Source organism: Hoplias malabaricus, chromosome X2 (assembly GCF_029633855.1).
Source record: "Hoplias malabaricus isolate fHopMal1 chromosome X2, fHopMal1.hap1, whole genome shotgun sequence".
In the NCBI taxonomy this organism is placed as follows: Eukaryota; Metazoa; Chordata; class Actinopteri; order Characiformes; family Erythrinidae; genus Hoplias; species Hoplias malabaricus.
The window spans coordinates 35,405,781-35,549,959 of record NC_089819.1 but is presented as its reverse complement, the minus strand read 5'-3'; the positions used below and the strand labels follow the sequence as shown (position 1 = coordinate 35,549,959).

Genomic DNA, 144,179 nt, shown 5'->3' with positions numbered 1-144,179 from the left:
AAGGGACAAAAAGATTTCATCTCTAGGCCTTACGGTGTAGGAGATATAGACCTCAATGCTTTTCCCTTTGCTATAGCGCCACCATCTGGCCAAAGAATGTCATTTTCCTTGGCTGAGTCATTTTACACCTGCTGGACCTTGCTGCCAAGGGAGGTGTTTCTGGGCCTTATGGTCTTTGCTCCACATTGCATTTTGCATAATGTCTCAGAGCCACTGTAGTTCAACAGCACAATGTATAGTCTTAGACTGCCATCTGCTGGTGAGAAATGACTACTTTCCCATATTTTTAGATCAGCCATGAAAGCACATACAGAAAGATTTAAGCATGTACTCCTATGTGGATATTTACCTAACATGGGCATGTACGGTATCAGCTGAATCCTAAGGATCTGAACTTTAACAAAAAATTGTTGCACTTTTATTACTATGTAGCTTACAGGCCACTCCCAATAACACAGATCTAGCATGTATTCCTCAAGTCAAATATAAGCTATATGTGTACACTAATATACACCTATAACTCAAAAATGCTTTCCCCAAAAATTTTAAAACGTCACATACTTGATCAGACTGAGGACCAGATGTCATAATTAAGTTGGGGTGCCACTGCGTTCCTAGATGGCGCTATAACATAAAAAAGCCCATTTAATCAGTTTTTGTCCAATTGTAGCGCCCCCTTTTGGTAAATTTTGATCATATTGTACATACGTCTTCAGGACAAGACCATACATACTTCTGTCACGTTTGGTCTTGATTGGACTTAATTTGTTTGAGTTATAGCTAAAAGAATGTTTAAAGCTCCCCACACTTCAATTAATTGTTTTATTACAACAAAAGTTTGTCCAAATGTTGAACTTTTTTTGATAATTATTTACCTACAGACTCTGCAGATTCCAACAAGGTCAACTGTTTGTGAATATCGCAAAATTCCACGGACTAGTTCGAAAAGCTTCAATTTTGAACATTTGGAAACTGAGAAAAAGCAAAGCATTTTTTGACAACACTTGCAATTACAAAGTTGTTAGGCCCTCTGCAGAGTATAAAAAGAAGCAAACTGCGTGTCAATATGCTTAATTTTCACAGAGATATATAATATTTTCTTGATATAGCGCCCCCTAGTGGCTATCGTTATGACAATTTTTCTGCTCTTAGGGAGGCCTCCCAGGGACATACCAGTCAAATCCCATGATGATTGGACCTTGTTAAGGTTGTCAAACAGCTGATGACAGCTGATTGGTCGATGACAATCACAATTTTGCTCGAATCGAGTTGTCCTTAATTTTCCCTCTACAGCCTTGCCCATAGAAGCAGCATGCCAAGCGGCGGTCCGATCCGCCTTACGGATGCTGAGATATAAACTTGAAGCATTTACAGCGCCCCCTATATGAATATTGGCTTCTCCTTTGACAAGCTACCTCAGAATCATGTCTGAAAGTAGAATATGAAATGTAAACACATTTGAGTAAACCATGAGTTTGTTATAGATTTTTAAGTAAAACATAAAATAAGCCGAAGAGGTTCATTTGCATATGGCGGCCATCTTGAATCGAAATTTCAACGTTTTTTTGATAATTATTAAACTACAGGCTCCTGCGAACATTTTGACACCAAGCTCAAGAAAATTGGACAAAAATCCACGGAGGAGTACACAAAAGTAGGTTTTGCAAATTATGCAAAATAGCAAAAAATCTAAGTAGGCGGAGCTTAGTGGTTGTATGTACCTTTTTGATTCGGCAGGACCCAAGGAATCAGAGAAAAAAAAGATTTCGTCTCTACGCCACACGGGGTGGAAAATCTTTTAATGAAAGCGTTTTCCTTCGCTGTAGCGCCCCCTTGAGGCCAATTGGGCTGATATTTTGCGCCTGAGTAGCGAGACCGACTACTACCTATTGACCAAGTCTCAAGTGTCTAGGCCTTACGGTTTGGGCTGTGCGATTCGTTTTATGGCAGAAAAAGAAAAAGAATAATAATAAATATAGCCGCAAGCGGCAATTAACGGGGTTCTCGCTTAACAGGCCTGTTTGGAAGCAATAGGCCTACATCGCTGCCATGCTACCTTTAAAAGCATTTCTATAAGTGGAATCTTAAATTTGAACCCATTTGAGCAAAGTATGGAGTTAGAGATGTTCAAGTAAAACCTGTGATAAGCTGAAGAGGTTCATTTGCCATCATGAATCAAAATGTCAATTAATTCTATAATTACCTAGGGTCAGACTCATGTGAACGTTTTGGCACCAAGCTCAAGGGACTTGGTGAAAAATTCATAGACTTATTGACAAAAGTATGTTTTGCAAATTATGCAAATTAGCTCAAAATCTAAGTGGGCTGAGCTTTATGATCCAACAGCAAATTAGTTTGTCTTAAGCCAAGGAATAAGGGACAAAAAGATTTCATCTCTAGGCCTTACGGTGTAGGAGATATAGACCTCAATGCTTTTCCCTTTGCTATAGCGCCACCATCTGGCCAAAGAATGTCATTTTCCTTGGCTGAGTCATTTTACACCTGCTGGACCTTGCTGCCAAGGGAGGTGTTTCTGGGCCTTATGGTCTTTGCTCCACATTGCATTTTGCATAATGTCTCAGAGCCACTGTAGTTCAACAGCACAATGTATAGTCTTAGACTGCCATCTGCTGGTGAGAAGGATCTGAACTTTAACAAAAAATTGTTGCACTTTTATTACTATGTAGCTTACAGGCCACTCCCAATAACACAGATCTAGCATGTATTCCTCAAGTCAAATATAAGCTATATGTGTACACTAATATACACCTATAACTCAAAAATGCTTTCCCCAAAAATTTTAAAACGTCACATACTTGATCAGACTGAGGACCAGATGTCATAATTAAGTTGGGGTGCCACTGCGTTCCTAGATGGCGCTATAACATAAAAAAGCCCATTTAATCAGTTTTTGTCCAATTGTAGCGCCCCCTTTTGGTAAATTTTGATCATATTGTACATACGTCTTCAGGACAAGACCATACATACTTCTGTCACGTTTGGTCTTGATTGGACTTAATTTGTTTGAGTTATAGCTAAAAGAATGTTTAAAGCTCCCCACACTTCAATTAATTGTTTTATTACAACAAAAGTTTGTCCAAATGTTGAACTTTTTTTGATAATTATTTACCTACAGACTCTGCAGATTCCAACAAGGTCAACTGTTTGTGAATATCGCAAAATTCCACGGACTAGTTCGAAAAGCTTCAATTTTGAACATTTGGAAACTGAGAAAAAGCAAAGCATTTTTTGACAACACTTGCAATTACAAAGTTGTTAGGCCCTCTGCAGAGTATAAAAAGAAGCAAACTGCGTGTCAATATGCTTAATTTTCACAGAGATATATAATATTTTCTTGATATAGCGCCCCCTAGTGGCTATCGTTATGACAATTTTTCTGCTCTTAGGGAGGCCTCCCAGGGACATACCAGTCAAATCCCATGATGATTGGACCTTGTTAAGGTTGTCAAACAGCTGATGACAGCTGATTGGTCGATGACAATCACAATTTTGCTCGAATCGAGTTGTCCTTAATTTTCCCTCTACAGCCTTGCCCATAGAAGCAGCATGCCAAGCGGCGGTCCGATCCGCCTTACGGATGCTGAGATATAAACTTGAAGCATTTACAGCGCCCCCTATATGAATATTGGCTTCTCCTTTGACAAGCTACCTCAGAATCATGTCTGAAAGTAGAATATGAAATGTAAACACATTTGAGTAAACCATGAGTTTGTTATAGATTTTTAAGTAAAACATAAAATAAGCCGAAGAGGTTCATTTGCATATGGCGGCCATCTTGAATCGAAATTTCAACGTTTTTTTGATAATTATTAAACTACAGGCTCCTGCGAACATTTTGACACCAAGCTCAAGAAAATTGGACAAAAATCCACGGAGGAGTACACAAAAGTAGGTTTTGCAAATTATGCAAAATAGCAAAAAATCTAAGTAGGCGGAGCTTAGTGGTTCTATGTACCTTTTTGATTCGGCAGGACCCAAGGAATCAGGGAAAAAAAAGATTTCGTCTCTACGCCACACGGGGTGGAAAATCTTTTAATGAAAGCGTTTTCCTTCGCTGTAGCGCCCCCTTGAGGCCAATTGGGCTGATATTTTGCGCCTGAGTAGCGAGACCGACTACTACCTATTGACCAAGTCTCAAGTGTCTAGGCCTTACGGTTTGGGCTGTGCGATTCGTTTTATGGCAGAAAAAGAAAAAGAATAATAATAAATATAGCCGCAAGCGGCAATTAACGGGGTTCTCGCTTAACAGGCCTGTTTGGAAGCAATAGGCCTACATCGCTGCCATGCTACCTTTAAAAGCATTTCTATAAGTGGAATCTTAAATTTGAACCCATTTGAGCAAAGTATGGAGTTAGAGATGTTCAAGTAAAACCTGTGATAAGCTGAAGAGGTTCATTTGCCATCATGAATCAAAATGTCAATTAATTCTATAATTACCTAGGGTCAGACTCATGTGAACGTTTTGGCACCAAGCTCAAGGGACTTGGTGAAAAATTCATAGACTTATTGACAAAAGTATGTTTTGCAAATTATGCAAATTAGCTCAAAATCTAAGTGGGCTGAGCTTTATGATCCAACAGCAAATTAGTTTGTCTTAAGCCAAGGAATAAGGGACAAAAAGATTTCATCTCTAGGCCTTACGGTGTAGGAGATATAGACCTCAATGCTTTTCCCTTTGCTATAGCGCCACCATCTGGCCAAAGAATGTCATTTTCCTTGGCTGAGTCATTTTACACCTGCTGGACCTTGCTGCCAAGGGAGGTGTTTCTGGGCCTTATGGTCTTTGCTCCACATTGCATTTTGCATAATGTCTCAGAGCCACTGTAGTTCAACAGCACAATGTATAGTCTTAGACTGCCATCTGCTGGTGAGAAATGACTACTTTCCCATATTTTTAGATCAGCCATGAAAGCACATACAGAAAGATTTAAGCATGTACTCCTATGTGGATATTTACCTAACATGGGCATGTACGGTATCAGCTGAATCCTAAGGATCTGAACTTTAACAAAAAATTGTTGCACTTTTATTACTATGTAGCTTACAGGCCACTCCCAATAACACAGATCTAGCATGTATTCCTCAAGTCAAATATAAGCTATATGTGTACACTAATATACACCTATAACTCAAAAATGCTTTCCCCAAAAATTTTAAAACGTCACATACTTGATCAGACTGAGGACCAGATGTCATAATTAAGTTGGGGTGCCACTGCGTTCCTAGATGGCGCTATAACATAAAAAAGCCCATTTAATCAGTTTTTGTCCAATTGTAGCGCCCCCTTTTGGTAAATTTTGATCATATTGTACATACGTCTTCAGGACAAGACCATACATACTTCTGTCACGTTTGGTCTTGATTGGACTTAATTTGTTTGAGTTATAGCTAAAAGAATGTTTAAAGCTCCCCACACTTCAATTAATTGTTTTATTACAACAAAAGTTTGTCCAAATGTTGAACTTTTTTTGATAATTATTTACCTACAGACTCTGCAGATTCCAACAAGGTCAACTGTTTGTGAATATCGCAAAATTCCACGGACTAGTTCGAAAAGCTTCAATTTTGAACATTTGGAAACTGAGAAAAAGCAAAGCATTTTTTGACAACACTTGCAATTACAAAGTTGTTAGGCCCTCTGCAGAGTATAAAAAGAAGCAAACTGCGTGTCAATATGCTTAATTTTCACAGAGATATATAATATTTTCTTGATATAGCGCCCCCTAGTGGCTATCGTTATGACAATTTTTCTGCTCTTAGGGAGGCCTCCCAGGGACATACCAGTCAAATCCCATGATGATTGGACCTTGTTAAGGTTGTCAAACAGCTGATGACAGCTGATTGGTCGATGACAATCACAATTTTGCTCGAATCGAGTTGTCCTTAATTTTCCCTCTACAGCCTTGCCCATAGAAGCAGCATGCCAAGCGGCGGTCCGATCCGCCTTACGGATGCTGAGATATAAACTTGAAGCATTTACAGCGCCCCCTATATGAATATTGGCTTCTCCTTTGACAAGCTACCTCAGAATCATGTCTGAAAGTAGAATATGAAATGTAAACACATTTGAGTAAACCATGAGTTTGTTATAGATTTTTAAGTAAAACATAAAATAAGCCGAAGAGGTTCATTTGCATATGGCGGCCATCTTGAATCGAAATTTCAACGTTTTTTTGATAATTATTAAACTACAGGCTCCTGCGAACATTTTGACACCAAGCTCAAGAAAATTGGACAAAAATCCACGGAGGAGTACACAAAAGTAGGTTTTGCAAATTATGCAAAATAGCAAAAAATCTAAGTAGGCGGAGCTTAGTGGTTGTATGTACCTTTTTGATTCGGCAGGACCCAAGGAATCAGGGAAAAAAAAGATTTCGTCTCTACGCCACACGGGGTGGAAAATCTTTTAATGAAAGCGTTTTCCTTCGCTGTAGCGCCCCCTTGAGGCCAATTGGGCTGATATTTTGCGCCTGAGTAGCGAGACCGACTACTACCTATTGACCAAGTCTCAAGTGTCTAGGCCTTACGGTTTGGGCTGTGCGATTCGTTTTATGGCAGAAAAAGAAAAAGAATAATAATAAATATAGCCGCAAGCGGCAATTAACGGGGTTCTCGCTTAACAGGCCTGTTTGGAAGCAATAGGCCTACATCGCTGCCATGCTACCTTTAAAAGCATTTCTATAAGTGGAATCTTAAATTTGAACCCATTTGAGCAAAGTATGGAGTTAGAGATGTTCAAGTAAAACCTGTGATAAGCTGAAGAGGTTCATTTGCCATCATGAATCAAAATGTCAATTAATTCTATAATTACCTAGGGTCAGACTCATGTGAACGTTTTGGCACCAAGCTCAAGGGACTTGGTGAAAAATTCATAGACTTATTGACAAAAGTATGTTTTGCAAATTATGCAAATTAGCTCAAAATCTAAGTGGGCTGAGCTTTATGATCCAACAGCAAATTAGTTTGTCTTAAGCCAAGGAATAAGGGACAAAAAGATTTCATCTCTAGGCCTTACGGTGTAGGAGATATAGACCTCAATGCTTTTCCCTTTGCTATAGCGCCACCATCTGGCCAAAGAATGTCATTTTCCTTGGCTGAGTCATTTTACACCTGCTGGACCTTGCTGCCAAGGGAGGTGTTTCTGGGCCTTATGGTCTTTGCTCCACATTGCATTTTGCATAATGTCTCAGAGCCACTGTAGTTCAACAGCACAATGTATAGTCTTAGACTGCCATCTGCTGGTGAGAAATGACTACTTTCCCATATTTTTAGATCAGCCATGAAAGCACATACAGAAAGATTTAAGCATGTACTCCTATGTGGATATTTACCTAACATGGGCATGTACGGTATCAGCTGAATCCTAAGGATCTGAACTTTAACAAAAAATTGTTGCACTTTTATTACTATGTAGCTTACAGGCCACTCCCAATAACACAGATCTAGCATGTATTCCTCAAGTCAAATATAAGCTATATGTGTACACTAATATACACCTATAACTCAAAAATGCTTTCCCCAAAAATTTTAAAACGTCACATACTTGATCAGACTGAGGACCAGATGTCATAATTAAGTTGGGGTGCCACTGCGTTCCTAGATGGCGCTATAACATAAAAAAGCCCATTTAATCAGTTTTTGTCCAATTGTAGCGCCCCCTTTTGGTAAATTTTGATCATATTGTACATACGTCTTCAGGACAAGACCATACATACTTCTGTCACGTTTGGTCTTGATTGGACTTAATTTGTTTGAGTTATAGCTAAAAGAATGTTTAAAGCTCCCCACACTTCAATTAATTGTTTTATTACAACAAAAGTTTGTCCAAATGTTGAACTTTTTTTGATAATTATTTACCTACAGACTCTGCAGATTCCAACAAGGTCAACTGTTTGTGAATATCGCAAAATTCCACGGACTAGTTCGAAAAGCTTCAATTTTGAACATTTGGAAACTGAGAAAAAGCAAAGCATTTTTTGACAACACTTGCAATTACAAAGTTGTTAGGCCCTCTGCAGAGTATAAAAAGAAGCAAACTGCGTGTCAATATGCTTAATTTTCACAGAGATATATAATATTTTCTTGATATAGCGCCCCCTAGTGGCTATCGTTATGACAATTTTTCTGCTCTTAGGGAGGCCTCCCAGGGACATACCAGTCAAATCCCATGATGATTGGACCTTGTTAAGGTTGTCAAACAGCTGATGACAGCTGATTGGTCGATGACAATCACAATTTTGCTCGAATCGAGTTGTCCTTAATTTTCCCTCTACAGCCTTGCCCATAGAAGCAGCATGCCAAGCGGCGGTCCGATCCGCCTTACGGATGCTGAGATATAAACTTGAAGCATTTACAGCGCCCCCTATATGAATATTGGCTTCTCCTTTGACAAGCTACCTCAGAATCATGTCTGAAAGTAGAATATGAAATGTAAACACATTTGAGTAAACCATGAGTTTGTTATAGATTTTTAAGTAAAACATAAAATAAGCCGAAGAGGTTCATTTGCATATGGCGGCCATCTTGAATCGAAATTTCAACGTTTTTTTGATAATTATTAAACTACAGGCTCCTGCGAACATTTTGACACCAAGCTCAAGAAAATTGGACAAAAATCCACGGAGGAGTACACAAAAGTAGGTTTTGCAAATTATGCAAAATAGCAAAAAATCTAAGTAGGCGGAGCTTAGTGGTTGTATGTACCTTTTTGATTCGGCAGGACCCAAGGAATCAGGGAAAAAAAAGATTTCGTCTCTACGCCACACGGGGTGGAAAATCTTTTAATGAAAGCGTTTTCCTTCGCTGTAGCGCCCCCTTGAGGCCAATTGGGCTGATATTTTGCGCCTGAGTAGCGAGACCGACTACTACCTATTGACCAAGTCTCAAGTGTCTAGGCCTTACGGTTTGGGCTGTGCGATTCGTTTTATGGCAGAAAAAGAAAAAGAATAATAATAAATATAGCCGCAAGCGGCAATTAACGGGGTTCTCGCTTAACAGGCCTGTTTGGAAGCAATAGGCCTACATCGCTGCCATGCTACCTTTAAAAGCATTTCTATAAGTGGAATCTTAAATTTGAACCCATTTGAGCAAAGTATGGAGTTAGAGATGTTCAAGTAAAACCTGTGATAAGCTGAAGAGGTTCATTTGCCATCATGAATCAAAATGTCAATTAATTCTATAATTACCTAGGGTCAGACTCATGTGAACGTTTTGGCACCAAGCTCAAGGGACTTGGTGAAAAATTCATAGACTTATTGACAAAAGTATGTTTTGCAAATTATGCAAATTAGCTCAAAATCTAAGTGGGCTGAGCTTTATGATCCAACAGCAAATTAGTTTGTCTTAAGCCAAGGAATAAGGGACAAAAAGATTTCATCTCTAGGCCTTACGGTGTAGGAGATATAGACCTCAATGCTTTTCCCTTTGCTATAGCGCCACCATCTGGCCAAAGAATGTCATTTTCCTTGGCTGAGTCATTTTACACCTGCTGGACCTTGCTGCCAAGGGAGGTGTTTCTGGGCCTTATGGTCTTTGCTCCACATTGCATTTTGCATAATGTCTCAGAGCCACTGTAGTTCAACAGCACAATGTATAGTCTTAGACTGCCATCTGCTGGTGAGAAATGACTACTTTCCCATATTTTTAGATCAGCCATGAAAGCACATACAGAAAGATTTAAGCATGTACTCCTATGTGGATATTTACCTAACATGGGCATGTACGGTATCAGCTGAATCCTAAGGATCTGAACTTTAACAAAAAATTGTTGCACTTTTATTACTATGTAGCTTACAGGCCACTCCCAATAACACAGATCTAGCATGTATTCCTCAAGTCAAATATAAGCTATATGTGTACACTAATATACACCTATAACTCAAAAATGCTTTCCCCAAAAATTTTAAAACGTCACATACTTGATCAGACTGAGGACCAGATGTCATAATTAAGTTGGGGTGCCACTGCGTTCCTAGATGGCGCTATAACATAAAAAAGCCCATTTAATCAGTTTTTGTCCAATTGTAGCGCCCCCTTTTGGTAAATTTTGATCATATTGTACATACGTCTTCAGGACAAGACCATACATACTTCTGTCACGTTTGGTCTTGATTGGACTTAATTTGTTTGAGTTATAGCTAAAAGAATGTTTAAAGCTCCCCACACTTCAATTAATTGTTTTATTACAACAAAAGTTTGTCCAAATGTTGAACTTTTTTTGATAATTATTTACCTACAGACTCTGCAGATTCCAACAAGGTCAACTGTTTGGGAATATCGCAAAATTCCACGGACTAGTTTGAAAAGCTTCAATTTTGAACATTTGGAAACTGAGAAAAAGCAAAGCATTTTTTGACAACACTTGCAATTACAAAGTTGTTAGGCCCTCTGCAGAGTATAAAAAGAAGCAAACTGCGTGTCAATATGCTTAATTTTCACAGAGATATATAATATTTTCTTGATATAGCGCCCCCTAGTGGCTATCGTTATGACAATTTTTCTGCTCTTAGGGAGGCCTCCCAGGGACATACCAGTCAAATCCCATGATGATTGGACCTTGTTAAGGTTGTCAAACAGCTGATGACAGCTGATTGGTCGATGACAATCACAATTTTGCTCGAATCGAGTTGTCCTTAATTTTCCCTCTACAGCCTTGCCCATAGAAGCAGCATGCCAAGCGGCGGTCTGATCCGCCTTACGGATGCTGAGATATAAACTTGAAGCATTTACAGCGCCCCCTATATGAATATTGGCTTCTCCTTTGACAAGCTACCTCAGAATCATGTCTGAAAGTAGAATATGAAATGTAAACACATTTGAGTAAACCATGAGTTTGTTATAGATTTTTAAGTAAAACATAAAATAAGCCGAAGAGGTTCATTTGCATATGGCGGCCATCTTGAATCGAAATTTCAACGTTTTTTTGATAATTATTAAACTACAGGCTCCTGCGAACATTTTGACACCAAGCTCAAGAAAATTGGACAAAAATCCACGGAGGAGTACACAAAAGTAGGTTTTGCAAATTATGCAAAATAGCAAAAAATCTAAGTAGGCGGAGCTTAGTGGTTGTATGTACCTTTTTGATTCGGCAGGACCCAAGGAATCAGGGAAAAAAAAGATTTCGTCTCTACGCCACACGGGGTAGAAAATCTTTTAATGAAAGCGTTTTCCTTCACTGTAGCGCCCCCTTGAGGCCAATTGGGCTGATATTTTGCGCCTGAGTAGCGAGACCGACTACTACCTATTGACCAAGTCTCAAGTGTCTAGGCCTTACGGTTTGGGCTGTGCGATTCGTTTTATGGCAGAAAAAGAAAAAGAATAATAATAAATATAGCCGCAAGCGGCAATTAACGGGGTTCTCGCTTAACAGGCCTGTTTGGAAGCAATAGGCCTACATCGCTGACATGCTACCTTTAAAAGCATTTCTATAAGTAGAATCTGAAATTTGAACCCATTTGAGCAAAGTATGAAGGAGTTAGAGATGTTCAAGTATAACCTGTGATAAGCTGAAGAGGTTCATTTGCATATGGCGGCCATCTTGAATCAGAATGTCAACATTCGTTCTATAATTACCTAGGGTCAGACTCGTGAACGTTTTGGCACCAAGCTCAAGGGAATTGGTCAAAAATTCAAAGACTTATTGACAAAAGTATATTTTGCAAATTATGCAAATTAGCTCAAAATCTAAGTGGGCTGAGCTAAATGATCCAATAGCAAATTAGTTTGTCTAAAGTCAAGGAATAAGGGAAAAAAAAGATTTCATCTATAGGCCTTACGGTGTAGGAGATATAGACCGCAATGCTTTTCCCTTTGCTATAGCGCCACCATCTGGCCAAAGAGTGTCAATTCCTTGGCTGAGTCATTTCACACCTGCTGGATGTTGCTGCCAAGGGAGGTGTTTCTGGGCCTTATGGTCTTTGCTCCACATTGCATTTTGCATAATGTCTCAGAGCCACTGTAGTTCAACAGCACAATGTATAGTTTTAGACTGCCATCTGCTGGTGAGAAATAACTACTTTCACATATATTTAGCTCTGCCATGAATGCACATATTTGCCCTGTGAAGGTCTGGCGTCCCCTCCAGGGTGTATTCCCGCCTTGCGCCCGATGATTCCAGGTAGGCTCTGGACCCCCCGCGACCCTAAGTTGGATAAGCGGTTACAGATAATGGATGGATGGATGGATGAATGCACATATAGAAACATTTGAGCGTGTACTCCTATGTGGATATTTACCTAACATGGACATATGTGGTATTAGCTGAATCCTAAGGATCCGAACTTTAATACTGATCAAAAAATTGTTGCCTTGCGCCCAATGATTCCAGGTAGGCTCTGGACCCACCGCGACCCTGAACTGGATAAGCGGTTACAGATAATGAATGAATGAAAAAATTGTTGCACTTTTATTACTATGTAGCTTACAGGCCCCTCACAATAAGAGAGATCTAGCATGTATTCCACAAGTCAAATATTTGCAATATGTGTACACTAATATACACCTATAACTCAAAAACACTTTCCCCAAAAATTTTAAAACTTCACATGCTTGATCAGACTGAGGAGCAGATGTCATAATTAAGTTGGCGTGCCACTGCATTCCTAGATGGCGCTATAACATAAAAAGGCCAATTAAATCAGTTTTTGTCAAATTGTAGCGCCCCCTTTTGGTAAATTTTGATCATATTGTACATACTTCTTCAGGGTAGGACCATACATACGTCTGTCATGGTTGGTCTTGATTAGACTTAATTTGTTTGAGTTATAGCTAAAAGAATGTTTAAAGCTCCCCACGCTTCAATTAATTGTTTTATTACAACAAAAGTTTGTCCAAATGTTGAACTTTTTTTGATAATTATTTACCTACAGACTCTGCAGATTCCAACAAAGTCAACTGTTTGGGAATATCGCAAAATTCCACGGACTAGTTCGAAAAGGTTCAATTTTGAACATTTGGAAACTGAGAAAAAGCAAAGCATTTTTTGACAACACTTGCAATTACAAAGTTGTTAGGCCCTCTGCAGAGTATAAAAAGAAGCAAACTGTGTGTCAATATGCTTAATTTTCACAGAGATATATAATATTTTCTTGACATAGCGCCCCCTAGTGGCTATCGTTATGACAATTTTTCTGCTCTTAGGGAGGCCTCCCAGGGACATACCAGTCAAATCCCATGATGATTGGACCTTGTTAAGGTTGTCAAACAGCTGATGACAGCTGATTGGTCGATGACAATCACAATTTTGCTCGAATCGAGTTGTCCTTAATTTTCCCTCTACAGCCTTGCCCATAGAAGCAGCATGCCAAGCGGCGGTCCGATCCGCCTTACGGATGCTGAGATATAAACTTGAAGCATTTACAGCGCCCCCTATATGAATATTGGCTTCTCCTTTGACAAGCTACCTCAGAATCATGTCTGAAAGTAGAATATGAAATGTAAACACATTTGAGTAAACCATGAGTTTGTTATAGATTTTTAAGTAAAACATAAAATAAGCCGAAGAGGTTCATTTGCATATGGCGGCCATCTTGAATCGAAATTTCAACGTTTTTTTGATAATTATTAAACTACAGGCTCCTGCGAACATTTTGACACCAAGCTCAAGAAAATTGGACAAAAATCCACGGAGGAGTACACAAAAGTAGGTTTTGCAAATTATGCAAAATAGCAAAAAATCTAAGTAGGCGGAGCTTAGTGGTTGTATGTACCTTTTTGATTCGGCAGGACCCAAGGAATCAGGGAAAAAAAAGATTTCGTCTCTACGCCACACGGGGTGGAAAATCTTTTAATGAAAGCGTTTTCCTTCGCTGTAGCGCCCCCTTGAGGCCAATTGGGCTGATATTTTGCGCCTGAGTAGCGAGACCGACTACTACCTATTGACCAAGTCTCAAGTGTCTAGGCCTTACGGTTTGGGCTGTGCGATTCGTTTTATGGCAGAAAAAGAAAAAGAATAATAATAAATATAGCCGCAAGCGGCAATTAACGGGGTTCTCGCTTAACAGGCCTGTTTGGAAGCAATAGGCCTACATCGCTGCCATGCTACCTTTAAAAGCATTTCTATAAGTGGAATCTTAAATTTGAACCCATTTGAGCAAAGTATGGAGTTAGAGATGTTCAAGTAAAACCTGTGATAAGCTGAAGAGGTTCATTTGCCATCATGAATCAAAATGTCAATTAATTCTATAATTACCTAGGGTCAGACTCATGTGAACGTTTTGGCACCAAGCTCAAGGGACTTGGTGAAAAATTCATAGACTTATTGACAAAAGTATGTTTTGCAAATTATGCAAATTAGCTCAAAATCTAAGTGGGCTGAGCTTTATGATCCAACAGCAAATTAGTTTGTCTTAAGCCAAGGAATAAGGGACAAAAAGATTTCATCTCTAGGCCTTACGGTGTAGGAGATATAGACCTCAATGCTTTTCCCTTTGCTATAGCGCCACCATCTGGCCAAAGAATGTCATTTTCCTTGGCTGAGTCATTTTACACCTGCTGGACCTTGCTGCCAAGGGAGGTGTTTCTGGGCCTTATGGTCTTTGCTCCACATTGCATTTTGCATAATGTCTCAGAGCCACTGTAGTTCAACAGCACAATGTATAGTCTTAGACTGCCATCTGCTGGTGAGAAATGACTACTTTCCCATATTTTTAGATCAGCCATGAAAGCACATACAGAAAGATTTAAGCATGTACTCCTATGTGGATATTTACCTAACATGGGCATGTACGGTATCAGCTGAATCCTAAGGATCTGAACTTTAACAAAAAATTGTTGCACTTTTATTACTATGTAGCTTACAGGCCACTCCCAATAACACAGATCTAGCATGTATTCCTCAAGTCAAATATAAGCTATATGTGTACACTAATATACACCTATAACTCAAAAATGCTTTCCCCAAAAATTTTAAAACGTCACATACTTGATCAGACTGAGGACCAGATGTCATAATTAAGTTGGGGTGCCACTGCGTTCCTAGATGGCGCTATAACATAAAAAAGCCCATTTAATCAGTTTTTGTCCAATTGTAGCGCCCCCTTTTGGTAAATTTTGATCATATTGTACATACGTCTTCAGGACAAGACCATACATACTTCTGTCACGTTTGGTCTTGATTGGACTTAATTTGTTTGAGTTATAGCTAAAAGAATGTTTAAAGCTCCCCACACTTCAATTAATTGTTTTATTACAACAAAAGTTTGTCCAAATGTTGAACTTTTTTTGATAATTATTTACCTACAGACTCTGCAGATTCCAACAAGGTCAACTGTTTGTGAATATCGCAAAATTCCACGGACTAGTTTGAAAAGCTTCAATTTTGAACATTTGGAAACTGAGAAAAAGCAAAGCATTTTTTGACAACACTTGCAATTACAAAGTTGTTAGGCCCTCTGCAGAGTATAAAAAGAAGCAAACTGCGTGTCAATATGCTTAATTTTCACAGAGATATATAATATTTTCTTGATATAGCGCCCCCTAGTGGCTATCGTTATGACAATTTTTCTGCTCTTAGGGAGGCCTCCCAGGGACATACCAGTCAAATCCCATGATGATTGGACCTTGTTAAGGTTGTCAAACAGCTGATGACAGCTGATTGGTCGATGACAATCACAATTTTGCTCGAATCGAGTTGTCCTTAATTTTCCCTCTACAGCCTTGCCCATAGAAGCAGCATGCCAAGCGGCGGTCTGATCCGCCTTACGGATGCTGAGATATAAACTTGAAGCATTTACAGCGCCCCCTATATGAATATTGGCTTCTCCTTTGACAAGCTACCTCAGAATCATGTCTGAAAGTAGAATATGAAATGTAAACACATTTGAGTAAACCATGAGTTTGTTATAGATTTTTAAGTAAAACATAAAATAAGCCGAAGAGGTTCATTTGCATATGGCGGCCATCTTGAATCGAAATTTCAACGTTTTTTTGATAATTATTAAACTACAGGCTCCTGCGAACATTTTGACACCAAGCTCAAGAAAATTGGACAAAAATCCACGGAGGAGTACACAAAAGTAGGTTTTGCAAATTATGCAAAATAGCAAAAAATCTAAGTAGGCGGAGCTTAGTGGTTGTATGTACCTTTTTGATTCGGCAGGACCCAAGGAATCAGGGAAAAAAAAGATTTCGTCTCTACGCCACACGGGGTAGAAAATCTTTTAATGAAAGCGTTTTCCTTCGCTGTAGCGCCCCCTTGAGGCCAATTGGGCTGATATTTTGCGCCTGAGTAGCGAGACCGACTACTACCTATTGACCAAGTCTCAAGTGTCTAGGCCTTACGGTTTGGGCTGTGCGATTCGTTTTATGGCAGAAAAAGAAAAAGAATAATAATAAATATAGCCGCAAGCGGCAATTAACGGGGTTCTCGCTTAACAGGCCTGTTTGGAAGCAATAGGCCTACATCGCTGACATGCTACCTTTAAAAGCATTTCTATAAGTAGAATCTGAAATTTGAACCCATTTGAGCAAAGTATGAAGGAGTTAGAGATGTTCAAGTATAACCTGTGATAAGCTGAAGAGGTTCATTTGCATATGGCGGCCATCTTGAATCAGAATGTCAACATTCGTTCTATAATTACCTAGGGTCAGACTCGTGAACGTTTTGGCACCAAGCTCAAGGGAATTGGTCAAAAATTCAAAGACTTATTGACAAAAGTATATTTTGCAAATTATGCAAATTAGCTCAAAATCTAAGTGGGCTGAGCTAAATGATCCAATAGCAAATTAGTTTGTCTAAAGTCAAGGAATAAGGGAAAAAAAAGATTTCATCTATAGGCCTTACGGTGTAGGAGATATAGACCGCAATGCTTTTCCCTTTGCTATAGCGCCACCATCTGGCCAAAGAGTGTCAATTCCTTGGCTGAGTCATTTCACACCTGCTGGATGTTGCTGCCAAGGGAGGTGTTTCTGGGCCTTATGGTCTTTGCTCCACATTGCATTTTGCATAATGTCTCAGAGCCACTGTAGTTCAACAGCACAATGTATAGTTTTAGACTGCCATCTGCTGGTGAGAAATAACTACTTTCACATATATTTAGCTCTGCCATGAATGCACATATTTGCCCTGTGAAGGTCTGGCGTCCCCTCCAGGGTGTATTCCCGCCTTGCGCCCGATGATTCCAGGTAGGCTCTGGACCCCCCGCGACCCTAAGTTGGATAAGCGGTTACAGATAATGGATGGATGGATGGATGAATGCACATATAGAAACATTTGAGCGTGTACTCCTATGTGGATATTTACCTAACATGGACATATGTGGTATTAGCTGAATCCTAAGGATCCGAACTTTAATACTGATCAAAAAATTGTTGCCTTGCGCCCAATGATTCCAGGTAGGCTCTGGACCCACCGCGACCCTGAACTGGATAAGCGGTTACAGATAATGAATGAATGAAAAAATTGTTGCACTTTTATTACTATGTAGCTTACAGGCCCCTCACAATAAGAGAGATCTAGCATGTATTCCACAAGTCAAATATTTGCAATATGTGTACACTAATATACACCTATAACTCAAAAACACTTTCCCCAAAAATTTTAAAACTTCACATGCTTGATCAGACTGAGGAGCAGATGTCATAATTAAGTTGGCGTACCACTGCATTCCTAGATGGCGCTATAACATAAAAAGGCCAATTAAATCAGTTTTTGTCAAATTGTAGCGCCCCCTTTTGGTAAATTTTGATCATATTGTACATACTTCTTCAGGGTAGGACCATACATACGTCTGTCATGGTTGGTCTTGATTAGACTTAATTTGTTTGAGTTATAGCTAAAAGAATGTTTAAAGCTCCCCACGCTTCAATTAATTGTTTTATTACAACAAAAGTTTGTCCAAATGTTGAACTTTTTTTGATAATTATTTACCTACAGACTCTGCAGATTCCAACAAAGTCAACTGTTTGGGAATATCGCAAAATTCCACGGACTAGTTCGAAAAGGTTCAATTTTGAACATTTGGAAACTGAGAAAAAGCAAAGCATTTTTTGACAACACTTGCAATTACAAAGTTGTTAGGCCCTCTGCAGAGTATAAAAAGAAGCAAACTGTGTGTCAATATGCTTAATTTTCACAGAGATATATAATATTTTCTTGACATAGCGCCCCCTAGTGGCTATCGTTATGACAATTTTTCTGCTCTTAGGGAGGCCTCCCAGGGACATACCAGTCAAATCCCATGATGATTGGACCTTGTTAAGGTTGTCAAACAGCTGATGACAGCTGATTGGTCGATGACAATCACAATTTTGCTCGAATCCAGTTGTCCTTAATTTTCCCTCTACAGCCTTGCCCATAGAAGCAGCATGCCAAGCGGCGGTCCGATCCGCCTTACGGATGCTGAGATATAAACTTGAAGCATTTACAGCGCCCCTTATATGAATATTGGCTTCTCCTTTGACAAGCTACCTCAGAATCATGTCTGAAAGTAGAATATGAAATGTAAACACATTTGAGTAAACCATGAGTTTGTTATAGATTTTTAAGTAAAACATAAAATAAGCCGAAGAGGTTCATTTGCATATGGCGGCCATCTTGAATCGAAATTTCAACGTTTTTTTGATAATTATTAAACTACAGGCTCCTGCGAACATTTTGACACCAAGCTCAAGAAAATTGGACAAAAATCCACGGAGGAGTACACAAAAGTAGGTTTTGCAAATTATGCAAAATAGCAAAAAATCTAAGTAGGCGGAGCTTAGTGGTTGTATGTACCTTTTTGATTCGGCAGGACCCAAGGAATCAGGGAAAAAAAAGATTTCGTCTCTACGCCACACGGGGTGGAAAATCTTTTAATGAAAGCGTTTTCCTTCGCTGTAGCGCCCCCTTGAGGCCAATTGGGCTGATATTTTGCGCCTGAGTAGCGAGACCGACTACTACCTATTGACCAAGTCTCAAGTCTCTAGGCCTTACGGTTTGGGCTGTGCGATTCGTTTTATGGCAGAAAAAGAAAAAGAATAATAATAATAATAAATATAGCCGCAAGCGGCAATTAATGGGGTTCTCGCTTAACAGGCCTGTTTGGAAGCAATAGGCCTACATCGCTGACATGCTACCTTTAAAAGCATTTCTATAAGTAGAATCTGAAATTTGAACCCATTTGAGCAAAGTATGAAGGAGTTAGAGATGTTCAAGTAAAACCTGTGATAAGCTGAAGAGGTTCATTTGCATATGGCGGCCATCATGAATCAAAATGTCAATTCATTCTATAATTACCTAGGGTCAGACTCATGTGAACGTTTTGGCACCAAGCTCAAGGTAGTTGATCAAAAATTCACAGACTTATTGACAAAAGTATGTTTTGCAAATTATGCAAATTAGCTCAAAATCTAAGTGGGCTGAGCTTTATGATCCAACAGCAAATTAGTTTGTCTTAAGCCAAGGAATAAGGGACAAAAAGATTTCATCTCTAGGCCTTACGGCGTAGGAGATATAGACCTCAATGCTTTTCCATTTGCTATAGCGCCACCATCTGGCCAAAGAATGTCATTTTCCTTGGCTGAGTCATTTTACACCTGCTGGACCTTGCTGCCAAGGGAGGTGTTTCTGGGCCTTATGGTCTTTGCTCCACATTGCATTTTGCATAATGTCTCAGAGCCACTGTAGTTCAACAGCACAATGTATAGTCTTAGACTGCCACCTGCTGGTGAGAAATGACTACTTTCCCATATTTTTAGATCAGCCATGAAAGCACATACAGAAAGATTTAAGCATGTACTCCTATGTGGATATTTACCTAACATGGGCATGTACGGTATCAGCTGAATCCTAAGGATCTGAACTTTAACAAAAAATTGTTGCACTTTTATTACTATGTAGCTTACAGGCCACTCCCAATAACACAGATCTAGCATGTATTCCTCAAGTCTAATATAAGCTATATGTGTACACTAATATACACCTATAACTCAAAAATGCTTTCCCCAAAAATTTTAAAACGTCACATACTTGATCAGACTGAGGACCAGATGTCATAATTAAGTTGGGGTGCCACTGCGTTCCTAGATGGCGCTATAACATAAAAAAGCCCATTTAATCAGTTTTTGTCCAATTGTAGCGCCCCCTTTTGGTAAATTTTGATCATATTGTACATACTTCTTCAGGACAAGACTATACATACTTCTGTCACGGTTGGTCTTGATTGGACTTAATTTGTTTGAGTTATAGCTAAAAGAATGTTTAAAGCTCCCCACACTTCAATTAATTGTTTTATTACAACAAAAGTTTGTCCAAATGTTGAACTTTTTTTGATAATTATTTACCTACAGACTCTGCAGATTCCAACAAGGTCAACTGTTTGTGAATATCGCAAAATTCCACGGACTAGTTCGAAAAGCTTCAATTTTGAACATTTGGAAACTGAGAAAAAGCAAAGCATTTTTTGACAACACTTGCAATTACAAAGTTGTTAGGCCCTCTGCAGAGTATAAAAAGAAGCAAACTGCGTGTCAATATGCTTAATTTTCACAGAGATATATAATATTTTCTTGATATAGCGCCCCCTAGTGGCTATCGTTATGACAATTTTTATGCTCTTAGGGAGGCCTACCAGGGACATACCAGTCAAATCCCATGATGATTGGACCTTGTTAAGGTTGTCAAACAGCTGATGACAGCTGATTGGTCGATGACAATCACAATTTTGCTCGAATCGAGTTGTCCTTAATTTTCCCTCTACAGCCTTGCCCATAGAAGCAGCATGCCAAGCGGCGGTCCGATCCGCCTTACGGATGCTGAGATATAAACTTGAAGCATTTACAGCGCCCCCTATATGAATATTGGCTTCTCCTTTGACAAGCTACCTCAGAATCATGTCTGAAAGTAGAATATGAAATGTAAACACATTTGAGTAAACCATGAGTTTGTTATAGATTTTTAAGTAAAACATAAAATAAGCCGAAGAGGTTCATTTGCATATGGCGGCCATCTTGAATCGAAATTTCAACGTTTTTTTGATAATTATTAAACTACAGGCTCCTGCGAACATTTTGACACCAAGCTCAAGAAAATTGGACAAAAATCCACGGAGGAGTACACAAAAGTAGGTTTTGCAAATTATGCAAAATAGCAAAAAATCTAAGTAGGCGGAGCTTAGTGGTTGTATGTACCTTTTTGATTCGGCAGGACCCAAGGAATCAGGGAAAAAAAAGATTTCGTCTCTACGCCACACGGGGTGGAAAATCTTTTAATGAAAGCGTTTTCCTTCGCTGTAGCGCCCCCTTGAGGCCAATTGGGCTGATATTTTGCGCCTGAGTAGCGAGACCGACTACTACCTATTGACCAAGTCTCAAGTGTCTAGGCCTTACGGTTTGGGCTGTGCGATTCGTTTTATGGCAGAAAAAGAAAAAGAATAATAATAATAATAATAACAAATTAAAATCAGAACAAACACAATAGGGTTTCAAGCACTTCGTGCTCGAACCCCTAATAACAAATTAAAATCAGAACAAACACAATAGGGTTTCAAGCACTTCGTGCTCGAACCCCTAAATATAGCCGCAAGCGGCAATTAACGGGGTTCTCGCTTAACAGGCCTGTTTGGAAGCAATAGGCCTACATCGCTGACATGCTACCTTTAAAAGCATTTCTATAAGTAGAATCTGAAATTTGAACCCATTTGAGCAAAGTATGAAGGAGTTAGAGATGTTCAAGTAAAACCTGTGATAAGCTGAAGAGGTTCATTTGCATATGGCGGCCATCTTGAATCAGAATGTCAACATTTGTTCTATAATTACCTAGGGTCAGACTCGTGAACGTTTTGGCACCAAGCTCAAGGGAATTGGTCAAAAATTCAAAGACTTATTGACAAAAGTATATTTTGCAAATTATGCAAATTAGCTCAAAATCTAAGTGGGCTGAGCTAAATGATCCAATAGCAAATTAGTTTGTCTAAAGTCAAGGAATAAGGGAAAAAAAAGATTTCATCTATAGGCCTTACGGTGTAGGAGATATAGAGCGCAATGCTACGGTGTAGGAGATATAGACCGCAATGCTTTTCCGTTTGCTATAGCGCCACCATCTGGCCAAAGAGTGTCATTTTCCTTGGCTGAGTCATTTCACACCTGCTGGATGTTGCTGCCAAGGGAGGTGTTTCTGGGCCTTATGGTCATTGCTCCACATTGCATTTTGCATAATGTCTCAGAGCCACTGTAGTATAACAGCACAATGTATAGTTTTAGACTGCCATCTGCTGGTGAGAAATAACTACTTTCACATATATTTAGCTCTGCCATGAATGCACATATTTGCCCTGTGAAGGTCTGGCGTCCCCTCCAGGGTGTATTCCCGCCTTGCACCCGATGATTCCAGGTAGGCTCTGGACCCCCCGCGACCCTAAGTTGGATAAGCGGTTACAGATAATGGATGGATGGATGGATGAATGCACATATAGAAACATTTGAGCGTGTACTCCTATGTGGATATTTACCTAACATGGACATATGTGGTATTAGCTGAATCCTAAGGATCCGAACTTTAATACTGATCAAAAAATTGTTGCCTTGCGCCCAATGATTCCAGGTAGGCTCTGGACCCACCGCGACCCTGAACTGGATAAGCGGTTACAGATAATGAATGAATGAAAAAATTGTTGCACTTTTATTACTATGTAGCTTACAGGCCCCTCACAATAAGAGAGATCTAGCATGTATTCCACAAGTCAAATATTTGCTATATGTGTACACTAATATACACGTATAACTCAAAAACACTTTCCCCAAAAATTTTAAAACTTCACATGCTTGATCAGACTGAGGAGCAGATGTCATAATTAAGTTGGTGTGCCACTGCATTCCTAGATGGCGCTATAACATAAAAAAGCCAATTAAATCAGTTTTTGTCCAATTGTAGCGCCCCCTTTTGGTAAATTTTGATCATATTGTACATACTTCTTCAGGGTAGAACCATACATACGTCTGTCATGGTTGGTCTTGATTAGACTTAATTTGTTTGAGTTATAGCTAAAAGAATGTTTAAAGCTCCACACGCTTCAATTAATTGTTTTATTACAACAAAAGTTTGTCCAAATGTTGAACTTTTTTTGATAATTATTTACCTACAGACTCTGCAGATTCCAACAAGGTCAACTGTTTGGGAATATCGCAAAATTCCACGGACTAGTTCGAAAAGCTTCAATTTTGAACATTTGGAAACTGAGAAAAAGCAAAGCATTTTTTGACAACACTTGCAATTACAAAGTTGTTAGGCCCTCTGCAGAGTATAAAAAGAAGCAAACTGCGTGTCAATATGCTTAATTTTCACAGAGATATATAATATTTTCTTGATATAGCGCCCCCTAGTGGCTATCGTTATGACAATTTTTCTGCTCTTAGGGAGGCCTACCAGGGACATACCAGTCAAATCCCATGATGATTGGACCTTGTTAAGGTTGTCAAACAGCTGATGACAGCTGATTGGTCGATGACAATCACAATTTTGCTCGAATCGAGTTGTCCTTAATTTTCCCTCTACAGCCTTGCCCATAGAAGCAGCATGCCAAGCGGCGGTCCGATCCGCCTTACGGATGCTGAGATATAAACTTGAAGCATTTACAGCGCCCCCTATATGAATATTGGCTTCTCCTTTGACAAGCTACCTCAGAATCATGTCTGAAAGTAGAATATGAAATGTAAACACATTTGAGTAAACCATGAGTTTGTTATAGATTTTTAAGTAAAACATAGAATAAGCCGAAGAGGTTCATTTGCATATGGCGGCCATCTTGAATCGAAATTTCAACGTTTTTTTGATAATTATTAAACTACAGGCTCCTGCGAACATTTTGACACCAAGCTCAAGAAAATTGGACAAAAATCCACGGAGGAGTACACAAAAGTAGGTTTTGCAAATTATGCAAAATAGCAAAAAATCTAAGTAGGCGGAGCTTAGTGGTTGTATGTACCTTTTTGATTCGGCAGGACCCAAGGAATCAGGGAAAAAAAAGATTTCGTCTCTACGCCACACGGGGTGGAAAATCTTTTAATGAAAGCGTTTTCCTTCGCTGTAGCGCCCCCTTGAGGCCAATTGGGCTGATATTTTGCGCCTGAGTAGCGAGACCGACTACTACCTATTGACCAAGTCTCAAGTGTCTAGGCCTTACGGTTTGGGCTGTGCGATTCGTTTTATGGCAGAAAAAGAAAAAGAATAATAATAATAATAATAACAAATTAAAATCAGAACAAACACAATAGGGTTTCAAGCACTTCGTGCTCGAACCCCTAATAACAAATTAAAATCAGAACAAACACAATAGGGTTTCAAGCACTTCGTGCTCGAACCCCTAAATATAGCCGCAAGCGGCAATTAACGGGGTTCTCGCTTAACAGGCCTGTTTGGAAGCAATAGGCCTACATCGCTGACATGCTACCTTTAAAAGCATTTCTATAAGTAGAATCTGAAATTTGAACCCATTTGAGCAAAGTATGAAGGAGTTAGAGATGTTCAAGTAAAACCTGTGATAAGCTGAAGAGGTTCATTTGCATATGGCGGCCATCTTGAATCAGAATGTCAACATTTGTTCTATAATTACCTAGGGTCAGACTCGTGAACGTTTTGGCACCAAGCTCAAGGGAATTGGTCAAAAATTCAAAGACTTATTGACAAAAGTATATTTTGCAAATTATGCAAATTAGCTCAAAATCTAAGTGGGCTGAGCTAAATGATCCAATAGCAAATTAGTTTGTCTAAAGTCAAGGAATAAGGGAAAAAAAAGATTTCATCTATAGGCCTTACGGTGTAGGAGATATAGAGCGCAATGCTACGGTGTAGGAGATATAGACCGCAATGCTTTTCCGTTTGCTATAGCGCCACCATCTGGCCAAAGAGTGTCATTTTCCTTGGCTGAGTCATTTCACACCTGCTGGATGTTGCTGCCAAGGGAGGTGTTTCTGGGCCTTATGGTCATTGCTCCACATTGCATTTTGCATAATGTCTCAGAGCCACTGTAGTATAACAGCACAATGTATAGTTTTAGACTGCCATCTGCTGGTGAGAAATAACTACTTTCACATATATTTAGCTCTGCCATGAATGCACATATTTGCCCTGTGAAGGTCTGGCGTCCCCTCCAGGGTGTATTCCCGCCTTGCACCCGATGATTCCAGGTAGGCTCTGGACCCCCCGCGACCCTAAGTTGGATAAGCGGTTACAGATAATGGATGGATGGATGGATGAATGCACATATAGAAACATTTGAGCGTGTACTCCTATGTGGATATTTACCTAACATGGACATATGTGGTATTAGCTGAATCCTAAGGATCCGAACTTTAATACTGATCAAAAAATTGTTGCCTTGCGCCCAATGATTCCAGGTAGGCTCTGGACCCACCGCGACCCTGAACTGGATAAGCGGTTACAGATAATGAATGAATGAAAAAATTGTTGCACTTTTATTACTATGTAGCTTACAGGCCCCTCACAATAAGAGAGATCTAGCATGTATTCCACAAGTCAAATATTTGCTATATGTGTACACTAATATACACGTATAACTCAAAAACACTTTCCCCAAAAATTTTAAAACTTCACATGCTTGATCAGACTGAGGAGCAGATGTCATAATTAAGTTGGTGTGCCACTGCATTCCTAGATGGCGCTATAACATAAAAAAGCCAATTAAATCAGTTTTTGTCCAATTGTAGCGCCCCCTTTTGGTAAATTTTGATCATATTGTACATACTTCTTCAGGGTAGAACCATACATACGTCTGTCATGGTTGGTCTTGATTAGACTTAATTTGTTTGAGTTATAGCTAAAAGAATGTTTAAAGCTCCACACGCTTCAATTAATTGTTTTATTACAACAAAAGTTTGTCCAAATGTTGAACTTTTTTTGATAATTATTTACCTACAGACTCTGCAGATTCCAACAAGGTCAACTGTTTGGGAATATCGCAAAATTCCACGGACTAGTTCGAAAAGCTTCAATTTTGAACATTTGGAAACTGAGAAAAAGCAAAGCATTTTTTGACAACACTTGCAATTACAAAGTTGTTAGGCCCTCTGCAGAGTATAAAAAGAAGCAAACTGCGTGTCAATATGCTTAATTTTCACAGAGATATATAATATTTTCTTGATATAGCGCCCCCTAGTGGCTATCGTTATGACAATTTTTCTGCTCTTAGGGAGGCCTACCAGGGACATACCAGTCAAATCCCATGATGATTGGACCTTGTTAAGGTTGTCAAACAGCTGATGACAGCTGATTGGTCGATGACAATCACAATTTTGCTCGAATCAAGTTGTCCTTAATTTTCCCTCTACAGCCTTGCCCATAGAAGCAGCATGCCAAGTGGCGGTCCGATCCGCCTTACGGATGCTGAGATATAAACTTGAAGCATTTACAGCGCCCCCTATATGAATATTGGCTTCTCCTTTGACAAGCTACCTCAGAATCATGTCTGGAAGTGGAATATGAAATGTAAACGTATTTGAGTAAAGCATGAATTTGTTATAGATTTTTAAGTAAAACATAAAATAAGCCGAAGAGGTTCATTTGCATATGGCGGCCATCTTGAATCGAAATTTCAAATTTTTATTGATAATTATTAAGCTACAGACTCCTGCGAACATTTTGACACCAAGCTCAAGAAAATTGGACAAAAATCCACGGAGGAGTACACAAAAGTAGGTTTTGCAAATTATGCAAAATAGCAAAAAATCTAAGTAGGCGGAGCTTAGTGGTTGTATGTACCTTTTTGATTCGGCAGGACCCAAGGAATCAGGGAAAAAAAAGATTTCGTCTCTACGCCACACGGGGTGGAAAATCTTTTAATGAAAGCGTTTTCCTTCGCTGTAGCGCCCCCTTGAGGCCAATTGGGCTGATATTTTGCGCCTGAGTAGCGAGACCGACTACTACCTATTGACCAAGTCTCAAGTGTCTAGGCCTTACGGTTTGGGCTGTGCGATTCGTTTTATGGCAGAAAAAGAAAAAGAATAATAATAAATATAGCCGCAAGCGGCAATTAACGGGGTTCTCGCTTAACAGGCCTGTTTGGAAGCAATAGGCCTACATCGCTGCCATGCTACCTTTAAAAGCATTTCTATAAGTGGAATCTTAAATTTGAACCCATTTGAGCAAAGTATGGAGTTAGAGATGTTCAAGTAAAACCTGTGATAAGCTGAAGAGGTTCATTTGCCATCATGAATCAAAATGTCAATTAATTCTATAATTACCTAGGGTCAGACTCATGTGAACGTTTTGGCACCAAGCTCAAGGGACTTGGTGAAAAATTCATAGACTTATTGACAAAAGTATGTTTTGCAAATTATGCAAATTAGCTCAAAATCTAAGTGGGCTGAGCTTTATGATCCAACAGCAAATTAGTTTGTCTTAAGCCAAGGAATAAGGGACAAAGATTTCATCTCTAGGCCTTACGGTGTAGGAGATATAGACCTCAATGCTTTTCCCTTTGCTATAGCGCCACCATCTGGCCAAAGAATGTCATTTTCCTTGGCTGAGTCATTTTACACCTGCTGGACCTTGCTGCCAAGGGAGGTGTTTCTGGGCCTTATGGTCTTTGCTCCACATTGCATTTTGCATAATGTCTCAGAGCCACTGTAGTTCAACAGCACAATGTATAGTCTTAGACTGCCATCTGCTGGTGAGAAATGACTACTTTCCCATATTTTTAGATCAGCCATGAAAGCACATACAGAAAGATTTAAGCATGTACTCCTATGTGGATATTTACCTAACATGGGCATGTACGGTATCAGCTGAATCCTAAGGATCTGAACTTTAACAAAAAATTGTTGCACTTTTATTACTATGTAGCTTACAGGCCACTCCCAATAACACAGATCTAGCATGTATTCCTCAAGTCAAATATAAGCTATATGTGTACACTAATATACACCTATAACTCAAAAATGCTTTCCCCAAAAATTTTAAAACGTCACATACTTGATCAGACTGAGGACCAGATGTCATAATTAAGTTGGGGTGCCACTGCGTTCCTAGATGGCGCTATAACATAAAAAAGCCCATTTAATCAGTTTTTGTCCAATTGTAGCGCCCCCTTTTGGTAAATTTTGATCATATTGTACATACGTCTTCAGGACAAGACCATACATACTTCTGTCACGTTTGGTCTTGATTGGACTTAATTTGTTTGAGTTATAGCTAAAAGAATGTTTAAAGCTCCCCACACTTCAATTAATTGTTTTATTACAACAAAAGTTTGTCCAAATGTTGAACTTTTTTTGATAATTATTTACCTACAGACTCTGCAGATTCCAACAAGGTCAACTGTTTGTGAATATCGCAAAATTCCACGGACTAGTTTGAAAAGCTTCAATTTTGAACATTTGGAAACTGAGAAAAAGCAAAGCATTTTTTGACAACACTTGCAATTACAAAGTTGTTAGGCCCTCTGCAGAGTATAAAAAGAAGCAAACTGCGTGTCAATATGCTTAATTTTCACAGAGATATATAATATTTTCTTGATATAGCGCCCCCTAGTGGCTATCGTTATGACAATTTTTCTGCTCTTAGGGAGGCCTCCCAGGGACATACCAGTCAAATCCCATGATGATTGGACCTTGTTAAGGTTGTCAAACAGCTGATGACAGCTGATTGGTCGATGACAATCACAATTTTGCTCGAATCGAGTTGTCCTTAATTTTCCCTCTACAGCCTTGCCCATAGAAGCAGCATGCCAAGCGGCGGTCTGATCCGCCTTACGGATGCTGAGATATAAACTTGAAGCATTTACAGCGCCCCCTATATGAATATTGGCTTCTCCTTTGACAAGCTACCTCAGAATCATGTCTGAAAGTAGAATATGAAATGTAAACACATTTGAGTAAACCATGAGTTTGTTATAGATTTTTAAGTAAAACATAAAATAAGCCGAAGAGGTTCATTTGCATATGGCGGCCATCTTGAATCGAAATTTCAACGTTTTTTTGATAATTATTAAACTACAGGCTCCTGCGAACATTTTGACACCAAGCTCAAGAAAATTGGACAAAAATCCACGGAGGAGTACACAAAAGTAGGTTTTGCAAATTATGCAAAATAGCAAAAAATCTAAGTAGGCGGAGCTTAGTGGTTGTATGTACCTTTTTGATTCGGCAGGACCCAAGGAATCAGGGAAAAAAAAGATTTCGTCTCTACGCCACACGGGGTAGAAAATCTTTTAATGAAAGCGTTTTCCTTCGCTGTAGCGCCCCCTTGAGGCCAATTGGGCTGATATTTTGCGCCTGAGTAGCGAGACCGACTACTACCTATTGACCAAGTCTCAAGTGTCTAGGCCTTACGGTTTGGGCTGTGCGATTCGTTTTATGGCAGAAAAAGAAAAAGAATAATAATAATAATAACAAAATATAGCCGCAAGCGGCAATTAACGGGGTTCTCGCTTAACAGGCCTGTTTGGAAGCAATAGGCCTACATCGCTGACATGCTACCTTTAAAAGCATTTCTATAAGTAGAATCTGAAATTTGAACCCATTTGAGCAAAGTATGAAGGAGTTAGAGATGTTCAAGTATAACCTGTGATAAGCTGAAGAGGTTCATTTGCATATGGCGGCCATCTTGAATCAGAATGTCAACATTCGTTCTATAATTACCTAGGGTCAGACTCGTGAACGTTTTGGCACCAAGCTCAAGGGAATTGGTCAAAAATTCAAAGACTTATTGACAAAAGTATATTTTGCAAATTATGCAAATTAGCTCAAAATCTAAGTGGGCTGAGCTAAATGATCCAATAGCAAATTAGTTTGTCTAAAGTCAAGGAATAAGGGAAAAAAAAGATTTCATCTATAGGCCTTACGGTGTAGGAGATATAGACCGCAATGCTTTTCCCTTTGCTATAGCGCCACCATCTGGCCAAAGAGTGTCAATTCCTTGGCTGAGTCATTTCACACCTGCTGGATGTTGCTGCCAAGGGAGGTGTTTCTGGGCCTTATGGTCTTTGCTCCACATTGCATTTTGCATAATGTCTCAGAGCCACTGTAGTTCAACAGCACAATGTATAGTTTTAGACTGCCATCTGCTGGTGAGAAATAACTACTTTCACATATATTTAGCTCTGCCATGAATGCACATATTTGCCCTGTGAAGGTCTGGCGTCCCCTCCAGGGTGTATTCCCGCCTTGCGCCCGATGATTCCAGGTAGGCTCTGGACCCCCCGCGACCCTAAGTTGGATAAGCGGTTACAGATAATGGATGGATGGATGGATGAATGCACATATAGAAACATTTGAGCGTGTACTCCTATGTGGATATTTACCTAACATGGACATATGTGGTATTAGCTGAATCCTAAGGATCCGAACTTTAATACTGATCAAAAAATTGTTGCCTTGCGCCCAATGATTCCAGGTAGGCTCTGGACCCACCGCGACCCTGAACTGGATAAGCGGTTACAGATAATGAATGAATGAAAAAATTGTTGCACTTTTATTACTATGTAGCTTACAGGCCCCTCACAATAAGAGAGATCTAGCATGTATTCCACAAGTCAAATATTTGCAATATGTGTACACTAATATACACCTATAACTCAAAAACACTTTCCCCAAAAATTTTAAAACTTCACATGCTTGATCAGACTGAGGAGCAGATGTCATAATTAAGTTGGCGTACCACTGCATTCCTAGATGGCGCTATAACATAAAAAGGCCAATTAAATCAGTTTTTGTCAAATTGTAGCGCCCCCTTTTGGTAAATTTTGATCATATTGTACATACTTCTTCAGGGTAGGACCATACATACGTCTGTCATGGTTGGTCTTGATTAGACTTAATTTGTTTGAGTTATAGCTAAAAGAATGTTTAAAGCTCCCCACGCTTCAATTAATTGTTTTATTACAACAAAAGTTTGTCCAAATGTTGAACTTTTTTTGATAATTATTTACCTACAGACTCTGCAGATTCCAACAAAGTCAACTGTTTGGGAATATCGCAAAATTCCACGGACTAGTTCGAAAAGGTTCAATTTTGAACATTTGGAAACTGAGAAAAAGCAAAGCATTTTTTGACAACACTTGCAATTACAAAGTTGTTAGGCCCTCTGCAGAGTATAAAAAGAAGCAAACTGTGTGTCAATATGCTTAATTTTCACAGAGATATATAATATTTTCTTGACATAGCGCCCCCTAGTGGCTATCGTTATGACAATTTTTCTGCTCTTAGGGAGGCCTCCCAGGGACATACCAGTCAAATCCCATGATGATTGGACCTTGTTAAGGTTGTCAAACAGCTGATGACAGCTGATTGGTCGATGACAATCACAATTTTGCTCGAATCGAGTTGTCCTTAATTTTCCCTCTACAGCCTTGCCCATAGAAGCAGCATGCCAAGCGGCGGTCCGATCCGCCTTACGGATGCTGAGATATAAACTTGAAGCATTTACAGCGCCCCTTATATGAATATTGGCTTCTCCTTTGACAAGCTACCTCAGAATCATGTCTGAAAGTAGAATATGAAATGTAAACACATTTGAGTAAACCATGAGTTTGTTATAGATTTTTAAGTAAAACATAAAATAAGCCGAAGAGGTTCATTTGCATATGGCGGCCATCTTGAATCGAAATTTCAACGTTTTTTTGATAATTATTAAACTACAGGCTCCTGCGAACATTTTGACACCAAGCTCAAGAAAATTGGACAAAAATCCACGGAGGAGTACACAAAAGTAGGTTTTGCAAATTATGCAAAATAGCAAAAAATCTAAGTAGGCGGAGCTTAGTGGTTGTATGTACCTTTTTGATTCGGCAGGACCCAAGGAATCAGGGAAAAAAAAGATTTCGTCTCTACGCCACACGGGGTGGAAAATCTTTTAATGAAAGCGTTTTCCTTCGCTGTAGCGCCCCCTTGAGGCCAATTGGGCTGATATTTTGCGCCTGAGTAGCGAGACCGACTACTACCTATTGACCAAGTCTCAAGTGTCTAGGCCTTACGGTTTGGGCTGTGCGATTCGTTTTATGGCAGAAAAAGAAAAAGAATAATAATAATAATAATAACAAATTAAAATCAGAACAAACACAATAGGGTTTCAAGCACTTCGTGCTCGAACCCCTAATAACAAATTAAAATCAGAACAAACACAATAGGGTTTCAAGCACTTCGTGCTCGAACCCCTAAATATAGCCGCAAGCGGCAATTAACGGGGTTCTCGCTTAACAGGCCTGTTTGGAAGCAATAGGCCTACATCGCTGACATGCTACCTTTAAAAGCATTTCTATAAGTAGAATCTGAAATTTGAACCCATTTGAGCAAAGTATGAAGGAGTTAGAGATGTTCAAGTAAAACCTGTGATAAGCTGAAGAGGTTCATTTGCATATGGCGGCCATCTTGAATCAGAATGTCAACATTTGTTCTATAATTACCTAGGGTCAGACTCGTGAACGTTTTGGCACCAAGCTCAAGGGAATTGGTCAAAAATTCAAAGACTTATTGACAAAAGTATATTTTGCAAATTATGCAAATTAGCTCAAAATCTAAGTGGGCTGAGCTAAATGATCCAATAGCAAATTAGTTTGTCTAAAGTCAAGGAATAAGGGAAAAAAAAGATTTCATCTATAGGCCTTACGGTGTAGGAGATATAGAGCGCAATGCTACGGTGTAGGAGATATAGACCGCAATGCTTTTCCGTTTGCTATAGCGCCACCATCTGGCCAAAGAGTGTCATTTTCCTTGGCTGAGTCATTTCACACCTGCTGGATGTTGCTGCCAAGGGAGGTGTTTCTGGGCCTTATGGTCATTGCTCCACATTGCATTTTGCATAATGTCTCAGAGCCACTGTAGTTCAACAGCACAATGTATAGTTTTAGACTGCCATCTGCTGGTGAGAAATAACTACTTTCACATATATTTAGCTCTGCCATGAATGCACATATTTGCCCTGTGAAGGTCTGGCGTCCCCTCCAGGGTGTATTCCCGCCTTGCACCCGATGATTCCAGGTAGGCTCTGGACCCCCCGCGACCCTAAGTTGGATAAGCGGTTACAGATAATGGATGGATGGATGGATGAATGCACATATAGAAACATTTGAGCGTGTACTCCTATGTGGATATTTACCTAACATGGACATATGTGGTATTAGCTGAATCCTAAGGATCCGAACTTTAATACTGATCAAAAAATTGTTGCCTTGCGCCCAATGATTCCAGGTAGGCTCTGGACCCACCGCGACCCTGAACTGGATAAGCGGTTACAGATAATGAATGAATGAAAAAATTGTTGCACTTTTATTACTATGTAGCTTACAGGCCCCTCACAATAAGAGAGATCTAGCATGTATTCCACAAGTCAAATATTTGCTATATGTGTACACTAATATACACGTATAACTCAAAAACACTTTCCCCAAAAATTTTAAAACTTCACATGCTTGATCAGACTGAGGAGCAGATGTCATAATTAAGTTGGTGTGCCACTGCATTCCTAGATGGCGCTATAACATAAAAAAGCCAATTAAATCAGTTTTTGTCCAATTGTAGCGCCCCCTTTTGGTAAATTTTGATCATATTGTACATACTTCTTCAGGGTAGAACCATACATACGTCTGTCATGGTTGGTCTTGATTAGACTTAATTTGTTTGAGTTATAGCTAAAAGAATGTTTAAAGCTCCACACGCTTCAATTAATTGTTTTATTACAACAAAAGTTTGTCCAAATGTTGAACTTTTTTTGATAATTATTTACCTACAGACTCTGCAGATTCCAACAAGGTCAACTGTTTGGGAATATCGCAAAATTCCACGGACTAGTTCGAAAAGCTTCAATTTTGAACATTTGGAAACTGAGAAAAAGCAAAGCATTTTTTGACAACACTTGCAATTACAAAGTTGTTAGGCCCTCTGCAGAGTATAAAAAGAAGCAAACTGCGTGTCAATATGCTTAATTTTCACAGAGATATATAATATTTTCTTGATATAGCGCCCCCTAGTGGCTATCGTTATGACAATTTTTCTGCTCTTAGGGAGGCCTACCAGGGACATACCAGTCAAATCCCATGATGATTGGACCTTGTTAAGGTTGTCAAACAGCTGATGACAGCTGATTGGTCGATGACAATCACAATTTTGCTCGAATCAAGTTGTCCTTAATTTTCCCTCTACAGCCTTGCCCATAGAAGCAGCATGCCAAGTGGCGGTCCGATCCGCCTTACGGATGCTGAGATATAAACTTGAAGCATTTACAGCGCCCCCTATATGAATATTGGCTTCTCCTTTGACAAGCTACCTCAGAATCATGTCTGGAAGTGGAATATGAAATGTAAACGTATTTGAGTAAAGCATGAATTTGTTATAGATTTTTAAGTAAAACATAAAATAAGCCGAAGAGGTTCATTTGCATATGGCGGCCATCTTGAATCGAAATTTCAAATTTTTATTGATAATTATTAAGCTACAGACTCCTGCGAACATTTTGACACCAAGCTCAAGAAAATTGGACAAAAATCCACGGAGGAGTACACAAAAGTAGGTTTTGCAAATTATGCAAAATAGCAAAAAATCTAAGTAGGCGGAGCTTAGTGGTTGTATGTACCTTTTTGATTCGGCAGGACCCAAGGAATCAGGGAAAAAAAAGATTTCGTCTCTACGCCACACGGGGTGGAAAATCTTTTAATGAAAGCGTTTTCCTTCGCTGTAGCGCCCCCTTGAGGCCAATTGGGCTGATATTTTGCGCCTGAGTAGCGAGACCGACTACTACCTATTGACCAAGTCTCAAGTCTCTAGGCCTTACGGTTTGGGCTGTGCGATTCGTTTTATGGCAGAAAAAGAAAAAGAATAATAATAATAATAAATATAGCCGCAAGCGGCAATTAATGGGGTTCTCGCTTAACAGGCCTGTTTGGAAGCAATAGGCCTACATCGCTGACATGCTACCTTTAAAAGCATTTCTATAAGTAGAATCTGAAATTTGAACCCATTTGAGCAAAGTATGAAGGAGTTAGAGATGTTCAAGTAAAACCTGTGATAAGCTGAAGAGGTTCATTTGCATATGGCGGCCATCATGAATCAAAATGTCAATTCATTCTATAATTACCTAGGGTCAGACTCATGTGAACGTTTTGGCACCAAGCTCAAGGTAGTTGATCAAAAATTCACAGACTTATTGACAAAAGTATGTTTTGCAAATTATGCAAATTAGCTCAAAATCTAAGTGGGCTGAGCTTTATGATCCAACAGCAAATTAGTTTGTCTTAAGCCAAGGAATAAGGGACAAAAAGATTTCATCTCTAGGCCTTACGGCGTAGGAGATATAGACCTCAATGCTTTTCCATTTGCTATAGCGCCACCATCTGGCCAAAGAATGTCATTTTCCTTGGCTGAGTCATTTTACACCTGCTGGACCTTGCTGCCAAGGGAGGTGTTTCTGGGCCTTATGGTCTTTGCTCCACATTGCATTTTGCATAATGTCTCAGAGCCACTGTAGTTCAACGGCACAATGTATAGTCTTAGACTGCCACCTGCTGGTGAGAAATGACTACTTTCCCATATTTTTAGATCAGCCATGAAAGCACATACAGAAAGATTTAAGCATGTACTCCTATGTGGATATTTACCTAACATGGGCATGTACGGTATCAGCTGAATCCTAAGGATCTGAACTTTAACAAAAAATTGTTGCACTTTTATTACTATGTAGCTTACAGGCCACTCCCAATAACACAGATCTAGCATGTATTCCTCAAGTCTAATATAAGCTATATGTGTACACTAATATACACCTATAACTCAAAAATGCTTTCCCCAAAAATTTTAAAACGTCACATACTTGATCAGACTGAGGACCAGATGTCATAATTAAGTTGGGGTGCCACTGCGTTCCTAGATGGCGCTATAACATAAAAAAGCCCATTTAATCAGTTTTTGTCCAATTGTAGCGCCCCCTTTTGGTAAATTTTGATCATATTGTACATACTTCTTCAGGACAAGACTATACATACTTCTGTCACGTTTGGTCTTGATTGGACTTAATTTGTTTGAGTTATAGCTAAAAGAATGTTTAAAGCTCCCCACACTTCAATTAATTGTTTTATTACAACAAAAGTTTGTCCAAATGTTGAACTTTTTTTGATAATTATTTACCTACAGACTCTGCAGATTCCAACAAGGTCAACTGTTTGTGAATATCGCAAAATTCCACGGACTAGTTCGAAAAGCTTCAATTTTGAACATTTGGAAACTGAGAAAAAGCAAAGCATTTTTTGACAACACTTGCAATTACAAAGTTGTTAGGCCCTCTGCAGAGTATAAAAAGAAGCAAACTGCGTGTCAATATGCTTAATTTTCACAGAGATATATAATATTTTCTTGATATAGCGCCCCCTAGTGGCTATCGTTATGACAATTTTTCTGCTCTTAGGGAGGCCTACCAGGGACATACCAGTCAAATCCCATGATGATTGGACCTTGTTAAGGTTGTCAAACAGCTGATGACAGCTGATTGGTCGATGACAATCACAATTTTGCTCGAATCGAGTTGTCCTTAATTTTCCCTCTACAGCCTTGCCCATAGAAGCAGCATGCCAAGCGGCGGTCCGATCCGCCTTACGGATGCTGAGATATAAACTTGAAGCATTTACAGCGCCCCCTATATGAATATTGGCTTCTCCTTTGACAAGCTACCTCAGAATCATGTCTGAAAGTAGAATATGAAATGTAAACACATTTGAGTAAACCATGAGTTTGTTATAGATTTTTAAGTAAAACATAAAATAAGCCGAAGAGGTTCATTTGCATATGGCGGCCATCTTGAATCGAAATTTCAACGTTTTTTTGATAATTATTAAACTACAGGCTCCTGCGAACATTTTGACATCAAGCTCAAGAAAATTGGACAAAAATCCACGGAGGAGTACACAAAAGTAGGTTTTGCAAATTATGCAAAATAGCAAAAAATCTAAGTAGGCGGAGCTTAGTGGTTGTATGTACCTTTTTGATTCGGCAGGACCCAAGGAATCAGGGAAAAAAAAGATTTCGTCTCTACGCCACACGGGGTGGAAAATCTTTTAATGAAAGCGTTTTCCTTCGCTGTAGCGCCCCCTTGAGGCCAATTGGGCTGATATTTTGCGCCTGAGTAGCGAGACCGACTACTACCTATTGACCAAGTCTCAAGTGTCTAGGCCTTACGGTTTGGGCTGTGCGATTCGTTTTATGGCAGAAAAAGAAAAAGAATAATAATAATAATAACAAATTAAAATCAGAACAAACACAATAGGGTTTCGAGCACTTCGTGCTCGAACCCCTAATTAAAATCAGAACAAACACAATAGGGTTTCAAGCACTTCGTGCTCGAACCCCTAATAATAATAATAACAAATTAAAATCAGAACAAACACAATAGGGTTTCAAGCACTTCGTGCTCGAACCCCTAATAATAACAAATTAAAATCAGAACAAACACAATAGGGTTTCAAGCACTTCGTGCTCGAACCCCTAATAATAACAAGCGGCAATTAACGGGGTTCTCGCTTAACAGGCCTGTTTGGAAGCAATAGGCCTACATCGCTGACATGCTACCTTTAAAAGCATTTCTATAAGTAGAATCTGAAATTTGAACCCATTTGAGCAAAGTATGAAGGAGTTAGAGATGTTCAAGTAAAACCTGTGATAAGCTGAAGAGGTTCATTTGCATATGGCGGCCATCTTGAATCAGAATGTCAACATTCGTTCTATAATTACCTAGGGTCAGACTCGTGAACGTTTTGGCACCAAGCTCAAGGGAATTGGTCAAAAATTCAAAGACTTATTGACAAAAGTATATTTTGCAAATTATGCAAATTAGCTCAAAATCTAAGTGGGCTGAGCTAAATGATCCAATAGCAAATTAGTTTGTCTAAAGTCAAGGAATAAGGGAAAAAAAAGATTTCATCTATAGGCCTTACGGTGTAGGAGATATAGACCGCAATGCTTTTCCCTTTGCTATAGCGCCACCATCTGGCCAAAGAGTGTCATTTTCCTTGGCTGAGTCATTTCACACCTGCTGGATGTTGCTGCCAAGGGAGGTGTTTCTGGGCCTTATGGTCTTTGCTCCACATTGCATTTTGCATAATGTCTCAGAGCCACTGTAGTTCAACAGCACAATGTATAGTTTTAGACTGCCATCTGCTGGTGAGAAATAACTACTTTCACATATATTTAGCTCTGCCATGAATGCACATATTTGCCCTGTGAAGGTCTGGCGTCCCCTCCAGGGTGTATTCCCGCCTTGCGCCCGATGATTCCAGGTAGGCTCTGGACCCCCCGCGACCCTAAGTTGGATAAGCGGTTACAGATAATGGATGGATGGATGGATGCTTGATCAGACTGAGGAGCAGATGTCATAATTAAGTTGCGTGCCACTGCATTCCTAGATGGCGCTATAACATAAAAAAGCCAATTAAATCAGTTTTTGTCCAATTGTAGCGCCCCCTTTTGGTAAATTTTGATCATATTGTACATACTTCTTCAGGGTAGGACCATACATACGTCTGTCATGGTTGGTCTTGATTAGACTTAATTTGTTTGAGTTATAGCTAAAAGAATGTTTAAAGCTCCACACGCTTCAATTAATTGTTTTATTACAACAAAAGTTTGTCCAAATGTTGAACTTTTTTTGATAATTATTTACCTACAGACTCTGCAGATTCCAACAAGGTCAACTGTTTGGGAATATCGCAAAATTCCACGGACTAGTTCGAAAAGGTTCAATTTTGAACATTTGGAAGCTGAGAAAAAGCAAAGCATTTTTTGACAACACTTGCAATTACAAAGTTGTTAGGCCCTCTGCAGAGTATAAAAAGAAGCAAACTGTGTGTCAATATGCTTAATTTTCACAGAGATATATAATATTTTCTTGACATAGCGCCCCCTAGTGGCTATCGTTATGACAATTTTTCTGCTCTTAGGGAGGCCTACCAGGGACATACCAGTCAAATCCCATGATGATTGGACCTTGTTAAGGTTGTCAAACAGCTGATGACAGCTGATTGGTCGATGACAATCACAATTTTGCTCGAATTGAGTTGTCCTTAATTTTCCCTCTACAGCCTTGCCCATAGAAGCAGCATGCCAAGCGGCGGTCCGATCCGCCTTACGGATGCTGAGATATAAACTTGAAGCATTTACAGCGCCCCCTATATGAATATTGGCTTCTCCTTTGACAAGCTACCTCAGAATCATGTCTGAAAGTAGAATATGAAATGTAAACACATTTGAGTAAACCATGAGTTTGTTATAGATTTTTAAGTAAAACATAAAATAAGCCGAAGAGGTTCATTTGCATATGGCGGCCATCTTGAATCGAAATTTCAACGTTTTTTTGATAATTATTAAACTACAGGCTCCTGCGAACATTTTGACACCAAGCTCAAGAAAATTGGACAAAAATCCACGGAGGAGTACACAAAAGTAGGTTTTGCAAATTATGCAAAATAGCAAAAAATCTAAGTAGGCGGAGCTTAGTGGTTGTATGTACCTTTTTGATTCGGCAGGACCCAAGGAATCAGGGAAAAAAAAGATTTCGTCTCTACGCCACACGGGGTGGAAAATCTTTTAATGAAAGCGTTTTCCTTCGCTGTAGCGCCCCCTTGAGGCCAATTGGGCTGATATTTTGCGCCTGAGTAGCGAGACCGACTACTACCTATTGACCAAGTCTCAAGTGTCTAGGCCTTACGGTTTGGGCTGTGCGATTCGTTTTATGGCAGAAAAAGAAAAAGAATAATAATAATAATAACAAATTAAAATCAGAACAAACACAATAGGGTTTCAAGCACTTCGTGCTCGAACCCCTAAAAATCCTAACAATTACAATATGGTCCTACACTACGTGTTAGGACCATAAAAAAGCAGAAAAAACAGAACAAAAACAATAGGGCTCCAGCACTTGCAGTGCTTGGACCCCTAAAAAATCGGAACAAAAACAATAGGGCTCCAGCACTTGCAGTGCTTGGACCCCTAAAAAACCGGTACAAAAACAATAGGGTTCTACGCACTGAGTGCTTGAACCCTAAATATTCATCAATCCAGTTTGTCATGTATACTACTCTAACTTAATCATTTATTTGTTTTAATCCTCACCATACAAAGAATTACTAGTATTTTAACTTGTAATTTATCACAGAATATATTTGCAATATACTCAGAGTTCCTGACTGAGAGACAGAGTTCCCCTATGATAGAGCCATGGAGCTCTTTTTAAAAAAGAAGTCATAGAAAAGTAATGCTCTAAGCCAGGCTGCAGTCTATGCAACAGAAGTTATGAAAAAAAAACCTCTGTTTTTTATTTATTTTGTGCTGCACCGATTGGGGGCAGAGGTGTGTGTTGGGGGGCGGGGGGTTACTGTGCTTGAGGGTGCTTGCCACAACTGCTAAAACCTTTGGAGAACCCCTGTAGAACTTGGTATTAAATGCATAATTAAAGGGTTCTTTGCATCATGAAGGGGTTCTTCTGATTGGTAGAAAATGTGCTATAAATGCTTCTATAATTACAAACCATTGTTCTATTGTAACAATGTCACATTTGTTACAATAGAAGGTCCATTTTTGGCAGCAATAAATTTCATCTAATTAATTATGAAACAGCTGAGATTTGTGAGAGAAAAAGTTGGCAATGTTCAGTTTTTACATTTATAGGTCTAACATAGCAATGACCATTCACCAAAGCAGAGTTACTAAGCACTCTTTTAGGGCGTGGTTTCAATTTAAAATGGTTCAGTCACTGGCTACAACTTGGTTTTATTTGCCTCTGTATGTTCATCTCCTTTCTCCTTCTTGGATGGGACCAAAACATATTCCATAGTTCCTCATGTTCCTTTTAGGTTGAATTCAATGAAACTTCACTCTTCAGTAGACTCAATGTTCAACATTGTATCAGCAGATATTTGCCATACTGAATCAGAATATGGAAAAGTGGACATAATCACCCTCTTGGCGCACCCATTGTCAGAGATTGGCCCAGGTTTTGAGTGTCCAATAAAAATCTCCCAAGAGATAACATCCAAATTTTCAAAAAATATTAATAAGTATAAATAAGTATTTCTGACATTTACACTACAACAAACATCAGAATGGCCAAAAGGTAAGCAAATAACTTTTAAATAGATTACCACAATGTGTTGTTTATCAATAAATGTCTTCTTAATTTCTGTATGAAATGTATGAGCATAGCATTTCACTAAACTGTGTTTTGTTATTACTGAGTAAATACTTATTAATACCAGAATTATTCCATAGTTTGAAACTTTGGTGTTATTTGTCCAAACAATTATACATGAGGATAGTCCCTGTTTTGAATATTGCCATCTCAGAGACATTTTAAATGATAAACATTTACTATTTAGTAATGTATTAACTTTATTCGTTATATCTCCATGCTATAACTTTAAAGCAAATTAGTATCCTGGTCTGAAGCAGGATATGGATTCTTCTCCTTTGTGAATTGAAGCTTACTATGAATTGTAGTCTATTTACATTGTAAACTGACTGCTTCTTGGAATTAAAATAACAGCTTTGTTTTGTAATTTTCTCCCTTTTACCAACAGGTGGTGTATGATTACACTGTATATTAATTCTCGGGGTTTATACACTGTTAAATATTGCGAGTTCCTTCAAATCCCCAAATATAATATCAAGCTCAAATATCAATATCATTTTTTTATTAAGTGGATGGATAGATGGATAAATTTGTTTCATTGTTTAGGTATAATCTAAACAATGAAAGTTACATAGCTCAGTTAAATGCTCTTAGGGTTAGGACCCCCACCCCTTCAAATAACGTATTCTATAAATGACCTTTGAAAATAAGGTTTACATATATACACACACACACACAATATAATCCTTGGTATAATTAAAACCATTTACTTGATAATATGGCATCTCCCACATACTGGAAAATATGTTTATTATAATTATTTAAATATACAATGTTTTCTGAAAGAACATGGTGTTTTGGGTATTTTCAAATATTATATACCTAAAGTTAGAGGAGCAGGTTTAGGGCTGGAAGACTGCTGGTTTGATTCCACTGACCGGCAGGAAAACTGGGGGCAGTGGGTGTGAAGGAACAGCCTGGACTGCCTCCCTTAATCCATGGCTGAAATGCCCTTGAGCAAGGCACCCAACTCTCAACTGCTACCTAGGCACTGGGTGTGGCTGCCCGCTGCCCAAGGTATGTGTTCACTGCCCCTTGTGTGTGTGTGTAATGCCCTTGAGCAAGGCACCCAACTCCCAACTGCTGCCTAAGCACTGGGTGTGGCTGTCCGCTGTATGTGTTCACCATTTTGTGTGTATGTGTGTGTGTTTGTGTGTGTAATCAGTGCCACGGATGTGTTAAATACAGAAGACAGATTTAAATCTATTGTACATTGTATTGTGTCATATTAATAAGCTATAAAATCTTTAATAAATATAATATTGTATGAAACAACATACTATTTCTTAGTAGATCTCTTTATTATTTAATACCTACCAAAAAATGCAAGGGGTGTAAAAGTTCCCTTAATATGCAGAGCTTTTTTGTCTCCAGCAGAGGTCACACTAACAGCATATTGGAAAACAGGCAAGCTCCATACCCTCCCCCTGCAGCCAGGTAACAAGGTATGCTCCACCCCTCACCCTGTGGATAGTTAAACAGGTAGAATCCACAAAGGCCCCACCCGCTTCCCGCTCTTCCCTTCATAACCTCGGCATCACACACTCCAACAGCATCACAGACACACAATCAAGTCAACATCAGGATGTCCAGCATCGCTACCGAGTTGTCCAGGAAGCAGGACAAAGAGGATGGACTGGGAAGCAATGAGAATGCCATTTCCTTCAACAACCAGGACTTTAAGAGTCTGCAGAGAGATTGCCTGCAGCGCCGGACCCTCTTCTGCGATCCCACATTTCCCGCTGAAAGCAGCTCTCTCGGCTACAACCAGTTTGGCCGCTACTCCTCCAAAACTGCTGGGGTCGAATGGAAACGGCCAAAGGTAGGTGTTCAGGGCGTTACATATGGGTAAGGGCATTAGTGATGAACTTTTGTTTCTGCAAATTAAAGTGTTTCATATTTGTCCAGAATAATATTTATAGAAAATATACAATATTTGTAGCGCTTCATGAAATATTTATTGAATTCACATAGTAAACAGTAATTGTAAATTAAATACCTATTAAATAAAAATATCTTTGCTGTCCAATGAAAAACAATGTATGTCCAAAATACCAGCTTTATAAAAGGAAAAAGCTTTCTCAACGTCTTGGAGTTTTGGAGCATTTCTATTGGTCTATTCATCATGAAGTATTTACAGTGTGAAGGACAGCTGCTGTGTTCAAATGTAGTTTTTGTATAGTAATTGGACAACGATGCTATGCAAATATGTGTTTTCTGTAGCCTATAGGATGTGCTCACTTACTTTCACATAATGAACAAACACACAATTTGAGCGTGACTTTTCCACATACTTTAGTTGCAAAATCTGCTTTAAAGAAGACTATATCAAAAACATTAAGAAAATACAAAAAACTTAAGTTAAACTTACATTAAAATGTAATATTTCTGCAGTTTCATACAATGTTCCAGTAGATATGGGTTATTTATTTGGATAGACATGAAACATATTTACATTTTCTGATTTCCTTATTTTCTAAAGCACCTATCCTAGTAGTTTAGTTTTTACTGGAATGTAATTATTTCAAAGAACTGAGCAGTAAGAGGGGCTATGCTTTGTAGTAAACCTGCTTCAGCTGAGAGAAGTGCTGGATGGGTTAAAATGTTTAATAAGCTTAGTAAAATTTTCCAAAAGTAAAGCTAAATTATGAAGCTAAGCTGGATGTAAAATCTTACCGAATTTACTGCCAATATACAATTTTAGCTGCCGAACTGTTACTCTGATTTATTTATTTTGCTAAATGAAATTCCTGGTTGTTCTAGTTGTTTTGCTAAAGATGTTTTTGCAGTTTCTACTTTAAATTTGTTTTCTGTTTCTATTTCTAAATACATGAGCTAAATGTTATGGCTGCTAATTATGATTTTGTTGAAAGTTTTGATGATTATGATGCTTAATGCATTTTTCTTAATGATTTGTCTGTTAATACTGATTTTAAGGAGCTGTGTGCAAACCCTCAATTCATTTCCAATGGAGCTACCAGGACGGACATCCGTCAGGGAGCTTTAGGTGAGATAAGCTTGCATATTGAAAATGGGCTACCTTGTAAAGGTATTCTTTTTGAGCAATCATGCCTCTAAATGTTTTAGAGACCCTGTTGTGTTAATAACTCATGGAAATATATTATTTATGCATCTATGCCATATAGAGAATGACTCATTACAAAGGTTTCAATACTGTCTCGCCATGCTGATCTTCAGTGTGAAAAGCAATATTTGTACCATGACTATTTGTACAGACTGGTTTCACAGTATAGAAGCCTATACATAACCTGTTGATATTGTGTAAGGTGGACATTTGCAGCTCACTCCCACACAATCTCCACCCCAAACTTACACAAAGCAGTTGATCCCAGTAAGTCAGAAAACACACACACACACACACACACACAGGGCCTATATCAGGGCGTTACTGCTGAGGATCAGTCTCACAATAACAACCAGCCACAAGTTTTACATTAGTTCTCTTTTATCTGAGCTGAGTCACTGCAAACACATGTAATCATGTAGTTTGCCTACACATACATACAGTTTCAGCTGTGATCCTAACCTAAATTTCATTCATCAGCTGGATTTAATCTTACTTTTCAGGCATAGCATTACTAACCTGAGCCTAAGGTCTTTTGTAACATGAGCTTTAAGTCAATGTGCTCAATAACAAGACTCTGCCAGACAGATAAATCCCCCAGCAGTAGTCTATGAAGCAGTCGAACTGCATTTTCATGACTGATAGAGATCAATCAGTACTCCCCATCATTAATGTTAATGTGGTAGAACGGTAACTGAATCACTGAATGATCAAATCACCATAAAGATCTAAATAATTTTAATTTAAAGAATTAAATTTGACATATATTAAATATTATTTGCTTAGCAGGAAAGAGTGGAAACAATTTGATGGCACAGCAAAAATGGCAGCTGAGTATAAGTGGGATTTTATCAGTTTATCATTACAGAAATATTTAATTTGTTTTTCTCTATTATTAATATTTTATGCATACACCATATTAAGGCTAACATATCTTAAGTCAAGATTATTTTTAGGTTTTGTAGGTCTAGGATAAGTAGGCTTCCAGAGGATGCAAGCATAAGACCTATCAATTATAATTGTGCAAACTGCCTAAATGTCAAAATCCCTCTTGTAATAATGTGGTTTCTGGGACACTAAAAAATTTATGGTACTGTAATTTAACTGTATAACCAAAGGGTTTTGGACATCTCATGAACTGAAAGGTATTTATTAATAGATCATTTTCTGTAGTTACACTTTCTGATCTTCTGGAAAACTTTAGGATATGTGTTGGAAAAGGGTTAGTCGTTATGTTACTGATGTTAGATGTTCTGGAATTCTGTCTCATCTAAAGATACTAGATGGGGCTTTATCACTACAAAAACACAGTTTCACTGCTGTGGATTTATTTCCCTAGATCTGACACTACGTATTAGGCATGGTGATTTTACACTCATATACAGCTGCTTCAAAGCATTCCAGGGTACCACTTAAAAATAAGACTACAATTATAAAGATTAATACATTGCTTTAATGTTTATTACACAGTTATTTCTGGATTCATCAAAACATTCCTAGGTATGAACAAAATTTACACCTGCTCTTGAAAATGCGTATAACTGTGCACAACATCCAAAAGACACTGAAATTAACCAGCGTCACCCCAGAAATTTTAAGCTATGTTCCATTTGATACACTGTAACTGGCGAGAGAGTGCAATCTGTAGAATTTTGAGGTTTTTGCTGTGATTCCTCAGTCCAAGTGCTTCCTTATATGAAATAAATGGGCGTGGATTATCATAAGAATATGTTAATTGTAAAGAAATGTAAAATTTGCGATCATTTGGTATTACTAACATACACGTTTTACTAAAAAGTAAGTGTTTAAGCAGCCTCCATGAATTTGCTCAAAAGTTACAAATAAGGAAAGTCCATTTTATTTAAAAAATATGCAGTTTGCTCATGTTCTTATGAAGGTTTCATATATGAGGCCCTGTGTAAACAATTAAACATCTTTCCTTAATGGGTGTATGTTATACTAGATGAATTTACATATTAAAAGTGTTGTCTGTTAACATTTGGACATGTATACAGATCCACAAAAAATCTACAAATCCACAAGCCCTCAGTCATCTACTTTAGCTGTGTTTAGCTTTTTAGTTCAGCAACATGTATCATGATTGTCTGTTAACGATTTACTTGACTTTTGACACATACAGGTGATTGCTGGTTACTGGCAGCCATTGCCTCCCTGACTCTGGACAAGGAGATTTTGGCTCGTGTGGTTCCTTCTGATCAGAGTTTTACAGAGGACTATGCGGGCATCTTCCATTTTCAGGTGGGATTCTTATCAGATTATAATAAATAAGAAGCAAGTGATTTTCCAGTTGAAAGGCTAGGAAAAGTCTAGGAAAACCCAGAGATACTTTACATCAGTTTGGCATTTTTCTTTTTCTGCACTGTCATTTATATTCAACAGGTTTTTCTGTCCCATGTCCATGTATTACCAACCTCAATGTGTTTAAATGAGGCCATATATAGCGTTTTCTTAAAACACAAAACACTCTGTAAATACATTGTAATAATATGTAATATTGACTGATACCTTTTACCGTTGGGTAAAAACAAACAAACAAAAATTCTCAGAATTTACACCCGCACACTGGACTGTTTAACTAGACTAACTGGCAGCTGACAGCATCCAAAATATGAATTTTCAGCTCATTTAATTTTATTTCAGATTTGGATGATAAATGTATATTAATGCTAAACAAATCTCAATCTCACAGACAGTAACATAGTCAGTTACTCAAAGTATCTCTAATTTCTTGTTAGTTTAACTGCTTATAAAAGTAAGCAGCTGTAGCATTTATCAGTTAGTATTTTATTGTGTTATATTGGCAATGAATAAATAAATAGAAGTAATCAAAATTAGGAATGTGTAAATTTCAAAAATCATCCTGAGATACTATACACACATTCTAATAGACTTTATTTTGTCTACTAATTTTTTTTCCTTCTGACACATTATTTCTTAATATTATTGACTTACTAAATGGCTGCACGTTGTAGTCCTACATGCTGTAAGACTGTAGTTCCATATTTTGCACTGAATATGTTGTTCGCCTCATTTCACCCTGTTCTTAAGTGTTCAGGACCCCCCACAGGACCACCAGAAGGCAGAGGTGGATCATTAATAATACAGCAGTAATGCTGACTGTCTTTGACTTTGCAACCATAAGGTGGAAATTCAACATAGTAAATCCCAGTTTTTAAAAACTCCAGCAGCAATTCAGTCAGATCTATTTATATCAGTGGAACACAAACACACCTCCCCTAAATAGTGTTACTGCAGTTCTGAGAATGATCAACCATCCAGTTTTGCATGGTGGACAGCAGGAGTTTCTATTTTGCTGCTAAACCATGTCTGTTATTTAGCTGCCTTAAAATGTAACTCTGAAACAATGAAGAATTATTGTCACTAAATGTACACTAAATCACTTTTACATTATATTCTCTGATCTAGACAAATTGTAGAGTGAATACAATAAATAATAATAATAATAATAATAAATTAATTAAGAGGCAAAATGGATCCTGAAGATGGTTACAAGTGAAGAGGTGATTGTCTCTCAAAATTAACAATTTAAAAAATAAAATAAAATAAAATACTGCAAACATTCAGGACATGCCCAAGTTGACATAAAATGTTACTTTAGATTACTCAGTAATTTTTTTGTCCTAAGTCAAAAGGTTTAAACATACAGTTCTGTAGTTTAATTTGATATGTAAAATGCACACACGTTTGAAATGTATATGCCAAAAAATCTTATTCACTAAATGAGGGAGTGGGATTCACAGAGACCAGACTACTACCAACTACTGAGTAATAAAAAAATAAATTTATTTTAAACAGTGTCTTATTTGTAGCTTTGTTTTCACATATAAAAATATACCAAATATTTGGTTTGCCATATACTAAATTGCTTGTCCCTTAAAAGGATATATTCTTAAGTGTTACTTTGGGGACAAGTTTTGTGTTCCTCTCTACTATGACTTACAGTATATGTCTTATATAAATGTTTTAAAAGGTGTTAAAAACACAGCTTTCAAAAATATTTTATTGCCTCAAAGTTTCAGTGCTTAAGATACATGGTTTTCTTGATGTGACTGTGACAATAAGACTTAAAATTTTGAGTCTCATGAGTTAGTTTCTATCTTTAAGAAATTGTTGCTAATAAACAGAAGTTTATTAAATTTTTTTAAAAATGTAAAAAATAATAATAATAATAATTAAAATAATGAGCAAAAATGTATTTCTGGTTTGCTGATGGAGAAGTTAGAACCAATTCAGGTCTTCCTGAACTGCAAATAATTTTCCCATTTTACAACTTCACCATATGGCTGAATGGGAAAAGACTAACTCAATGCCAGAAAAGGAAGGAAAAATGACAACATTCAAGATAAAACCAACTCTGGCAAATGCCCCGGTATGGTAACATGCTGGAGAGGCCATATAATACCCCAAACCTGATTTCAAAAGTGATATTTTTCACCTTGGGCAGGACATTACTCTTGGCCAAGAAATAAACGGCAAACTCGACAACATAGCCACAGAAATGCAGAGTTTGGCTGACAGGGTTGAGATAAAAAAAAAAGTCCTGCAGCCAAATCAGAATGTTAACAAACATAACCTTGTTTGTCTTAGATGTAACTTTCACATCTCTCCTCTATAATAATACAGTCTTAGAAGGTCAGGTGATGGTTTTAAGTCAGTTAAATAAAGCTAAATCAAACAAAAAGTAACTGAAATAAATTAGCATTGCTTAAGATAATATATAAAGACAGGCTTCTTAGCATGCTAGTATTAGCCATGACTACAGTGGATTTTTTCCTAGAAGGGGGTGGCCTACCGCATTGGATGAACACTTAAAAAGCTTTGGATCCCAAGTGTAAATTAAAGATATAATACCAATTGGCAGAATATAAGATGTTTGCTCATTAGAATGAACTTACAGTTGTTTATTCTTTGTTTTGTTTTTAAATGTGTTTATAGCCATCTTTAAGAGATATCAGTCGATTGATCAGAGGAGGATAGGTCACCCCTTGTGAGCCTTGGTTCCTCCCAAGGTTTCTTCCTCAGCTGAGGAAGTTTTTCCTTGCCTCTGTCACCCTTGGCTTGCTCACCTGGGGATTTTTTTTTTTTTTACATTCTTACATTCTTCACATATTTACATTTCATGTCAAAACTTTGTCTTACTGGAATTCTGGGAAGCTGCATTGTGACAACATCAGTTGTAAAAAGCCCTATACAAAAATGTTTTATTTGATTTGATTTGATCTGTTTCATAGGATTCAGGGACCCTCTATTGGGAATATTTAAAAAGCATCTGTCTAAATACCTCACCATTTACATTTACCTACACATTTTCATCCACAGTTATGGCAGTATGGTGAGTGGGTGGATGTTGTCATTGATGACCGTTTGCCCACCAAAAATGGTGAGCTACTGTTTGTCCACTCTGAAGAGGGAAACGAATTCTGGAGTGCCCTATTGGAGAAGGCCTATGCTAAGTGAGTATGTGTATTTTCCCATGTGTAAACAAAGCTGATGCTTTTCCCCCAAGTGAGTGTGTGTGTGTGCATGCATTACACTAGGAGTACCTGTCTGAGGCAGCTAGTAGGAGGTGATTATAGGCAAGTTTAGCAAACATTGCTAGCTGAAGACACGTCCCACAAAGCACACAAACTCTAAAATCATACCTAGAGTATGAATTAATGATGTATAGTGTATGACTAAATTCTTTCTCTTCAGTACACACCCCTCATTTAGATACAGCCAGTATTTTGGAGCTCAAACCTATGCAAACAGACCACAACTGAACTAGAGTATATAGATTTTATACCAGCTCACCCAACTAGCTTGTTCTTTTCAATTTGAAATACATACATACATACATTTGTTTGTTCAGTGGCTGGAAAGAGATTATCCTTTATTTATTAACCATTATTTGGACAATCCTCAAATTCAGGCTTTAATTCATCATGATAAATGTGGTGAGATAAATAAGATTTTTTACAAAGTTAATGTCTTTAAAGGAAATTTCTCCAGTATATAGATTATTGAATATATCAACCATTCTCAAATAAAAACATTAATCCTGAGTGATTTATTAAAGTGGCACAGAAAATTGGATTTGTGTACCATGTGGTGACAAAAACCAGGAGCTGCAGGGCCAACAAAAAATTATGCTACCTGAAAGACAAGATGAAATACTCACTGCTTATGAACTTCCAACATCACAGCAGAACTTGAAACAGGAGAGCTGCCTTAATTAGTTAACATTAGCTAGCATTATGCTAAGTGACGTGGGTTAGGGAGGCTTCAGGTAGATGGAAGGAACTACATGTATAAATAAACAGTAAATAAGGTTCTGGCATCTCTGACTGCAGTCCTGCTTTTCAACAGGGTGAACACCTCTTATGAGGCCCTGTCTGGAGGCTCCACCACTGAGGGCTTCGAGGACTTCACTGGTGGTATCTCTGAGAGCTACGAGCTGAGGAAAGCTCCACCCACCCTTTTCAACATCATCAAAAAAGCACTGAACCGGGGGTCTCTGTTGGGTTGCTCCATAGATGTAAGCACAAAATCCAACACTGATTTTCATACAGAATAACTGTAGTAATTAAGTTGTCTTGACAAAGCTAGGGATGCAAAATTCTGCAGGAGTGTAGAGCCTGGGAATTGGAGGCTTATGCTTACAGAACCAGTTAGATCTGTGATTCTTAATCTGCTTTTCCAAATACACTATTTATTTTCTTTCCCATTGGAAATGAACAGAGGAATGTTCTAGGATTTCAAATGTAACTACCATAAATAAGGTCACAAGGGATTTCTGTCACCCCAGTTCGCATAGACATTATCAACAACAAGTTAACAAAAAGAAAAAGCCTGACAATGTCTTAAGAAACACCTAGGACATAGCAACAGCCATGCAACATCCCTTAACCACATTGTTTGTCAAAGCAGAGTTAGTTCAATTAACGTTACCCTTGTAGTTAAAAACTGCAACTAGCTAAAAGACATAGATAAGTTATATTTGTTTTTCTTAGTTATTATTATTATACTAATTGATATGATAGTTATGAAAATGCGTTATTTGACCTTGCTTTGAAAAAAGGTGCTTTATTTCCTAACAGATCACCAATTCCTACGAAAGCGAAGCGATGACCAGACAGAAGCTGGTGAAGGGACATGCCTACTCTGTCACCGGAGCAGAAGTGGTCAGACTTGACTCTCTCTCTTCTTCTCTAATACACATATGCACACATTAAATCAAACATCAGTGCAAATTGCATACACACCCACAATCACCTACATATGGATGAGGTAATTTATTTGTCATAGATGCCATTTTTCATATACTGGTATTGTCATCCAGTTTTCTCCCCAGTTTTATTATTTTGTATTCCACCTAATAGCAAGAACTTCCACATCAAGCAGTGCCACGGAACTGGAAGAACAATGTCAGCAAACGCCTCCTTAAATGTTAAATCAGAATGGCATCTTTGAAGACTCGAAATGTATTTGGAGGATAACACTAACTACTTAGTTCTGTTAATGTTAGTAAACCATTGTGCTGAGCAAAGGGGGAGAGATGTACAGAAAATGAATGAACAAATGAAAGAATGAATAAATAAATTAATATCTTCATTTGAGCTTAAATCGAAGACATGTTTAATTCAATTGGGTTTTGGTTTTTTTGCACTGCTTGTAGTGGTACGGATGGTTCCACAAAAGTGGAAACTCCGTAATAATATTTACTTTCAGTGTGCAAATAATGTTTAATAAGATCATATGTTTGCTTTAACGCAAGCCTTAATGGCTTAAACAGATATTTGCATCAGTCACCTGATGGTGAGTTTGTTCATTCTTTCACTTTTAGAAAAATGCAAATCTAATGAACACTAATAATAGATCGTTATCTGTATGTGGACAATTTTATGTTTGGGCAAGCAAATGTAAAATTTTAAAACTTATATTCAAATGACCTCTATTTTTAACTAGTAATTTGTTGGAACCTGAACAATGAAACTTGTAGCAAGAACTGCTGAGTCCACAATAATTCCTATGTTTGCTGTAGGTCCATGTGAATGGAACTCCAGTTCAGCTGGTTCGGATCAGGAACCCATGGGGTCAGGTGGAGTGGACCGGTGCCTGGAGTGATGAGTGGGTTTATTGCACCAAATTGTCAAATAATTTAACAATGCACTATTCGGCATTAAATGTTCTTTGAAATAATATCATTGACAAAGTGAAAATAAATTTAAATTTAATTTAAATGTATTTAAAATTCAACTATGCTTTAATTAAATATTTTAAGATACCAAAGTGGTTCCTTCAACCCTTTTGCCACATTTGTTTTAACAATTTATATTTGTTTTCTACTAGATTTGAATGATTGGAGCAACATAGAAAGAACAATAGAACAGAATAGAATAGAATATATAATATATAATAATTTATTGTGAGCTAATACTGATCTAGATATCAAAGCTGTTTTGTATTGACCAGAAGGTCACCATATCCAATTTTTGTGACTAGAAACTTGTATTGTGACAGTTGGCCAGTTTGTTGTGATATCCCAGAATGAGTGATTGGTCAAAACATCTACACTGTTTATAAGTTGTTTGTTATCAGATTTAATTTCATCACATAAAATTTGTAGCCTGTAAATAATTTTGAAAATGACAAGACATAAAAGTGAACATTTATAGTGCAACTGTGATTTAAAGTCAATTAATCTAACTTTTTTAAAAATTACTTGCTTTCTGAAAAAATGTGAATTGTTGCCTTCATCCAAAATGGGTGGAACTACACAGAGTTTTTATGAAAAGTTTGCTTGACCTGAATTTTGTTGTACACATTTTAATTTATCTATTTTTATTTTTATTTTTTGAGAATTATGGACTAGTATGTGCCATTGTGTCCTCCTCCAGTAAAGCCTATTTAAATGTGATACATGTTGGCTTGTTAAGCAAAAAATGACAGTTTTCTCTTTCTCAGCTCCAAAGAGTGGGACAAGGTGCTGTCGGAGGAGAAAGCCAAATTGGATTACTCAGCAGATGACGGAGAGTTCTGGTGAGGATGAAATTTTCATTAGTGTATTACTGATCCAGAGCAGCAAACCACACATTCATTTATTCATTCATTGTCTGTAACCGCTTATCCAGTTCAGGGTCGCGATCGGTCCGGAGCCCACCCGGAATCACTGGGCATAAGACAGGAACACACCCTGGAGGGGGTACCATTCCTTCAGAGGGCAACACATACACTCAAACCTATAGACACTTTTGACTAGCCAGTCCATCTACCAACATGTGTTTTTGGACTATGGAGGAAACCGGAGCACCCAGGGGAAACTAACAGACATGGGGAGAACACACCAAACTCCTCACAGGCAGTCATCACACATTCAGTTTATTTAAAATTACTATAAAAACCCTTCCAACTGTCTTCCAGGATGGCCTATGCAGACTTGATTCAGCAGTACTCTAAGCTGGAAATCTGTAACCTTACACCAGACACTTTGAGTAGTGATGACGTGCACCGCTGGGGCCATCACCAGTTTGAAGGAACCTGGAGAGTGGGCAGTACTGCTGGAGGCTGTAGGAACAACCCAGGTGCTTTTATTTTATTTTTTGGGATTCTAAGTTACAAATATACAGGGATGTGTGTTATCCAGGTAACTATCGTCATAATTCAGATATTTATATTCACATCTCTAAAATAGTCATTTTTACATACGTGGAAATCATTATTTTACTGAAATCATTCTTTTACAACTCTTACTAGCGGTCTTCAACTTTTAAAGGAAGCAAAAGTAAATATAGATTATATTTATGAAACAAATAATTTGTTCAGCATTCAATTTTCACATAATGTAAAGGAGAGGTGATATATTCAGATTATATCAGAAATGTAATAGAGAAAATAAATGTTTTCCACACACACACACAATTCAATACTTTATTTGGTTTTAACCTATGAAATAAAATATAATATAAAAAGTTCACAATATGCACTTCTCATGGGTACAGGTAACAGAGTCTTCTCCAGATAAACTAGCTCCCTATAACTGCAGAGACTGAACAGTACTTCACTATCTGCTTAGCTTTCCTATTTCCCAGTTCTACAACCTGTAGGCCATGCACACACAACCTGTGTACATGCCCTAGACTTCTAAACACTAAAACAACCATAAATAGACACACACAAACACACACACTATGCTCAATAATCAATCCACAAATGTGTTTTTGGTCTGTGGGAGGAAACCCACGCAGACCCAGGGAGAACACACCAAACTCCTTACAAATACTCACCCGAGGCAGGGCTTGAACCCACAACCCCAAGATCCTGAAGTGGTGGGACAGCAATACTACTTATTGCGCAGTGCCACTTCCATGTAAAAAGGGTGTAAAAAAATGCATCTGATTTAAATCAAATTTGTTATTTATAATATTGGGTGTGATGTAATAGACAGTCCTCTATAAACAGACTATCTGTTTCTGATTATCTGATCACTGTAAATCAGTGGTTAGGAGGTAATTCAAAGTAACATACCTTGGGATCAGTTTAGTCATTGGCATAAAATTATATCTTGTGTTTGTCCAGCAACGTTCTGCTCAAACCCCCAGTATGTAATAAAGCTGGAGGATGTGGATGATGATCCCCTTGATGGAGTGGATGGCTGCTCATTTCTGGTTGGTCTAATGCAGAAAGATGGACGCAAAGAACGACAGTTTGGACGAGACCTTAACACTATTGGATTTGCTATCTACAAGGTAACATGAAAAATTTGATGTAAATTTCCAGTGTAATTACCAAGGTTACATCAGTGTTAACAAGAGTTTCCCACCAAAATTGGAGAATCATCAAGAGATTCCCAGTCAACTGAAAGTCACTGATTACTGTGAAATAGAATAATACATGCTAGTAAGTTTAGATAATTCTTGTTTAATAGAATCATTGTGCTTGGTATATTTACAATATTGCAGTAATAATGATAATAATCGTAATCTTATTTAAAGAAATTGAAATCTTATTTAAAGTTGCTTAATCCAATAATTACAAGTTTAGTGCTGTATGTAAGTTGCAAAAGAATAACTTTATTCTCATTTTTATTACAGGTTCCAGACGAGGTATGTATGGCTGTTGCAGCAATTTTCCCTTAAACAGCATCCACAAGATCCCGCTTTACATTTGTATGCAAAAGTTCACATGCTTCTGGTCAAGCTGTTATTTTTATATAGCAAGTTTCAATGCCCATACTTTTCTGCTTATATGCTAACATATGAATATCTTAGAGAAAATTATATTAATAAATGTGCCATATCTTTTTCACAAGCTAATATTATGTTTCACTGTTGTGCAGATTCCTACAATCAGCAATAGTTATGTGCAGGAGTGTACAGAATGTGAATTTTCACTCAAAAATTAATCAGAAAATAGTTTTAACCATCCCAAATTTTACACCCAAACCTTTGCATGTCTGTAAACACTCTTGTTCTTTAGCTTACTCATTATGATCTGGATTAATTTTAACCAATAAAGCAGTGTTATTAGTCTTGCCCAAGGACTCTTATTTGTACGAATTCCTTATTGCTGTTCCACCATGAGCTCCATATCAATCAATCAAATTTTATTTATATAGCGCTTTTCACAACAAAAAGTCGTCACAAAGCAGCTTTACAAAGATCCGCGTCCAAGCCTCCTATGACCAAACCAGGGGCAACAGTGGCAAGGAAAAACTCCCTCAGCACACGAAGAAGAAACCTTGGAAGGAACTCCATATAAATGGAACCTCATTTTTCTGTGAGGAAAGCAGTGCTGTTACCCACTATGCTAGAATTTGTCAGTATTTCTACAACAGTTACCACATTTGTAATAACCTCTTAGACCCAAATCTTATTCCACAACCACATGGAAACCAATATAATTTAGATTATATATGTTTGACTTATAACCAATTTTTTTTTTTTTTGTATTTTGATATTTTCCTGTGTAATGCAGTACAAAGGTCTCAATAACATCCACCTAGGTCCTGATGTGTTACTGCGTCAGAAAGCTATTGCCATGAGTGACACTTTCATAAACATGCGTGAGGTGTGCACCCACTTCAAGTTACCACCCGGAGAATATGTCATCATTCCCTCCACCTTCGAGCCTCATCGCAAAGGCACCTTCATCCTGCGAGTTTTCACTGAGAAGCAGGCTACTGCTGGGTACAGTGCTTTACATTTTTTATCCCAGGAAGCAGAGCACAAATAATGTCAAATAATCAAGTTAACAACTGGGTTTTGTGTGGTGCCTGGTGGTTACTGCACGCATTTTCCATTCTAGAGTGCTTTCGTATAACATATTCTCTTTAAAACCATATTTAAAATCCATCTTTAAAACGTTTTAAAATAGTAGCTTTGCAAATTTAGAAATTACATGACATTTAATGCATTTTAATAATGAAACACTATAAATATTATTATATAAATAGTAAATAATATAATTGTTTTTGTATTTAAAGGCAGATTTAAGTTAGATTCTAGATTCAGCATTTGATTTATTCTAGAACCTCTCTAAATTTATAGAGCAATATGAAAACACACAACCTGAATCAGAAATAAAGCAGGGTTATATTTCCATTAAAAACATTTGCTTTAGCTGCATGATTTGATCAGTTCAATCTAGACATTTACAATTCCAAAAAACATTTCCTTGTGTTTTTCAGACCGATGGAGTCAGACATCTGCGCAAATATTAAACAGGTAAGCAAGTTGAAATATAGACTATTAGTGGTATATATAGGGGTTTATACCTTTTGGCTAATAAGATATCTTAATTTTTAAATATGGGATAAATGAACTAAATGTGAGAACAAGAATATGCAATGAATCAAAAATAAAAATAGTTAAGAAATTACTTTATGGCACTCAGCTAGTATGAAGGTGATCCATACATTTATTGTTTGGTTGATTTAGATATTTACCTGTGTGTTTTGCAAGTGATTGTAATAAATGTCCATTTTCAAATTTATCAGTTTTAAATAATTGTAACTCACTCATTTAGTTATGTTTAGCAGACCGAGGATTTCCCACAAGAGGGCACTATTAGCACTCCAGTAACATTTACACACAAGTGTGGTATGTCACATCAATGGCACATTGTGTTTTTTTTTGTCTTTGACCTTAAGTTATTCTTTAACCTTAAGTTATTGTGTTCTTTTTTCAGTCTGTTCTATTAAAACATACCAGTTCAAGTTCAAACATATTTACTGAAAAAGTTAGGACACTGTGTAAAATACAATTGTGTTTTGTAAATATGAACAAATTTTTTATTTGACGCTTGCAACACACCATCAAAAAGGAGGGCCAGGGGGAAAATAATAAGAAAAATTTATGTCAGACTTTTTTGAAGCATTACACTTAGCAGGTCAACATAAAAGGTATTCATTCATGAAAAGTTTGCCAGCAAAATTAGTTCTTGGCTCAACACTTTATGACAAAATTCATGGGAGATTAAACAGAAAATATTTTAAGTATGCAATGAACTTAAATTTTATATCATCTATCATACTTTTTTTTATTTCTGTAAAGTGATTCAAGAAATCTGGAAATATATCTCGCATGCATCAGTGTTGAATGTGCATGACCTTCAACTGTCAGATGGCACTGCATAAAAACTATCATGCTAAAGTGATAAATATGACTACCTGGTCTTGGGAGTAATTAAAAAAACTCACTTATCAGAGTCCACCACTGCATCAAGAACCACAATCTGAAACTATTACACAAGGAGAAACCATACATAAGTTCTATGTGGAACCCCTAAAGGACCCAAACTCATCTCAGATGGTCCAAAAGAAAAGACTCTAGGGCTGTGGTCAGAGGAGTCCATGTTTCAATTTGTTTGCATGAAAAAATTAAACATTGTGTATTCTGTGCTAAGGGAATATCCTTATAGAACACTCCTTTATGCAAAAGTATCTCTTGTGGTAGAGGGTTGCATCAGTGACCACAGCATGGGTGACTTAAATATGTGAGGAGTTTCCATTGATGTGGAGGCAAACATTCAATTTTTAGACTGACATACGCTGGACACTGTAAAAGAAGTCTATGGTTATTTCAGCAAGACAAAGGCAGGCTTTATTTTGTATGTGCTACAACAGCATGGCACGGCAACCCAGAGTGCATGTGTTTAATGACCCCCCACAGTAACACAGTAGAAAATATGCCACTGACCCACCTTTGAGTGTATTTCAAGCATCAAATTTCAAATGTGTTTATATTTAAAAAATACATTCGAGCTCTATGGAGAAACTATTTGCAATCCTTTTTTGTGGTGTTGTCACATAGATAAAGCTTCAAGAGAATTAACAAATAACAGATTCTTGTTTATATTACATTATAGAAAATACCCCTTTCTGGAAATGGGGTTTGTACCTGCTTAAGGAAATACAGAAGAACAAAGATAAATGCATATATCCATATAATGTGATTTGATAATAATGCTTTTCCTTGAAAGGATAAAATCTCGGAGAAAGATGTGGACCCACATTTCAAGCACCTCTTCAAGCAGATTGCTGGAACTGTACGTCAATGTTTATGAACATTATCTACATTGATTGGCATTTTTCCATGGCTTTTTCAACCAAGACCCTGCATCTGTGTTCAACAGGACGCTGAAATTTCAGCTGTTGAGCTGCAGAAGATTCTGGACCGAATAGTGTCTCAGCGTAAGACATTTTTTGTTACGTTCACACATTTTCTCTTATCTGTTGTATTCAGAGAGGATACTATTAAAAAAATTAAAAATACTACTAGAATTAAGAAGAAAACTGAAATATCAACTTAATTTTGTTGGTTGATACACTGTACATCCAGAAGTTAGCAAACAATTGTATAATACAAATCCACAACGTGTATAAACTGCATAGAATAGTACTGTCATTAGAATAGAACTCTGGAGTCTAATGATGCTTTTCAGTTGCATGGTACCAAACTCAAATTGTTTTTCCATTTGCCCAGCTCCCCCTTAAATCATAGCTGGTGACGTCACACAACACCATCTCTAACAGATGGTTAGTTTGTGCTAGAGATCTGCATTTTATGGTGCTGGCCAATCAGCGCGCAGCAAAGTTTACATGTCACATTACGGCCATATTCTGCTTGCTTGGAGTGGAAAAGCGCCATAATAACCAGGCTCAGTGCCAAGTGTCAGATGGAATGGTATATTTGTTTCACTTCATAGGCATTTGTTATGACTTACTGACTTGAGTCTGGTTCTCTGTTCTGTTTTGTGTCACACAGGAACTGACCTGAAAACTAATGGCTTCAGTATTGAGACATGCCGCCACATCATCAGTCTGCTTGATGTATCCTTTATATATTGATATTTGCTTTTTAGGGTATCTGATAAGATTCTTACAGAGCAAATGTATATTGCAAATATCCAGTTTTGTGCAATAATCTTTTTATTATTTAAAATGCATTATTGTGTCAATGTACATACATTATAATTAGAAGAATTTTGTAATTCAATTATACATACATAACTTTATACAAGAACCACACTTATTGACAAGATTAACCATGGTAAATAATAAAAAAAAATCTTTGGTGCCTAAGATTATTGCACAATACTGTAGGTAAAAGCAGTGTTATTAGTCTTGCCCAAGGACACTTATTTGTATGTGTTGCTTATTGCTGTTCCAACCTGAGCTTAATATAAATGGATCCTCATTCACTGTGAGGAAACTAGTTACCCACTAAACTAAAATTTGTCAGTATTTCTACAACACTGACCATATTTGTAATAACCTCTTATTCTGCAACCACATTCCACCAAGCTTATTCCGCAACCACATGTACACCAATATTATTTGGATTATATATTGGATTATGCATTTTTTAAATACATATTTTAAAAAGGCATGTTTGAAAATGTTTTATACGTGAATTAAAACATGCATGTTTAATATAGGAACAGGCTAAATATATGGGTATTTAAAATATATATTTTTTTTAGTTAAAGCATTGGTCAAACAATTGTTTTTGTTTTTTTTTGTCACTTAACAATGAATCAGTTCATCTTGAACACATGAAACATAATCTGGGATACAGTTTGAATCATTTGCCCGTTTTGTCCTTGACTTCTCTCAGAAAGACGGTAATGGAACACTTGGGCTTCTGGAATTTCACACTTTCTGGATGAAGTTGCAAAAATATCTGGTAAATTACAGACATACTGTATTACAGTTTGTTTGCTTATTTTTCTTTTTGATGTTGCACATCTCACTTATACACCTTAGAGCAGTTTATATACTTGGTACTATTCATTTATTTATTTGCTGATTATTTAGCTGTCAGGAAATACATTTTGTATTTATTTATATTTTGTATATAACAAGTAGTATAACAGTATAGAGGTTTTATTAATTACAGTAGCAATCAACATGATTCAACCCCCAATTAGGCTTATTAGCAAAATCAATGAATAATAAGCCATTTGTACTAAACTAAACAAGAACCATTGAATGGCTTAACATAACTAATATGAATCAAGTAGTTTCTAAATTTTCAACACCAAAGGACACTTTTAATGACTACTGCAGTCTAAGAATGATTCCACCCCTGAACAGATTCCCTCATAAACATTTGTAAATTAGGTGTTGTCTAAAGCAGAGCTGATGCAATTATTCAAGGGCTTCATATTGTTGCATCAGGTGTGCGTGAGATAAAACACATCAAATTGTGGATTTGCTAAGGGCGTGTTGACTGTGAATGATATTAGAGAATTTTAGTTAATCACTGCTATTTTTTAGTATTAATTATCTTGTTTGTGCAAGGCAGCCACTGAATGTTCCAACAGATACTGTTTTAAGCCTACCCTTCAGGCTGTATTCATACTGAATTTAGCTAAAAGTTGTATGTAGTATATGACCAAACTGAAAATTTGCAGTACACTAAAAGGTACCCAGATCCACTCTGATTTGCAGTCTACAGCAGAGCTATCTTCATGGTACACTGCATCCCATCATGCACTGCGAGCTCACCAACCCAGCCTGCTTCACTGAAAAACTAGGCAGTGGCTAACACTGCAGAGGAGAAATCTGCCAACTCTGAACAAAAGGATTCTTCAAGTGTTCTTTAAGGCAGTGGTTCTGGTTCATGGTGGTGTCAGGCACCCTCAACCCCCCACACACCTCCGCCTGCAGCCTGTATGAAAAATACATACACTACACAACAAATTCTTGGTGAAATGGTTCTTCAGTTTGATGAAAAAGGTGTTAAGCTTCAATGTAGAACTTTCTGTATATAAGTGTTCTCTTATTGTTACAAATTTTGGCTTGTTACAACAGAACAAGTGCTATATAGAACCATACACACCACATTCTCTAAGAATCTGAAGTAGTTCACCATGCAGCTGGTTTATACAGCAATCGTTGGCTGCCAACAGATTCCTGAGGTGGTCAAAAACCCTTGAGTGATTGCAAAAGTACTGCAACAATATATATAGTGGAAGAAAGCACTGAGGTTTCAGTTTGAACAGTAAGGCACATGATCTCAATACCTGATCTGCAAGATGTACACACATACAAACGTAAAAGCACAAGAATTCTTGGCTCCAATATGTTCAAAACCATTTAAATAAGCCACAGAAGTGAATGAACTAAAATCCAGCAGCCGTAATGGCCTTTTTCATATAAGATTGCCCATCCCTGGCCTATTAGGAATGAGTTAAGATTCAGGAACACTGCCGGAAGCTGGTGTCTGTCTTAACGTTTGCAGAAGGTCATAACAGCAAATGGTTGCTCTACCAAGTACTAAAGTACATTAAAACTGGCATTTTGTGTTGAATTTGGAGGAAAAACTCAGCTGAAATTTGTAAAATGAAAATTGTAAATAATTTTGATTGGAACTGTAAACAACTCTATTGTTATGTCTGCAGGAAGTCTTTAAGCACCGTGACACAGACAAATCTGGTACCATAAGCTCCCACGAGATCAGAGAAGCTCTGATTGAAGCAGGTACACATTTTCTCTTTAAGTTGAATAAGTTTGGTTCTGACCAAGTGTTCACATCACTAGATTACAAGTGATAAACTCCACTTCTCATGATCAAGCTGTAGATGTATTTGCTTGTTATAATCATGTTGATTATCATACTCTAGTTATGATCAAAGCATGAGTGTGCCAAGGGCCAGAAAACCAGAAGCTCTGGTTTATCTGACAGATGAAAGTATGAAAGTGAATTACATGTTTAGAGATCTGATTTCAAGCCACCTAGGTATCTCTTAGCCAACAGTTAGCATATTCCTCAAAGTGTGTTGCGGTGGCATCATAAAGTAACAACTTAATTTTAACAACAGTAAAATTTTAACAAAGATTTTTAAAGCATTTGGTGTAAGTAATTATTTCATTATCTCAAATTGTTTTTTTTTCAGGCTTCACGCTGAACAGTTCAGTGTTACAAGTAATTGTCTCACGTTACTCTGATCTGGAAAGTGCCATTGAATTTGATGCCTTTGTGAGCTGTGTGATCCGGCTGGAATTGCTTTTCCGTGAGTGAAACTTTTCAGACAATGCTGCCCTCTGCATTAGAGTAAACTGCAGAAAAGTTATTCACATGTACTGTTTAAATTTACCAGCCAAAAGCATTTATTATTTTTAAAATTCAAATAGCTTCAATAACCCTTAACGTAATTTAGGAAATAATCTTTGGTTAAACTAGATGTCAGTAACATGTTTAAGACATATATGTTTATACTTATTTTTTTTCTGTTTTATTCAGAAACATTCCAGAAGTTTGATAAGAAAAACACAGGGAAGATTGAGCTGGATATTATGCAGGTAGGTAATAATAAATATGGTCATGGGGTCATAAAATTTCCTTATGATGCATGATAATATGGAAATTTAACATTGTTAATGTCTTTGTTTCAGTGGCTTTGCTTGGCCTTGGGCTAATCTTACAGCAACATTTACTGCAGATGAATGGCATTTCCTCCAGCTTGACTAAAGATCGGAATTTATTAAAGTTGTATGTCCTGCAAATTATTATTATTATTTTTTAAACTGTTAATGATGTCTACTGACATAATACCCAGTAAAAGAAATCCATTTGATTTTACTGAAGAAAATGTTTTGTAGAAATAAAAATTTGTTCATTATTTACAAAAACATCATGATTGGGTTTTTGTAGTTTAAGGTGGATGCTATGTCTTGTATGGTTGAAAAATATCAGCAGAAGTATAAAACTAATCCTGAGGAGTTTACTCAACAACAAGATATTGTAGAATGTACATTAAATTAACTAAATAATAGCACTGTTACATATTATATATGTAGGAAGACATATGCAGCTTCTTTAATAGCTATATTTTACAGCTGTATTACTTGTGTTCCTAAAATTCTGGGACACTATTCCAGGTTTTTGGAATCGGATCCTTGTAGCTTATATTTCTTCAAGCAAAGTTAAGTGTAATAAAAACATCCTCTGCATTTCAAAAGCACGTAAGGAAAGTGCAAACACACACAGCTTGTACACACAGCTGCTTCAGCACTATTGTTGCTCTGTGGCCTCTATTGTCACATGGATACTGTCTTTGTGAATCTTGACGTGAATTTTGTCTTTGTATACCTCTCTTTAGAAGGAATTACTAAAGTTTCATCTAACCATCTACAGCAGAGAGTAAACAAAAAATATTCTGGACAATTGACTTATGCTACACTCAAAACTGGTGTACATTACATTAATGTCTGCTATTAACCTTACACCTTATTTATATGAACACACATTTTTTGTACACCAGTTCATCCAACATTTTCTTCTGACATAAAGGGTATTCAGAAGCATCTTTGCTATATAAACAGCTTCTGCTCCAAGTCATCTTTTTACAAATAACATGTTGGCGTTGATACTTACTTCCTTATATCATCCTGGGAGAAGAAATAAAGTTGAACTCTAAAGACATGACAGTGAGTAAGCCAAGGTGTGAGTGAGAGAGAGAGAGAGAGAGAAAGGGAATAACAGACTAATTAAAAAGAATGGAATTTCACATTACAAATATTTACTGAGGGGAGAGGGGAAAAAAAACAACAGGCTTCCTTTTAAAACAAAGGAATACATACATACATACATACAAAAGAGAAAAAATTGCCAGTTTGTGATCTGTTCAAAGACATCTTAGGTAATTCTGTTCCTGGGTGTGGGTATTTCGCATGTGTCCACTCTGTGTGTATGTGCGCATGAAGGCAGATTAATGTAGGTGTCAGGGTGTGTGTGTGCGCGCGTATGTGTGTGTTTGCAAGAATGTCATTGTGTGTGCTGGCATTTGATGTGGGCAAACTCTTCAGCAAATCGTATTGTCTCTTGGAGGTCAGTGATGTCCATTGCTGTTCCGACCCCTTTAGCAACTGTTGCAGAGCCCCCTGCATTCCCCCGCAAACGCCCACAAACTGCCAGAGCCCACTCACTTGCAGTTACAGCTACATGACCCTACAGAGAGAGAATATATTTTTTATATTTTAAATATTACATTGCCACTTACACACTATTGCAAAAAGGCAAAAGGTTGTGGACACGGACTTCCAGCAAGAGTGATAATTTCAAGTGTATTCATTTTTGCTGCAGTAACATTCTCTCATCAACTGAAAGGGTGTTATACTAGATGTTGGAAAATTGCTTTGAGGATTTATTTATAATTCAAGTATGATGCTGTAAGCTTATTTCTGGCACTCTAACTCAGAAATAAGATAGTCCAATGGTACTAATTATATAATTACTGAAAACACAGCTCCACAGCCTAAAGCTGGGGGACTTTAGGAACTTGATCCAGACCATTTAATTTCATTTTAGGCATTTCTAATAATAATTTAAAAAAATCACAACAAGCTGCGTGTGCACTGTTGAAGCACATCTTAAAGTAGCTAAATTAATTACAACAGGCCCTGCATTTTCTGTAGGTTTAACCAAAATCGAATAAAATCAGAAAAACATTCCAGAAAGTCTCAAAAAGCCAAACTTGAATTTGCCACACCCTGAGCAATAAACTAAATCCACACAAATGAAGTGATGTGTAGGCGCACCCTGCTGTATTCTCTAACCTTTTCACTGATCTTCAGTCTCTCTTCAGCACTTACTGTTAAACTTGAACAATCTACTGCAGATACTGAGAGATGGTTGTAATTATAAGATTTGCCTACATGCCTTTGAACATATAGTGTATGTTTGTGTGTCTTACCTTGGGCACTTGGCAAGCACACAGCACTCTTCCTGATGGCTGAAGGTGAGAAAGGAGCATGATCAGGGAGTCTGGAGCATGCTCACTGAGCTGATTCACAGTCTTCATCACCACCTACAATGTCATCATCAACAACATCAGCAACATTCTTATGAACATCATCATTAGCAACTGCTCCTCAACCTCTGCAAGTTTCTTTAGTTCTGAATTCGTTATGAGTAGTAAAGTACTACTAAAGTAGTAAAAACACTACACAGAAACTCAGTCTGCATTACCAGTACACCAACACATACTAATCCACTTTGACTGTTCATTCAGAAGTGTGTCAGACCTGTGTGTGCCCTGGGCTTAAGTCAGCTTAATTAAAGTTCCTAGACAAACATCAGAGATTCATTCATTCGTTGTCTGTAACTGCATATACAGTTCAGGGTTGCAGTGGGTCTGGAGCTCACCCAGGATCACTAGGTGCAAGATGGGGACACATGCTGGAGGGGGTGCCAGTTCTTCACAGGGTGACACAATTAAACATTCACACCTATGGACACTTTTGAGTAGCCAATTCACCTACCTATGTGTGTTTTGGAATGTGGGAGGAAAACCATGCAGACTCAGGGAGAACACACTGTAGCGTATGTTGGTCATACACCGTGATACCTCTGTGAATATATATTTATATTTGTTTTTATAGCGTTGACCTTATCCAAACTCTTATGATCTCTGATATTGACTTAATGATATTAATTAAAGTTTATAATTAGCTTAAGCAATTAAAACGTTAATAATTAGTTTGAGAATGGGTAATAATCAAGCTAAGTGAGTTCTTCAGGATTTTCAGAAATTCTAATGAGCAAACTGCATACACTGTGATTTCAAATAATGAAAGTTTTATTAACAAGAAGAAAGATATTTAATTAACATAGCATAGCCTTGTAATCTCACGGCATCACCGCAGGGGAAACCGATTTGACCTTAAAGGTGAGCTAGGCACTTCTGGCTTGTGACTAAAGTGTTGCTAATTGAGGTTTAATTAATACAAAATTTATCAAGAAACTTGATTCAATTTTCAGCTCTGGAGGTGCGTAAGTTTAGCTTACTTTTTCGTCGATTCTCACCACTCGTTGAATACCGAGGCTCTCTGAGGTCCTGGGAGTGAAGGCGTCTCACTTAGTTTCGCGGTTCTCTCGCGGAAGTTTCCAGGCTGAGTCAGTGTGGAGGTTTTTCTTCGTAGGTTGAGTCGCCTCTGCGTACTCGGAGCGTGATGACGCAGGTGGCCGGATCCTCTCTTTGGCTTACGGTCTTGAGCAGGAGTGTCCACCCATATGGACGTTTTGGACGAGGAGTTTCGCTAGTTACTGCAGATCCAGAACTGAAAATCGATTCAATAAACTTACTTATTCTACGACTTCCTTTATCTCGGCGGTGTTTCTCACTCTGGCCACGAATAAGTTCACCTGCTTTGATCAGTCATGAGATTAAACTTAGATTGGGCGATAAAATATAAACACGATTAAAAGAAAAGAAGATATTCAAATCACTCGACGTATTATTAAGGCTTCATACTCTTAGCTAATTCAAGACGTCTCTTGTGAGCTTTGATGAAGTCTTTAAGGTTTTTCTTTGTTCGTTCGTCGGCGTGGAAAAGAGATAGGCGTCTCGCTTGGAGAGGTTGAGCTTGAAGAAGGAAGCGTCTCGCTTTGGAGAGGTTTGGACTTGAGGCGAGGTTCTCTGCTGATCTCTTTGTTGTTTCAAAGTTCCTCGGATTTCCTTGAACTGTTGTTGTTCTCTCTTCTCCGTTTTACTGCTTCTCCTTTTTCTTGAACTGTGTGCCGAGCTGAACTGTTTTTCAAAGCCAGTGCGGTCACGCCCTCATGGGAGGCGTCCTTTTCCGATTGGATGCAAGCTCGGGCTCACGTGACTCTCACGAGAGAGAGAGGGAGGAGGGGGAGTTTGAATCAGCGGTTCACAGACGGAATATAAATTTCGCGTATTGAAATTCCTTATACATTTTAGTAACATATAACAATGAGCGTACTGGATTATTAATATCAAACATTTACATAAGATTTCATCTTGGGTGCGTTGTGTTTACGTCCCAGTTACAATAATACGATAGAAGTATTAATTCTGGTGTTTAATTCACTTTTCTAATCAGAAACAGAACTTCTTTTCATGGTTGACAACAGCAATATACATCATTTCGTTAGAAGGTGGGCATTCATCTGAGAGCACAGAAAGTGACATTAATACATTTGTTTATACACATTTAATCAGAATTTGATTTCATTTCCGTCATTTGTTTAAGCGACCCCGAGCGAGGCGTAGTTTCGCCAGTGTCCATTTGGGGTCGCTGTTGGTCCATGCCGTTGGTTGTCGTGTAGATGAGTCAACGGGGGTTCAACCGAGGTCACTTTTGGTTAACCATTTGCTGATCCTGTAAGCGATAACAAGCGCGACTCTTAGGCGCCCCTGTCGTAAAAGAGGGCCGTAAAAACTCTCTTCTTTGTTCTGTGTTCCTGAGGGGAGGAAGGGTGCGGTTCGTGGAATGCTGACTTCGGGACCAGATGAAGGTCCTGGTCACAGTGAGAAAGATTTAATTCAAAACTTTTCATTTCTTTATTTCTTCATTTTGATTTTTCATTGTCCGGTCCATACTCCACTACAACACCAAACTCCTCACAGTCACACAGAGTGGGGCTCTAACCCACAACCCCAGGACCCTGCTGCTGTGTGACAGCGACACTACTTGCTGCGCCACCATGCCACCCAATGACATTTAGAAATTTTGAATTCTTTTTGACTCTGCTAGTATTAGGCATGCATGCAACATAGCTAGCAAGCAGAATACAGAAGCTTATACGGGATCAGCAATCATGACAAAAAAAAGTCATGAAATTTGTTTCCAAATAGATCAAATCTAAGCTATGATCTTAACAAATTCAACATTGTAATACATTTAATAGATGTGGCATTTAAACAGCTTTGTCTGGGATTTACGTTTTTTTTTTGGCTGCTAAAATTCTGCTTCTTAAGCCAACACTTGTTCATTTAATAGGCTTCACCTGTGCTAATAATGATGCAATATAAATGTACTCTTAATTAAAATATAAATTATCTCCCTAACTTTAATTTGACTATTCCACCCTTGAATCCATGTTGGAGTATTTTGAACCCTGGGTTGCAGAGAAAAATTATCATTAAATACAATTCAGTTAACAGGCACATTAACTCAAAATGAACATGTCTAACTTTAGTGGTGTACCCCATTCCTTATTTTTACCCCTAACTCTTATTTCTGCGTGCCATCCTTTGAACAATATCACAAGGTGCAATGGTTAAAATGCTCTATAATAAAGGGACAACCCTTCAAGAGCCTTGTAACCAACCTGGTTACATCCTTCTATCCTCTAGGGGGCTGTAGGGAGGTTAACATGCCTGAGGGTATAAATAGGGGAAGCCAGGTAGAAGGGAGAGAGAGTTATCCTACAGGAACATGAATGCTCTGCTTTGGAGAACCTCTTGTTGAGAAACCTTAAGTTTCAAGCTCTACTTATGCCACAATGCTAATACCATGCTAAGGCTAATATTAAAATACTAACATGCTAATGCTAAGGTGCTAAGAGCATGGTGATTGGGGACTCATTTTCACCCCCTTATGCAGAAGGAGGTACTTAGCCAATGTGCAGGTGGCTTGGACTGAGGACTGTTTGGAGGTTTAGCCATACCAACGTTCCTTCAGATTTACGTCTCTCACATGCTACACACCCTTTCTGGACTGTGATAAAACTGGTGGGACTAATTATCTCCGATTACATCAAGGAACTCCACAAACCCCAACCCACGCTCTCATAGACGGGGAAAAAAGAAAAAAGCGACAAAAAGGACTGTTTTGGGGGGGTTCTTCGTTTGTGGGTTGAGGGTTCGTTTGATTGATTGTTTGGCTTTGCTTTGTTTTTTGTGAAATATATAGATATATCTCAGTGTTCTTAAAGTAGATGTATGCTAATATGTGGCGATGAGGAGCCCTAATTTACTTTAGATATATTTAAGGCATCATATGACTTCAGACGTGTTAACCTATCATATATTATCACCCGCTCATAACACTGGTGTTAATTTTTTTAATTTTACACACACCCTTTGTTTTCAAGTGTTATCTTGCCACTTGAAACTGAGTTAAAATGTGTAGTGTTTAAAGTCATCCTCTTTGAAACGGGACAAGACTTCAAGAGCCTGATACATCATGAGAACACAAAAAGCAACACCACGCAGCCTGCTGCAGAACGCTAGTTACGAATGTAACTGTGGTTCTATGAATGCTGGATGAGCGCCACAGGGCGGTGTAACTTGTGGATATTCCCATGGGCACGTCTACTGGCACAAAGTCACATGTGACCCAGCCCCTATAAAGGGCCACTGGACATGTATGAACGTCCTCTGACAACATCTCACCAAACCACGATCTGACCAAGGGACAAATGACTCTGGCGGTCATCCAGCATTCATAGAACCACAGATACATTCGTAACTAGCGTTCTATTTCATGCTTTCTGACCACCAGAGGGCAGTGTAACCTTGTGGATGACGCATACCAACTTGGTCACGAGGGCAGCACATCCTAAGGTAGGCCCATGGCTGTCAACACAGAGGAGCTCAAGCCCGAAGGAGCAGCCACATTAAGCCGATAAAACCTTGCAAAGGTAGTTGGGGATGACCATGTCGCCGCTGAAAAGACATCAGCGAGAGGGACCCCCCAAAGCACAGCCCAGGTTGTGGAGACACATCTAGTAGTGACATTTAGCTGTGCCAGGAAGCATCATACCAGACGCTGTATAGGCTGAAGTAATCACCTGGACCACCCAGTGTGAAAGACCTTGCCTAGAAAGTGGCCCACCAACAGTACGGCCTTCAAAACAGACAAAGAGCTGATCAGTACGGCAAATGGGCTCCTTAACTAAAATGTACTGTCGCAGTGCACGAACAGGGCACAAAACAGAAGGCAGATTAGAGTCTTCATCCATAAGTGTGGACAACTCTAAAGACTGGTTAACAAAAGAGGGCGTCAGCACTTTAGGCAGGAACACAGGATTCGGCCACAGAATAACACCGGAAAAGTCGGGCCACCAATGCAAACAGGTGGCACTAATTGAAAGTGCATGTAACTCGCTGATGCATTTCATTGAAACAATTGCCAACAAAAAGGCAGTTTTAAGAGAAACCCATTTAGCATCAGCAAGAGAAAGCGGCTCAAAATGCGGGCCCGCGTAGATAATCCAGCACACAGTGCAAATCCCACTGTGGACTGTGAGGAGTCCTGAAAGGTCTGATGTGATGAGAACCTTTAAGAAAACTGCAGATCAGTCTATGGGCACCCAGATTTACCCATTTATCCTCATGTGGTGGGCAGAGATAGCAGCAACATAGACTTTCAGTGTAGATGGAGATCTCCCCGCATCCAACAGATGCTGAAGGAAATTAAGCACCACAGAAAGGCCACAAGAGGCAGGAGACACCTCCAAAGTACTGCACCATGCAGAGAAAAGCTTCCAGCGATTTCTGTACCATTCTCCCGGGTCGAGCCTCTGTCTTGACAAAGAGTCCGCCACCGGGTTGAGAGACCCGGGCAGATCAATTGCCCGCAGAGACGCCAGCCTCCCAAACGCCCACATGAGTATGAGGCGTGTCAGACGCAAAGCAGACAGGGAACCGACACCACTTTCGGATGCGAATAAAGTATCCGTAGCGGCCGTGGAGAGCATGTCATCATCCAAAAACCCCGCACTGGGAAGTAGAGGAGAGCCGCTCCCAAAAGAAGGAGCGTCAGTGAGGGGCTGGTCCGCAGTCGGCGGCTGCTGAACTTGGAGCTGCGCAATTAAAGCCTTCACACACTCCAAGCGTGTAACAAGTTTTCCCCAGCCCGGGCACAAGCGCTGGGTGGCACAGTTAAAGATGAAGTAGATGTAGTAGAGAACAGCTCATGAGGGCAGAAAAAAACTGCAGCTCCGTGAGCTGTGAACGGTCCAGAGTGCGAGAGGAAAAAGAGGACATTCATACATGTCCAGTTGCCCTTTATAGGGGCTGGGTCACATGTGACTTTGTTGGTATTTTTACTCGGTCCAGTAGACGTGCCCATGGGAATATCCACAAGGTTACACTGCCCTCTGGTGGTCAGGAGGCATGAAATAGAACTGCAGCGATATCAAAGCTTTTGGACTTAAATTTAAAGCATCATGGCTTCAAAAGCATTCCACAATCATTTATTATCACACACTCTCCGTGATACAAATGTTAAATTATGCTGCTTATTCAGCATCTTTCGTTCAACAATTCCAGTTCTACCTTAAATTCTGCAGTAGCCACAGGTGCTTCCCATTTTAAGGTGGTACTCCTAGACATCAGCAATATATTAGTGATGTTTTATGTTTGTTATGAAGTAAGAGCATAATGCATTGAAACTACATTAAACGAAGAATGTTTCAAGTTGTATATAGCCCATCCTCTCAAACCCACCTCTTATTGTAAATGACAACTGACACACCCCTACTCCTAGGCAAAATAGAGGGCTAGGATTAAATGGGATACACCCTAAATATGTTCATAAGGAAATGTTTAAAGAAAAAACAAGCATAAACATGAAAGGTAAGCAGGAAGACTAAGCATTACCGATATAGAGACAGTCTCCAGAGTGTCCACTAGCACTGCTTTTTTAGAGTGTCTGCTCAGAAGCTCCTTAGCTTTAGCTGCAGCCTACAGAGCAATACAAAACACAGTAATTAACAACACTACAGGACAAATACATACATCATGTGAACATCAGTTTTAGTGTAGGTCCATCTTTTTGAATTTCATTTTATATTATAGAATGCAATCATTTACTACTTGTAGTATGTATCTGCACCTCTTTCGATTCTATTTTTTCACACAATATGGTTCTGTGTAAACTGAGGTAGCTTTTAACACCAGCACCAGAAACCTTTTGGTCTGTTTATTCATATTGTGTTGTTTTTTTCACAGAAAACAGCTCTGCGCCCCAGTTCTCACAGATCAGTTTTCCTTGTTGCATGTTCGGCTTTCACTGGAAATTTGTCAGACATCTGTCCAAGGAGCATATAAACCTCTTTACGAGCTGCTGTAGTGAGTGTGATAATGAACGTGAAAGCTACTGTAACATAAGAAATATTACAAGCGGAGGGTTTGTGCTGGATTTGAATGGGCTCTGGATTTTGTGGCAATTGACATGTCTCTCTGGCCATCAGATTCTGCAGTGTTTACACATCACGATTTAGCACCTATGGTTCGAACCCGGCATGTGCAGGGACTGAAAAAGTACCTGGTTCCAGAGCCAAAAGCTCCTCGATTCTGGAACTGTGTGACAGCGACACTATTGTGCCACTCAATGTGTTTTATGATGTTAACAACATGGCCATATTGTGGACAAATTTTAATCTAAGGACTTGCGCAAAATTAGATTAATGTTTGCTACTCTCTGTGTGTGTGTGTGTGTGTGTGTGTGTGTACCTCTTTAATTTCCAGTTTCCTAATGGTAGTGTTGGCACTTCTTTGTAAAGCCTTCAGTTGAGTCTGGAGCTCTCTCCTCTGCCACTGTGGGATAGGAGTACTCTCCACAGCCTAACACACACACAAACAATTTGGAATTTAAAAACACTCTCTATATCCGAAGCAACACTTTGACTAACTGCTTGAGTAGAGAAAATGGGGATGGGTTTACAGCAGTGGTTGCCAACCAGTCAATTGCAATCAACGGTCTGGTTGGTATGGTCAATGGTATGGTCTTGGTGATCTCCAAGACCATACAAGTCGATCACGATAAACCATAGAGCTCCTTTAGTTTCACGTATTTCACATTTAAGTTATAGCTATCTGTAACCAAAGTGGTTTGCTAGATAAGCAGGGATATATAAAAGCTGCTGTCACACTGGATGTATGTCAGCAAATTTCCATCCATCCATTATCTGTAACCGCTTATCCAATTCAGGGTCACGGTGTGTCCAGAGCCTACCTGGAATCATTGGGCGCAAGGTGGGAATACACTCTGGAGGGGGCGCCAGTCCTTCTCAGGGCATGTCAGCAAATTTTGATACTCAAATTCATGTCCCTTACCAATAGAGCTGCCAACATGACAGCAGTGCTGGTGGTTGCAGTTTCAAAATGGATATCATAATTATTGAATGCATAAGTGAGAGTCACACTATACCCAAGTATCCCAAGTATTCTGTAGAGTTGTGCTATCGAAATGTCCTACCATAGTGTAATTTTATAAGTACAGCTGCCTAAATCTGACAGTAGGTAGAATAATTCTATAGGCTAAAGGAAGTATATCTAAAATGCTCCCAACAGACGTATAAGCAGGTGATATGAAAAACCTAAATCCCAGTATGAGAGGAAAGATATGGTAATTACAGTGATACTTTTTCTTCCACTTTTGATTCAGCATGTACAGTTTTGAAAAGTTGGAAATAACAGTAAGCTTAATATTGTATAGCGCACAAGAGGAAAACATTCAAAATTGTGGGTCTGAAATCATTCAAAATTGCATGCGCAGTGTTCCTAGGCAGGGTAATTATCAATAGGTAGCACAGAAGACCTGTTTACAAAGTACTTGCAGTTTGCAGCCTCAGGCATCTCACTGAGTACCACCATAGCCAACACTCAGCTGTACATTAATGAAGTAAGTAAACAGTTTCTTTTTATGTTATTGGAGGCGATGGGGACATGTACATATTTGTTATTTTAATTAGCTTAAACCTGGCATTAATAATATTACATTTTTCATTTGTTCAGATTTCAAAAGGTGATCTTATACGTAAAAAGGTTGGTAATCACTGGTTTAGAGAGAACATAAAGGAACAGAGAGGATGGAGAGATACATACATCTGTCAACTGGCCAACTTCTTTAGAGAGCCTCTGAGTGGTGGGTAATGAAGGGGCGCTGTCAGTATTGATCCTCACTGCCAGAGACTCCACCTCCTCCTGCAGGGCTAGCCCTGCTTCCCAAGCCTGAGACACAGAGAAATGTAACATTGGCTACTGAATCTGGCCACTTCATTAGAAACACCAACCTCGTACTTGTAGACACCATCCTTTTTTTCTTTTTTTTTTTTATGTAATAGGTACACCCAATTTTTACCAATAAATGTTGGCCATTTTATGAGCACCATTTACTAGACACACTTTGTATGCTGATTTAAATGTCAGTATCACAATGTTAAGAGTGGTCAGAAAATGCCAGCTGCCACCAGAACATTCAAATCCAATTAAGCTGAGCAGGTTTTGGCCTGGCAGGTACTTGGATGTGGGACCTTCAAAAAAGTACAGTACACTGCCAGAGTACAGTGAATGCAAAACGAGAGTGCACAAAATCTATTTCCTGACTCTCTGTCATAAACTATCCCTGGGCATTTTCCCTGAAAAAGTATAGGGGCATCACCTCTGTGTCCTGGATATATCTGCCACTGTGGTCACTTCTGGACTTCTAATCAGCTGACCTAATCAATGCTTCTCGCATCCTCGTTACCTAATAGTTAAAGTGTGGACAATGTGCTAGTGCAGACTGGCTGCCGTCACACCGTCCATGTGGGTGCTGCACATTGGTGTCTGTTAAAACATTTTTTTCTACTGCATGTGGGGCTCCCCAAAGTGTGATTCATTTTTAAAGCACCGTACTAAAATCAATGGGGAGGTGGGGTGGTTTCCTACTCTTCCCCTGCAGTGCTGAGCCCAGATTAGCAACAACAGAGAATCCCTATATCTCTACAGGACAGTAAACAACCAAAATAATTTTAAAGCTGCATTTTAAGGTAAAAATATTACGCGTAATATTCTTTTAAATAAACACTATATATCATTTCTACCTTAAACTTGGAGCTTCTAAATGATTGTAATGTTCCACTGATCTGTTATAGGGAGAAGCCTCTGTTGCGGCTATGTACTGGTTTACTGCACTAAGCAACTTCTGAATCACGGGGTGAAGGACTCTCACGAGAAATGGCTAACGCTTAACGGCACATAGTTTACAGGTGGATGTTGCCTAGCTATAAGAAGAATCTAGCTGTGTTCCCGATATGGACATTATATGGCAGAGAGATCAAGGAGGAGAGAGAGAGAGAAAATGAGCGGCCATACAAGAGGTAATACTGGACTGAATTTTCACAGTAGAGTGAGCTGAAACAGACATGAGGACAAGTTGGAGCAGTATTTGTTGCCTTTTTTCATGTGTTGCGGTGCTAGTTAGTGATAGTTTTGTTGATGAAAGTTTTGTAATAAGTTTTTGACAGTTACTGTGCAGTGAGCCAGGGTTTGCAGCTGCTAATTTTAGCCGGAGTATCTCATCTTTTGCCTTAAACATTGATTTTTGTGATAAGTGCTTTTTCGCCAGTTGCTACGTGTATTAAGTGACTGAAGTTACACTTTTTGTAGATGGAACCCAAGATTTGTTGAGGATAATGTTATTATCTGTTTTTGAGGGTTACTGTTGAACGAGGGCGGGTGGTAGCACCTGTTAACTTTAGCCGGATTAGCTCAGTTTTTAGCATTGCACATTGATTCTGGTAATTAGTGCTTTACTGTTGGTTGCTGCGGTTATAACTGCTAGTGTACCACCAAAGCTACACTTTATGTTTGTAATAACATGGTCCAGTGTGTAATATGAGCAATATATGGGTGTTAACATGTAGTCAACATTAATTTTTTTTTCGATTACACACATTCCCCCTGCTCACTGCTTACTTTTGTAAACATCACTCAATGAGTGAGAGAGTAAGAGGGAGAGAGAGCGAGAGAGGTGTGTGTTTGTCTGTGAGAAAGAGACAGGGAGTGTGTGTGCGAGAGCCAGTCGTGAGTAGTGAGTGAGCAAGGGAGAAAGAGAGAGAGAGAGAGAGAGAGGTGTGTGAGACTTGATTTCATGATAGTACTGTAAATGTGAATTACACTCAACAGCAGGTAGGAGGTGCTCAGGAGACAAAAAAGCCAATTCTTACATTGTGTTCCTTTAAAGCAAAATCTCTATATAAATAAAAACACTATATAAATGTAACTATCCCTCATTTATTTAGTGAGGAATGACTATAGTCTTTATCTGGTCTAAATGGAGCTAGAAAAAGTGTTTAATAACATCAGTGCATAGTCAGGGAAAGTGGAATAATGCCATAAGTGTTTAATATTAAAATCTAAAATAATCATCTCACCTGTCTGGCATCATCCCCAGTAACAGCAATAATACGACTGATGCCTTTCACCGTCTGACGCTCTGACACGATAACAAGGTCCCTGATTCCTCCAGTCCGCAGCAAATGCCTAAACCAAAAACACAATATAGTATTTTGTGCTTCCTTTACAATATAACGTTTTTCCCTTTATGATTTTTTTTCTTTTTTAGGGAAAACATATGCTTCCTGAAACTGTCACTAACACAACAGCTTAACACGCTTGAAGGAGGAAACTAAATGTCCGGCTCTGTTATATTATGTAAGAGCCATGGATGACTGAGACATCACCAGGGATGCAAATCATGATCTCCTGATCATAGTCGACACTTAGAGTGGAAACATGTTTAAATGTATTCTTACGTGCCACAGCAGAGCTCGGCTGAGGTATGCTTGTGTGTGTGATTGCTAAGCAGGTCTGAAACAGGCACACCCACTGACACGACTCTCACTGGATCTGGATATACCTGAAATACACAAAATATTCAGAGCCTGTTTACAGCACACAGAATGACGCTATGTGATTATGGATGATATATTATAAAAAGTCCTGTAGCAGAAACAAAAATTGTGTTTATTAGAATATATGTTTCATTATATAAATATAGATCTTTTTCTCACTGTGTTTTAGTAACAGCATCTGCAAATGAGTGCATTAGGTAACTGCAATAGATGGTGCCATGACGAATTTTCTTCTACTAAGTTTTTTCTCTTTCTTGGAAGATATGCCAACCTTTTAATTTGTTGAGTTAACTCTGACTACATTATGTAATTATACTTTGCTGATAAGTTTGTAGTCACCCCTAATAGGCCAATACTCTGGAGTAGCTGTATTTAAGCCTAAACTGCCATAGCCAGTAAGATGTTGTACCTTACACAAACCCATGTATGCATGTTTTAAATGAGTCATGTTTTAAAGGTCTCGCACACTAGGAAAAGCACACTGAATGGTGTAAACATACCTCATCTACAGTCCTTAATCCTGCAATCTGAATGGCTCTGGCTAAAGGAACTTCCTGCATGTGCACCACATTGTTCTCCTGAATGATGTCTTGTATAATCCTCTCCAATTCCTGGAGCTGGGAGACACTCAGGGAAGCCTGAAAACACAATTACATTTGTTTTTGACAGACATGCATTCTGTGATAAGCAATTTTTTAATCATGTTACAGAAGTGAATGTAGTGTTATGGATCTTGCCTAAGCTCTCATCATATTGGTGTAGTTACCCAGGCTGGGAATCAAAGCCCAGTCCTCTTTGTACAAAGCTGCAGTGCTGCCCAATACACTTCACCAGACACATAGGCCAGGTACTTGCATTTGTTTCAGGTGTATGTTTTTACCTTGGAGCTGAAGTCAAAGCGTAGACGGTCAGCAGTGATGTGGGATCCTCTCTGAACCACCCCTGACCCCAGCAGTTCCCTCAGGGCAAAGTTTAGAATGTGAGTGGCTGTGTGCTTCACCATGCAGGCCAGGCGTTGAGTCTAACAAAACAAAAATACACACACACACACACACAATAAAACAATTACCAAAACTTACTATTATGAATGTGTGCACTGTTTTTAATATTTAACCTAATCTTCCAAAACAAGCTTATAATGGTGGTCCTAAATTACTTGCCAACTTATTTTCAGTTAGAATAGCACTAGGAATGGTGTTTTCTTCAAATTTTCCTCAGTATTAAGCAATATAAGCAGAAAAACACATTATTTCAAAGGTTTGGGCAGCTAAAGGGCAGTAGGCTGAAAAGAGGGTCATATGTACATGTATTCATGGCTGTGACATAACCTATGATGAAACTATGATGAAAAGAACAGTATTGAACACTGGGACGTGAGAGGTACTTATATTTCAAATTGTCTCATATTACATCAGAGAGTTTATTACAAAAGCATAGGTATAGAGAATGCAGTGTTCCTATGTTTTTGTAATAATAGCTCTGATATAATAGGAGAAAACATGAGAGCATTTTAATCATATGCATGTGTGTCAGGAAGGACTGGCGTCCCCTCCAGGGTGTATTCCCGCCTTGCGCCGATGATTCCAGGTAGGCTCTGGACCCCCCGCGACCCTAAATTGGATAAGCGGTTACAGATAATGGATGGATGGATGGATGTGTGTCAGTGTACCTCATCCACATGAAGCTCTATCTGGTCTCCTGTTCTGAGAGTTTCAGTTGCTGTGATATTATGTACCACGTAACCACCAGCCAGATGCACATGCTCCACAGGAAACAGAACGTCCTGGAAACACACAAGGTGACAGCAAGTCAACAGTAAAGTAAAAATATGTAAGTATTGTATGTAAGACCCTGTCTTTAAAACTCTTGATTTAAATGGCAGTGCTCTTTACAAGTAAAATTTTCTTTGTCTATGGATTCAAATTTTTTTTTTTATTTCAAATAACTAGGCTTATGGATATTGGGATACACCCTGGAGGGACGCCAGTCAAGAGAACATCTTCATTCATTAATTTTTCATTCATTATCTGTAATCTGCAATTATCCAATTCAGGGTCACGGTGGGTCCAGAGCCTACCTGGTATCATTGGGAATACACTCTGGAGGGGGCACCAGTCAAGAGAACATCTTGAAAAACCAAAATACACACCAATACCTGGGTCATGGAATTCTGCTTGATACTTTCAAGGAGCGATCAGATATCCTCCAATGATAAGCGTAGTGGCCTGGATGTATAATAAATTCTGTACTAACACTATTCGTAACATGATTGCCCGCATGTGCTACTTTCTTGTGTTAGAAATGACTGTATCTTCTTTAGATCCTAATCAAGGCACAAAACTAAAACATAGCTTTAAAACATGATTGATTGTCTATCATGATGATTCTGTGTTACCTGTAGTCCGTCCTTGCAAAAGTAGCCCTGGTCATGTGTCTGTCCACCCTGCTCAGCATAGAAACAGGTCTTGTCAAGAATTATTCCACATCGCTGACCCTCAGACACCTCAGACACCAGAGACTGACCATTGTACAGAGCCAGCACTGTGGATTTACATGAAGAGAACACTGAGAGAGAGAAAAGAAAATTGAGATAGACAGATATGAGAGAGCAAGAAAGACAAAAGAATGGGGAAAACACAGGAAAAAAGAGATTTAACCATTGAGATAATGTGAGGAGGGAAAAAGAAGAAAAATTACTTTTAATGGAAAAACTTCTCTAGTTCAATTATTTATTACAAATTATTCCATAATAACTAATATATATATATATATATATTTTACTTGGAAATAAAGAGGTAATCTCTGGGAAATACTAATTCTTAAGTAGAACCTGGACTCTCCTATTAAAATCTATAAGAACATAGAAGATCTGAGTACAGTATGTTCCGTCTTGCTGAAGGCTGTAGCTGTATTTGGGAGAGTCATCAGTGTGAAGAACTCCTCTGCTCTGGAGCTCTGAGAGACTCTGTAGGTCAAGGTGGAGTCCTCGCTCTTCAGCGCCCCCTTCAGACGGACTGAGCAACTGTCCATGTGATGTAATATAAAACATTAGATTCAGAGATTAACTATAAACACATATGAAATCACATATTTGCATTTCACTACATTACAACATGCACATACTGGCCTAATTTTGACACCACAAAAGCATCTTATTTGAGTACTGGTCATGCAGTGTTTCTAATCATAAAAAGCAAGAACTGTGGCTTTTTGGCCCTCCTGGTATGAAAGATATACACAGACAATTAAAATATTTAGGCAAAATTGTTTGTAACTTCCTGGGGTTGTTGTGCTCCCCAGACACTGTGGCTGGCTTCCCAGCGCTCCAGGTATGTATGTGTGCTCAGTGCTCACTAGTATATGTTCACTGGCATGGATTGGTCAAAAGCGGATACTTAATTTAATTGAACTAATGGTTCACCTTTGAAAAAGACAGAGCCCCAAGGACTTGCAGTCATTGTGGCAAGTGACTGCAACCAAAGTCTACTTTCCTAACAGAGATTACTTTGAGCAGAGACATTTCTCATGTCAGATTTAATGTATGTATATAAAATTTCGTTACGTTTTCCTTTTCAGCTTCACTGGTGTCACTATTTAAAAACAAAACTAGGGGCTCCCAAGTGGTGTAACAGCCAATGTGCTGGCCTTATCATTGGGAGACTGCCAGTTCACTCTGCAGTGATGCTTATGCCATCCAAAGCCAGGAGCCCAACACATCACAGCTGGCCTCACTCTCTCTGGATGGGTAGGATGGCCCTTCCTCTCTTCTCATAACAAGCATACTGGTAATCAGTGCTGGTGTCTGTTAGCTGATATTAGAGATGTGGGCAGTTAGGCTACATTCACATAACCAGGCTGAAGTGACTCAAGTCTGATGTATTGGCTTTAAGGAAGCATCTACAATTGTGGGGAAATGCAGTTATCCCAGTGGTTTCATATTCAGGAGCTCAGTGTTTTTTCAGATGTAATGGTATGTTTGGGGGAAAATAAACAACTGTTGTTAGTATGTGGCTGAAGTCTAACTTGCCTGCAATTTTTTATTCATCGTTTGATTTACCACAGAAACCCAGTTGTTACACGAGTTGTTTAACTTTCTAGCACTTGCAGTCTATGTTTACTTTCATGAAGTTCTAGCAACAGCAAAAATAAGTCAATGTAGCCCACCTATGGAGCAGACATAGAGCAATATCCTCATCTCGGTTCGGCATGTCATTTCAAACCGAGACCCTTTGGATTTTTACCCATTTACAGACACTGGGGCTTCATAAACATCCTTAAAAATGTATAAACGGCGTCTCTTAAACAAAAATTAAATTTAATATGAAACAGATGTTAATTTTTAAGTGCTGTGTGGACATGCTAAATCCCATCTATTCACATCAGTTTTGAATCACTTTTTATGTCGCATGCCCACAAATCAAATGCATATGACATGCCAAATTAATTTCATATATCTTTATGCCTCATATATCTTTATGTGGTTAGGGCTCTTGTCATCATCTACAGAGGCAGGCAGGCTGTGTTTCAAAATGTCCTTTGCTTCCTACACCATTGCTTATCCACCAAAATGATGCATCAGAAAAGGAGACATGGAGGTGATCGCTGAATATAAACCAATATGAACTATTTAGACATATTTCGGAGGCCGGTAAGGACCTGTATCATGCACACCACACGGCTTAGGGACACATGGGATGGAGATGTATCAATGTGTGCATGCATGCCATGTCAGGGACAGATTCACTCACATTACAGCCAGCTACAGATCATTTGCATGTACATACTTCATGTATATGTACATAAGTGTACATACTTCATGTATATAAACCATGAAGACAGCTATATCCAATCTGAGAAACAAATCTAAATGTAGACTAATGTGAACGTAGCCTCACTGTTTTCCTCCTAGCATTTTGTATGCCAATGAAATTGTGTTAGAAGCAGTTCTGACAAGTAGTAGTATTTGGCTTCACATGTCTAAGAGGAAGCATGTGCTTCTCATTCTCTCTGTTGGAACCTATTGTGTGATGAATTAAAAGGGCAAGTCCTAGCTAAAACTTGGAACTATTAGTGAGTAAATCATGAAAAAGTTGTTTAAAAAATAACAATAAAAATTAATTAATTAATTAATTAAAAAAAGATACAAATAATACAGATATTAAAATGTGCCACCTTCTCGTGTTCAGCTATGAGTTGCTCCAACCCATATTTGTCCAGGGTCATGCAGTGCTCCTCCAGCATTAGTTCAATGAGATCCAGAGGGAAACCCAGGTTACGGTGTAGTGACCAGGCTACAGAGGCTGCAGATCAACAACCAAAACTGAACCTCGACAACTACTACAAAATTGTGTCATAACAGGGATTGAAGGGCTAGATTAAGATATACAGATTTTAGAAAGACTTTGAAAGAAAATAAAGAACCTGAAGATTAAAATAATGGGATATTTATATGGGATTTTAGCAAATGATTCTGGGAATATAAGGATTTGAGCATTAGGATATGCCCATTTTAAGAATTAAAAGCTCATTAATTAATGGGAAACTTAATATTAAAAACATATGTAAAGTAATAAATAATCATGTTTATAATTATTGTTGAATATTTCATTGTGGTAAATCTGGCTTATTTCTTCTTTGAACCAGTACATAGATTTGCTGTAACAAAATTTTATTTTATTTTTTTTACCTGGAAACTGGATAGTGTCTTTGTCCATCTTACTGAGTGTCCGGTCAATCACTCTCCTGCCTTGCTTCAGAGATGACAGGAACTGAGCCTCATTAATGTTAATGATCTCCATAATCTAAAGGAGGGAGTGAGAGAGAGAGAGAGAGAGAATGAATCAGAGACTAATATATTGCTGAATTTGCTATATGGGTTAACAGACTTTTTTTTTTTTTTAACGTTTGTGGGATACACGTAATGGGAATATGAATAGTATAGGTAGGTACTACCTATACTGAAGGTATACAGCAAAAATCTTATATAATACTGCAGTAGGTATATTGGATGAACTGGTCTACCGGGCCAATACTAACTTTGCCACTTGACTAGAAATGGTACTTATAAAAGTTCATTAATTCGCTAGCAATTGGAATTAAAAATGTGGGTGTATCTCGTAACCAAATAAAAGTTTCTAATAAAGTGACCAGTGAGTTCTTTCTCAGATACTCACACGGTCAGATTCTGTGTGAAGTTCAGGATAAGCATCACCCTGAGGGAACATAAAGAGAAAAGGATTATTAATACTGCTATAGTAGACATGGCATAACATTTTTTTCCAGTACTAAAACTGATACAATAAGACAGACAACATAGCTATTACTTAAATGCTAAGTTTACTATTACTTATATTTATTAATTTAAATACATACTCAAAATTATTACTTCACTTTTTATATATTTTTATAATAGGCGTGTGTTTAAATGACAACACCACCAAATTCACTGGAATTAACTAAAACATGCGCAGAAATTGCAATTTCTTTTTTTTTTTTTAAACTTCCAGGGCTCTGTACATTTGAACCTCAAGAGTGCAGACTCTCCTATTGTGAAAATCTGCAGGTGCTTTTTGTAGACTTTGCAGCAGGCTATTTTTGGGTTCTGTAATTGTCTTATCCATTGTTTGTATTTGTTGTTTTCTAGCCAGTGCTAATTAAAACGGCAGCTTCCTGAGTTCACTCTGACTTACTGTGTCTTTGGGGAGGTGGGTCATACATGGCATACAAACACACTGGCAGATTACAATCACATATTAGAAAAGCAGTGCATTGGTCGCAAACAAGCCATTTCAGCCTGGGCTTTTAGGCGAACGATGCCAAGAGCCATTAATTCATTGTTTCCTTTCTGTCTTTTCTGTAACCAGGGCAGAATGTTAGGGTGATTTTCTCCGTCATAGTATAACGAAGAACCGTTTAAGAACTCAAAGAGCCTGCATTTCTGGGTGAGCAGAGTCAAATGATTTTGGTTCACCAAAGAGAGTCAGAATTCCAATGACTATCACACGCATAGGCGCTAACAAGTACATGTGGAGCAGATTTCGTTTCAGGCTCTGCAACTTATTTTATTTCTCCATCTAATAAGTAAACTATTCAGCTATTTGTTGTGAAAGAAATACAGTTACATTTTCACGCATTTTTAAAAACTTTATCCAAAATTCCAGCACTTTTCAAACCTGGAAAATACAACATGAATTTTCAAGTATTTTCAAGGATTTCAAGCACCCGTACGAACCCTGTCAGTCACAATCTGAGGCAGTTTGTCCTTCCTCGAGCAACATAAAACTACAAACCCTGATTAAGGTAACAAATCATGATGCGAATCCATTCTCAGACTTTTTTGTCCTTAGAAATGTTTTTAGGAAACTGATGTTAACAACTAAACATAAAATCACCTAATTATAACTTGTTTAGCAAAACAACTATTTGCAGAGAAAAAAAAATCTGAGGTACCTATAAATCTGATATGAATTTATATTTCAGGTATGGTTTGTTAGAGTACTAGATGGTTTGTTAGAGTACTTCATTTTTTTGTTTCAGTACAGCATTTTCCTGGTATCTGAAGTGACATTATCCTGGTTCTGCATTATTCTTGGAGACTGCATAATGGATACTTGGCTGAACTTTGACAATCATTGAATGAATTATTAAATACATAAGTTGTAATTAGTTTTAAACCAAAGATGGAACGATGGCTTAATCCTTTTAAATCACAGCATAATTTACGAGATTTGTGAGGCATCACAGAACAGTAATGTGTGTGAATTGTGTGTGAAACATTTCTCACCAGAATGTGTGCCACCATGGGCACAAGGCTCGCCAGCGAACCCTCAGGAGCCTGCAACACTTCAGTGGAGAAGCGTAGAGCACGGCGTAGTATACGCCTCAAAACTAACCTAAAACACACAAACAGTAACACCATCATAGCACAAATAACCTTATATGTTATGGTTAATATTATTATTATAACTATGGGCAGTATGGCAAAAATTTTCATCACAACTTATATTTAAGCATTCAGTGAGTGGCCATTCTTACCCAAAGAAACTTACCAGTGCTGAAGTTACAGAGGTAGAGAGACTTGCCCCATGACTTGTACAGTAAGGTGTTCATGTCTTAGCTCAGAAACAAACCCTAGTCTACTGTGTAAAAGGCTGGGGTGTTACCCACTATAATACCTACATTTACATTTTCTCAGTACATGATAAACAGGACACAGATATCAATAATTTAACATATGACGTAAAAATATGTGGACAGATAAATAAATAATATAACTGGGCAGTCACCATACACAAAATACTGGCAGGAAAAAAAGTGTCCTTAATGAAGAGCCTGGTCATTTTTACATGACTTAAAAACATTTTATTAGAATCTTTAAGGACTAACAATAGCTTAGCCATAAAACAAACCAAATTAGTCATTCTGGTCCATCAACCTTGATTTTAATTTGCAGACAAGAAATAACTATTAGGCTCATAGACCAACAATTATGTTGTGCTCCATATAAATTCTATATATATGATGGTATACTGGGGAAATGTACACAGTGAAATAGGTGTGTGCTGTCAGGAACTCACTCTGCTCCAGTCATACCAGGATACACTCCATCAGCAATACACACACACAGTGTGCGGATGTGATCAGCTACAACACGGTATGCCGTGTCCACTTTGCCTCCATCATACTGACCCGTCTGGCTTCTGTATGCAGGGGCTTTGCTGCACTATAAACACACACAGACACTATTTATCAAAATTATACCAAATTTACACAGTTATTCTTGAAATCTGAACATAGTCATGTTTGATGCCTGAAGTAAATTTTGAACTAGAGTTAAAGAAGCAATCTGTAAGGTATTTACTGTACTTAGTCATAAAATATCCAGAGTGTCATCATAGATTAAGGAAACAGTGAAAGCTAAAACACTGATAACATTGCTAAAAATGTATATTGTCTTTGAGAAGAGCCCAGTCCGGAGTGATCCGCCCTCTGTCCAATCATTTTACAGTCCAAACCCACTGCTGCCAGGTCTGCAAACATAATGTCCTGCAGCCATGAAATGACCAAGTGAACAGAGTTAATATTATATTTTACTAGTGTTGCACCGATGCTGAATTGGTATCGGCACCGATACTTGCACTTAAACACTGTATTGGTATCAGATACCGAGAGCACAGATACCATATGCGTGTTGGAAATGGCCCACTACTCACTATTCCCTACATGTAGTACACAAGGCACTTTTCGGGACACACCTCATGAAGCAGATACTGATGCGCATGCATGGCACTAGATTAGGGACTGATAATTCATGTATCAGTTGAATGGGCAAACTCCCGGGACACCAATAATGTAAGTCCGTACGCTATGTCGAACTGCTGAATTAAAACCAATTGAATTATTTATTCCATATATGAGATCTCTTCCTCACAAAAAAATAAAAAAACACACCTGTGGCACCACGAAGCCTGAAAAGCTCACAAGAAATTAACCCACACACCAACACACCAGTGCTTATAGGTTGTCCCCTTCAAAACAAGACCAAATTTGAGTGTTTCCATCAATCCACTCGTTAGTAATCCTCGTTTATGTGTAAAGATTACTAACAAAAAGAAAAATAAATAAATAAATAAAAATGCAAAATAAAGTAAAACATATTTTAAAAATTATTTAAATATGTTCCTGGTGGATCTCTGCTATGGCTGTGTAGCTTTAATGACATGCCCATCAAGTCTGTAGACCAATCAGGGGCGATGCTCAACCAAGGAAGCAGGGAAGCAACCATGTTTGGTGAGGGTAAAAAGCCATTTGGAGAGGTGCATGAGATTAGTTTTTCAAAAAAGGTAAAATGTAAAATGTTACCATTAAGCTTAGATAAGACTTTTTTTTCCCCTGCAGTAAAATTAACCATTTTCCTTATGGAGACGTTGGGGTCTTTGAAGATTCTAAAGGAAGATTTCAAATAAGATTCCGAACTAAATTTGAAAAAGTGCCTAAAATGTTTTGATCATATTTTGACCACTGAAGAAAATGTATAAATTTTGGGTTGTGGATGAGAAAACATATTCAGTGCGGTATACACGCTGCAGCAGGAGCTGGAGATTAGTAGAATAGCACATAGTTGCGGTTACGTTCCACCTTAAATGGTTCAGACACAGCACTGTAGCACACCCCAGTGTTGCGTCATTTTAGGTAGAATGGAAAATTAGGATTCAGTTGGAATAAAGGCTGTAACAGTGGGTTGCCTGCATGACTCACCTGACCACCAAGCATTCTAGACTTTCGTTGGTGCAACTCTCCCTCTATATGGCTCTAGATTAAATTAGCTAGCATTAAATTAATAGAAAACATTTAGAATGTTACTTTCGGTTTGGCACATACTGCCTAATGCTAATGCGTTCATTTTTAACAGGGATTAATCATACGACCAAGTTTGACCCCAACATGTATTTACAAAATTAAGAGATTTTAAATTCATAATAATACATAAATTCATCAAAGCTACACTGAGACAATTATAATAAAAAAAATATTCCTCAATCCAGTTTGTCATGTATACTACTCTAACTTACACATGTATTTGTTTTATTCCTCCCCATACAAAGAATTACTAGTATCTTAACTTGTAATTTATCACAGAATATTTTTGCAATATACTCTGGCATAGTTTCCCTATAATAGTCATGGAGCTCTTTTTTTAAACAGAAATCATGGAAAATTAAGTATGCTAAGCCAGGCTGCAGTCTATGCAGCTGAAGTTATGAAAATAGCTTATGATATATTGTGTAGTGCATGTATGCTTCTTCACGTTTTAACTCATTTTGCACAGCACCGGCTGGGGGCATGCGTGTGTGTCTGTGGTGGTGGAGGCTGTGGGATTGAGGATGCCTGCCACTGCTGCCAAAAAAAAATTCTACAGCAACAATGTAGTATAATGAGTAACTTTTTACTGTATTAGATCCTGATTGATGCTGTCTGGATCTATTTCCCTTCTACCCATTTCCTACTTCAAGTGGGACAAGATGAGAAAGAGTTTTGCTGGAAAACAATATCATAACACAGTGTGGGGAACGAAAGCTGCTAATCCTAATCCTAAAATATTGCTCTCCTGTTCCTTTTCTTAAAACTTCTCTAAGCTCACACAATGTATTTCATAATGGTCATTCATAGTTCAAAAACATCAGGTAACAACATTTGAGAAACACCTGTTTAATTTAATGATGGATCACACCATGCTAGTTACCACGATGGTTTTAGGAAAAACTTGCATCACAACTGCATCGCTCAAACTTTGTAAGCTGCTAATAGCAACAATGCATTTGGGAAACGCACCCCTGGTCGAGCTTCATGTCTGGGGAGGATGGGGAGGAGGCAAAAAGCTCTCTCCACTGTTTTGAAACTGTATTATTCTGATTTTAAATGCTTGGTGTCAGTATTACAGCTTGCTCCTTTAAGACATAATATTAGTAACTCGTAATTAGAAGCTAATAAATCTGAAAATTGCATGATAACTCCATGGCTCAGTTGCATGTTTGCCTGAAACCTTATAAAATTAAGAAATCACTAATATACTTATTTATGAAGTTTATGACATTAGCATTCTAGCTAGCTACTACAGAAGAAATGAGATGAAATAGAGAGATATTATACAGAAATATGAGAGCAAGAGTGTGTTACCTTGTGGATGGCAGAAAGTATTGGTGTGAAGAGGTCAGTGTCATAGTTTGATCGCTTTCCCTGGAGCACAGTGACCAGTCTCTCTAGTCCCATCCCCGTATCAACACTGCACTGCGGAAGAGCATGTAACCCTCCATCAGCCTCCCTAAACACACCCACGTATCCACACACAAACACACAACTAGTTTTTGAACAAATGCTTTGCCAAAATGTCTTCTGAAATAAAGTAGTAAAAGCTTCTATTCAACTGAGAAGGTTTTACACCTCATGCGGCAACATTGCTGTTAGAATCTGTTAGCATTCAGCCACACGAACATTATTGAGGTAAATTAAGGTCAAGTCATTATACAACAAATAAATATTTTAACCTTGGTATGTGAATGTGTAACCCAATGGTTCCTAAACTTTTTCTGCCGTGCCCCCCTTTTGTAGATGAGAATATTTTCGCACCCCCACTTACACAAAAAAAAACAAAAAAAAAAAAAAAACACACCTTTTACTTGCAGTCTCCACTGGAGTATATTTATACTTTCACACAAAACTGCAACTACTTATTGAAAAAAATAAAAAAGTTTTTTGCTTCCCTGCACAAAAAATGAATATAAAACAGCTTCCTGAGAGAAGAAGCCTAAAACCTGCACATATGCTCTGCAAAAATGACATGTTTAATCCCCACGTCTCTCCAGTGACTAGTATGAGCTTGCTTTGAAATATGCCTCATCATATTTTCTTGTTTTGGAAGCTGTGGCTTGAGAAAACTCATCATCTGCTACATGTTTAGCTCCCACAAACTTTAGCTCCCCACTAATGTCCAGGAGAATTTACACATGCTGCAGCATGCCTAAAGCACACTGAGCATCTTCCACTGTAACACAACTGACAAAATCTCCTGCTGTGCACTACACGTAGGAAAGGAACACTCCAGAGTTTCTCTAGAGCATTCTCTGGCGTTCATGTTTGAAAAGGATTTTTGTGTTGTGATACCCACCTGTTGTACTGCATGAACACCAGATTCCAGATCTCCACAACATCTGGACAGTCTGCATTGACAAGTGTGGCAGCATTGCGGTTCCCCACATGGTCAAAGTGTATTTCAGTGCAGGGTCCACATGGCCCAGTATCACCCATTTCCCAGAAATTATCCCTCATTCCAAACGGGAGCACATGGTCTGGACAAACTCTGATGATCAGAGGAGGTAAAATTAATTCATTTTTGTCTGGACGATGAAACTATAATTTTTTCAGCAGCCTGCCATGTTTTTATAAATATGCATGCTACTCTATGGTTAGCTGCAAAGGCTTGAACATTAAACAACTGCTACTTCAGTCCATTCGAGGGTACCATCTGCCTTATATTCACTAGACATGATACAGAGGTCTAGTCGTTTACTCACAACAGCACAAAGTGGTAGAACCACCAGCAGAAAAAGCAACCACAATATTTTCATAGTCATTCATTTTTCCAATTATGTAAATCATCCTTTGTAAGTAAACATTTAAAGCAGGGGATCCCAAACTTGGGGTCAGTACCGCTATGGGTTGAATGCGTGATTTACAGACTTGGTGATGGTGAGTTATTGAGTTTGCTGTGAGTGACACTGTGTATTATTGACCGTACCCCAGACTGAGCCAGATATTTTGTGTCTCTTCATCGGGCGGGAGGCCACTTGCATCATCTCCAATGAAATAGGAGACATACAAACGCTCTGCAGGAATCCCATACACCTCTGTTAGCAGATGCCAGGCCATCGCACAAGCTTCCACCTTAAAAACAGTAATGACAAAAAACAACTCTACTTTAAAGGGGGAATAATATGGAAAAATAAAATCACTTTGAGTACATTCGCACACTGATTTGGTGATCTGGAGCCAGGAACTGTGAAATAAAACAACGCAGTCAGTTTTTTGTGATCTGCCTAAGTGTGAAAACATCTGTAAGTAGTTCTGATTGTGTGCTGCATTATAGTAGAGGCACTTCTGATTTGCCCCACCTCGTATTCTTTGTTTCTCCCATCACAGTGCTGGACTGACTTCTATGTGAGAGTGCAAAGACGAGATTAAACAAAGCAAAAGAAACACAATGAGCATGGAGAAATTACAGTACTTATTAAATATACTGAAAAAAGAAAGGAGAAAAAAAGGAAACTAAGCCAAAATGACTAAATAGCCAGCTTTTCTGTTCAACACACCTCATGTTTTGTCTTCAAGTGGCTGAAACTGCCCGTTCCAAGGCTGTTTATATATGATAAGCAAGTGCTGTGTTTTTTTTTTTATCTTTGTGGTATTTTGATCCAAATATGTCACAGATGTTTCATTAATGACCCCATAATAATAGTGGGGAAAAAGCAGTATAACACCATAGTGGGGAAAAAGCGGTATAATATGTCCTCTTTAACACATTGTTATAAATGTTATATGTCCAGAAATATTACCACATTAATCCATATGACTCAACATAAAAAATACATTATATTGACAAAAGTACTCATTCACCCATCCAAATCATTAAATTCAGGTGTTTTGACCACTTCCATTGCCACAGGTGGATAAAACTAAGTGCCTAGGCATGCAGACAACTTCTACAAACACTTTTGAATGAATGAGTCGATATCAAGAGCTCAGTGAATTCCAGCTTGGTACTTTGTTAGGATGAAACCTGTGCAACAAGTCTAGTCGTGAAGTTCCTGTGCTACTAAATATTCCACAGTCAACTGTCAGTGGTATTATAAGAAAGTGGAAATCTTTGGGAACAGCAGCAACTCAGCCACAAAGTGGTAGGCCATGTAAAATGACAGAGCGGGGTCAGTGGATGCTGAGGTGCATAGTACCTATCGGTCACCAACTTTCTGCAGTGTTAATCAGTACAGACTTCCAAACTTAATGTGGCCTTCAGATTAGTTCGACAACAGTGTTTTGAGAGCTTCATGGAATGGGTTTGAAATGGGTCACATCCTGCCTGGACTATTGCAATTCTCTTCTGTCTTGTCTCTACCTCAAGTCCATCCAGTTAAAACTGATTCAGAATGCTGCTGCCCAGATCATCACTTGAACCCCATCAATCCATCACATCAGTCCGATTTTAAACAGCTCCACTGGCTCCTTGTTAAATTTTTGTATTTTGAATATACTGCTCACATTTAGGGCCATCTACCACCTCGCCCCTGCATACCTCGCCAAACTTCTTCACGTAAACAGACCCAGCCGGACTCTCAGATCTTCCTTATCCATCAGCATCACTGTCACCCCCAGTCCTTTTGACCAACATGGGGTCTAGAGCTTTTTGCCGCTAAGCCCCCAGTCTCTGGAACGCCCTCCCACTGGGCATCCACAATATCGATTACCTGGACATATTCAAATCATTGCTCAAAACCCATCTGTTTATGACAGCATACAGTCTTTAGCCTGCTACCTTGATTTTATGTGACTCTAATCTGCTCCCCTGTTTTGTTTTTATGTTGTTGGTATATTTTCTGGTGGTGGGTCTGCACCCACCATGGCGTTTATAGGGATGACACTGTAGAAGATGAATGAAGGAATGAAATTAAACACAATGGCTGTCCATTATACTGTGTATGGATTTTCAGGATGGTTTGTATAAGATCATTAATAAATTCTAAGTGTATATTATGGGCTCTTTAAAAATAGTAATCAAATGAGTACCTTAAAGTAATCCCCAAAAGACCAGTTCCCAAGCATTTCGAAGAAGGTGTGGTGATACACGTCTCTGCCCACGTCCTCCAGATCGTTGTGTTTCCCTCCAGCTCGGACACACTTCTGACTGTTGACGACCCGCCGGTACGAGGTCATCTCACTTCTTGGGTCTGCACAACCCAGCAAGAGGGGCTTAAACTACAAGAGGGGGGAATCATATATGTTAACAAACTCATTATGCTTTACTACAGAATACTAGTATGCCGCTTGAAAAACAACTGACATTTTAGTTTCTCAAAATAGAACTTTCTATTTAATTTCCTAAAGAGGTCTCGTCTCAGTCATAGCTTACTGTCATTATTATGTCTTTATAATGCGTTAAAAAAAACTTCCTTACTCGATCTACTCGAACAGATTTGATTTCAAACACTGCGCGGATATAAAGCAATTTCACCCAATTTGACGGAGAAAAAAATGTTTTACAGCTGATTCTGTTTTAGAGTCGGTACCGAATCGCTGGTGACGAGTTTGTACCTGATTCATTCCCGCGTTCACGAACAGCAGGCTCGGGTCTCCGCGCGGCCGCACAGGCGCCGAAGCTACGGCCCGGTGAGCGTGCTGCTCCGTGAAAAACTCAATAAACGTCCGTCGCGCCCGCTGAGACGTGAAGTGCCCGTGAGCGCGAGACAGACCAGAGCACCGCCGCGCGCTCACGGACACGGAGAGACGCGCACAGCAACGAACAGCACAAATGCACGCGGCCATGTTTACCTATGACTCTAACGACTGAAAGAAACGACCAATGAGCACCGAAGATGGACTGAACCAATCAGCGCCAAGGGCGAAAGAGCCGTACCAATCAGCGCCGTGGACGGTGGAGTAGACGGCTGAATCCCAAATGCCTCCGTGCTCCCTACATAGTCCACCACTTCAGTTAAGAAACTATACTTTTACGCCAAAACATTGCACTATAAAGTAAATAGGGAGTTGCAGAGTCTTCAAAACACTCTGCTACATTCTTTTGTGTTAAAATGTAGATTATTTTGTGACCTACATGGAGGGAGCGTGAAGCCTTTTGAGATTCAACCAAAAATCACGACGTGACGTAGAGTCTCTGATATAAAAATGTTCTTTTTTATTATTATATTCAATTGTCAGTTTAGGGCCACAGCATAATAGAATAATAAGATTCCGAGAATAAAGTCAGAATTCTGAGACTAAAGTAATTCGCTGCACGTATAATGGGACAGACACAAACACAGTGTAATTGAGGAATGCAATGTATTGCTGAAGGCGTACTATGGTATAGATTTCAGGAATAAATACTTAGTCCTCTGACACATCAGGACCAGAATTTGTTTAGTATTTAAACCCTGAATCGGTTGTGCACGAACCCGTTCAGATGAGGGCATCTAGTTTTACATGATACAATAATTGATCACGAAAATGATCCATCCAGAGGGAATGCCCACGAGGCTCCATCGCGTTATGGCTTATGGACTCGTTTGCATTGCAGTCAGGGGCTGCCCTGACGGGGTTAATCGTCATATTGTGTGGATGTGTTTAATAAATAAATCTGTTCACTTCACTGACTGCTTCTTTCACAACTCGCTCTATGGCGAACAGACTGTGACTGTCACAAATTATAATAAATAATAACCCAAACAGTGTTTCTTTAAATACTCTGACTTTATTCTCAGAATTCTTCTCAAAATTATCCAGAAAATATTCTCAGAATAATTCCGACATTATTATCAGAATAATTGAGATATTATTTATCAGAATTCTTCATTTATTTTCAATCACATGGCCTTAAACTTTGTCATACCCCACATAACAAAAAAAGGGCAGCTATTATGTGGGTGGTGGATCATTTTCAACACTGCTGTGACACTGATGTTGTTGAGGCATTCATGTGCACTGCACTTATACAAGTGGATCAGACCCAGTAATGCTGCTGGTGTTTTTAAATAATTGTTATGTCTGAAGCTAGACGTGTATTAAGGCAGTATTCTGAGGGAGGAAGGTGCAGAGTCTGAAATGATTGTTTGTAAATGCTGCTTGCTTGTTTATCAAAATTTTGGCAAGCACTGTAGGTTAACCTTTGTTCTGATAACTTGTTGAAATATTTCTGTATTTAAAGTAGGGATGGACAAACTTTTCAGCTCAAGGGCCACACTGGGATTTAAAAATTGACAGGTGGGCCGAGAGGTGGGGGTTATGGGGAGTGGACTAATATACATAAATTACATGTGAAACCTAAGAAATAAAGATTGCCTACTTACCTTATTCAGTTTTACTGGGAACAGTGTTGTTGCTCACCCTTTTTTTCAGTGTATCAAAGTTTGGTGACAGAGTCAGCACATTTAAACCTTTATTTACGTTTCAACATAATGAATAAATTATGAATTTTTGAAAATAAATGAAATGCTAGACTCATTTAATTATGTGGAAGTTAATTATCCAGTTATGGGCGGCACTGTGGCACAGCAGGTAGTGTCGCAGTCACACAGCTCCAGGGACCTGGAGGTTGTGGGTTCGATTCCTGCTCCGGCTGACTGTCTGTGAGGAGTGTGGTGTGTTCTCCCAGTGTCTGTGTGGGTTTCCTCCAGGTGACTGTCTGTGAGGAGTTGGTGTGTTCTCCCTGTGCCCGCGTGGGTTTCCTCCGGGTGCTCCGGTTTCCTCCCACGTTGGTAGGTGGATTGGCGACACAAAAGTGTGTGTGTGTGTGTTGCTCTGTGAAGGACTGGCGCCCCCTCCAGGGTGTATTCCCGCCTTGCGCCCAATGATTCCAGGTAGGCTCTGGACCCACCGCGACCCTGAACTGGATAAGGCTTACAGATAATGAATGAATAATTATCCAGTTATAGACTTTATAGAATTATAGATTACTCCAATTATAGAAATGTTTCTTTGCTATCACAATTTTCAAAAATCTTAGAAAAATTCTTTGTTCAAAGGCTAGATAATTCATAGAAAAGCATACATTATTGAGTGACCAACAGTATAGATTCAAAGAAAATAGGTCCACTTAGATGGCTGTGAGTAAACTTGTAGAAGAGGTATCTACTGCAATAGACAATAAGGAATATACTTTGGTGCTGTTTATAGACTTAAAAAAGCATTTGATACAATTGATCATGACCTATTAATAAAAAAACTGGAGAAATATGGTATTAGAGGAGTAGCATATTCATAGCTCAAGAGTTATCTTTGTGACAGATATCAATATGTACAAATAAATAACATAAAATCAAAACTTCTGAAGGTCACTTGTGGGATCCCATAAGTTCAGTGATAGGACCTAAATTAGTTCTGTTATATATAAATGATATCTGTATCTGTAAGTGTATAATTTGTTAAAGGTTGGTTTATTTGCTGATGACACAAATTTATATTGCTCTGGAAAAAGTTTGGAAAAGCTTCTGAATGCAGTGGAAAGGGAATTGGAAGCATTATAGAAATGATATGATATTAACAATTTATCACTGAATTTAAATAAAACAAAGTTTATAATATTCAGAATTAGACAAATCAAGAATGAAGTCAAACGTATGATCAAAGCAATTATTTTCCACAAATTTTCCCCTCAAGAACACACATCAATTATTTTGTGCTTGACACTTCTATGCTGAATGTAGGATGTAAATTACCAAATATGTTTTTACACTTAAGACATAAAACAACAATTTAAAAAAATGTCAAATTTCCATTTTGATGTAAAGGGATCAAGCACTCAAGCTGTAAATCTTTCCCTGACCGAAGCTAACAAAAACCCTAACATTTAAGGACAATATACAGCAATAGCAATAAAAGATCCACTGCTGTATATGTGCATTGTACAAAGAAAGTCAACTACAAAACCCAAAGAAAAAAATAAACAAACAACAAGACAAATCATTATAATCCCTTAAATGTTTTTTTATTTAATTTTACGTCTCATTTGGTCAGCAGCCAGCTAAAAATAAGTGTAAGGCCAGCAATGATTCACCGTAATGTGAAAATGGTCCTTCTCTTTTTGCTTCCATGTTAAGGATAGTCATTGCAAAAAAATTAGTGATTGCACACCAGCACGTGTCCTAATGCACGAGCTCTTTGCCCTTTTTTTTATTAACACTGAGTACTGAAAGTCTTAGGAATGTGAAGAGGCTTGTAAAAAAAAAAGAAAAAGAACATCAAGCTAAAACATTATCCATCACTGCCACATCCTTCCCTTTGGACCCCATTTATGACACTCCCCTCCCTTTAAATTCCTCATTGATTATGCAGTTTCCACTACAATACAGGAGAGTATAAAGACAAGAATGTAAAAGGAGAAATAAGGCATTTTTTGAAGTTCAGGGTTTTCCTCCCTCCTGTTGGGATGTGATGTCACACAGAAGTTCCTTCTTTCAGCTCCTCTCCTTCCTGTACAGGAGGGAAGAAAAGACAATTCTGTTTCACACTGTAAACTATACTACACTCCCTGGCAACTTCACTGGAAAGCACTAGATGGGTACTTCACTATGCTGGAGAATAGTAGTTGTAGTAGAATAGTAGACTGTTGATATACATTTATTCTCAGCCATCAAACTGAACTGGATTCCATTTAAAGGTGAAGTTTGTTGTGGTACTGGCTTGTAACCATATTCAGTCATGTTTAGGAACTGCTCCACCAGGGGGTACTATTAAGTCCAAAACATTATTGCCAAATTTCCACTGCAAAGTACCTACTCTACAGTTTTCTGCTTTTCCATTAGGCAAATATGGTACCTGCAACTTTTTTAGTACCTGCTCGCTTGTGGTTCAAGCTGGGTAAGGACTAAACGGAACATGTAAATTTGTAGAGCGCTGACTGGCCAATGAGACTTGCGACAAACGAGCCATTTTTAAATTCTCTGAGCTACAGTAGAGATCACATTTGTTTGCATCTGACTCACAATGGCAGCTGGTAAAATTACATCATTGTCTTTTGAAAACAAACATTTCTTAGATTGATGGCATATGAAAAACTCCAGCAAGGGCTGGACGGTGTAACAAGGAACGAAAATACTACACTCATTTGTCTGAACTCATGCAAGTGTTCAGTCTCAAAAACAGCATGAGAACACACAATGAGTGAATACAGCTCAACATAATAGCTGTCAGTGTTGTGGTTTACAAGGCCTGTTTTTTTATTTTTATTTGTTATATATTTTTGTTTTGTGCAAGTTTCATTTGCATATTCTTGTTATCCAGGTTATTGGTTAGAGTTATATAATTTGTATACAACATTTATAAAATGTGTGACTTCTACTGCTGTAAGTGAAACCTATTCATTTGTGTTCCCACAGCTGGTAAAATATCCATAGAAAAGAATAAAATGAAATGTAATGCTCAGGAGCGGTGCACAAACAAAAAAGGAATGGGTGACTAATAAAGTGACAAGTGCTGTATGTGTTTTTATAGATGGATAGATCTCAACAAATGCAGTGACAAATTCTCCCTTGCTATTTTCAAACTACTTAATTTAATTTTTGTATTTATAAAGATAGTTATTTCAGTACCAAAGATCTATGCTTCCAATATCTTTTTCACTATGCATGCAGTTTAAGAAAGGAGAATGTGTGCAAGAGCTGTAATAAAGGGTGTCTCAGTTAGTGGTTTGTGGTATCAAGCAGCCACACTCACAGTGTTCACTCAGTAGTGTTTCTGTTACCAAATCCAGAGACTGGAGCTGCAGAAAGGTCTTGTGGAAAAATCCCACATCAGCAGAAATCCATATGGTCCCTACTCACAATCGTGTTAAGTCCAGACCTTTTGTACAGCCTCGTATCCAGGGTGAAAATCACTGCATTTTCATTACTGTTTGTATTGTTTATGAACTTTGCTGCACTGACTAGGGACTTTTTTCCACTGTTAACTGAGGAATGGCCATGAGACTGCAATAAGATGGAGATTATCTAGGCTGCTAGGCAAAGGGACTTTTCACCACACTGACTTTGGAATATGCAACGAGCTGAGATTTTAAAATGTGAGCAGGGATGGACTGGCCATCTGGCATTTTCCCAGTGGGCAGACATGCTATTTGGGCAGACAGTCCAGACCCCCCTTTTTTTTTTTTGGCCTAATCATATCGTAATACAGGCGGCACTGTGGCGCAGCAGGTAGTGTTGCAGTCACACAGCTCCAGGGACCTGGAGGTTGTAGGTTCGATTCCTGCTCCGGCTGACTGTCTGTGAGGAGTGTGGTGTGTTCTCCCAGTGTCTGTGTGGGTTTCCTCCAGGTGACTGTCTGTGAGGAGTGTGGTGTGTTCTCCCTGTGTCCGAGTGGGTTTCCTCAGGGTGTTCCGGTTTCCTCCCACAGTCCAAAAACACACGTTGGTAGGTGGACTGGCGACTCAAAATTGTCTATAGGTGTGAGTGTGTGTGTGTTGCGCTGTGAAGGACTGGCGCCCCCATTCCCGCCTTGCGCCCAATGATGATGAACATAAGAAAAATATGAACGTAATTTACAAGAAAAAAAGAAACTTGCTCCTCAAGCAAATGCTACCAAATGTGCTAGTCTGCCCCTGACTGAGTGTTTGACAGGGCCACTGTCTGAGACTTTTTGCCATCAAAAATATTTGTTTGGGCTTTGGGTTGAGAGATGTACACACTGCAGAAAATGTGGGTGATTCCCCATTATGAGTGATTACAGGATTCAAACATTTCATAATTTTTATAAAATACAATTAACTAAAATATCGATTTGTCTTGCTTGACTTGTTTTAATACATAATTGTTTTATTACCCTAAGCCTAGAATGAAAGAGATTATATATATATATATATATATATATATATATATATATATATATATTTAAATCCAATACTGGTAATTCAAAATGTTTAAATAGCACTGTCTGTGCTTAAATTACATATAGGGGTTGAGGTGATGCTATATTTTAAGAGATATTCTACAGCTGCACTAGCCATGCAGGAAATCATTAGAAGCAGAGTAAAGTGAAGTAAGTGGTCATGCTTTACCTTGTCCTGTAACTGCTCCTGCAGGTTCTTGACCATCTCTTTCTCTTTGGTCAGTTCCTCCTGAGTGCTCCTCAGCAACTGCTGGAGCTTAACAGCTGCTTCACTGAGCTCTTGCATCAATTTTACCTCCTTCTCCAGCCTCTCCTGTATAACACAATCAAACACACAGTGAAACTACCACTCTTCAGTGTAGTGTGGACGGTGTGATAGATTTAGTGCTGCAGTACAAACCTTCAGCTCAGTGGAGGATCCCTCTCCTGCTGCCTTTAGCTCCTCCAACTGAGCCTCCAGATCCCTCAAACACTTCTGCGCCTGAAAGAAAACCAGCACCCAATTTTCATTTAGTTCTACAATTAGACCAGTATTTGAATTGTATCAAAGGTCTTAGGGAGGTCACCTAGTGGAGGGCCTGATGAGGAGGTGGCTAGTAACAGTAAAGTTTGTCATACATTTAGTACTTGTTACACAAGACAAATAGTGGGTATGTTAACATGTTAGATAATAAACTTTAACATAATGTATTGATAAACACCATTTTTGCATTTATTAGTATGCTTTACCCTATGAGTATTATTTGCCATGGTCATTTCTTGAGACCCATTAGGTATAAAATGTACAAAGGATATAACTTTGTGTTTTACTTTAGGATTTTACAGAAATAAAAAAAAATCCTGAAATTTTTTTTAACTTTTTAAATTATTAAAGTTAAATCAAATTATCACCACCTATATTTACCAGTCTTAGAGAACAACCTAAGATTTTACCACAGAAACATGAGTGCCCCTGGTTCTTCCTTTGTTCCGGGGGCATAAGACAAAATCTTGCTTGAATTTTTGCATGTTTTAGTTGCTTATTATTTACTTGAAATTTGCATGTTTAACACAAAATTATCTAAAATGAAAAAAAGTGATGTAGAGAATACAAATAACTAGGCCTAAACAATGTTTTAAACACAATTATACATTCAAGAGAACATATAAAGTTTATGGGCAATAAGCGTTTCGAGAAGAGGTCAATGTAATATCAGTTATGTGCTTTAATAGGCTACAGGTGAAAACAATGCGGCAGGGGCTTGGGGCAGATGATCACAGCGGCTCTCTGCGCTTGTAGCAGTAGGTAAAGGCGGGCGGTGCTGTGTTAAACCTTGTTTTAAGGCTGTAATGATGTGAAGAATGGCCACGTTTTCCTTCAGCTGAGAGTTTTCTTCTATTTTTTCTTCATGTGTACAGAATTTTCGCTTCTTTCATTCATTCATTCTCTGTAAACATTTATCCAATTCAGGGTCACGGTGGATCTAGAACCTACCTGGAATCACTGGGCGCAAGGCAGGGAATACACCCTGGAGGGGGCATTTTCGCTTCATTTTTCCTCTATTTATGCCTCTGGTCATTCTGGTCTCCAGAGTATTTCTTGGCTGTTTTTCTCATTTTTGCTTTGCCCTTTTTATTATAATATCCAAATAGCTCACGTCTGTCTGTAGCCTTTGCTTATGTCCAGAAAGCAACTGAAACTGGGCTTTCTTTATACAAAGATTTAAAAAAAATGGGGGAAAGGGCAAACAGTGAAAAGGATTTAAGCTCGGAAAATGTATTTATTGTTTTTATTGTTGTTCATTTGTTTGTTGGTTGTTACCTGCTAAGAAACAGGATATTATTGTCAACACGTGTTGGTGTGCACTGCCAGGCTGTGCTGAGCTAAAGCACAAACTCTCAGAAAACCCTTCATTTGACTTTGTGCTCATAGATATAAGGCTCATTGCAGCTCAAAATTGCACCACCCCCCATCCCCACGGTAATACTGTATACCGTGATAAAATTGAGACTGCATGTCAGTATGAAAAACATGGACACCACCCATCCCTACATATGTGTACCTCTGCTCTTACAGGGGTCCTATTTGGCGTACACCCACATTTTTCCACATACTCCATTGCTACAGTAACTGAAATGTTTTGTTTACTCTTTTTTTTTAAATCATACCAAATTATGATACATGTTTACGGTACAAATGTTACCTGTTCATAGTTGTGTTCCAGCTGCAGATGAACACCTTCCTCAGTCTGCAGCCTATATTCTGTCTGCTCCAACTGTGCCAGCACCTGTCAATGGAGCCCAGAGGTCAAATTCAAGGTACCATTATAGCAGACATATGAGTGAAGGAGGCAGGAAAAGACATGCCAGAGGCTCATGCATGTGTAAAACAGCCAAGAGTACAAGAAAACAAAAGCACACAATTCTGAGAGAAGTTAGTATGAGACCATAGATATCAGGCAAGTAAATACTATTTAAAATATCCAACACTAAAATCGTCTTTATTTAAAACTCCACTAAGTGCTTCAGCATGTTGTAGCAATAAAAACCCTCTAGATCTGGAAAAAAAAATCTGAAAAAACAATAAATCAGACGAATATATTATTGAACATTAATAAACTGTGCTACATTCAAAACAGGGTTTTCTGCAGAAAATCATAACTGTATTAGTCACATATTTGTTACATCTGGGACAGATTTCACTTCTGCCAGAGGGGGCACCAAATTATAAAGGCCTTTAGAAATGCATGCACACTGCACATAGCATTCAGCAAAGTTTACATTATCATGCAATTGTTATAAATTTAAAACTACTGCAAAAAGAAACAGTTAGGAAAGCCACCATCTCTCTGTAAGCACATATATGCACATCCACACACACAAACAAGGGCTGTTTCCCAGCCTGACCTGGCTGGTCTGTTTCTCCTCTTTGCTTTGCATGCGCCCAGTCACGTCCTTCAGCTGCTGCCTGACCTGCAATGCACAGCAATCACTCCACCTTAAGCAATCGCCACACCCACACATGAAAGTCTCTCGTCTGCTTTTCAAAGTACAGCTTTGATTTGAAGGAACTTTGATTTGATTACAGATAAAACAGTGGTGGTTAATTACAGTTTAACACCGTGATGGGGAATTACAGAATCTGGCATTCGAACATAAATCACTACCACATCACAGTAAGTGATGGTGCACTTACCAATAATAGCTCAGAACTTTGTTTTTGAGCTTCTGATTGGGCAGACTCTAACAGACACTGAGTGGCTGACAACAATTTCTTCAGCTGTAAGAGACACAGAAATGTGAATTAAATGTGTTCATTTAAAAGTAGTAGTGAATTAGCTTATTTTAAGTTAAAACATGGTAGGGCTTGCAGGCTTTACCTCTTCCACTTCCTGAATACATGTCTGGCTAAAGCTGATGGACTCTAGCTGTTTCTCCAGCTGTGCCTCAAGTAGCATCACCTGTCCTTTCAGCTGGAGGGGAAAGAGGAGTTGTGGTAGTGTTGTACACAAACACAGAATACATACATGTAGAATTAAAGCACCTGGGGAAAGCATTGAGCCAAAGCATACAGAGTAAAGAGTGAAAGTAACATTCTAAATGTTTTCAACTGTATAACCTATCTAACTTAACTTTGGCTAGTTTATCTACCTTTTTTTCTTTCTTCTCCTACATTTCCTCTCTACAGTGTGTAGAGATAGAAGCAGTGCTGCCATTTTTCCACTTCCTGAATTCCTCACTCCAAAATTAAAGCCCTCTGCTTTTGTAATTGTAGTTTCATGTAAGTATTTAAATTCTGATGGAGCAGTGGCAATAATTAAGCAGCGGCAGTGTTTCCACTATGCAAAATACACGTAGCGGAAACACTGCTATTTTCCCCTGTGTAAATGTAGTCTATCAGAGATGTGCTTATGGGCTAAATTATGCTCTTTAGTTTTGCACTGGAGCTACTGAGCTAATGTAGTATACAAGTAATTGAAGCAGGTCAAACTAATCATCACGCGCTTGCATTGAAACACATGCAATTTTTAGTCTTGTTAACGCCAGTGCAAACCACAGAAGCAAATATACACTAAACTACATTCCAAACAGCAGCTGATTTGTTCCACTAATCTGCATTTGATGAATGAACTGAAATAAGGGAAGTAACCAAGTGGAGCAACAGCAGTAACAAACTTACAGAGCAGTAACGAACTAACCACAAAACTTAAGTGCAATGAAACTCAAACATGTACTGAACTAGAGAGAGCAGAATACAAGCAGCTCTAAAACACACATTGTACAGTCTGCTCTTTATATCCACAGGGGATCTGTTTAGGACACCCATGCAAATACCTAGGGCCTTTAAAAAAAAAAAAAAAAAAAAAAAAAAAAAAAAGGCATAGCATTTGCACGTAAACTATGCTATGTCTTATTAATCAGGGTTACTGTGCTCAAAGCCAAGCCTCAGCTAACATTAGGCTAAAGAGGAGTGAAACTGCGTTCTCTGGAGTGATTTGGAGTTGTGTTTGTGAGCTAAAACAAATCCAACATCAGCAACTGACCTCACTTCTATGCTCATTGCTGAATGCCAAAAAAAATCCTCACTGCGAAGTTACTATATTTAATGTAAATTTTTCCTCCAAAAATTACAGGCTGCTATTGTAGCAAAGGAGGCGCCACTGCCTTATACCAAATATTCCACAGTAAGTTGTCTATTATAAAACTCAAAAATATACTTTTGCTTTGGCAGCTTCCTTTAAAAATAAAAAGTATTTGGCCAATAGCCAAAGAGTTATTTATAATATTTAGACCAATACTGACTAGTGAATATCAAGAGTTGTGTACCTGAGTAGAAATGGCCATTGTCGTAATGAATAACATTTAATAATGTGGATATTGAAGACAATATTTAAAATGTTTTTGTTATTTGTCACCACCTGTTCTGTGCTCTGGTTCGCTGTTCTGAGAGTTTCTATTGTCTCCTCCAGATCTTTCACCTGAGACAGAGCCTAGGAGACATAAAACAAGATTAGTAAACTTCACATACTCAGTACAGGGAGTTTTACCCTCAGTATATTATATATATTTTATGATATATAACTGTGCTTACCCCCTGGCTCTCTGTCCTCAGAATTTCTATCGTCTCCTGCAGATCCTTTACCTGAGACTGAGTCTGGGAGACATAACAAGATCAGAAAACATAACACACGAAATACAGGGAGTTTTACCATCCATATAATTATTTTCTAAATATACATCTAAATAAAACTGTGCTTACCATTAGACATTGTTCCTCAGCCTCAAAGAGCTTTGCTTTCCACACTCGCTCTCCCTCCTCCACACTGTCCTGGAGATCTTTCAGTATGCTCTCCTGCAGAGACAGATTATCAACAACAGATTTTTATTTCTTATACTCATTAAATGAAAAATAGTGTTTCTCTTTGATGGGTGAGGGGTGGGTGGGTTCTGTCTCTCACAGTTTCTCTGAGAGTGGTCCTGTATTGGTCACACTGGGCCTGCAGTGTGCTCTGACTGTTCTCAGCCTCCGTCAGCTTCTGCTGCATGTCCTGAAATACACACAAAGATAACTTATGTTCTCTCAGGACCACCAGCTGCAGTTCTGTACTGGATGTGTATGTGATGTGTGTGTTCTTACTGTTAGCTGTGTGTTAGTGTTCTGCCCCTCGATAATTTCCCTCTGAGTGAGTGAGAGTGTTTCCTTTGCTTTCAGTGTCAATGCCTCCAGCCAGTTACTCTACACACACACACACACAAACACACTTAAATGAACAAGAACACATTATTGATAAAGATGAATAGAAAAAAAAAATGTTTCATTCAGGGGGAAAAAGACAAAACACTGAAATGAAAATTATTCAGTGTCAAACCCTGTTCTTTCAAAATTGGAAAAAAAAAAAAAGTATCAAATAACCTTGTTCGGAAATACAGTTTTTGCTTTGTATTATAGTAAAATAAAAATAAAAAATCCTACTCCAATTGTTGCAATTTTTTGAACGACAGTGGGATATAGTCCAAATATACATAAAATTATTAATGATTAATAATTATAGTATTAATAGAAATGATTGATGCCATCTAACCTAACCCTTCCCCATGTTTCTTTACGTTTTACAGTTTTTATTATGACCATCTAAAACAAAGGGGCAGTAAGAAGTAAAAAATGAATAACTTAAAGTCACAATAAAATATCAAAGTTTAAGAGGCATTTAACAGCTAGGAATCAAGATAACATATGCTTGTGTGTTTTCTAACGCATATGACTTTGCTCCCAGTTGAACTGTTTTTGTTGTAATCTTGTATTAAAAATGGTCTGTATCCTAAATCTGTGTGGTTATTTTGCATGCCAGTACGTCATCACAAAATCTTTCAGAATGAGCAGAAGTCTAGCTTGCAAGACTCTTACATGTTCAGTTTCCAACATGATGTGAGGAAAGATAGTCTGGAGGGCATTTCTGGTCTCCTTCTGTAAAGAGTTCAGCTTTTGCTCAGCCTCATTCTATACACATAAAGACACAAATAATTATTTTAAACATTCATGTCTAGACAATTTGGCGTTTTTGCTAAATGCTTAATGCAGATATTGAATCTATGCAATCTACTATTTAACAGGCTTTCGAAGGAACAACTTTATTAAGGTTTAAATAAATGGGTTTTTGTGTGCGTACCTGAGCGTTCCTGGCCTGCTTCAGTCTCTCTTCATTCAGTCTCTCAGCCGTAGCTAGAGCCTCAACAGCAGTAAAGTTCTTCTCTCGCAGCTCCTAAACACACCCATTCATGAATATGCACAGGTAAGTGAAAAGTTTTTTGTCATATTTTTTATTATAAAACTCACAGTGCTCTTGCTCTTTGTTTGCTCCATTTCCTCTCTCAGATGCTGAAGCTCCTCCTCCAGAGAAATCAAACGTGCGTCTTTCTCCAAGCTGGAAAAAGGAGGAATATTAAAAATATATTGTTGTTGACATTTCACAAATTAAACATAACTGCAAAATGCAATATATAACTTCTTACTTCTCGAAGGGCTGCTCTGCCTCTAAAGATTCTGCCTGCAGAAACAGAAGAGATAGGTCACTTAATTTGGAAATTTATTGAAAATTATATATTTTATAAACTGTAATTCAAATATTACACAATTCATTTGTTATATGCTTAAAGTTTATAGTTCAATTTCCAACATTGAATCAGACAGTAGTTATTCAGGCAGGATGTCAAGGGGAAGGGAATAAGGGGAGTAAACAAGGATGTATCAGTGAGGATTAGCCCTTACTGAAGTTTCTTGCTGTTTGTTTGCTTCTCTTAGCTGCTTCAACTCTTCCTCCAGTGCTGCCACATGACTGTCTTTCACAGCAAGACTGTGCTGCAGCTGCTGCACTGAGCTCTGAGCCTGAAAAAACAGTGTATGTCTGTTACACACACCACTGCTAAAGTTCTAAACCCCAGTGTAAAAGAAGTTAATGGATTCCATGTTTCAGAGACTCCTATAAAACATGATGTGGTAAGCAGTGGGTCCCTAAGATTATAAACCACTGCAAATCATCAAATTCTATTTTTCTGCATCAGAAAAAATTTAACTGAAAACATAAGGTAAATATTACCTCATTCACACTGGCTTTCATAGTCTCTAGTTGTTCTTGTAAAGACAGTACAGCTCCCTCTTTCTCTTTCAGGCTATCAGAGCGGGAGAGAAGACGTTAAATTTACAATGGAAACGAAACACAGATCAGCCATTAAAAATAATAATAAATAAATAAATAAATAAGTAAATTAAAAGTTAAAACTAAAAATCACCTCCCTGTTTCTACACTCATTGTCAATTTATCAGCTCCACTTATCTTACAGCTGCACATTGCAGTTCATCTGTTTCTTTGAATACTTCACTAGCTCCCTTTCACCCAGCAATTTAACAGTCATGACCCCCACAAAACCACCATAAAGCTGGCGTGATTTGTGTGGTGGATTATTCTAATGCTGCAGTGACACTAGGGCGGTGGTTATTTGTTAGTTTATGTTGTGCTTATGTTGAGTGGATCAGATGTTAAAAACATTGTGCCCACTCACTGGCTATCTTATCAGGCAAATATAACTTGCCCTATTAGTTTGATGTTTTATGGGGGCCAGTTCCATCCCCAAAATAAGCATCAGAATTTTCATCATTAAAAAGTGGTACAAAGAGAAAGACAAATATATATGGAATGAGGAGAAAAACTAACAAGCAAACTTAAACAAAACCCTAACTTTTAGAGTAGAGTTAAGGCTGATGTTGAAAATACTCCACAAATACGCACTGCAAATACTGCATGTCTGTGAACTTAACTCATAGGTCTTAAACCATGTTGAGTTAAAAATAATCCCAAACAAGCATGCTTGTGGTCTCTCACATTATGGAAAAACAACAACAACAAGGGCAAAAGTTTTCAGGCACTTTTTTGTCCAAGTCTGAATCTGTGCTCGCTTCACTGCAAAACAGCTTCTATTCTTCTGAGAAGGCTTTGGACAAGATGCCGAAACACTGCTGTGAAGGTTTGATGGCATTCAGCCAAGAATGCATAAGGGGTCAGGTACTGGTGTTTGCTTATCAGTTCTGGATCACAAACTTCACCCCCAGTCTTCCCAAAGCTATTCACTCCAGAGAAATCAGTTTCAATATTTCAAAGCAGCATGGATCCCATAGGTTGACACTTTGCATCTATGCTTCAGATCTGTGGTGGTATTTATGCAAGCTAGAATTCTCCATAAACTATGCCTTTAACAGAATTCTGTTATATTTTCTACATTTATTTGCTCTGACGTACCTGTTTTTTAGCTGCTCGTGTTCTGCAGAGTTATCCACCTGTGAAAAAAAAGGATTAATTTTGTGTATATTGATATTTTGATTAATTCTTAATTTAACAAGGACATTTTCTTTGAAGCAAAGCACTGAATGACAGCCCTTTGTTGCACTAACATCTGTGTGAAATTTCAGGGCAGTGCAAGTGGGTTTCCAATATGTTTGTGACATTTTGCATTAGGCTAAATGTTACTTTTTAACCTTAAGACTAAAGCAAACTCTTGTTTGAATTAATGTGTACACTAAAAGAGTAAACATTACAAAAGTTTAGCTTTTGTTGCCAGGGTCAATAGAAACTCTAAAAATCAAATCAGTGTATGCCAAAGAATATCTTCATTAGCTAAAACAATTATCAGCACAAAACACTGCTCAGTTACTACTAAATTTCACCACAAAGTCAAAAATTATATTTATATGTTTTATACATAGACTTAATATGTGTAGGTATAGGTACTGTGTAAGTACTTTTATACCTACATGTACTTTAGCATATGTGACATCACTTGTATATTGGCAACAATATCCCTTCCTGACTGGAAATAGTCATGGCAACATATATAACCAGCAATCATTGTTATTGTCTACATTGTACAATTACTGCATGTGTTTGGCCCACTGGCCTGAAAGAGCTAGAGTGAAACTATTGGTGTAAAACTGCAGTTCTGCAATCAGCTCCCCATGTGGTGGAGTTTAAATATAAATAAATGAGTGTGTGAGCTACAAATTCAATTAAGTTTTTCACATTTAATTCTGAATGTAGTTTTATCATTCATTCATTGTCTAAAACGGCTTGTCTAGTTCAGGGTCATGGTGGGTCCGGAGCCTACCCAGAATCACTGGGTGCAAGGCGGGAACACACCCAGGAGGGGGTCCCAGGCCTTCACAGGATGACACACACCCACGCATTCACTCACACACTCACATCTATGGACAATCTTCCGAGTCACAAATCCACCTACCGTTTTTGGACTGTGGGAGGAAACTGGAGCACCCGGAGGAAACCCACACAGACACTGGGAGAACACACAAAGCACTCAAATCCCTAACCCCAGATCCCTGAAACTGTATGACAGCGACACTACCTGCTGTGCCACCGTTGGAAAAATACCTGTGCCTCCGCCTGATCTGGAGCTTTTTCAGTTAGCTGAGATTTAAAAGACTCCATCTCTGCACACTTGGCCTTAAGCTCTGTTTCTGTACCACAAACGCGCTCCTGCAGATCTTAACAAACATAACAAAACAAAAGTGTTTTACCACAGTTCAGTATCAGAAAAAAAATTTCAGGTGTATAGTACATTATAAGCACATGCAAAATTTGTGATTTAACAGATATGGAAAAGAGTATGCTTGTGCTATAACATTTAAAGTGTCATTTTAGGAGTTTCAACACTTCGATATATTTAACCCAGCAAATAACTACAATTATTACACAAAAAAATGCATTTTTCACTTTTAATCTGATATTTATCTGCAAATGTCTGTGCCTAATTTCTTATTTACACTTGAATAAAAATAACCACAGTGCATTCAAACTTGCGCCTGACTGCCTTTGATAAGCAATAAAGAGCAGATTGTAGTGATTGGCTTCTGCCAAAGGTAATTTGTTCTTGGCTACAAAAAAAAAAAAAAAAAGCAGTCAGATTTTCTGCTGATATACAGAGGTCTGGCTTGTGAGAGCACATCATTGTTAATTCACCTTTGACCATGCTGGCTTCCTTTTGAGCTTTGTCCAGTTGAGTCTGCAGGTCATCACTTTTGTCCTGAACCTGCTTTAGCTCTGCATTGACCTGCTCAAGTCTCTGCTGAAGTGCCTGCTCTGCCTCCAGATGACCAGCCTACAAACATGCAGACACAAACCATTGCTTCTTCTAGAGAAATTGACAACAAGAGAAACTGGTCACAACAAGAACCTTGCATTATATTAAATAACTTTTGTTTTGAACTTTCAGAAAAATGGTCATAAGTCATAAATTTGTATATATTTGTAAATTTGTACGTTAAAGCTAGGGTAGGTGATTTGTCTTTTTTTGTTATATTTTTGTTAATACTCTTAACATCCTGATATCAGCAAGTAAGTTTAAAGATCTGATGACATGGAGAAAGAGATTTGTTGTGTACATAAGCCAAAAAATTAGCAAAACTGTAAATATTTCATCCAATCATTTCTTTTGGACAGAAGAAATGGACTGAATAGCTTAACTGACAATCCACTTACCGGCCCAAAATACACCCCTGCACGTGTATTCCGTTTGTGCATACGAAACTACCTACATAAATAAGTTGACTGGCAACACTGAAAATGGAAACAGACAACACTCAATCAACCATAACATTATGAACACCCACTGGTGGATCAGACACAGCAGCACTGCTGGAGTTTTTAAACCCTGTGTCCACTCACTGTCCACGCTGTTACTCCTACCTCATTGGTCCACCTTGTATATGTAAAGTCAGAGACAGTAGCTCAACTGTCGCTGCACAGTTTGTGTTGATCGTCCTCTAGTCCTTCATCAGTGGACACGGCACTGACTGCAGAACGTTTTTGGTTGTGGACAATTCTAAGTCCAGCAGTGACATTGAGGGTTTTAAAAACTCTTACCAGCACAACACAAACTAAAACACCACCACCACATCAGTGTCACTGCAGTACTGAGAATTATCCATCCAGTCATACCTGCTGTGTGGGGCTCCTGACCATTGAAGAACAAGACTAACAAAGTATAGAGAGCAACAGGTGGACAACAGTTACGAAATGAAGAACTACAAAGTTCTCCTGTCTGGTCAGTGGAGCTGAGAGAATGGACAGTGAGTGTAGAGAGTGGTGGTCAAAATGTTATGGCTGATGTGTGTGTTTGTGGGGAGCTGAGTGTGTGTGTGTATATGTGTGTGTGTGTGTGTGTGTGTGTGTCTAGCTCAATGTGTGTGTGAGCTACATCGAGGGATTTTTATCGTTTAAATGCAATTTTTTTTATATAAACAACAAATCTGATTAACACGTAGTTAGATGTAGTCAGAATAGCTGTTTCTTTGTAACAATGTCAGCTAATTAGTTATGTATAATATTTATCTGGCTGTGTTTCTCATTTGCACTCCAGCTGAGAGAGAGCTGCGTGTTTCTGTCTTAAATAAAAGTGTGACCTCAAAAATACGTAACAAAGTGCTCCCCATATTGGTTCAAAACAGGTCTAACGATGTCCATGTTTAGACGTACAATAAAGATTATTCTCTCTGCGTACTAATCTCTGTGTATACATTCAAGTGTTCAAATTAGGGGAGTGACTTTGGAAAGAGGTCTTTTTCCAACCACACCCACACTGACTGGCTTCTACAAAATCACCTACCCTTACTTTAAGAAAACCTTTCACAATTCAAATTTTATTTATTAATTAATATTTTAAATTCTGTGGTAGATCCACAGTAACCTGGAAGGCACAAATTGATGTATATTGTCAATATAACAATTAATAATTTCTATTTAATACAAAACATTGTCATGCAATGGTAGTAAACCAAAACCATGAGTCTCATGACTTGTTTTAAGAAATGCTGTTCGTGGGCTATGGTGGCACTGACAAATTAACTAAAAATTATATTAGGCTACAGATATACCTGATGCTAACTACGCAAGTATGATGGCTGCCACATATGTCCTGCGTGCGTTTGGTTATGTACATCCTCAGAAATCAGTAGGAGCAGTGTAGGAGATTAGCAGTATCAAAATTCTGAAGGAAGCTTGCATGACCAAGTCAGCACTTTCCCACATCTTTCTCTAGTCTGCCCTCCAGCCTCCAGATACAATTGTAGCACATAGGCAAGTATGTGAATAATTACATTCATGATGCAGATGGTTGTCTATGCGAATGTGTGTATGGCCAAACAGAGAGACAAACATGGACATTGCCCAAATGAGGCTGAAAATTCATTTTATTTTTATTTTATGACTTACTTTAGTCAGAACAAAACCTTCTTCAAAATTGTCCATTTTAGTTTAATACATCATTTTAACTCTGCAGCAGTCCTTCACGTTGTGTGAAAATGTCATAATGAATGGAACAATAAAAATGCTTTTCTTTTTACACTTACTTCCACTGAAATTCAAGAAGGCTTTTTTCCCTTCCTCGTAAAGTTGCTATTTGGGAGATTTTGGAGTTTTTAATTGGACAGTGACTAAAATGTAACTAGGCATTTTCCTACTAATTTTGTACCAATCTGTAACTAGGTCATACATTATGGTATTTGCACTGAATATAAGATCTGATTTCTCCTTTTTATTATATTGAAATAAAAATGAAAAAACACACATTATATACTTTCTTCAAACTGTGGAAAAATACAATATCTTCTATAAATATAACATATAGCCTACATATTTAACACACTAAATTTTGGTATACAGTTACAACACATCTATTGTTCTGCTGAGACATGATCTCAAAATAGGTGTGCTCACCTTAGCCTGATTCAACTGTTCTTCGACAGCGGCTACTTTAGATTCCAGAGTTTTTCTGTGCTCTTCCTCTGCATTCTGGGCCTCAGTTCGGTCGCTTAACTCACGCTTCAGATGCACACACTCCTGCCTCAGCTTCACCAGCTCTGCATTCTGCCTGAGAGTGGAATGCATAAACTTGTAATATACAGAGCAGCCAGACAGAATAATAATAACAGCAGAGGGGAAACAAAAAAAAAAAAAAAAAAAAAAAAAAAAAAAGAGTGGGTGATGACTGCTTAAACAGCCTTCACTTGTTAATGTCAAGGCTATAAAGCACTTGTCTTCAGCCTGAGGGCACATATACTGACAGAGACAGCAAACTACAGGAGGAACAACACTAAAGACACAATCAGACATTCCTCTTTGTGTTCTCAGCAAAATACAAGCCCTGAGGGGAAGATGTGTTGCCTAGAAGACAGTTTTTTTCCTTTTATATTTTATAGTGTATGGCCATGTATACTTACTTTTGCAAGAACCTGGTTTCTTAGTATAAATTTGGATGTACTTGCTCTCAATAAGTCTTGAGGTTGGATAGTATATTGCCCCATTCAGAGTGAATTAATTAATTATTAACTAAGTATTTCAGTAGTTTTAATCCCCTCACAATAGACCATGTCACTCATTTTCCCAACATGTACACTCCCGTTTCAGGAAAGATTCCTGAGCCTTTTCCGCAGTGGGCAGTAAAAAATAACCCCAGATTATATTAGTCCTGTGTGAATGAACATGTGGGGAATATGTATCATATCCTGGGGAAAGGAGTTTTTCCACGGGAGCTGGAGGAATTGTTTAGTCATTAAATATACTGTTCATATACAAGGATAAGCTCTGCTGCTAAACAACACAACGCTCAAATCCACAAACAACCTAAAGGATCACTCGGAGGAGAGAAATTTTGGTAACTGTTGGTGGGTTTTGTGCACAATAGCAGCCTACATACATGTTATGGACTACTCATTAAGTTACCATTAAACGATTTATATTTTCAGTCATAATAACTGTGTGAAAAATTAGGAACTTTTTTTGCCATCTCCTTGCTGTCATTTTTGAAGAACTAGAAAAGTGTTTTTCAACCTGTGGGCCATGTCAATGTATGAATCGAGTAGTTAGTTCCATCTTCACCAAGATTTCTTATCCAGTGTGATTCCACCTTAGACATTACGTTCTAATAGGATTCAAGAATGCCTGTGTGGGGGGGGTGTGTACCTGCTCTCAGCCTGACTGGTGGCCTGATTCAGGGCATCTCTGAGGATGGTGTTCTCCTGATGAAGACGGGCCAGCTGGGCACTGGGACCATTTTCCAGCTGTTCCTGCAGGCTCTGAATCTGTAACATTATATATGATCATCTCAAAACATTCCTATGCTTAAGATGAAATAAAGGTCAAAGGATAAGAGACAAGAAAAAAATAAGAAAATAAATGGTTGATCCAGCTGTACTGCTTAACCTTTTCCCCTGTGCCCTACCTGAACACATAGTGTAACCTGCACCTTCCAACTATGCGTTGTGGCAACACAGACTGCAACAACTGTGATTAGTCCCCGGTTTTGAGGAAATATTAACCAAGAAAGTCTGGAAATATGGACTCCTCTTTGATCACACTACAAAGACTGCTGGATGGAATAAAGAAACAAGAACCAAGAGAAAATAGGCAAGCCTAGATTTGCTGGAACGCCATTAGCCATATCGCCAATGTCACAAACCTGTTTCTGGCATTTCAAAAACAGAAAGCTCAAAATACATTACACTTTTCATTGGATGGTCTGGAGAAGTTTTGGTGCTTCATATCAATGTCTTTGTTTACATGTGCCTTTTATTATGTGATTGTGTTGTACAGAAAATAAGGAGGGCAGGATTAATATATGCAGAAATGAAAAAAAGGAGCACAAAGTTTTGTTAATAATAATAATAATAATAATAATATAATACAGCCCCAGAAACACACAAACTGAGTGTGTTCTTGTCTTATTTCCAATTATTCAGCCACTTTTCAAGCTGAAGAACCTACTGTTTATTGGTTCCTGCTGGGAACACTTGTGGGGGCACTTGTTACCATAAATCATGCCTTAGATCTCGTAGGGCACCTTGAAAGGGACATTTAATACCCCTTTCCACAGATTAACTAAACAGTCATGCTTCAGTCAAAATATCATAACAATCAAACATCACTACACCATTTTCATATTAATAAACATCCCTTCATTCCTTTCTTTAAGAAAGGCTGGTTATTGGGCATGTTCCTTTAAATCATATTTAGCTACACACAGTTCCCCAGAGCTCAGGCACAGCCCAGAGCAGTTGCCTTAAGGCACTCAGAATCTCAGTTTTAACTTGGTTGTTTCATTTTACACAAATTGTTGCTGGTTTTGCACATTTCTCTTCTTATTCTTTGTTTGCTGACTTAGGGAAATCACATATAACCAGCTGGGTTGTCTTGTTCCACACTTTTTATGTTGGTAGTAGGGGTGGGCAATATGGCCCTAAAATAATATAACAATATTTCAGGGTATTCTGGCGATAATTATATTCTTGGCAACAAGAAAAAACACTGAAAATAACTTATTTCAAGAACACACTATAAGAAAATAAATGTTATATTAGTATTAATTATATTAAATTAATAATATATGTAATTTCTTATTTAACTATTTGAAAAATTCAGAAAAAACAACAAATAAATGTGTAAACATTTGCTTATTTTGTAAACACAAAATGTGCATAGATATTATCCAAAGACTTTGCACTCTGACCTTGCTGTTGAGCTGCTGAGTTTGGAGGGCATGGTCATCATAGGAAGCCTTCATGCGGGCGTGCAGAGCAGTGATCTCCTGCTCACGAGCGCTCAGCACAGAGCTCATTCTCGTCTCCACAGAAACCAGCTTGCTCTTCTCAGTGGTCAACTCCTGTTACGCAAAAATAAAAAAGCTGTAAATTTAGAACAAATGTGGCCGCGGTATTGCACATATTGGGGAAAATATGTAGCAGCGGCGATTGCTCTAAGACTGCAAGGGAAGCTCAGCTTCCCCTAAAATGTAAAAAAATAAGTGATCAAATATATACTGTTGTGTGTACATGTCATTGAATAAATATGCACTACAACACGCTCAACTTTTATTCATAATCAGCTTCTTATCACTGGTAAAGACACGGCTTTCCTCTCAATCATTCCCGGAGCTTCAGTGCTTTAAACGGTGTGGACGCTGAGTGCCCACAGAGTTCAATAGCGAAGCAGCGAAACGAGACATTGGATAAATGCTGGGTTTTGTCCCGCCCATCGGACGCTCAGCGTCTCTGGGGGTCTATGGGGCAGTGGGCTGGCCTCAGCTGGCCCGGACGCTCAGCTTCTGCATGATGATTGGATGATCTGTCTGAGGCCAAATCCCTTTTTGATTGACAGCGAAATGAGCGAATCAGTGATCCTTTGGTGTAGAGATCCGTGGGAACACAGGCGGACACACTTTACATGGGGCAAGGCCGTTTAAGCAGCCTAGCTCTGCTGGCCATTGAAAGGACACTAGCCAAGTCCCTGGAAAAGACGCCTTGTTGGTACAACAGGGTCAAAGATCATTTTATGACACATTTTATGATGTAGGCCGAAATTGAGCTTCCCCTCCTTGAAAGACCAGCACCCGCCACTGATATGTAGGTAGCATAGGCACTACCTTAGTGAGCTCACGGAGACGTGTCTTGGCTGCAGTTGCGTTCTCCTGTTCAGCAGACAGGAGCTTTTCTTTCTCCTCCAGCTGCTTCTTCAAAGCAGCCAAGGGGTCGCCCTTCTGAGATGCCTGAAGAGAGAAAGACAGCAAATGTAAAGCAAGAGACTGTCAGTGAGGCACAAAGGATCAAATAGATAAATTGTCAGTTGTGAATATTATCGTAGGAATTGTAACATTTGACCAGCACAGACAGATAAACAGAGACAGAAGCGAAAGAAAATGAGGCTGTGTTTTTACCATTTGCCAGGTATCAGCTCCTGCCTTGTCACTTATGATCTCCAGAAGTTTCTGGATCTCGGATTCACTGAACATAGAGCTGCTCAGAGTGGCCACAAGTGTCTTAAATGGTAACAGAAGAGGTACATCGGCTGCATCCGCAGACATGGCTAATAGAAAAAGAAGTTTGAGGTAGAATGTCATTAGAGATTTATTATTTAATTTTTAAATGCAAGAATGACCAAATTCCTTCTATTTCCATTTGTTGCATGGTACCTAACCAATGTTTTACCAGTTATCTGTAAGGTCACTGAAAGCAAGCAAGGTCAAGATGGCATGATGGAAACAAATGTCTTACTGGTTCCCATAGTTTCAACCTCGGTTCTTAACCACAATTTCATTTGTGCTGTAACCCTAAAACACCAACCTGTCTCTGCCTTCTTTTTTGACTTCTTCTTAGTAGGATTTTCAGGCTTGGGTTCCTCAGATTTTGGTGGAGCAGCAGACATTTTGACAGCCTCACTGACCACTGTCTCCTTGGTGATCTTTGGTGCTTGTTCCTTTGTGACTTTTGGTTCTTTAGAAACTTTAGCAGCTGGTTCCTTGGAAATCTTTGCAGATGCTTCCTTAGGGGCAGGCTCCTTGAAAACTTTACCCACAGATTCCTTAGCAACAGGTTCCTTGGCAACCTTTGCGGCTGGTTCTTTGGTAGACTTTGCTGTAGATTCCTTGGCAGCCTTAGCAGCAGATTCCTTAGCAGCCTTGGTAGCAGGTTCTTTAGCAACAGGTTCTTTTGCAACTTTTGTAGCCTGTTCCTTAACAATCTTTGCATCTGGTTCTTTGGCAATTTTAATGGCTGGTTCCTTAGTAATGGGCTCCTTGGTAACCTTGGGGGCTTGTTCCTTGGAAACCTTAGGAGCTGGTTCCTTAGGGGTCGACTCCTTGGCAACCTTGGGGGCTTGTTCCTTGGAAACCTTAGGAGCTGGTTCCTTGGGGGACGGCTCCTTGGCAGCCTTGGGGGACGGCTCCTTGGCAGCCTTGGGGGACGGCTCCTTGGCAGCCTTGGGGGACGGCTCCTTTTTAAGGGTCTCTGCAGAAACCTCTACTGGCTTGTTGGTGGCTGGATCTGCCTTTGCCACTTTCTTCTTCTTCTTGTCCTTTGGGGAAGGATCAGGAGTAGCAGCAACTACAGCAGCCTTAGCTTGAACAACCTCAACTTCGGCTCTAGTTTCAGGAAGCACAGGTTTAGGAAAAGATGAGGCCTTGATTATAGGAACAGGCTGAGGTGCACATGTGGCTTCTGGGTCAGATTCTAGTTCGCTAGTTTCCGAAGCAGGTTCAGCACCAGAGTCCTGTTCTGGAAGCTTTCCATTGGGTTTCTCCTCCTTTTTCTTGGCTTTGGTTTTCTTCTCTGATGCTTTCTTCTTCTTGTCAACTCGCGGAGGATGGGTCTTGGCTAGTTCGTGTCTTTGCTTGGCCAGGGCTTCCTCATATGATGTTTCTTTCATGGAAAGAGTAGAAACTAGGGCGATGCCAATAGCTGATACCACCATGAAGCCACCAAACACCATAATTCCTAGAGTCTGAGGATCGTATACATCCATCTTTGCTCAGTCCTGTCCTTCCGTTTCTGCAAATAAATAAATATCTGTTATATCTACTGGAGATTATAAACTGAGTTCAGAGTGATATGATATATAAACAATTTCTTTTAATTTATGATAAAATAAAAGTTACAGATACAGCAGTATTTAACAGCAGTGAGGTAAACCTGTGATTCTTCTTCTTGAGGTTGGATGGTTAATAATAAAATAGACTATGAACACAACCACAGGAATATATTTAGATGTGGCGTGCACTGCACAGCTACTCTCCACGACCTTAAAAGCCTCGCAACACTAATTACAGCACCAACACAGACCCAAACTTTGAAACAGAAAAGTGAATATTAACATATACCTATGTTTTTATACTGTCTAGCACACGTTTAAACTTTCCAAAACACACCGGTACAATCTAAAAGTTGCTTACTCTTAAGAAATGACAGGTATTTTTAAGTGCTACGTTAAATTCTTTGACATTTCTGTTCCACATTAAATGCTGTTGCGATATTCACACAATCACACACTAACACCAGCATATTTGACGTTTTCGTTAAACACCTTAAACAGTGAAACAGTTATAGGTGCCTGGACAAAACTGCAAGCTGGAGTAAAAGCAGCTAGGTTTACTTATTTTTCTTCTATTCCACCTTAAGTACTGGAGCTGTTACTGAATCAGACATATGCTGACTTGGATGCTGGAGGGCTGACCACAAATTTAATTACATTAAAACTGTTTATTTATATATTGTTTTTTAATCAATGTTGTTGGTCTACATCTCATTTTGTTGTACATAGTTGGCCGTTTATTCTTAAGCCAAGAAAAGGGTGGAAAATGTCTGATAAATTTCCAGTAACTTTCCAAGGGAACTTTGGAAATATTCTAAAATTAAAACTTTCCATGGAAATTTTGGGAAAATGAAATGAAAAACCCAAATTCAGTATCTCAAAACTAGAATACTGTGAAAAGGTTCAATATTGAAGACACCTGGTGCCACACTCCAATCAGCTAATTAACCCAAAACACCTGCAAATGCCTTTAAATGGCATCTCAGTCTATTTCTTTAGGCTACTCAATCATGGAGAAGACTGCTGACTTAATGGTTGTTTTTTTGTACAACTGTCAACACCTTACACAAGCAGGGCAAGACACAAAAGGTCATTGTAAAGAGGCTGGCTGTTCAGAGCTCTGTGTCCAAGCTCATTAATAGAGAAGTGAAGGGAAGGAAAAGATGTGGTAGAAAAAAAGTGTACAAGCGATAGGGATAACCACACCCTGGAGAGGATTGTGAAACAAAACACATTCAAAATGTGGAGGAGATTCACAAAGACTGGCTGCAGCTGGAGTCAGTGCTTCAAGAACTACCACCACGCAGACGTATGTAAGACATGGGTTTCAGCGTCGCATTCCTTGTGTCAAGCAACTCTTCAACAAGAGACAGCATGAGAAGTGTCTCGCTTCCAAAAAGGAAAGAACTGCTGCTGAGTGGTCCAAAGTTATGTTCTCTGGACCACTCTACTATAACTATGGAAGTAAATTTTGCATTTCCTTTGGAAATCAAGGTCCCAGACTCTGGAGGAAGTGAGGAGAGGCACAGAATCCACGTTGCTTGAGGTCCAGTGTAAAGTTTCCACAGTGTTTTGTGAGGTCCAAGGTCAACGCAGCTGTCTACCAGGACGTTTTACAGCACTTCATATTTCCTGCTACTGACCAACTTTATGGAGATGCAGATTACATTTTCCAACAGGACTTGGCACCTACACAGAGTACCAAAGCTACCAGTACCTGGTTTAAGGACCGTGGTCTCCCTGTTCTTAATTGGCCAGCTAACTCATCTGACCTTAACCCCATAGAAAATCTATGGGGTATTGTGAAGAGGAAGATACAATATGCCAGACCAAACAATGCAGAAGAGCTGAAGGCCACTATCAGAGCAACCTGGGCTCCTGAGCAGTGCCACAGACTGATCGACTCCATGCAGCACCGCATTGCTACAGTAATTCAGGCAAAAGGATCCCCAACTAAGTATTGAGTGCTGTACATGCTCATACTTTTAAATTGGCCAGCATTTCTAGAAATCCTTTTTGTATTGGTCTTAAGTAATAATCCAATTTTCTGAGATACTGAATTTGGGGTTTTCATTAGTTGTCAGTAATAATCATCAAATTAAAAGAAATAAACACTTGAAATATATCAGTCTGTGTGTAATCAATGAGTATAACATACAATTTTCACTTTTTGAACGGAATTACTGAAATAAACTTTTTCCATGATATTCTAATTTTTTGACCAGCACCTGTATATCAACATACCATTTTCTTTGTCAACAGCAGGCATGAAGGCATAATAGAAATAATAACTGACACCTGCGATGTCACAGTTGATGCACGTGGCATTCTTCTGTTAAACAAAATGACTAAGTGTAAAAACACTAAAGCTAATTTTCTTCAAAACGTTAAATAAATAAGTAGTAACTCTTGCTTACAGAAACTCGTTGAGGCAACAATAATATAGGTAGCTAGCAGAGGCGATTGCTCTAAGACTGCAAGGGAAGCTCAGCTTCCCCTAAAATGTCAAAAAAATAAGTGATCAAATATATACTATTGTGTGTACATGTCATTGAAAAAATATGCTCTACAACGCGCTCAACTTTTGTTCAGAATCAGCTTCTTATCACTGGTAAAAATGCGGCTTCTCAATCATTCCCCGAGACGAGTCATTGGATAAATGCTGGGCTTTGTCCCACCCATCGGACGCTCAGCGTCTCTGGGGGTCTTTGGGGCAGTGGGCTGGCCCGGACGCTCAGCTTCTGCATGATTCTGAGGCTGAATCCCTTTTTGATTGACAGCTAAATGAGCGAATCAACGATACTTTGGTGTAAAGATCCGTGGGAACATTACATGTTCATTCTGTTCTGAGTTGAACCGGAGATTTTCTTAAATCTCTTAGCGGCATTTTCTATGTTAAAAATGACTAGCAACAAATCGAGCTTCTATTTCTGGTGGGGTTTTTTGTAGCTGCATGTGTTTGGAGACTGACTTCTATCACTCTTTCTGATTTCTATCGCAGTTTCTGACCAGCGGGTGCTGCTGAGCCCCTCCACCGTCACAAAGCACTCACAGGCGGACACATTTCACAAGAGCCAAGCCATTTAAGCAGCCTAGCTCTGCTGGCCATTGAGAGAACACTAGTCAAGTCCCTGGAAAAAAACGCCTTGTTGGTACGACAGCGTCACAGATCATTTTCTTGAAAAGGAACAGAGGGTACAATTTATGTATAAATAAACCGACACATTTTATGATGTAGGCCGAAATTGATAAGCCTTGGTAAGATAACCTCTTGCTAGCCTACTGAGCTTTTCTGATTTATCAGATAGCAAGCAACTGCAAAATTACACCTTGATTTAATAGTTGCTTAAATGTTTCAATGTTATTATTGTCAATAAAAATATGAACCTCATCAAAACTTACCTGACTTGAGGTAGTGCTTTGGTCCAAATGTGCGCTTTCATTAGGTGAGTGTCAAGTTTCTAGACGTTATCTGGACATGCTGATGGAGGAATGAACAGTGCAGGGAGTGTAGTCTCAGTAACCCTTCAGTCTGTAACGTGCCTGGGATTGAGAAGCAGCTTTGCTTCAACTGGTTTTGTATCATATCTAATTATTTTAGCCAAGATTATGCTTCAGTATATATTTTTTTACCAACTATATACAAGTTTCTCACCTTCAGCTTTGAATATTCCCATTTTATTCCCATAATTCCCATGGTTAATTTCCCAACTTCCCATAATTTTGCAAACCTAGGTGCAACTGTCAAAAAATGTCACATTTTGGCTCAACGTTCAGGTAGGTGGGCTCCTTGTAAAATAACTTGTAAAACTGCTGTGTTAAATGTGATGCAGGTGAAAATTTGGGTTCAACTAAGAAAATGTTTAAGTGCACCAGTGCAAAAAGTTAGCCTAGACCCCTGATTATGGTGCTTACCACTGCATGGAACCTAAACGATGCTACTCGACATGGCTCGGCTCTTTTGGTTTTCCACTAGCCAAATCTGGTACCTGGTCCCTAGAACCAAATACATTTTTAGTCCCTGCTCGCGCCGAGTTCCAACTGTGCCAAGTAGGTACTAAATCATGACGTGTAAACCCTACAGAGCACTGATTGGCCAGAGAGCCAATGGTGGTGTAAATCACCCCGAAATGCAGAGCTCATTCAAATCCAGCACAAACTCGCCACTTGACTCACAGCGGCAGCTTGTACCATTACCTTGAGGTGTTTTGAAGAGTCTTAAATGCTCCTTGGACTGATGGCTGCAGAAAATTTCCAGCAAAAGCAACAAGGAAAATGGATCTGTGAGAACTGGGTGCAGAGCCATGTTCAGTTGAAACACAACACACGAATACACAATGAGTAAACAGTGCCTGACTTTACAGCAGCCGTTGGTGTGCTTCTCAAAGCCTGCGATTCCCGTTAGAGATGGGGTTTTGTGACGTCACCAGTTCCATTTCACAGGGGGAGCTGTCCTTGTACAAAAAGCAAGCCGTGCCGAGTCAAGGTCAAATGATATTACTAAATTTGCAATGAATTTCTAATATAATTTAGCCCCTTTGTCTTTTCTATGCCTAGCATGCCACTTACATTAGTCCTGTTTCCAGCATGCAAACAGACTGGTGAACTAGCAAATTGTGATGAAACATTCTGAATTTTATAAATGTGTTTTGTATAACAATCATGAAGGTTGCATTTAACCCTTATACCTAGATCCACTACTAAAAGCAGCCTTCGCAGGTAAAAGTAAAAAGATGGTGCTGAAAACCAGACATGTGATCACCCTTAATTCCTCCCCCTTTCTCAAAGCCCTTTTCATAGAAAAATGGCAGTTCCCCAACTCTCAACCACAGGACAGCAAGTTATGCAATACTGTCCAAAGATCATGCCATCCCACTCTAGCCCACTTCATTCCACTCCTGCACATGGCACTCCTCATTTCCTGTGATTAGTCTGTAGTAGTGATAGCAAAATACATCCCCCTCCACACACACATCCCAGTGATCAACGTATAATTGCATTAGCTGGAAATCTTCTGACCAGAGTGTTGTACAAGAACACTATGTAATATATTAACATAAGATTATAGCTTCACTGACCAATTATAGCAATATAATTATAATTATAGCTTCACTGACCAGTAATAGGGAGAATAGAGCTTCTGTCTCTAGGCTCAGAACTGCATTAATTTCACTATGTAACTTTAGGCAGAAGGCAAAAGACCATCCCTTCCCCACTGATTTCAGTACAGGGCTGTAAATTTCCACTAGTGGGAGCCACAGTAGCAAAAAAGATCCAAATAGTACTTTCTAGAAACACTTTTAAAGTGTTTCTTTAAAAGGGCTCTCAAGATCCCACCAGGATGTGACACACATACAAAACACACCACATGCAGAGACGCCCATAGTTGAAGAGAAATGCTGACTGGCCTTAACTTCTGCACAGACTCTCCCTAAAGGTAACCAAAACTATTATGTGGTGCAAAACTGTGAAAGATCCAAGCAAGACAATAGCACTATATGTAAAAAAAATATATATAACTCTGATCAGTTAAAAATAGGAATATATATATGTGATTGATCTTTTCTTAACACATGTTAATCCAACATTGCTATAGTAAAATTTATCTCCCCCTTTTCAGTAGTAGCTAATTTTAATCTCTCAGTAGCTTTACACTAGACTTTAGAAAATGAGGGTTCAAGAGCATTCAGCAACATGATTATTAGTGAGATTAAGCACTAATGTTGGTGATTAGTTCTGGATCATTAAAGCCAATCCAACAAATCCGAAAGCTATTCAATGTTACTCCAGAGAAAACACAGCTTCACACTTAAGCGCTGGGTGGCCCTACACACCTCTAGCCCACTCGTCGCATGGCACATCATGTGTTCAATTTTATTTAATCAATATTTTTATAGAAATAATATTCTGAATTTAAAAGCTACCTTGTGGTGTTACAAATACAGAGAAAAGCAGACTATATGTTCTTAATTTCATTGACATATTAGTAAATATACAAATAAATATGTTAAGCTTACCATGACAAAGACTCAATTTTGATTTAAATTTTGTTTATAGATTTAAAGAACAAAGAAAATTTCTTATTTGATATTAGATAGGGATGTATTGGCCTTTGCAGTGATACTATTTATTGAGAGCTACAAGCATCTTGGCAGTTTCCAGAAAAAATTTCCGGAAAATTTGTTACTCTGGTTTATTCGTGGATGGATCAAAGTAGTGGAACAGCTTTTTGTTGGCTGCCATGCAAGACTACCTTAACCATGTTTCACAGATAAACAGCAGCGGACACATGGGCCTCATTGATCTTCCCATCTCTATGGCACAAGTTCATTACGGTGTACAGAATAGACACTAGTACAATTGTTTTTATTTTTTCCTAGCTATTAGTTTTCTGAGGTTATGCTGGTGTATTTTTATAGTTATTGACATGTCTATACCTACATATCCTTAGATGAATCAATATAATGCAATGACACAAAGACCAACACCTGACTGGTAAACAAGCTTTCTGGTTACATATGGTCACCTTAAATTGGTGTTAAGTTAAATATTACTGTAATTCTAAATAGTTCAATGATTAAGTATGTATATACCCTTTGAGTAAACCAAAGACTTTAATGTAATCTCAAACACAATAAACTGAAAGGAGGAAAAAAAAAAAACCTGTCCAAATACCTATCACCTGTACTTCTCGGAGTATGGGTGTGTACTGGTCCTAGTCATATAATGAGTCCATGTCAGCACTACTGCCATATTTAACTATGAAAAAAGTAATAAATAATAATAATTTACATATTTCAAATAATTAAATGTTTTGTTATTCAGAGTTGTATATATTGTGTCAGTTAAATTGGTTTAATTATGCTCTTTTTCTAACAAAACATGTGCACTGATTTACAGATTAATGCAATTTAAAGAGAAAAAAAAAGCATATCTGGAGAGAATATTGTAATATATCATAGTGAAATATCCCCATACTATCCAGAGATGAATAGTTACTTGCAGATAAATATATGCCCAAGCTGCAATATGCTTGACTCAGGGCAGATGAGCAACGAAGCAGTTTCAGACATTAACCCCTTAGGCAGAATCTCTGCTATTGCATAACATCAATAGCTCCACGTTGCCAATTGACAGAATGCTTTATTCAAGCTGGTTCTGGGTCATTTTGGCATCTTCAGAGTCTAAAAATGTTATTTCATGTACAGGAAAAAAGCAGATGCTTCATATTTGATAACTTTTTTTAAAAAACTGCTGTCTCCCGTCTATAAACTCTGATGAACTCTCTGACTCAGAAAGCACACAATTTAATGAGACATATCACCTTAAAATTACCCATATCATGGAAAACCACCTGTCCCTCACATTTCTTAAAGTAGTCTAATATCTCATATTGCCTAAATACTGTTAAAGTTTCAAAAGGTGCCTGCCACTTCATATATGGAATATGAAACTAAGATGCAAAAAACTGAGTGTTTGAAACCTTTGCAAACTGCCAGCTGGAGTTCACTTTACATGCAGAATTTCAGAATGAACGCATCACGCATCTTTTGATGAGTGGCTACAGACAGAACTGGTAAATAAATATAATCAGACTCATTTTCGCTACACTTTGCTCTACATTATATATATATATATATATATATATAATATTACTGCTACTGTTTATGTGCGATCTACCCTGAGTCAATGCGATGTAATTTCGTGCTAATGCGCACTGTGCGGTGTAAATTTGAATGATAATAAAGTTTATCTACGTCTAAGTCTGTGGAATATCAACATCCTTTAGTGAATAAAGGGTCCACACTCTCCTCTCTTCCAGAGAGTGAAACGTGTACATAAGCCCGTGAGAACGTTTTCGTTGCTCTCAAGTCAGTAGGCTGGCATTAAAGTAACGTAATATAAGTTTAATCAAAACTAAATATTTTACTTTTTTGTGAGGGGAAAGTCTAAGGACTGAAACATTCTTAACTTTGGGCCAGCTTCATTTTTAGCTTCATTTTTAACGACTTTGTTCAAAACAGTGAGAGTAAACTTAAACTTAAAAAACAAACAAACAATACACAAATTACACGGGGAATATTTAAGAATTAGCCCATTCAAACGAGACGAAGAGACGTGTTTTCTTCAGGGAGAATGAAAAATTTGTACTGCTTTTCTTCTCGGCAGAGTAAGGCTCAATACCAAATCGCTCCCTACTCACTACGTACTACACAAGTAGGTCCCAAAAGTATAGCATTTACAAATCACACACTACATTAAAGATTACATTTATATATTTTAGCCTACACATGGACCCAAACTGAAGTTTTTCTAAACTCAAAAACCAACAGGCATGTCTTTATGCCGTGCAGTTAATAGGGAGAAAGGCGGCATTTGGGATTCAGACCAAGATTACGTTACACAAAAACCTTTAACACATCCTGAAATCAAACAAGTTTTGAACGCCTTTTCGGTGGTTTTGAGGAAAGACATCCGCTGTTTAACAATTGCCTGATGTCATAATCTTAAATTAACTTTAAATATTTGGCTAAAATCCGGACATACCGGAAAAAAGGGGAGACTTACCAGCCGTCCAAGTTTTCAGTCACTGATTTGGACTCGCAGACTGTGGAGTCGTGGCACTTTCTGTGAGCTGGCAGAGGGTCCGCCCCCAAGCCGAGTAGAAAGAGTTCTAATTTGACGAACAGCCTTCGATCAAAGACACACAGACCAATCGCGTTAGAGAAAGTCCTCTCGGAGAAAGAAAAGGAGGTGTCGTGGCTAATGAATGGGGTTTGTAGTCCAAATTCGCATAACGCTGGAATGTGCGCCAAGTGTAAACATAAAAAACAGAGCTAAACTCTCATCGAAAAACGCAGAATGAAAACATAAACCTGTAAGTTTGTTATTGACATGTTTCTGGTTTTTTTTTTGACTGACAGCGTCTGTCTCATTCTACGTTTCGGTTTCGTAAGATTTGCTTATGTACTTGATTAGGTTTCGATTAAGACAACAAAAGTACATAAACGTCTTTCAAGTGCGCCAAAACTTAGAAAAGATAAAGAAGCTCATTGTGCGATTAAATTAACGAAGTTTAAAGTTTCTTCACTCTTTTCGCGGGACAAACTTCACTGAAAGAGACAACACTCTAAAGACTCGTCATCACTTTTAGGGGTCAGGGTCGATGCGCCCTCCTTCTCCTCCTCCTCCCCCGCATTTCTAAATTCTCATTTTCTCCCCCAATACACACATACTGAACACTCACTGAATTAGAAACACCTACCTTATCTACACGCATTGGCCATATTTATCAGCTCCACTGACCATGCAGGAGCACTCTGTGTCTCTGCATATTTTCATATCCCCTTTTCACCCTGCTCCTCAATGGACAGGACCACCACAGGGCAGGTATGATTTGGGTGGTGAATCATTCTTATCACTGCAATGACAATGACATTGTGGTGATGTGTTAGTGTGTGTTGTGTTGATACGAGTGGATACAAGTGGGTCTACTGCTGTACTGAGAATATCCACCAACCAAAAATATCCAGCCAAAAGAGTCCTGTGTCCACTGGTTAAGGACTTGAGGATGATCAACACAAACTTTGCAGCAACAGATACTATCTCTGACATCTACAAGGTGGACCAACAGGGTCCATGCTATTGAAGAACAGGGTGGATAGGAAAGAATGCAGAGGAACAGGTGGACTACAGTCTGTAATTGTAGAACTACAAAATGCTCCTGGTCAGTGTAGCTGATAAAATAAACAGTGAATGTAGACACAAGGTAGGGGTTCCAAATCCATTGATTGTTCAGTGTAGTACTAAACTGAATCCAAACATTATAGCCAGAAGTTTATGGACATCAACTCAACCAAAATTTCATCTGAAATTGGAACATCAATTGGGATTTTTCCATCCATTTGTTGGAGTATTGTCTTGTATTTCTCTAGGAATGATTTACACTAGATGTTGGAACATTGCTGTAAGGACTGGGCTGCATTCAGCTAAAGGAACATTGGTGAGGTCTGGTAATAATGTGTGATGATTAGTTCCATTGTACATAATGCTGCATCACCTCTGAAATCACAGGTCTACTCTTTCACAGCTCAGTGTCTGTGGGAATTATATCTCTCTAGTTAACTTTGCATTGAGCATAGTGGCCTTCCAGAGCATCCTATTTCATGCTATGGAGATTAAATAAGTTGTGTGCTCAGAGGGATATCAGGAATAATTTGTAGCCATTATGTAAGTACTATTTCCATCAGGTCAAAAACCCTCAATTTTAAAAATACTTTAACAGTTAAGTGTCCAAGTAGTTTTTAAGGGCCACTAGATACACTGACCAAATAGTTTACATTTAATGGATCCAGATAAAACTCACATATAACTAAAATTTGGATGGAAACAAACAGCCTGATATGAAAGTCTGTAAAGTGGTCATTTGCATATTGCAGCCTTAAAATTGTTAACAAACTATATAGGTGTATGACAGTAATATATTGCATAGTAAAATTATAGTGTATTATACAGAATAAACCACTGGAGACTACAATTACATACTACAAATAGAACACTCTACACCACACACCATATTCTTCACACAGGTTTGTTTGCTTCCTAAACGTTACACACATTGTTTGGCAAGAGGTGACTGTAAATATGGGAACTCTGGAAGGTTAATGATTTTCAGCTACTCTCACTTTGACGAGAGGAAAAGAAAGAGTGAAGGAGTGAGAGAGTTTGAAAATGACTAAGACAGAATGGAAGAGTGAAAACGAATCAAGGTGAGTCAAACTGAATCTAAATAACTAACTGATTGATTAACTCAGAATATGTGACTAAGACTGAATGAATGAGTGAAAATAAATGAATGAGTGAAATTAAGCTAGTAAAAGTAATGTCAGTATAATTCTGAGAATAAGGTTGGAGTTATTCTGAGAACAAAAGTCAGCATAATTCAGAGAATAAAGTCGGAATATTTTGAGAAATACTGTTTGGGTTATTATTTATTATAATATGTATACAGACAGACTCTGTGTGACATAGAGCGAGTTGTGAAAGAAGCATTCAGTAAAGTAAACAGAATTATTTGTTAAACGCATCCACACAACATTATGAATAAGTCCATCAGTGCAGCCTTTAGTTTATTGTATGAGTCCATAAGTCATAACGCAATGGAGCCTTGTGGGCACTCCCTCTGGATCGATCATTTTCGTGATCGTTAAAGGCTAAGCACCACTTAATGGACCTCCATGAATATTTCACATTATTTTAGTTACTGACATATAAGTATGAATTAAAATGAAAATAGCATGCTTAATTTTCTTTAAAACTGACAATTTTATTAAATTGACAGAAAAACCCGAGCTCGCTAAGGAAATTCTTGAACGCAACTGTGTGACGTCACTGGTGGACAACAGCTGAACAACACCGTGTTAAAACACCGTTATTACTGACTGTTATGACAGTATCTAGCTAGCTAAATAAGCAACATTATTCATGACAATAGCCTATCAATAAGCTAAACTCAAATTTAGAGGTACCGTTATTCTTGTAAATGTGATCGAAGTCGAACTCTAATTCATCCGACACTATAAACCTCTGTAATGCAACTAGTGATACGTAGCCTAGTATAATCTGAGCCACCAAGTCAAGCTAACGTTAACTAACACCAACTAAAACAGGCGAAGTATGTGTACTTACCCTGTTTACCTCCATGTATACAGAGGCTCTTGAACACCTTTCGTTGGTTTCCTTACATGCCCATATTGTTGGAAAAGTGCCAGTGAAATGAGCACTACAGATAACCGAGTGAGTGGATGGTCCTTTCCAAAGTCCCCGTTTAAAGTTGACAAATTTAGTCCATTTTCTGGATATTTTGGGATCTTTTGGCCATTTGTGCACAGATGTGCCACTGTACATTGAATTATTGCAGCCAAAAACAACACACTTTTTCGTCATTTTGCATTAAATTAAGTGCAATTTCTAGAGTTCTTGTCCACCATCTACATCAAATGCAAGACGCCTATTTGAGTTTCCGAACACCGTTGGGGGGGGGAGTCGATAAGGGTTACAAATAATGAATGAAGGAATGATCTGTACCATAGTATAACTTCAGCCATACACTGCATTCCTCAGTTACAACCGTGTTTGTGTGCCCCATTATACGTGCAGCGAATATTTCTAATTTTAGTCTCAGAATTCTTACTTTATTCTCTGAATCTTATTTATATACATTATTTCAATACTGTGGCCCTATAATTCTGTCCAATGTAACCCCAGTTCAATTAAGCACCCTATTTCTGAGCCTGTCTCTAAAGCGCATGTAACATTAAAGTTTAGCCCTGTCTCCCTCTCACTGTCTCAGGAGCTTGTGTTGTGTCTCTGCTTTTGGATTATTTCTGTTTAGAAAGCTGTTAGCTGTGTGGGTGACGTCAGCCACGCACACATCCAATCAGACGCACACATCAGTCTAGAACCTGGCCTGAAAGTGAGTAATTGGATCAGTAAATGACTGAAACGCAATGAATGCATGTCCATCAAAAAAACTGAACAAAAATGTACTGGAGTGAGGCATGCCCTTTAAAATACTTTTTTCCAGGTTTCAGGCTTTATGAACAAATCTGTACTGGCATTATTTGTTCCTTGTTGTGAAAGTCATGGGGGTCATGTCTGAAAGTGACTATTCTAACACCTTGCCTAACCTTAACAGGCTCCTCTGAATGTCAGACAGTGGGAAAGAGTAAATAACCTAATAGTGGATGAAGAAATTCAAAATTCCATGCAATGATGAACAGATTACTGTGTATATTTGTTTTGTAAAGAGCTTGAGAGTGCAGTCAGACCATGTGACGCAGAGACTACGCAAGAGCCCTATGCCATTGCGAGCATATAGTTTCTGCGTTGGTGTCTGCGACGCTCCTCAATTATACCGCCACACCATTAGGGCTGAATCTCAAACATCTTCCTCTACACCTGGTTCCCAAACCCAAACGTTTTCTGCCATGGCCCCCTTTTGTAGAGGAGAATATTTTCACGCCCCCACTTTCACCCCCCACCACCACCAAAAACAAACAAACAAAAAAACCCACACACCTTTTACTTCCAAGCTATTATAATGTATTATTTTTACATTATAGCAAACAACAAAAATAAAGTAAGCCTTTGTTAAACATATTTGTTCCTAAATGCTTCCCAGCACAACAAATTTATTACAAAACAGCTTCCTGAGAGAAAAAGCCTAAACATTTAATCCCCTCATCCCTTCAGTGACTGGTATGAGCTTGCTTTGAGATATGCCTCATCATATATTCTTGTTTTTCCTTTGGAAGCTGTGGCTTGAGAAAACTCATCATCTGCTGCACCAGTGGTTCCCAAAGTTGGGGGGAGCTATTGCAGGGGGGTTGGTGGTGCAAATGAGCTACGCAGGTTTGAACACTGCTAGCAAAACATGGACTAGTTTGTGAGAGCTAAGCATGCAGCAGATTGAGTTTTTCTCAAGCCACAACTTCCAAGAAAACAAGAAAATTTGCTGAGCATATGTGCAGGTTTTAAACTTTTTATCTCAGTAAACTTTTCATTCGTTTTTTTTTTATTCGGCGTGTACAGTGATCCCTCGTTTCGCGGGGGATGCGTTCCAAGACCACTCGCGAAAAACAAATTTCCGCGAAGTAGAGGAAAGATATTTTTTATTTATTTAACGAGTATTTGGACTTTTAAAACCCTCCCTGTACTGTTGCATTAAATAGTCATTCTATGTTTTCTCATCTGGAACTACATGTGATATCCTACCTGTTTCTTTAATAGAGTAATTCCTAAGCTGTGATTTAGCGTAAGTAAATTTCACTCGGATGTGGACATGAAAAATACATGTACTGTACGTAAGAAATTATATATTTTGTCACCTACAGGCCTAGTCTAATACATGTAAATAATAATAAAAAAATACTATTGGCTATTCATCTTTCACGGTTTTTCTAGATTTTCCCTCAATATCCGCGATATAGCGAGAAGGGTATCTCTGCAGGCCGGAGGCAGCTCCAAGTGGGTGATACAGCTCCAAGTGAGCGCGGAAGAACATTTTAAGCACGACTCAAGCACGTCGCTGGCTTCGAAATATGTAGTTGTCGTAAAGGCTCTGGAGACGACCCAGAGGCTAAAGAACCCTTTTTATTTGTTTTTAACAACATGGCTGATATGGAGCTGTTTCTAAAAGATTGTGTTGATGAGCAGGGTCTCAGGGTCAATGCGATGTTTGTGGTTACGCCATGCCCCTCACCCCAGAAATTTTAAGGCATGTAAACTGGACTGTAGGGCCCTCACCTCAATTCTTAAGGCACAGATACTAGACTGCAGGGCACCTGGTACATTATAGTTCAGACAATGTTTATAGTTTGATACTTTTAGAAACCTAGGCTGTCTGGTTAACTGTGATGTCCTGCTTTGCGTAAAATGCCCTGCATAAAATAGGTATCCTAGATATTTTCTTTCTTCTAACAAATTTCCATAACTAACGCAGCTCAAATTGCTCTGTTTGAGCATTGTTTGGAAGTTTAAGAGAATGTCAGTGAGTTCTTTGGGATATTGTGTTAGATTATTGTGTATTTTGTAGTACAGCTCTGTGCCTGGTGATCATGTAATAACTGTTTTGTTTTCAGTGTTAATATTGTACCTTGTAAACATTGAGTACATTATATGGAGTACATTTTCAGCATTATGTGATTTACAGACTTGTTTGTGGTTGGCTTAATATGTGAAATTCTTGCAATAAATAAAGAGAATAACCATTTAACTGAGACCACATGTACTGAGAATGATCATGTTTGCTTACATATAGGCTACTACTCACTACCTAACAAAAGACATGACAGTAAATATGGGTTCATCAGCACAGCTCAGTGCTGGGGTGCTATATATTTTTCGCCTGGCATTAGGTTCATGTTTCTCTACTCCAGAGAATCCAATTCTATTGTCAGTATTTCTCTACAGGGATTAGAGAGGCAGTGTGTGCACATCTGTGTTAGTAACGGTTGCAACTTAATGTAGAATATATTGATTACAAATTTGTCCTCAAATATTTGTACATATGGTGTATTTCTGAAATAAATTAAACTGAATAAATGAACTATATTAAAATAAATTGATAGGCCTTCGGCCGGCACGGTAGTGCGCCAGGTAGTGTTGCAGTCACACAGCTCCAGGTTGTGGGTTTGAGCCACACTCCATGTGACGGTCTGTGAGGAGTTGAATTGGATAAGCAGTTTCAGACAATGAATGAATGAATGATAGTCCTTCTACAAATTCACATGCACAATCCAGGCAATAATAAAGGGAGGCTTTCTGACAGTTTAAGCCAGTGTTATCCAATTCTGAACCTATTCTACCTGTTCAAACAAACTTGATTCAACTAATTTTGTGAGTAGGATGTTCCAGGACCGGGTTCTGATGCCAAATCAAAGCATATGTGATCATCTGAACACAAAGAGTAATACATAATACTCTACAACAAGGACATACTTCTATAAAAAAAATATTTAAAACCATGCAAAGGAACTAAATGAAGTACAGTGAACTTCTCTGAATGTCTGTTTATATTCTTAATTGAGTCAAATTTCCTGAAAGGTTGCACCGCTATCTTGGAATTGATTAAACAATAACTAAGTTAAGTTCACCTAATTTGTAGCTACAGGCACTGACTCTATTGTCATATACACCCACTATGACTGAGTACTCATGGTAGGTTTGCTGAATATTATGATTATTTGCAAATTATTAGCACAATTTCTCCCATGTCCATTAATGGAAAGGAGCTGCTTTAAATATTTGAATAGTGGGCCATAAGTGTTACTTAAGGGTTTACATATTTAAACTGATTATAATCCAATACTGTGCTGAGTACAAAACAAATAATACAGTCCTATAATTCTGTAATCAAATTAAAATAATGATTGTAGACATGAGAGACCTAATGGATTTCATAAGTTTGCAGTTCACCCCATAATCAGATCACCAAAAATATATAATTAAAATATCAGGAGTGCTATGTATTTCGTTTTCACTGAAACGTAATATTTTAAACTAAAACTAGTAGAGGTTACCTAGTTCTGTTGAAGATAAACTATGCCCTTTTTTCAAATCACAAAGGCTGATTTTCCTACATTCGCACAAAAGATCTAGATCCCCACTTGCTGTGTACGCCCCTCCCACTTGCTGGTTTCCGCCCACTTGCGGGCCTCCAGCCTGAAGAGATATGTACTTGGAAATAGCGGCCATAAGCCCCCTTGAAAAAAGTTGCGAGTGATTACTGTTGCTTGGAACACTCAAGCAAATAATAACAGTAACCTAAGATTGTATAATGCCAGAAAACATAAACATATTTGGGTCTGCGCACATTTCGACAAGGTAGCACAACTTATCAGAGCACCGGCACGTTTTTCCTGCGTGGTATATCGCTTCTCGTTTTTCCCCTGGAGACCTCCGTATTTTTCTTTTGTTCAACATTTCTATTTATCCCTGAAGCCCACACCATGTCTGATGATATATCTCGCTATTTACTGAGATATATATATATATATATATATATATATATATATATATATATATATATATAACGTGCTGCTGTCTGCGCCTCTGTGTGTGGTAAGGTGTTGAGTTAGTGTTTCTGTACTTTTTCGGTTCTGCGTAAACAATGTCCGTCCGATTCTGACCAATGGACCTTTTTCACGCAAGGAGGACGGGCCAAGTTCCGGGTGAGGTGCTGTGTAAAGTTATTTCCGGTTAATAGCGTCTCCGCTATTAAGATTAAAAGGTTTTATTATTCGTTGGCTCTAGCCGAACTACCACGCTTTAGACAGGACGATATGGTCAGAACCATTGATGAGCTGTCGGGGAAAAACAAGCAAAACTCGAAAAGGCCATAAATAATTTTTTGAGTAGTTTATTTTTGATTATGAAGGTAAATGATTCCAGATCTTTTTAGTTTTAGTTTTTAGTTTTTAGTTGTGTGCTAACAACATTCTACCAATTTAGGAGTTGTTAAGAGCTGCTAATCTAATTGTTAAATATAACTTTTTTTCTGTAAATAAATGCCTGCTTAATGTCTAATTTTGTAGATAAGGAGATCAGTGAAAGGGCTAGGTGTTACTTAAAGTACCTTAAAGGGAAGCGAGGAACCACACAGGATGGAGGTCCAAGTTCAGCTAGTTCAGTTCAGCAGTTACAGCATTGCAGTTCGCAAACCCAATGTAATGATCCTAAATAAATAATACCATTGCTACTGTAACCTAATGCTCTATTATTCTTGTGTGTAATTAACACACGGGACACAGGGTAGACACAGACATACACATTCACACACACACTGACACCTCCATTGCTGTGAGGAAGTATAAGCATATAACACACCGTTTGAACACAGAAATCTTATAAATCACCACAAAAACACAGGTGAGCATATCCCCACACATTCCTGCCACTAAAACATTTCTTTCTAAAAAAAATAACCATTACACCCCCTCCCCCACCACACACACACACAAACATCATTTATCCAGATGTTAAATAAATTACATTATAAATACATTAATGAACCTGTGTCTAAATATGTCTTAAGATTCAGTGTTGAAAAATGCAAATGGCACCCATTTGGTGGAATGGCCCAAATAATAAATACCCCTACAGCCAATTAAGCCTTATCAATCAATATTTTTTATGTAGTATACAGAATATAACCACCACAAATATCCTAGTTCTAAAGAAAGCTGGAAAGTTACCTTCCTAGGTTGTTGATTTAGTACATTAAGGCATGTGAAGAGTTATCATGTCCTGCATCCCCATCCCCTAATAAACCTGAGTCATGTATGTTTGGCATGGTCAGTTTCGAGGGACACATGGTCAGTTTCGAGGGACACAACTACATCCCAAGTTGTTCTGCTGTTGCAGTACCATCTGTTTTTACACACCTCTGTTCAGTTCACAAGTAAACATACTGTTCTACACCTTATTCTACTCTAAGATACGTTTAGGTAAGGTGAAGGATAAGGTTTCTCAAGTTCATGACCCTCAAATCCCAAATGAACTGTTAGGTTTAATGGACAAAACTATTTCCTTCCAAGGCTTGTTCTGCTAAGAGTGGCAGCATGTTGTATAATTGTGTAAAATAAAGATTAAGTCTGTCATAAGCATTGCCTTTGCAGTCTGTAGTGGAGTATGGATCAAGAAATGAAAAAACGCTAGGATTCAAACTTTGACTTTCTTTCATGAAGACCTCACATTCCACAGAATGTGTGTGTGCTAGCAGCCATGCACACACCTAGCGTGGAATGTTTAATGACTATAAAACCCCCTTCTTCAGTGACCCTGAGATGCTCGGAGAAGGATCCAGACCACACTAAGTGGTACCCCCAATTTTATGACTCCATTAAGCCTAAAAGATCAATCAGAGCCTTCAAGACTGGATTATAGAACTCACCCGAGAACCCAGGAACCCCCAGTGTTTTATTACCCTTATTGCTTATCTTATCGCAAAATCAGCAGATGGCCCCAGGACTGTGCTAATGGTGACCTCTCAACCCGAGTTCAAACCAGACAAACAGCATGGACCAACAGTGCCCCCAAGTGGACATTTGCGAAATCATATGCCACCCTAATCATTTTTCTCTCTCCCTCTCAAAAGAGAATTCCCAGTAAACAATTAGCTGTTGATTCAACGTTGAAATAACGTAATGACTGCCGTCTAATCAACGTTCTCTTAAGGTTGAAAATTAAAGTTGAAAAGACGTCCAAACACTCAACATTGAAAAGATGACTATTAGACGTATTTTGGACGTCCATTGACGTTATTAATTGGTCCCGAAATAAATTACTTGAATAAAATGCGTTTTGCACGTTCACTGACGTTATTGATTGGTCACCACTTAACTAACTTATTAAGATGGATTTTGGACGTCCATTGACGTTTAAAATATGTCCTTGACGGACAAACTACTTTTAGACCTATTTTGAACATCCAGGGACGTTCCTTGTTTACTGGGTTATTTCGAACACATATGTTTCTTCTGAATCTAAGCATGTATTATGCAATGTGTTATTAATATCATATGTTATTCTCAGGTGACTGTCTACTAACTAATCGAGTGACGTGAATTAATGTTTTAATCACGAAGAAAGATTCCTGCCTCAATTTAGAAGAATGTTAATTAATCTCTAATAACTAGGATAGTTGGTAATATACTCCATATATATAGTTGGTAATATACTCCAGTATACTCCATATGTTATATTCAAGTATATACGATTGATTCTAGGATGTTCCATTTTCGCCAAACAATAAGTGATTTTTATTTCTCTGGAACTTGAGACGGTCACGTGTACTCCCCAAATCCAGGAACCAATCAGAACGGCGACCTCCCAAGTGGGCGTCACCGCACCGCCTATGAAAAAGGAGTTCGCTCGGAAAGTTCACTCTCACCTCTGCTTCTTCACTTTTCTTTCACACTTCTTGTTACGCTCTTCCGTTTCTGAAACTGACGGAGCCGGTTCTCAAGAAGACTCTTAAAATATCTATCTTCATGCAAACTAACGGGATGCCTTGTGTCAGTTAGCAGTGCAATACAGAAGTTAAAACAGTGAAAAAGTCGATTACCTCTGTCAGTAACTTTCAACTTTTATTTTGTGTTCGTCGTTTTTGTAGCCCAAACAAAGTTTAATTTTATGACTGATCAAAGCAGGTGAAACTTATTTTGGCCAGAATAAAATACCACCTCTGAGATTAGTTGATAGCTGATATGTTAGCATTATAATCTGACTTATGATCAGCGAGCTTCCTTTCGATGTCCCCCCTCACTCCTGAACGATCCAGCCAGGCCAGCAGTTCTCTGTGAAGGGAATCCCGCGACTGATGTCATACCGTCTAAGGACACCAAAAGTGGCTGACTTATCCTGGAGGGAATCTCCTCCCTAGCAAGCCTACCTTCAGCCTTGACACGGGGAGGACAGGATGCCAAGAACCGGAGAACGAAGATTAAATCTGCTGGACCCATCGGCTTGGTTATAACAGCGACAAGAGTAAGCAAGCATAAATTCCTCATTTTCAGAAGCTGATGCCTAATTAAGTCTCTTGATAAATTTACACATTAATTAAATCTCATTTAGCAACACATATTAGTCACAAGTCATATAGCCTAGCCAATTATTAAAATCGGGATGGTTTTACCTGCGTTGATTCCGTTGAGATTTTGATGATTTTGCTACGTTTATCAACTTATTTTCATTCCACTTAATAAAGTATTTCTATTATTTGAAATAATATGGTGTGTGGAGTCTATTCCTAAGAGTCTGAAAATCCTGAAAACTCACCCCTAGCGTTGACAGTATTTCAATCTCTGATAAATTATCTAAATTCAGTAATAATAATAATAAATATTATAAGTGATAATCACCATTAAACATAACTAATTCAAATACTGTTATTACGCTACAAGTCACTTCATCCAGCTAGATCTTAAGCAAATATCTGACACAAAACGTTTGGGTCCATAATGTATATTTTATTTGTCAACAATAACAATCACCAAGATTCAACAACATGTAATTCCCTGAAATCCCTCACCCCCAAAAAAGTGTTGGTTGTGGGTTCAAGTCCTGCTCCGGGTGACTGTCTGTGAGGAGTTTGGTGTGGGTTTCCTCCCACGGTCCAAAAACATGTAGGTGGGTGGATTGGCGACTCAAAATCGTTCGTAGGTGTGTGTGTGTGTGTCACACCCCTCCAGGGTGTGTTCCTGCCTTGCACCCAGTGATTCCAAGTAGGCTCAGGACCCACCACCACTCTAAATGGGATAAGGGTTACAGACCCTTTGAATTAATGTTGAATGTTCCCTACTCTTACCTGTGATAAACAGGACCACAGAGGAAGACATGCTCAGCCTGCTCCAAGGAGACATGCTTTATTACAGCCAGGGCATATGTGATGGCCTACCAAAGGAAGAGGGGTCATTTTAACTATATGTATTGAAATATACCATTATAGCAAAAAAGAATATAGAACAGCAAACCATTACACACAGGTCAGTAATAATGTAGCACCACAGCGGATTATACGGTTATGACTAGATTTTGAAAGTGCATTAGCAGGATTAAGTACAAATGCATTACATTATTAGGCCTACTTCTGGAAACAGAACATTGCAGATGAACAGCACTTCATCCTTGAAGCTCAGGCGTGTTGTTCTATGCACTAGAGACTTCAGATAGGAAAAAAGTGTGTCCTGCTATTCTTCACTGTCAAGGTATAGACAGGCACCTGGGAAGAGGGTTTATGAGGAAACCACTTTAGAGGCTTTCTATTGATTACACCCTATGGGAAAGTGAAGTTACAGAAACAAATTATATGTGGGAATTGATTGTTTCCATTACATTAAATACATATGTTAGAGATAAAGTTCCAATAAATGAGCTACAAAGTAAAATATTTGATTGTTGGAAGTTTGTTGATATTCTTATCCAAGGCCCAAACAATAACAAAATGATTATTTTGTTTCATAGGAAAAAACTGACACACTGGTAAGAGTGCCAGAGGCATGTATGGTCTTAAATATTTTATTATTCACAGTCTACTGATAATATGTTGATAGAGTGGACAATGTTGGCTGTATATTTAAACATTAGGATTTTACCATAAACATAAAAATGCCACAGTCATTTCCACAGATTTGGTGTGGTAAGCCCTTTTAAATAAAGAAAAAACAAAAACACAATACATGACTCACAGATAAAAGCTGCCGTCTCCTGTATCACATGATTACTTCTATATGGAGTGCAGAGTAAAAGTAATAGTAATATTTAGAGAAGCTGATTATAAATAACTATTCAGGGGCAGCTGTGTCCTAATGGTTATAGAAGCAGGCTTGGGATCGGAACTGGTTCCTCCTTCAACATTCATGGCTGAGGGGCACCTTGAGCAAGGCACCTAACACCCAGCTGCTCCCCAGGTGCCAGGGATGGCTGCCCACTGTTCCAGGTGTGTGTTCACATTTCATTGTATTTTGCAGAATGACCAGTAAATGCACGTTTATAATATCATGTCCAATCTTCTCAGTCCAGCTTCCAGGATGGTTAAAGTTAACATTATCTTACATGGAGAACAAAGTGGTCTGGCCTGTTTGCATGGGTCCATGCTGTAAAGACTAAGAGGTCTTTCATTATTATTATCGTTACACTTATATAGCGCCTTTCTAGACACCCAAGGACGCTTTACAATCTACACTGCTCAGAACGCTTAATTCACACACACTGGCGAGAAGCGGCAGCCAAACGCGCACAGCGTACTCTCAACCAGAAACGACCGTCCACCTGGAGGACTGCATCGGGCACTAGGGTTTAACCCAGGACAGAGCGCCAATCCATATCTGGGCTCACACATACAGACATTCATTCACACACCAGGACAGTTATTAGAGAAGCCAATTCACCTACCCTCCATGTTTTTGGACTGTGGGAGGAAACCGGAGCCCCCGGAGGAAACCCACGCAGACACGGGGAGAACATGGAAACTCCACCCAGATGGGACTTGAACCCAAGATCCCAGCGCTGGGAGGCGAACGTGCTAACCACCAAGCCACCGTGCCGCCATTTCATATCAACATCCTCCTAATATGAATGAAAAAGAAAAAATGTATCATACAGGTCTACATTTGGACCACATACAAATTTGGCTATTTTATAAACACTCACTGGAAAGTTGGCAAATATGTTGCTTTGTCCATGATTCCATGTAGGAACAACATACATGTCTTCTATGTAAATGTCTTTGCCCTACAGAAAAAAACAATAACATAAAAATGAATAATGATACAGTAACAGCTGTAATCAGTTTAATTACTTACATGTTGCTGAACTGATTCACAAATCATTTTCATGCAGGCATTCCCAATCTACTTGAAACATACAAAGTTCATCATGGAAGAAATATGAAAACAAATATGACATGACTTCTCCCTTCTTTCTTCCCAGTACTTGCATGACAATACATGTATCTCTGTAACCCCAAGCTCCAGACATATTTACTTGTGAGGCACAGGGGCCCTTCTTTCAAAATTAATAATAATATTTAATAATAATAATACTTTATTCTTATAGAGCGATTTTCTAAAACCCAAAGACACTTACACATTGGTATAGAAACAATCAACACACAAACAATACAGGTTCAACTGTTACAGAGAAATATTAAACCAGCAGTACTATTATTTCTGCTCTGGCTTTTCCTGTGTTAAGCATGTAGCTTAGCTACAAACAACAACTATTAGTCAGATATTACTGTGTGCCCAAACAAAGAATTAATATTTGTACTAATCACCTTACCAGTTGCTTCTGGATAGGATCTCAATCTTTTTCCCCAAAGCTTAACTCTCTCTGAATAGCCGACTGTCAACATTGCTGTCGGGTGCAAATTAAAACATCCAGTGAATATTGTTGCCAATTACGATATGCTTCAAACTAAAATGAATAAGATGACAAGAGCACCATGTGTTCCCCCCACCCCTTCCACAGGCATTACTGAATACTTGTCACACAAGTATCCATTGGACCAGCCGTGGAAGTCTGTGAGGATACAGGATTTCCTAAACCATAAATTAATATCTCAACAATACAATACAATGAGTAACAATGCTTATAATAAAATTGCCTAACAAAGAAAGTTTGTTTTAAAATGACCAATATCAGCAGCACCCACAAACACTATGTGAAATGTAACTTACCTAAAACAGCCCAAATCTTTGGAAAATCTTGTCATATGTTTGCCTCGACTTAATTTCCACACACACTACATAATGTCCTAACCACCTGAACATTTCAAATAAAATCCCAAAGATGTGTAAATAGCTGTATTTTTTCAAGGAAAATAATGGCCAGTAAAACACTTCAAAAATAAAAATATTATAAATATTGTTTTCACCTTCTGCTTGTAGAGTTCTTCTCTGAGTTGGTCTTTCATTTCATCAATCAGCACTTCAGCTGATTTTGTTGGATGGAGTTTTTCAAATTCTGTGTTAAGGACAAAGTTTGAGCTGCAAGTTTTTTGCCTATCCATGGAGCCCAAAAGTGAAAAGCTGTTGGAACTGCAAATGGAATTCCCCTTGGGAATATTAGAACACAAGAAATATGTAAATATATCTCAGATTTGAAATAAAGTCACATATTGAGACATGTAAACAGAGCCATACCAAGTCTTCAAGTGTTAGTTCATTTTTAAATTCTGCAGTCACTGAAAAATTTGTAACATATTTTATAATTGCTTATTAATATTTCCTTGCATTACTTGTTTGCAAATCCTCGACAAATCCTTTCCATTGCAAGTGACTCTCCACTGAAGCTGTCTGGGGTTTGTGTAATGTCACTTGCTGAAAAAAAAATAATAGAAAAATATTAGAGTAATCTGGACTGTAATTAACATTTAAATCATAACAACTGGTGGATGATCACCACAGGTCACACAAGAGTACTGATAATCATGTTCTGTAAGTGTCTCAAAGTGGAGATAGCCATGGAGAACTGTATCAACTGAATGGAACTGTACACCTGTAGACTTAAAATGGAAAAACATATACACTGTAAACATATACACTGAATACAAAGTAAACATATACACTGAAGACAGGCTACGCAGATATTATGCACTATAAAGACATATTATCCATCCATCCATTATCTGTAACCGCTTATCCAATTCAGGGTCACTGTCAATTCAGGGTCCAGAGCCTACCTGGAATCATTGGGCGCAAGGCGGGATTACACCCTGGAGGGGGCGCCAGTCCTTCAGACATATTATATATTCTTTTATTCATTCATTCATTATCTGTAACCGCTTATCCAATTCAGGGTTGCGGTGGGTCCAGAGCCTACCTGGAATCATTGGGCGCAAGGCGGGAATACACCCTGGAGGGGGCGCCAGTCCTTCACAGGGCAACACAGACACACAAACACATTCACACCTACGGACACTTTTGAGTCGCCAATCCACCTGCAATGTGTGTTTTTTTTGGACTGTGGGAGGAAACCGGAGCACCCGGAGAAAACCCACGCGGACACGGGGAGAACACACCAACTCCTCACAGACAGTCACCCGGAGCGGGAATCAAACCCACAACCTCCAGGTCCCTGGAGCTGTGTGACTGCGACACTACCTGCTGCGCCACCGTGCCGCCCTATTCTTTTATCATCTTTAGAATTATTATTAATGTGCTAGTTAAGATTGTCAGAAGTATTAAGTCGTACTAATAATATGATATCTAGTTTGATATGACAAAATTTTACTATGGTTTTTATGCTAAATAAGCAAGCTAATGTTAGGATAACAGTTCGTTTTGAAGCATGATGTCATAAACGAACAGATAACAACTTTTAATGTTTTGTAGACTAAGTTAAGCTATCACACACTGTCTAGTTATCTATGCTGTATAATGAAAAAACGAGACTGTTTATAACATTAAATATACACAACTTTATTCATGTTCTATACTCACACTCCAAGTGTTATCGATGACGTCAACCGCTGTGAGCAACGCAAGGCTTTTTGGGAAAAGAGGACAAGCAGAAGAGAGTGGATACATAAACATTGCAGTGTTGTGAATGTTATCCAGCATAAAACACAGTGAAACTCTGTGAAATGGTGAAAAGGTTGTTGTATTAATAACTGCCATAATGATTCTCACGACTCGAGTGGAAAACCAATTACAAATGGAGTGCTGCTTTTTCGATTTTCCAGATTGGAAAATAAAACTGTGGAACAAGTTGGGGAACATAACTTGTGGTAGCTCGTTTAAATCAACTGTCAATTTTATGTTCATACGGATATGGATCCGTTACTAACTTTTATTTTTTCTATATGACGATCCTTTGTGATCTTCTTCAGCTTATTCCTATAAGGCAGTGGTTCTCAAACTTTTTAGACCAAGTACCATTTATTATTAAATCAAAGCCCCCAAGTACCACCCATGAATCCTATTGATCCTGTCTTGCTTGAATAATAGTAATTTACATGCATTAAACAAAATTAT

General features: G+C 38.5%; 3 protein-coding genes across 5 annotated transcripts; 1 reads left to right on the top strand and 2 right to left on the bottom strand.

Moving 5' to 3' along the window:
- The first annotated feature begins 42,659 nt into the window (after positions 1 to 42,659).
- On the top strand, positions 42,660 to 63,343 carry LOC136676328 (calpain-2 catalytic subunit-like). Its single transcript, XM_066653231.1, has 21 exons — positions 42,660 to 42,935; positions 44,051 to 44,120; positions 46,339 to 46,457; positions 49,560 to 49,693; positions 50,589 to 50,757; positions 51,320 to 51,403; positions 52,264 to 52,349; positions 53,187 to 53,261; positions 53,643 to 53,803; positions 54,798 to 54,967; positions 55,313 to 55,324; positions 56,196 to 56,407; positions 56,908 to 56,944; positions 58,701 to 58,766; positions 58,854 to 58,911; positions 59,486 to 59,550; positions 60,338 to 60,406; positions 62,127 to 62,205; positions 62,622 to 62,738; positions 62,969 to 63,027; positions 63,121 to 63,343. The coding sequence occupies exons 1-21, from the start codon at positions 42,699 to 42,701 to the stop codon at positions 63,142 to 63,144; spliced, it is 2,103 nt and encodes a 700-aa protein (XP_066509328.1). The 5' UTR covers positions 42,660 to 42,698; the 3' UTR covers positions 63,145 to 63,343.
- An 895-nt stretch (positions 63,344 to 64,238) lies between these two features.
- LOC136676887 (alanine--tRNA ligase, mitochondrial-like) lies at positions 64,239 to 93,213 on the bottom strand. 2 transcript variants are annotated; one of them, XM_066654162.1, is made up of 22 exons: positions 92,963 to 93,213; positions 92,438 to 92,626; positions 90,396 to 90,541; positions 89,766 to 89,957; positions 88,778 to 88,922; positions 85,678 to 85,823; positions 84,885 to 84,993; positions 83,275 to 83,313; positions 82,788 to 82,902; positions 82,274 to 82,401; positions 79,979 to 80,123; positions 79,497 to 79,666; positions 78,771 to 78,884; positions 77,982 to 78,122; positions 77,602 to 77,739; positions 77,003 to 77,106; positions 76,622 to 76,730; positions 74,310 to 74,435; positions 72,936 to 73,046; positions 72,081 to 72,164; positions 65,421 to 65,534; positions 64,239 to 64,675 (listed from the first exon to the last, which is right to left on the bottom strand). In XM_066654162.1, the coding sequence occupies exons 1-22, from the start codon at positions 93,191 to 93,193 to the stop codon at positions 64,493 to 64,495; spliced, it is 2,979 nt and encodes a 992-aa protein (XP_066510259.1). In that variant the 5' UTR covers positions 93,194 to 93,213; the 3' UTR covers positions 64,239 to 64,492. The 2 variants fall into 2 exon arrangements, with proteins under 2 accessions (XP_066510259.1, XP_066510260.1); XM_066654163.1 differs by having other exon boundaries at positions 79,497 to 79,642.
- Positions 93,214 to 95,843: 2,630 nt separating this feature from the next.
- Positions 95,844 to 126,795, bottom strand: LOC136677023 (ribosome-binding protein 1-like). Of its 2 annotated transcripts, XM_066654371.1 has the most exons (28): positions 126,709 to 126,795; positions 116,898 to 118,100; positions 116,492 to 116,640; positions 116,201 to 116,323; positions 115,289 to 115,441; positions 113,746 to 113,864; positions 112,501 to 112,654; positions 109,747 to 109,885; positions 109,159 to 109,271; positions 108,016 to 108,053; positions 106,819 to 106,891; positions 106,491 to 106,607; positions 106,235 to 106,269; positions 106,059 to 106,146; positions 105,892 to 105,984; positions 105,630 to 105,722; positions 104,862 to 104,960; positions 104,683 to 104,772; positions 104,484 to 104,576; positions 104,316 to 104,378; positions 104,143 to 104,214; positions 102,604 to 102,696; positions 102,420 to 102,503; positions 102,131 to 102,196; positions 101,428 to 101,511; positions 99,645 to 99,725; positions 99,414 to 99,557; positions 95,845 to 96,835 (listed from the first exon to the last, which is right to left on the bottom strand). In XM_066654371.1, exons 2-28 carry the CDS (start codon positions 118,072 to 118,074, stop codon positions 96,800 to 96,802), a joined length of 3,669 nt encoding a protein of 1,222 aa, XP_066510468.1. In that variant the 5' UTR covers positions 118,075 to 118,100; positions 126,709 to 126,795; the 3' UTR covers positions 95,845 to 96,799. The 2 variants fall into 2 exon arrangements, with proteins under 2 accessions (XP_066510469.1, XP_066510468.1); XM_066654372.1 differs by lacking the exon at positions 102,131 to 102,196 and having other exon boundaries at positions 95,844 to 96,835.
- Between the last annotated feature and the right edge of the window lie 17,384 nt (positions 126,796 to 144,179).

Bases quoted from the DNA above. Each gene is read 5' to 3' on its own strand.
- LOC136677023 (XM_066654371.1), bottom strand. From the start codon at position 118,074: ATGGATGTATACGATCCTCAGACTCTAGGAATTATGGTGTTTGGTGGC. The intron at 106,147-106,234 runs GTAAGAAGTTAT...TCCTTTTTCCAG, and splicing joins GCAGAGCAGCCCTTCGAGAA to CTTGGAGAAAGACGCACGTT. The intron at 101,512-102,130 runs GTCAGGCTGGGA...CTCCATTGACAG, and splicing joins AGGAGAAACAGACCAGCCAG to GTGCTGGCACAGTTGGAGCA.
- LOC136676887 (XM_066654162.1), bottom strand. From the start codon at position 93,193: ATGGCCGCGTGCATTTGTGCTGTTCGTTGCTGTGCGCGTCTCTCCGTG. The intron at 84,994-85,677 runs GTGAGTTCCTGA...TGTGTGTTTTAG, and splicing joins CCTGGTATGACTGGAGCAGA to GTTAGTTTTGAGGCGTATAC. The intron at 83,314-84,884 runs GTGAGAAATGTT...ATGTTCCCTCAG, and splicing joins CCATGGTGGCACACATTCTG to GGTGATGCTTATCCTGAACT.
- LOC136676328 (XM_066653231.1), top strand. From the start codon at position 42,699: ATGTCCAGCATCGCTACCGAGTTGTCCAGGAAGCAGGACAAAGAGGAT. The intron at 42,936-44,050 runs GTAGGTGTTCAG...ACTGATTTTAAG, and splicing joins TCGAATGGAAACGGCCAAAG to GAGCTGTGTGCAAACCCTCA. The intron at 58,912-59,485 runs GTAAGACATTTT...TGTGTCACACAG, and splicing joins GGACCGAATAGTGTCTCAGC to GAACTGACCTGAAAACTAAT.